At 36.1% G+C, this 144,179-nt stretch overlaps 2 protein-coding genes and 1 non-coding gene across 13 annotated transcripts; 1 reads left to right on the plus strand and 2 right to left on the minus strand.

The window, feature by feature from the left end:
• Positions 1-27,066: 27,066 nt before the first annotated feature.
• On the plus strand, positions 27,067-74,032 carry LOC103504115 (tRNA-specific adenosine deaminase TAD3). 10 transcript variants are annotated; one of them, XM_051090825.1, is made up of 13 exons: positions 27,068-27,349; positions 29,042-29,267; positions 31,073-31,158; positions 31,260-31,311; positions 31,645-31,718; positions 39,492-39,613; positions 39,800-39,882; positions 40,104-40,203; positions 40,367-40,396; positions 52,556-53,017; positions 61,924-62,039; positions 69,898-69,935; positions 73,522-73,633. In XM_051090825.1, the coding sequence occupies exons 2-12, from the start codon at positions 29,188-29,190 to the stop codon at positions 69,902-69,904; spliced, it is 1,212 nt and encodes a 403-aa protein (XP_050946782.1). In that variant the 5' UTR covers positions 27,068-27,349; positions 29,042-29,187; the 3' UTR covers positions 69,905-69,935; positions 73,522-73,633. The 10 variants fall into 10 exon arrangements, with proteins under 10 accessions (XP_050946783.1, XP_050946784.1, XP_050946782.1 ...); XM_051090826.1 differs by lacking the exon at positions 61,924-62,039 and having other exon boundaries at positions 27,067-27,349; positions 73,522-74,032; XM_051090820.1 differs by lacking the exon at positions 69,898-69,935 and having other exon boundaries at positions 27,071-27,349; positions 73,522-74,032.
• Positions 30,079-30,195, minus strand: LOC127151505 (U5 spliceosomal RNA). Its single transcript, XR_007824556.1, has one exon. It is a non-coding gene; the product is annotated as a U5 spliceosomal RNA (small nuclear RNA).
• A 46,404-nt stretch (positions 74,033-120,436) lies between the features above and the next one.
• On the minus strand, positions 120,437-123,896 carry LOC103502546 (pentatricopeptide repeat-containing protein At2g13600). 2 transcript variants are annotated; one of them, XM_017047771.2, is made up of 2 exons: positions 122,469-123,896; positions 120,437-122,204 (listed from the first exon to the last, which is right to left on the minus strand). In XM_017047771.2, the coding sequence occupies exons 1-2, from the start codon at positions 123,277-123,279 to the stop codon at positions 121,219-121,221; spliced, it is 1,797 nt and encodes a 598-aa protein (XP_016903260.2). In that variant the 5' UTR covers positions 123,280-123,896; the 3' UTR covers positions 120,437-121,218. The 2 variants fall into 2 exon arrangements, with proteins under 2 accessions (XP_016903260.2, XP_008464730.2); XM_008466508.3 differs by having other exon boundaries at positions 120,437-123,896.
• Between the last annotated feature and the right edge of the window lie 20,283 nt (positions 123,897-144,179).

Below are 144,179 nucleotides of genomic sequence, written 5' to 3' on the forward strand. Positions count from 1 at the left end.
AGAAGAAGAAAAGAATAAAGACAATGAAAGAAATCACAGTGAAAAAAAAAAGGAAAAAGACGATAGAAAGAAATTGCACCGGAGAGGAGAAAAAAGATGGAAGAGAAAACCTAAAATATTTATAAAAAAAATGGCTAACTTCATGGGCTTTGTTACACGGGTCATAAATATTTTAGTTGTTTATTATATTTATAAAAAATTTCCAATTTTTAAAATAAAAACAATAAAAAATGTGAATAAACATAATAGGCGCTGAAATTAAGGAATTTAATCTAAAATATAATTTAAAATTGTTGTTAAAAATATATATTATGTATTATTTAATAATAATTACCGATATAGTTAATAAATTTTTTAAAATATAACAAACACAGGAATCTTGTAAAATATAATTTCTAGTTGTTATTAAAAATATATATTATATATTATTTAATAATAATTACCGATATTGTTAATAAATTGTTTAGAATCTAACAAAATCGAAATAAAAAATAAATTAAATTAGTCAGATTTTAGGAGAATGATAAGAAATTTAAATTCAAGTTGATTTTGGGAATCGAAATAAAAATAAATTCAAAACGTATGAAATTAAAATTACATTAAAATTGGTATCCTAAATTATTATAAAATCAGCCCAATTTTAGGATAATGAAGAGGCTGTAAATTCAAATTGTTATCTTTAGCCTCATTTTAGGAATAAGGTATAACATTTGAATTCAAAATAACGATTATGTATTATTTATGAAATTATTATTAAATAAGCACAATTTTGGAGAAATGAAGATGCCGTAAATTAATTTTGTTATCTTTAGCATCATTTTAGGGATGATATATATAAAATCTAAACTCAAATTTTTAATAAATCTTAAATATGTATTATGTAATATTTATGAAAAATTATTATTAAATCAGCACCATTTCAAGGGAATGAAGATGCCATAAATTAAGTTTGTTATCTTTAACATCATTTTAGGGATAAAATATAAATTTTGAATTCAAACTAACGATTTTAGGGTGAGATATATATAAAATCTAAACTCAAATTGATAATAAATATCAACTGCGTATTATGTATTATTGATGTCTATTTTTTTTATAAATAGTTTGAAGAATAAAAAATGTGAAATAGTTGAATTTATCTTTGACATTATTTTAGGGATATGAGTTCACATTTGGATTCAAATTGACGATTTTAGGGGATGATATAAAATCTAAATTCAAATTGTTATTAAAAATATATATTATGTATTATTTAACAAAGTTTTGATAAATAGTATGAAATATAAAGAGTAAGAGGGTATTGAATTTATATTTGCTATTATTTTAGGGGTATTATCTAAAATTTGAATTCAAATCCTTATTAAACATATGTATTATAGAAATATAAAAAATTGTTAATTAATTGATTTAAATTTAATAATTCGTAAATCTGGTTGAAACTAGAGTCATATTTTTAGGGGATGTTGGTGTAATATTCTGCAAGAAAATATCATGTTTAGTTAAAATTTACCAAAAATGAATGTTGTTTACAAATACACTGTTTCGTGATTTGTGATATTCTGCCTCGTTTGTTGACTTATAAAATACATTGTATCTATATGAGAGGAATTGTCCTTTGTAAAGGGGTATAATCGGGCAAAAAAAGTCAAAAAAAAAAATCTACAGCAGGTCGATTTTGATTTAAATCAAATTATTTCTAGGATTTGCTTTTTTTTTGTTTGCTATCCATTATTTTGCTATTTATACAGTTTTCTCAAGATAAAAATACAACTACGTTGAAGAATCTGGGCTTGCTTAATTTTGATTTATCTTCTTTGTTGACGTACGTCAATTTTCTACAGTTTCGGTGCCAATCTTGTCTTCGATTTTTTTGCACATTAAATTGGTGAATTTTAACATTGTTCGTTGCTTCTTCTATACAAAAATACATGGGTGTTTTGTGAGGAGGCCATAATCTTTCATCGCCAAACATGTCCCATGTTGAAAATTTTAGAATCTAAACGTCCATTTATGTATGGAAAAGTGGACCATTATCATCACTGACCCATTTAGCAAGGGCGTGTAACCCATGTTGGGGTTTCAAGATGGTTGGAGGTTGGCTCTTCGTATTTGGTTGAGACTCTGAAGTGGTCTACTTGCTCACCCAATACATGAAGGGAGTTGTGCCTCGCATTCTGGACGAAAGTCCAAAGTGCAATGCCTTTAAATCATAGGAAACTGTGTGAGGCTTGCTTTATAGAGCAACTTCACCTTCTGCTCTCTTTGGTTGATAGAAAACTTGCAAGTTCACAAGAGCCTAATAACGCCTCATACAAACTTCAAAACCCGAAAACCTTTCTTTTTTCATGTTTGTCTAAACAAAGTTTTCACATCGTTTTTCCCAACAATTTTCTAATATTTCAGACTTTTTTATTTGTAGATATACTTTTCTATTCAAATTGATTTTTCTCTTTTTGGACATAAGTAGATAAAAATACAGTTACGTTGAAGAATCTCGGCGTGGTTAATTTTGATTTATTTTTTGTGTTGTCATACAACAATTTTCTACAAGTTCGGTGCAAAACTTGTCATCGATCTTACTTACACATTAAATTGGTGGATTTTACCGTTGTCTCTACTTCTTTTGTTGAAAAATATGTGGGTGCTTTGTGAGGAGGCCACAAACTTTCGTTGCCAAACATGTCCCACATTGAAAATTTTAGAATCTACACATCCATTTATGTATGGAAAAGTCGAGCATTACCATTGTCAAGCCATTTAAGAGAGGCTTGTAACCCATTTGGGGGCTCTAAGATGTTTGGAGTTTGGTTCTTTGTATTTGGTTGAAACTCTAAAGAGGTCTACTTGCTCGCCCATTTTGGGATAGCGCGTTATTATGGTAACAAAGTGTAGTGCAAGGACACCGAAGCATTGTTTGCCTATGGTCATATGCTCGAATACCCTAAATAACTTTGTCTTATGCCTTATTTTTATATACAAGCCTGCCAAGGTTAAAAATGTTCAGAATGTACTATAAGGGCAACATAGTAGTTAAATTCCCGACCAAGCCTTGTCGCACTCTTTGCAAGCTAAGCTTTTCTTTGCAATTAACATTTCTCAACGCTTTCATTTATGATGTTTTCAATGATTTTCTTCCTCTCTCACGTTTATAAAACCATTTTCTCAAGAATGTGAAGGGAGACTACATCATACCTCAAGTTTTTCTACGGTTTTCAGATTTTATATGGCTAACTTGTTGACCAAGCAGAAGAAGTGCCATACAATCATGTTGGAAAGGCTACGATTGTGACATCTCGCATAGCTCTCCTCACATGCTACCTTGGTCGCGTGCACGCCATGCACGCAATCCATGCGTCCAATGTCAATCTTCATGCACAATAACCTCTTTCACTACAAGAAATCGGGATTTTCCCGACGCCGAAAAACGTCGAGGGAAGTGAAAAACACGTCGAGAAAGGATCTCCAGACGCAGTTCTCCACGTCGGGGGCAATGAGTCGGGATAGGCTTTTCCGACGCTGTGTTGGTCACGCGTCGGGAAAGCCTCTCTCGATACCGTCTTTTCCGATGCAATCCACGGCATCGGGAAAGCCTCGTCTGCTTTTCCGATGCCATGTACTGCGTCGGGAAAGCCTCCCCGACAGGCTTTACCGTGCAGCTTTGTTAAGGAACAGTTTTACCAACACTATACTGAAAGCTCGAAAAAAGCACTTGAAAAGGTTCGTTAAACTTGAGACTTTTCTTGTTTGTCCAATGTTAGGCCAACCCTATGATGCACAGACGCACACATATTCATTCAATGAAAGTTGTTTCAATAAAAAAAATATTCATTTAAGATATATCTGTTTAGAAAGTCATTGACCGACTTAGCTACAAGGTGACAAACAGGATCATGAAAAAGTGAGAATGGAGAGAGAAGAACTTGAAAGACAGCAAAAAGAAGGTTGGAGTCTTTACATTGATGACAGCACAATCATAGTAGAGAAAGTAGAGCGATCGAAACTATTTCATGAAGTTACTCATTCCTTTTTCAATACAGAAAAAGCATTGTTGCAAGCAGAGGCAAAAGTTACAGAGGATGCTCGGAGGAAGGCTGAAGCTGAAGTTGCGGCCGCGGCGAGGGACGGCAACAACGATGGAACGGACGGCGACGAATGTTTCTCTCTTCTCCAAACCCTTTCCCTTTCGTTTTCAGTTCTGTGTAAAACAGAAACGAAATAAATATTCAGAGAATCTCCCGATGCACTATTTACGACGTCGAGAAAACCTAGACCTTTCCCGACGCACTACTTACGGCGTCGGGAAAACCTAGACCTTTCCCGATGCACTACTTACGGCGTCAGGAAAACCTAGGCCTTTCCAACGCACTACTTGCCTTTCCCAACGCACACTTACGGCATCGGGAATACCTAGGCCTTTCCCGACGTCGACTTAACGCGTCGGGAATACCCTTTATTTTCCGACGGCCTTTCCCGACGCGTTAGGTCGATGTCGGAAATATCCCTTATTTCTTGACGTCTTATACCCGACGCGTGAATTGTGCGTCAGAAAAACCTCTTATTCCCGACGTCTTACTTTATGCGTCGAGAATAGCTTTTTCTTCCGACGTCTTATTTTATGCGTCGGGAGAAGCTCTTATTCCCGACGTCTTTTATGCCGACATCTTTTTTAGCATCGGGAAAAGTTTGATTTCTTGTAGTGTTTGGAAACCAAAATGCCTGCCTATCTCGCTTAGCTTACCTTGTCACTCGGCCAACCATCAATTTTGCCTAGAAACTTATTTCTAGTCCATATAAACATAACCCAACTTCAAAAAATTTATAACTAAAAATCCAGAACTCTTTCAATTTATAACTAAAAATCCAGAACTCTTTCAAGGAAACTTCCTTCTACAAAAATGCTTTAAAATGTCTTAACTTTCTTATCTAAACATTTCAACTTCAAATTTAAAAAAAAAATAGCTATGCAACCTTCTAGAAATCCACCTTGCTCAAATTCACCCAAAAATTGACCTTCCTCACTTTCTTCAACTCAAACTTAACCCTCCTTTACTCAAAAACATTTGGCAGCTCCAATCTAAAAGCTAGACTCAATTTTTGATCTTTTGAGAGTAATTTCTGCCAAAACGCATGAGTGAAATAGGAGAAATTATCATCCAAAGTAACCTATTTATACTGGATCCTGCATGAAGCTTTATTGACACCACCTACTTGGCAAAATCTAAATTAAGCATGAAAGGGCACCTGTAAAGCACTACACCGACTCTACCTTTTCATCATCTTGCCTAACCAAAATGTCCAATGTTCCTTGACAAGTCCAAAATGCCATGTTAACGCAATGTTAATCCCCAAGCTTTTCTCATGTCACATACTTCTCGCCCAACTCCTAGTTGCCAAGCCTTCTCGCCTATCCACTAAAATGCCAAAATAACCTCTATATGACAACCTTCCTCGCCTAATGACACTCCTTTAAAGGTTCTCTTCTCGCCTAATGTCTATCCTTCATGCCTTGGTCACTTTCCCAAGCCTAAACGCCTACTAACCTCTTTAGAGGTTTTCTTCCTTCTTTTGGCCATTCAAAAGCACTTCCAACTAACCTCTAAACGCCTAATGACATTCATTTAGAGGTTATTTCCATCTCTTTGCCCGCCTACACAACACCAAAACAACCACTAAACGCCTTGCTCTTAAGTTTCAACACTTAGCCAATTTTTTTTCTCTTTTCCAATAACCATGACAAACTTTTTATGACACTTTTATCCTTAACTCCCTTCAACACTTAAACTTCCAACCACTTCAAAGAACTTAAGTTTTCATCCAAAGTTCGGGGTTTACACTAATAAACTAAGGTTCTGAGACTATCTTATAGACTTGAACTTTATGTAGAGACATAAATGTGGTTCAAGTTTGAGTTCATAGCCTAAACGGTCTATAGTATATAAATAAGGTTGGGCGCCTTATTCTTGTAACAAAATGGATGCGGTCAACTTTGTAGTTAGTACAAACAATGTGATCCTGAATCGTTCATGCAGAGACATGAAAGTAGGGGCATCCTATGTAAAGAGTTTGCATAAAACTAAACCATTAAATAGTCACTTTTACGTTATAGCACCTTTGGCGATTTAAAACTAACTATCACTACAAGAAAATGGAGCATTCCCAACGCCAAAAAAGACGTCGGCGTAAAGAATGTCGGAAATAAGGGCTTTCCCGATGCCATCAACACGCGTCGGGCAAACACTCTTTCCCAACACATCAAGAAGGCGTCGGCAAGTATTCGTCGGGAAAAGGATAAATTAATTTTAAAAAACGAACTATTCCCGACACTGTGCACGGTGCGTTAGGAGCAGCGTCGTGAATAGGGATTTTTCCCGATGCAGCCCTAAGCGTCGGGAAAATCGTTTAATGAGCGTCGGGAATTCCCCTTTTCCCGACGCTTTTTGGGGGATTTCCCGACGCTGCGGTATTGCATCGGGAAATCCCCTTTTTAATTGTTTCAGTTCTGTATTTTACAAAACGAAACCGAGAGGGGAAAAGAGAGGAGAAGTCGAGAGGGGAAAAGAGAGATCCGTCGCCGTTTCCGTCGCCCTTCCGCCGCTATTCCGTCGTCGTCCCTCGCCGCCGTCTGCCACTTTAGGTAAGTGGAAAATTAAAATTTATTTATTTTAAATTTATTTTTTAGGGTTTTTTTTAGGAAAATTATTTTAGGATTTTCTTTTGAAATAGATTTTTGTTTATTAAATGTATTTTTGTATAAAATGTGTGTAATTTGTGGTTGAATTGAAATTTGAATGGTTTAGGGTTTAGGTTATTTAGAAAATTGAATTGAAGGGGGAGTTTATAGTTAAATGAAAATTGAATGGAGGTTGAATTGGGGGAGGGGGTTTATTGTTAAATTGAAAATTTAGTTAAATTGAAAATTGAATTGGGAGGGGGGTTTATATTTGAATTGAAAATTGAAATTGGAGGGGGGTTAAGTTAAATTGAAAATTGAAATTGGAGGGGGGGATTTATAGTTTATGTTTTGAATGTAATATGTGTGTTAAGATTTGTTTTGGCTATCCTGCAGTTATGGTAGCCTGTTTGTGTTGAATATTTTTATTGTTGATTTGAGATGGCTATCCTGCAGTTATGGTAGCTTTTTTGTTTTGAATTTGTTTATGTTTGGGATGGCTATCCTGCAGTTATGGTAGCCTTTTTTGTTTTGAATTTGCTGGTTTCAAGTGGTGGTAGTAGGATAGCTTGAAGTATTTTGTTATTAATAATTAGGTTGTGTTGGCTATCCTGCAATTATGATAGCCTCTGTAGTTTGGAGGGGTTTGTTGGCTATCAAGCGATGACGAATTATAGTGACAAATTAAACCACGTACCCACATATTTATATTTAGTTTATATATTTTGATTCTAGCTATGTGTTCGTATTTGGTTATTGAATGTTTGTTTTCTATGTCCATAGCCATTATGTCATATCGATGATCAAATTTTATGGAGACGAACGATATGTTCCTCCAGTTTGAGGGTGATTTAGATAACATCGCGGGAGGGTCGTCATCTGTGGGCGACAATACGGGTGAGTCTAAGAATTTTCTTCATTTTAACTTACAAATATTTCATGTTCTTTTTCTAACTTTATATGTTTTTATCGATTTATTGAACAGGGTCTTCTTCTCAACAAACGACTCCGACTCCTAGGAAACGTGCGCAGTCTCGACTCTTGGAGTTAGAGCACCACGTTGCAATAAATGGGCGCATTCCGATGACGATCGCCCTTGGAGCGGAGAAGCCTATTTCTCCACACGTCATTCGCTTTAGCCAAGCGATAGGCGTATGCGTGCGAAAGACATTTCCCATCCGCTGTCTTAAGTGGGCAGACGTTGGGAGAGAATACATTGAGGTTGTCAAGGGCGACCTCTAGGTAATTAAATGCACTACACATTTATATATGATTTCATTTGAAACATATCTAACTTTAATCAATCTAATGTTTTATGTTTTTAATGTGTAGCGATTGTTTGTGTTTGATTTCAATGATCAAGCAATGAACAGGTTTGTTGAGCATTAGATGCTTACGACCTTTAAAGAGTTCCGAGCCAACTGTCATAAACATTTCAAAAAGTACAGCGACCCAGAGGAGGCTCGTGCCAACCCACCAAACGCATTGGTTGGACGTGATGAAGATTGGCACTTCCTCTGCGACCATTATATCAGCCGTGCATTCCAGATATTTGTCATGATTAATTATGATAACAAGTTTTAATATGTATAAGAAATAAACAATATAATTGTTTTAATGCAGGAGCAATCACGAACGAACAAGGCTGCTAGACAAAAGTAGCCTTACAATCATAGTAGCGGGTCCAAGTCGTTTCTACAACGACAGTATGAGCTCGCTGAAAGAAAAGGGGAGCCAATCGATTGTATGGAATTGTTCCAGAAAACACACATTCGAGCTGGGACATTCGTGTCACACGCCGCCGAGGATGCGCATGTAAGTTATGCCCTTATTAATTATCCACTTTCATTATATATTTTTGCGCGTACCTAACATAGTTTTTAAATTTGTTGCTGAATTAAATGCTGGAACTCCAATCCCAGCCTACCCCAGAGGGTAGTCAGCCACTCTCTGAGGATGAGATATGTGATCAGGTGTTGGGTAGACGACCAGGCTACTCAAAAGGCCTTGGTTGGGGACCCAAGTCGAAGGCCCGTAGAACGGCGAGTGCAAGCAGTTCGTCGACATCTTGTTTGCAGTCCACAAAAAAAGAGATTGAATTACAAGCTAAACTTCATGAAGCTTTGGAACGGATTGAAGTACAAGATAGAAATCACCAAGCATTAGCTTCACAAGTGGAAAGTATGAAAAAGATGATAAAAGAACTAACTCGTGCACAACAGGGACCACCACATGATCCCTAACTCTGCAGTACATATATGTCTCTATTATTCTTAAGTTTTTTGCAATATATGATTATGTACTAAACTTAGTTATTTTTATACCATTTTTAGGACCGAAGGTGTAGAATAACGCGCATATGCACCTCGTTGGGAGACTTTTTCTTAATGTTTATGTTTTTTCTATTTTGAGAACTATATTTTGTTCTAGTGAACTTATTCGTATTATTAATTTTAATTCTATTTTTTTAATTTGTGTTTGTATATTTCTTAATTTATTTTAATTTATATTTAATTTGTTTTAATTTAATACAAAATGTCGAGAAAATTTTTTTAGCAATCCGAACATCATTGTGAATGTTTGAGCAAAATATTATAAGGAAAAAAGTAGAAATAAAATATTTAAAATATATATATATAAAGGAATTCCCGACGTAAAGAAACGTCGGGAAAAAACGTTGAAAAAGAGGTTTTCCCGACCCGAAATACGCGTCGGCATAGGCTGCGTCGGGAATGAGGTATTCCCGACGCAGCCTATGCATGCAGCGTCGGGAGAGGCTTTCCCGACGCCGTTTGGTACGTCGGGATATCCTTTCCCGACGTACTTTTCATTTTCACCGATGTTTTTTGGCGTCGGGAGTACCCCCGTCTCTTGTAGTGTATTTCTATTAATTTGATGACCTAGGTAACTTAAACTTAATCCTTAGATCTGCATAGGTGAGAACAACTCATCAGCGTTGGCCCAATGTGCCTCTTATTTTAGGCGTAAGACCGAGTGGATAGTTGGGGACATAGGGTGCTAGATAGAATTCATTCATGATCTCATTAGAGCCAATAGATAGGTTGTTCCCTTATGCACTGAATTCAAGTCTTGAACAAGGGGCCCCACCTTCTCATTAGCTGAGAGGGATTTTGTTTATAAGTTGGACCTTAAACCAGTTATTTATTAGAGGATCAGTGGTACTTAAGGAACAACAAGCAATCTCAAGGTACAACGATAAATTGATCCAATTAAGATTACAAACAACCTGTGAATGGTTAACTTACTGATCATGGTTATATCAGGTGAACATAAATATATCTATAGTGAGAGGAGTACAAGTACGGGACTTTAGTGGAATGACTCGTTAGTTAACGAATGTTGATTAACTTGGTCTAAAAGAGTTTAGTCAATTAACCTCGTATCGTTGGAGCCCATGATCTGTAAGTCCACTGGGTCCTTCTACTAGCTCATTATGGTAAAAAAAATTAGAATAGGTTATCGAAAATTCGAATAGTTTGAATTAATTTTCTAAAGAGTTTTTGAATTAAATGATATTTAAATAAGTTTTAAATATCGAGAAATTCGAATAGAGATTTGAATTATTTCAATTTGATTGATCGGATTTTGATATTATTATTTAATATTAATTAATTAGATTAATTAATATTAAATAATTAAAAAATTGTTTTTTAGCTTTTTTAAATCAAATAAATTTAAAATTGAAAATCAAATTCAATTTGATTTTCAAAGAGGTGAAGAGGTGAGATTTCCACCTCTTGGACTTCTTCAAAATTCTTTTCATAATATATATATATATATATATATTCTGAAGATGTTATTCGCTGTAGGAGGAAATTCCCGGTGAAGCAATCGAAGAGAATTTTGAAATTTTTTGGAAAATTTTCGCTTTATCATTTTCTTTCAAAAACTCATAAGATCGATCACTGATTCGATCCCACAATCATGTTCTAAAACTAGAGAATAGTAGAGAAGATTTTTGTGTTGTCTACAGCTTAAAATCAACAAAGATCATGATGAAAAAAATGAGAATTTATAATTATAAGGCAAGAGTTCTTGAAATCTATGTTTTCTATTTTTCAATTTTATGTTAATTAGATGAAATTAGAGCGTTCCGTATCGATTTTCTTCTGCTGCCATGCTCGTTTTTTCATCGATTATTATCAGATCATGTTTGCAACACTCAATTTCATTTGATGGGTGTTATTTTTGAGTTTTATGTTCATGGATGCTCAAATATGGATCTCGGTGTTATGGCAATTTTTTAAACAAATTTAGTTGCTGAAAGTTGTAATTATTGAGTTGTAAATATTCTTGGGTGAGTCAAGAATGTTGTATATTTTTTTGGGAATTTTTCGGGTAGAAATCGGACCTCAATTCAAGCTCCAAAGGTAAAGTGTTCAAGTTGACCGAAAACAGAGCATTAAAATCATTAAAAGTCTGGAATTTTTTTTGCCCTTCTCGCGCGCAAGGAAGAAGAAGAAGTCCAGACCCGGATCTGACCCGGAGACCCACACGAGACCCGAAAGTTTCAGCGCGCGCCACATGATGTCTCCTCGTGTCCGCACCGTCCGGCTGCGCCCGACCCGCCCGCGTGTACGTGACACACGCCTATGCTTGTGCTGTTAATTTGGGCCGGTTCAAGCCCATTTTGATAGATTTTAGGAATGGTTGCAAATGTAACAATTATATTCAAAATAATTACGTATATAGCAATATTTTAAAAAAATTGCAAATATAGCAAATTTGTCAAAATCTATCAATGATAGGAGTCTATCACCGATAGACCATGTAGCAAATTTTGGTCTATCACGGATAAACCATAGGAGTCTATCACCGATTTTGCTATATTTGCAATTTTTTTAAAATGTTGCTACATAGTTAATAATTATTCTAACAATTGCTATCCATTCTAATTACCCTAGATTTTAAGGCCGGTTCGGGCTTCTAAAAATTATTATTGTAATAATTATTTTTCCTAAAAAAAATTTTGAACATTGTTTATGCCTATAGCATCTCATTTTGATTTAAACACTCATCATATGTTAGCACGATAATGCATTTGAGTATGTTATAATTGTTATAATATGGATATTAAATAATTTGATGGATAATTTTCGTAAATGTAACAAAATACAAAACTATTTACGGCCTGTGTAACAAAGCCCATGAAGTTAGTTATTTTTCAAATATTTCAGATTTGTCTTTCCATCTTTCTTCTTCTCCTCGCTGCGATTTCTTTCATCATCTTCCTCCTTATTTTTTTTTCACCGTGATTTCTTTCCATGATCTTCTTCTTTTCATCTTCTTTTTTTACATCGTTTAAATTTGGATAACCAAATCTAAACGACTGTGTACAAAAAATAGTCAAATGTAAAAAATCGTGTATAAAGAATCTTCTTTTTCTCTTCTTTTTTTACGTCATTTAAATTTGAGTAACCAAATCTAAACGACCATGTACAAAAAATAGCAAAATTTAAAAGATCGTATATAAAGAATCTCGAAAAAAATCATAGCCAAATGTAAATGATTGTGTAAAAAAAATAAATCATTCTGTAGACAAATCTAAACGATCATGTACCAAAAGAAATTGTTTAGCCAAATATAAACGTATATCAAATTTTGAGCCAAATCTAAACGATCATATACCAAATTTTGAAAAAAAAAAATTATTTAAATTTGGGTCCAAATCTAAACGATCGTGTAACAAAATTAAACGATAGAATTGAAAAAATAAATTATAGCTAAATCTAAACGATCATGTACCAAACAATAGCCAAATCTAAACGATTGTATACCAAATATATTACGCGCACATTGTTGACGGGACTGTTCACACGAGATTTCCGGAGAAATTTGATTCGTGGAGTTGAACTTGTGTTGATGTTGTATTTATGTTGATACGATGCGATGTTGTTCGATCTCTAGAATTTGATCCTCTGATTATCTCTCGGCTGAATGCTTATGCTTGATTTGAGGAAGCGAAGCGTGATGTTCTTGGAGTTGGAGTCTTCGAAGAAAGCTTGATCTTCAAAGGAGCTTCAATCTTTGAGGGTGTTCTTGAAGTTGGAGTCTTCGAAGAAAGCTTGTATCTTCAAATGAGCTTCAATCTTCGAGGGTGTTTTTGAAGTTGGAGTCTTGGAAGAAAGCTTGTATCTTGAGAATTCTCTCTAAACCTTATGGAGTCAAAAATTTCCAACCGTCTATTTATAGAGTTTCCTGGTGGGCTTTTATGGACTTTGGTTGTTCTGGTCCATGGACTTAATCACATGGATTTGGGTCATATTTAATTTTGGGCTAAATTAAGCTTATTTTTTTGGCTCAATTAAATTTTAGCCAAAGTAAATAATATTTAATTGAACCAAAATAATTAATTTCATCCAATTGCAGTAATAAAGACACGTGACATTGTTAGAATTGTCCAATTTGTCTTTAAATTTAATTTCGGACACATATCAATTTTTAGTTAATCCCAAACACAATTATTTTAGTAAATGATGTGGCAATTTGTGATTGGTTCCAAAATTTCTTATTCAACAAATGCCCCCTTTCGAGATTTATGCACGTGTATGAGTGGATGAATCTCGAAAAGATAAATTTTAAAGTCCAAATATGAGTTTTTTCTTTTTTTTTTTTTTTTTTTTGCTCAATTTGACATATTCAATTAATCAAACTATGAATTTAGTACATAAGTTTGATTTAAATTTGAAATAAGGGTTGGGATATGACCAATCCTTAATTTGAGAAAAGTTTAAGGTTTTATCCATAATTTATTTTAATTTGAGGATAAAAATTTGAGTTTGATGATGATTTGATTTTTTTTTTTAGATAAAATTTTAGAACCATATTTTAGTTTGAGATAAGAATGAGGTTTCTACCGTACCCTAATTTATCTGAGTATGGATAAGAATTTGGAATGATCACTTTTAATATTGGGATAAAATGAACAAATTTAATTTTAAAATAAATATGAAATCTCAATCTTGGGATAAAGTTGGATTTATGGCTCCAATTTAAACTTGAGATAAAACAAATTAAGGTAAAATCTAAATTTTAATTTGGGGATAAAGTCTAAACTTTGAAATATTCAAATATGTTTAATTATCTCAAAAAGTGGAACTCAAGATTTTATTTCAAAAAACAACATAAGATAATTGAATTTTATTTTTATTTTAAAAATTAAAATATTAAAATATGTTTGAATATTTCAAAAGTGGAATCCGAGATTTATTCCAAAATAAGATATCATAAGATAATTGGATTTTAAAAAATTAAAACCTTTCCAAATTCTATTAGGAATTAGATTTGTTAGCCTTATAAATAGACTCATACCTCGATCATTCTTTAAAAACTTCTCTTCTCCCTTTTTATTTTTCTTTTTCTTCTTTTTTTAATAATAATTATTTTTTTTCATCTTTCTATTGTTTTTTAGGAACTAGAACTATCGTGCCTCTCTTTACTTCTAGACGCGTCTTCAAGAGGTAAGGATTTTTTTGTTCTGTTTTTTTTTTAAATCATTTGTAGAAGTAACTCCGCCATTAGCGATCCAACTTCTACTGGGGGACGATTGGGCACCTTCGTCCTTTGGAGAGGTGATATTGTCGTCAGCGATCCAACTTCTATTGGGGGACGATTGGGCTTTTGCCGTCAGATCCACTGCCCTGGTAGGAGCGATCAGGCACCTTCGTCGTTTGGAGAGGTGGTACTGCCGTTAGCGATCGCTCTTCTATCGGGGGACGATCGGATTTTTACTGTTAGATCCACCACCCTGGTAGGAGCGATCGGACACCTTCGTCGTTTGGAGAGGTGGTACTGCCGTCAGCGATCCAACTTCTATCGGGGGACGATCAGACTTTTACCGTTAGATCCACCGCCCTGTAGGAGCGATCGGACACCTTCGTCGTTTGGAGAGGTGGTACTGTCGTCAGCGATCCAACTTCTATCGGGGGACGATCGAGCTTTTTCCGTCAGATCTACCGCCTTGGTAGGAGCGATCGGACACCTTCGTCATTTGGAGAGGCGGTACTGCTGTCAGCGATCCAACTTCTATCGGGGGACGATCAGGTTTTTGCCGTCAAATCCACCGCCCTGATAGGAGCGATCGGGAACCTTTGTCGTTTGGAGAGGTTGTACTGTCGTCAGCGATCCAACTTCTATCGGGGGACAATCGGGCTTTTGCCATCAGATCCACCGCCCTGGTAGGAGCAATCGAGCACCTTCATCGTTTGGAGAGATGAAGTTAAAAGTATACCATCGACGTCTTCTTGGAGAAGTAAAGGTGGAGCAGCACCGTCATCGTCCTTTCAAGGCTACAACATATTAGAAACGAGGTAGAGTTTTTTTTAATATTTTAATTTATTTGTTTTATTTGTTTTTTTTGTGCCGACATTTCTTTTAGAGGAGGTAGAGCCGCCTCTACATCAATGAAGCCTAAGGTCTTCAAACTTGCTTGAAAAGGCAACAATGAAGTCTTTTTATTTTATTTTATTATTATTATTTTTTTGCTTGAAGAAGACAATACTTTTAAATTTAAATATGAGAAAGCATCAATGAATCCTTTGAGCTTGAATAAGAAGATACATCGATGAAACCTTCGATCTTGTACATGGAAAAATAACAGTGCAATCCTCAAAGTCGGTAGAGCATTGGTGAAGTCTTCAGCCTTTCATTTGAATGATCCTTTATGAAATTTTTGAACTATAATTTGAAGAAACATCAGCAAAGCCTCAAAATTTGATTTTGAGGAACTTTTAATCTTCTGTGAACTTAAGTTTTAAGAAACATTAACAAAGCCCCCGAATTTGATTTTGAGGAACTTCTAAACTTGGCGATGGAGTGTTAAACTTCAAAAGAATGATGTCACCTTATAAGTATCAACATCTTGCTTTAAGTTGATATTCTTTGATGAGAACAATTGCTAATGTCATGCTTTATGTGATCATGACACTACTATTGCTTTCCATTCTTCTCAACTGAGTTCTTTTTTTTTTTTTTTTTACTAGACTGAACTTAAAATTTCCTTTAAGCTGCCCACGTACCCTTTATAATATAGGGATCAAATCATAACGTAGTTTAATTTTTTTATTTACATAATGACGTTAAGCATAAAAATTCTTGAGAAACTTGCCGTTAATTGAGCCAATTTTTAATCCATCTCAATCAACAATCTTGTACACGCCATTTGTGTGAACTTCTTTGACAATATAGGGTCCGTCCCATTTAGATATAAACTTATTCCTCATATGTCTTGTCGTGATGATAGGTCTTATTACCGCAAGCACTAAATCACCAACTTGAAATGATCGGGGCTTTACATGTTTGTCAAAAGCTTTAGACATTCGGGCTTAGTAACATTCCAATGCTTGCTGAGCTTCTAATCGCTTTTCATCAAGTGCTTCTAACTCTTAAAGATGTAACTTGACATTGTCTATAATTTATATAAATGTTATAAAATCAATTAGACATTCAAAAATTTATAACAAAGTAAGATGCATGCTCACCTACCAATTTTTTTTCGATATCTTGTAAAAATGGTTACAAGAGGCTCACCTGATTCAATCTTATCAACAAGTCAGATAAAATGACTAAAGTTGAAGGTCCTTAAGTTAACAGTTTACGGGACACCTGCTACTTGGAGATCATAATCAGTTCTTGAGCCTAGTTAACAGTTTAATGAGCACGTCTGAGATATGTAAGGCTATAAAACTAGTTTATCACCTAGACATCATAGGTTAAAATCCAGTATAAAAGTTATACTCGGATGCTTTCACCTATACTTAGGATTTGTTTAAGTTAGCCTAAATATAATCCAAAAGTAAAATGAAACTATTAAAACCGTCATAGAACACTTCAACTAGACAAAATAGTGTACTTATAGCTTCAGTGTCCCTAAGAGTTCACACTGTGAGATCCATGCAAGGTTTTATGTCATGCATAGGAGCGGACTCCTTTCAGAGAGTGATTACATGGATTAATATCAAGGTGAATAGGGGAAGTAGTTCATAGTAAGTTAGTGAGGGATATGTGACGACATATCCTACAGTCTCTTCCATTAGGTCGCACCAAGAGATTCCTTTAATGCGCCTATTTGTCTGCTCTAGAGCGACGTTCCCTTCGGAGGGCTGTATTATAGGATTCAAAACACTGCAAACTCTAAATTGAAGGGATGAAAACCCTTTGCATAGCGGAAGAATTACATAACCCTTAACTCAATTTAATTGGAAACCTAAAAATACCAATACATTGGCTAAATAAATTACAAAACTAATTGTTATGGCTAAGCATGCTTTCAAAAGGAAAAAAATACAGAGACGAAGAACTTACGCACGTTGACGACTCTGAATCAACCAAACGCCAATTTGGGACACCACTACTTGGAAACCTTCCTATTCTCTAGATTGAGATGGTTTGTAGGAACCAAATTGGAAGAGGGAATTATTGGAGAGAAAAGAAATTTTCAAAGTGAAACAATCTTTTTGGAGAGAGTGTGACGTACATAAAAATCCATAGAACTCGCTTCTGTTTATCATACCAATAACTCCTCCTTCTTCAATTCAGTCTAAAGAAGAGGGAAGTTGAGAGAAAAGTGGGAATGTGGAAAAACCACCCACGTTCCCTATTAATTTAATAAATTAATATTAATATTAAAATAATTAATTAATTAATTTAATTAACTAATTAATTTAATAATTAATTAAATCATATTTAAATAATATTTCATTTAAATCATATTTAAATGAATATCTCTCACATAACCTATAGTTTTAATTTAATTAATTTAATTAAATCAAAATAAACTAAACTATTAATTAATTATCCAATTATTTAATTTCTAAATTAAATATCTTATATTTAATTTAATCCAAATTTGAATCATATTCAAATATGAATTTCTCTCATAACCTATAGTTTTAATATGTATCATATACATATTAAATTTTAACTTATAATTTCAGTATGAATCTAATTCACTTTAAATTAATATTTAAACTTATTCAAATATTTTATTCTCTCATAAATTAGTTTTGAATCATACCCAAAATTAAATGTATATATTAAAGTCTAATTAAAATATAAACTTTATATTATAATGTATCACCATACATTATATTAATTCTTAAAGTAAATTTGAACATTTCAAATTACAACCAATATAAATAAACCTCATTACCCTTTACAAGCTAGGAAGGGGACCTAATGGACTTACATATCAGAAACTACAACAATATGAGATTAATTGGCTAAACTCATTAACCAAATTAATCAATATTTGTTAACTGTATGTACACTTCACTAAAGACTCACAACTGAACTCTTCTCACTGTTGATATATTTCTGTGTCCATGAATATAGACAAATACCAGTAAGTTAGTCCTTCACAAGTGTTCGTAACACCAGCTAGGTCAAATTACCATTTTACCCCTAGGCTACTTCTAGATCTTAAATACCAGTGCTCCTATAATGAACAACCTGTTTATGGTCCAACCACTAAACAGAAACCCTCTGGTGCCATAGAGAGGGTAAGGCCATTTGTTCAAGTCCCGGAGACACCATTTAAGGGAACACTTATCTACTTACCTTAAAGGCGAGAAGGAGTGAATTCCATCTTGTGTGATTATGTTTCTAGCTCCCTACTCGGTCTTGTCCCCAAAATGATAAGCATATTGAGTCGTCAATCTGGCCACTCTCACTCGTACAAATCAAAAAATAATCCATCGCAAACAGGAGTTCATAATACACTCAGGATTAAGATTAATTTACCTAGGTTATCCTAATGAAATAGAAACTCAACTAGTTAACGGAGTTACATCTAGTGATTACTATTTCATGGTCTGGTCTTATGCAAACTCATTGCATAGGATACCCTCACTCGCATGTCGCATACATGAACACATTGAATCAGTGTGTTTGTATCAAATACAAAGCGAGTCGTATCCATAGTGTTACTAGGATAAGGTACCCAGCCTTAACCCTATACTATAGACCCTTTAAGTTGATCTGTTCGCAATCTTTTAGTCATCGCAGCTGCACAACAATGGCCCCTCCTTCAAATGGATGTTAAAAATGTGTTCCTAAATGGAACTCTATCTGAAGAAATCTATATGAAACCACCACCTGGTACTACTCCGCCACCACAGAAAGTGTCTTCTTTGTCGTGCTCTTTACAGTCTCAAACAGGCTCCTTGAGCTTGGTCTCCTTCTTTTATATGTTGATGACATGATTATTACAGGTGATGACCCTCAATCCATATCTGATTTGCAATGTTACCAAGGTAAGCACTTTGAAATGAAGGATTTAGGCACCCTAAACTATTTTCTTGGTCTCGAGATCTCAGTCTAATGGCTACTACTTATCTTAAGAAAAATATGCCTTTGACCTTCTCATTCAATCTCGTATTACTGACTCTGCCTCATCCTCAACACCTCTGGATCCAAATGTGCGACTCACTTCTTTTGATGTTGTCCTCTTGACGATCCCTCTTTATTTCTATAACTTATTGGCATCCTAATTTACTTAACTGTGACTTGCCCAGATATTGCATATGCAGTTAACATTGTTAGCCAATTCATGGCTACTCCTCATACTATTCACTTCATTAATGTCCTTCGTATTCTTTCCTATATTAAAGGCACTTTGGGTCATGGTCTACAGTTCTCCTTACAGTCCTCTTTGGTTCTCTTTAAATTCTCTGATGATGATTGGACAGGTGATCCTACTGATAGAAGATCCACCACCGGTTATTGCTTTTATTTAGGTGATACTTTTATCTCTTGGCGAAGCAAGAAATAATTTGTTGTTTCCTATTCAAGCACAGAGGTTGAATATCATGCTCTAGTTGATGCCACTTCAGGATTACTATGGCTTCATTGGCTTCTTACTGATGTGGGGGCCCCACAACGATCACCCACTATTCTTCATTGTGATAATTATAGTGCTATTCAGATTGCACACAACGATGTATTTCATGAACGAACAAAGCACATTGAGAACGATTGTCATTTGGTTTGCCATCATCTCTCAGAGCAATACTCTCCATCTCCAATCCATTTCCACCACTGATCAACCAGCAGATATATTAACCAAAGCTTTCCATTCTCCTCATTTCACTCAGTTACTTCACAAACTCAAGGTGGTCTCTACTCTACCACCTTAAGTTTGAGGGAGTGTATTGTCGTAATTAGAGTATTTTTAGGGATATTATTCTTGTAATTAGTTTGCATATTCTTTTCTTAAGTGGTTATTTCTTTGTGTATAATTAGGCTTGTACCTCGGGTAAATTATCAATGAAATACAAAAATAATATTATGAAGAAATTAATAATATGAAGATGAGAACAATAAATGTCACGACTTGTCCCAAAAGTCAATTTACATGACCTAGTGAAGACTTGCCGCCTAGACACTCAACGGATATCTATTTGTGAGATAGCACTTTAAACGCCTAGTACTGGAATCACTTCAAAGACCAAAATCAAACAACTCAACTTTGATAAACACAACACAGTGGAATATAATAATTAACTTCTCTTTATTAACTTAATAACAAGCGTTTTGTAATACAATGAGCGTGCTCTATTTACAACACAACTTAAAACATAAATATTAGACCTTCCACGCCTAACTTGCTGCCTCAATGTGTAGCAGCTTGCTTTACCCTTCTTATCTTGGTCTCAACACTTTAAATCTGGGGAAGGAAAACTTGAACACATAAGTTAAATACTTAGTGAGTGATGCTTTTAGAAAATCCTTTTTGGGTTATACACTTCAATCAAGACTCTCAACGCCTCAATTCAATAAAATATATAAATCACACATTAGCTTCTACTTATTCCTTTCCACCAAGAACATGAATCATTCTCTTGCATAGACCCGAGATTCATCTCACTAGCATCTCTTGAGAATTTTTCTTGTTCATTTCTTGTTGCTTAGGCCGTTCACTCAACGTCTTTACTCATTATGTGCATACCACATAATTGTTAGCCCATTGATAGGAATAAGACTAATGGTTTACTCGCATACAAACATCACATTCATCAACCAAGAAATATAAGTTTAGAAACTTTCTTTTCAAATAAACAACATCAATCATCTACAACAATAACATATAATAATGTACAACATAAGACTAAAAAAGAAAGCTTTCAAAATACTTCTTTCTCTTAAGAAAAATCACTCACAAAATACTTAGTTTCATTCCTTTTAGAATTCCTACCTTTAGCTCATTCTTCTTGCCTAATACTTTCTTTAGCAACTCAAACACTTAGCAAAATTCTCAAAATAACTACACATTCTTTAATCCTTCCCAATCTTATTTATACTAATCCTTTTAATATGCTTAGTCATGACTTAAGCCTCTCTTAGCTTGTCACGTCCTACTTACACTTTACACATGTCGACTTATAACTCATCAGGCCATGCTACCATCATAAGCTCAATGTTTCAAATGTCTATGGATTCATGTTATTTAAGCTTTAGTTTTATATTGAACTGTTTATGAAAAACTTATTGTATAAAATTGTCACTTATTAAGTCTTTGGACTTACTCTTTCAAAATGTTTTTTCCTCTTTCCAAGTACAAATTGTGAATCTCTATATGTTGAACTTACTGCTGCCAGACCAATCAAGTTTTCAATCATGAAAGGAAGTGGTTTATTAACAATACTATCATGTTTTATGAAAATTTATACTCTCTATGCTTATACATTTTACATAGTATTGGTAAAAGTTATTTCAAATGGGCTACATTCTAGTTTTATAAATATAAAGACTTCCGCTTGCAAATACTTCATGTTTTTGAGTTAAGGGTCATCTAAAGCTGTTTCAAAGGAGAATAATTTCAGTTGACATCACACCACTTTCTAGATTTAAGTAGGTGATCTAGAATAGGGCATGACAATTGTTGCCTGAAATATTAAACATAGAAAAGAATGAGTATAATCATATACCCAGTAAAGGGGACCCACTAGATGATCTGTTAACTTTCTATTAGGATCCCATTAGGAGGTACCAAAAATTATCCTGTGCCCAATGAAACACACACAATTTAGTGATCTCATAGGAACATTCTCATCAATTGATGAACCCGAAGGAATACACATGATATCAGGTTGTAAGTTATTCCATTGGACCACTCATAAACATGACATGACAATTGAATGGTCCCGTTGAACGCACACAACCATAAATTTGTGAAAGGTGGTGATCTCGAGGGACAGCATACGTGTAGGTACAAATCTTAACGGCCAAAGTTAATAGAGACACCACAGTCCAAGGTATGTAGGAAACATCATAACATGACATGAAATATCAATCATAAAGTCCATAATCATGTAATTAATATATCATGCATATTCATCATCATATATGAGTCATCAACTACATCATCAAGTTAGCATTTTTGCTACCTCAATGCATAATAGTAAATACATGAAAGCTCTTAAATTCATGCATGAAGGTCTAGTAGTAATATCTCTTACCTAAGAAATTAGCTTAAAAGTTAGCTGACAGTAGAGAATTTCCCTATTAAATGGTTTCTACACAATGAGGGAAATTTTCAATAACTTTAATTAATAGAAATACGACTGACTATGTTAAAAAAAAATCTCCCAAATTAACTTACAGAAAATTGGGTTCAAACCAATTCAACCTTGATTGGGTAAAATTTCAAGATTAGTACTACAAAAATTTGCCAATTGAACTTTCAAGGAAAAACTCAAGTCAAATCCAAAAATAAATTTATTCAGAGCCCAAAAATCACATTTGATGGGTATATCCAAAACCTAATAAAAAAAACCCACAAAAACTCACCAAAAGTGGCTCAAAATCATTGAAAAATGCTAAAAGAAGCTTGACAGCTTGGTTGGAAGAGGGAGAGGGAAGCATGCGGCTAAAAAATAAAGCTAAGTGTGGCTTGGACGAAGGAGATTCAACACGGGATGGGAAGCTAAGCTCGGCGCTAGATGGAAACGTAAAAGAGGACATCTTGCTAAGGAAACTTGGTGCATGAAGACTTAGATGCTCAGAGCTTGACGAGGAAGGGCTCGAATGGAACATAACGCACGTGTAAACCCGAGATTCTCTTTAGATTTTTTGCTATTACCATATAATATAGGAAGTTGGATTAAAATTGTTGAAGAAAATGACAATGCTTTGTGTTAACCATTTTGGATTTAAAAAGAAAAAGAAAAAAGAAAAAGAAGATGGAAATAACATTATACATTATTGTTATGTATATTTGTTATTTTTTAAAAAAGGGCTTAAAGAAAAGAAAGTGGAAAGGAAAGAGAGGAATTAAAAAATGTCATTCGCTTCTTTTTTCTCAATCTTCTTCTCTACTGCCAAACCTTTCTTCTCCCATTTCTCATCTCTTTTGAAATCTTCAACTTCAGAGCTGTACTGAAGGAAGGTTTGAGAAGATTGGAAGCAAAGATTCTTCAGTTTGGAAGTTGAAAAAGATAGGAAACAACAAGCTCATGTCATTTTCTTGACAGATTGAATTCACACAGTTATTCTCTAGTTTTTGAGATGGTTTGAACTGCTCAAGAAGAATTAAAAGGTGAGGTTTGATTTGTTTGAAAGTTTATTCAATTTCTAACATGTTTTTCAAACACTACAAGAAGGAGGGGATATGCCGATGCAGTACTGCGTTGACAGATTTTAGAAACGCATCGATAGAGGCTATGCCAACGCCAAAATCGACATCAACAAGGACGTCGTGAGAAATGTGTCGACGTTGCCTCTCCAGACGTGATAACGGGACAATGTCGGCAAAGGTTACTGTCGACACACTCTTCGCCGACATGGTCAACACGTCGGCAATGTGGAACTACCGACGCATGTTAACAGCGTCGCAAATACTTTACTATTGACGTCGCCATGTGCGTCAGAGTCGTCTAGTACGCAGCGTCGATAGTGCTATCAAATTTAATTTTGTATTAATTAACGTAAACTATAAAAAAATTAATTTACTTCTAACTTTTATTAATTAATGTAAACTTAATACAAAATATCAAAATTCTAAATTGAATTAGAATTAACGTAAAATTGGAAAACAACTACAAAAATACTAAATCAAATTTATTATTAATTGAAATATTAAAAAAGTACAAGTTCTAGGTAGTTCAAATATAAATTCCATCAATAATACAAAGTAAAAATGAAAACTTAAACATAATTCAAAGCGCCGACGCCGGTTTCTCAACTTCTGGACATTGCCTCAACATCACTGTAGCTAGTATGATCATAAGAACATAGACAGAATGTGTAAAAAGGGAAGTTGAACATTATTACGAGCTGCGTCAAGAGAAACATGAGGTTGCTTCAAACAAAAACAACCCTAACTCTGGTGGTTCAGAAAATTGATTAGTAAGAGAGGAGTAGAAAATGACAAAATCAAGAACTGAACAGATAAGTCATAGATGTTTCTTTTAACGCAACTCGTAATAATGTCCAACTTTCCTCTTTGCACATGCTGCCTATGTCTCTACGATTAAACTAGCTATAATAATGTTCAACTTCTCTTCCTCTGTTTGAGTTTCTCCATTGCACATAATGCTGAAATACACAACAACTTTGATATCAATACAACAAAACATACATTTGTAGGAAATAACAGAACAATCATCGATATACATTTAAAAGCATCAACATACGTACAATAGAACAACTATCAACATACATTCAAAAGCATTAATATACATTCAAAAGTATTAACATACATACAATAAAACAACCATCAATATACATTCAAAAGCATTAAAATACATTCAAAAGCATTAACATACATACAACAAAACAACCATCAACATACATTCAAAAGCATTAATATACATTCAACAACATCAACATACATACAACAGAACCCAATATCCAGATTTACAATGTCCTCAATGTCCAGATTTGAAATGTCCATACAACAATATCCCATTTTCTTCATTCTTTTTCTTTTCAATTGAATGAATGGCTAATGCCTATTTGTGCCCTAATGAGTCATAGTTTACTTACAACATGTGCAAACTAAATGACTTGTGGTTATATCCCTCGTTCTCTATTGAATATAAGTCGTAGATTTATCATTAGTTTGAAACTAAAATCTAAACTAAAATCTAAATGATTTGAAACTTACCAAAAATGGAAGAACGACGATGAGGGAGACATCATTAGTTTGAAAAAAATGCAAACTTCTCCTCTCTTGGAAGATGTCGGAGCATGACGAATGGACTAGACATGATAAAGATGCAGATCTTCGACGTCAGTTGTGTGCGACGGAGACGACGAACAAAGAGAGACTCGTTGATCAGACAGAGAGAGACGAAGACAAAGAGAGGCTTGTCGATCGGACAAAGAGAGACGAAGATGAGGCGGACAGAGAGAGACGAAGACAGTCTCATCTTCGAAATTTCAATTCTGTCTTTTAGAGAACTGAAATGAAAAATATATAAGAACTCCCGATGCCGTTATCTATGCGTCTGGAATAGTTAGACAAAGTCCCAATGAATCACTAATATCATTAGGAGTAGGTAAACTATTCCCGATGCTCTATGCATGGCGTCGAGGATCTTGCTCTGACATATAATTAATGTTTGAGTTTATCCCAACGTCTCGTGCAACCCATTGAGAACTATATACCTATTTTTGACGCCATGCATGAAGCGTCGGGGATTGTGCTTTGACATATAATAAATGTTCAAGCTTATCCCGACATCCCATGCAACGCGTTAGGAACTATATTTCTATTTATGACACTGTTTGAGAAGCATCGGGACTGACTTCTTTTTTTTGACGTTCTTCATGACACGTCGGGCAAAGATGATATCAAAATAATGTTTTCACCGTGTCCCGACGTATGAATCACGACGTCGAGAATAGCCATTTGTCTCAACATTCCGTCGTCCGATGCCATTTTGTGTGTCGAAAAAACTCTAATTTCTTGTAGTGGAAGGAAGCATGAGTAAATTCTGATGTTAGACTAGTGTTTTTTGAAGAGGCATTCAAGTTACAATTTGGTGTGTAAAATTGTGAAACCTCTGATTTTTCCAAGTTTTTCAGATCATATAGAGAGAGTTAGAAGCTCTATTAGGTATAGTTGAAAATCTTATAAAATTTACTAAAACTTGTATGAAAAGATCGTAAGCAAAAAATGACTGGAAGTAAGCTTAATTTCAGGAGAAAGTCAGGGTTAGTAAAAGACTCGATTTTGGACTACCTTTGTTTTGGACCATTTTTGTACCAATTTATTAGGAATCTCATTTTCTTTCCTTCAAGTAAGTTGTAAAGGAGTTCAAAATGAAGAGTTTTATATAAAGTACATTAATTTTGATGAAGTATTGAGAAAGTTATGAATGTTTGAAGTTAAGTTATTGAATTTGAAAAAATCTGGGGAAATAGGTGAAATATTCTTTTATGTCTAAGTTTGGAATTGTTGAACGTCATCTTTTGTGTTTCATCTTATATTGATATAAAGATACAAGATTGTATAAGGTTTTGATGCTCAGTTTTGGTTTGTTTAACAGGCTAAGAGGAAATAAGTTGAGTCTACACACCAAGGAAGTAGCCTGAGGCTGTGATTGACAAACTGATTTCTAAAGTGTAATTTATTATTGTGTTTCTATGTTTGAATTTGATTTTATGAATAACACATGATTTCTATTAATGATTTCAAGCTTAGATTTTATGATAAAATTTATATATGAACACGTTATTATCGTTTTTCTGAAAAATATTTATCTTCTCACAAATAATTATTTTTTCCTTAAATAATTATATTTTCACAAATATAATTATTCTTCACTTTCATAAATTAACTATATATAAATATATATATATATATATAATTAACCATAATTTCTTAAAAACCTAACATTTTAATTAAAACCAATAATATGACTTAATTGAATTATCAACTGCATACAAATTTCAAATATTTTAATTATTTAAATATTCATTCGATGAATATTTAATTAATTTTAATTTCCACAAAATCATACCATCCTCATTTAATTAACTAAAATTAATATCCAACAATTTTATCATATTAAATAGAAATTAAGCTAATTAAATATAAAATTATCTTAATTTGTTTGGACTCTTATGTCACATTTCTGATCAAGATACTCAAATTTCTTTATTTGTCGACTTCTCCCATAATTTTTTTACAGTTAAAGTCTTTATTTTGGTATCTTGCCAAACGCTTCAAGAGGTGTTATAAAGAAAAAGAATAAAATACAGTTTTGAAGTTATTGTCTATTTAATCCATAGAATTAAAAGAACATAGACATTTTGATCCCTCATGTATTTACGAATAATACGTCATCTACCTCCTTATTTTGCGGCACCAAAAAAAAAAAGAAAAAAAAGGAAAAAGAAAAACGTGTGATTTACCTCCCCTCCTCACGCATCGCAACACTCCTCACGTTACAGTTTACACATACACTTCTATTTCTATTTTTATATTTTTAATAGTTAATCTCTTTTTTCCTAAACCTATTTTGTCGTTCGGACAGTTAAAAACCCCTGCCGCCGCCGTCCCGTTCCTTCCGGACGGCCTCTCAGCTCCTGCTCTCTCACGCCGCTCTCCCTGCCTTCCGACGAAATCGCTGCCCTCACCCCCTCCGAGCAATCAGAGTTACTTACCTACTTCCTTCTTCTCAGAAACGCAGTGGTTCAGCCCCTAAACCCTAGGTCAGATCGCTCTGCCGCCACTCATGTTTTACAACCCTAAGATTTGATCATTTGTGGTTTTATGTTAGTTTATGTTTGTTTATTCTGTTCATCTACGGAGAAGAAAATCGATAAATTTTTTTCTTTTGTTGATTTCTTGTTCTACTAATGTTCAAGCAGTATATCCAAATCAATAAATGAAGGGAAGAAAAAAGTTTAAAACATGAACTAAGAAAGACACTTACTTTGGTTGGTTGTAAAAAAGAGTAAGAAAACCTGTATTTGAAGGGATTGATATGATAGTTTTTAGTTTAGAAAAACAATAAGATACAATGACTAGTTATTTTCCAACTAATTCAATATAATTTACACATATAACTAATATCCACGCTGTTTGTCGTCCAAGTCGGTCCCTCTCATCGCCAAGCAACGTCATCGTCGATTGCCGCTTCTCCTCAGATGAAGCTGCGGGCAGTCGTGCTGTCAAATCCCCTCCCGAACTACTTGCTAGATTAGCCCGAAAGAAGGTGTGAAGCCGACTGATATCGCTCTCCTCTAACGATACCTGTCGACTCGGTTGAACTCTTTAACCTGATAATCATGCTAATATTGTATATAAACTATTTTACATGCAACACAACACAACAAAACACAGCGAAACCTAGACTAATCATAGACATACATGAAGTGTATGAAATAACTAATTTAGCAAGTAAACCTGAAGGAGACATCATAACCAAAAACATATCTAACAAAGGTTAACACAACTGCAACACCTAGAGCTTACACAAACTGTAGAGTATCTATATCCTACAAAGACATCAACATAACAAAATATACTCTATATACAACTCCAACCATGTACTGGCAATCGATCTGAGAGTTTTTAACAGACTAAGGCAGTCTATCAAGTACTGGGAGCTTAATCTCTACCTGAAAATGGAAAAAATATTTTGGAAGGGTAAGCTATAAAGCTCAGTGAGTTACTCAGTTTAAAACTGTAAATATAGAGATTAGAGCATGTGAAAACTTTACATATATAAATCTGTTTAATTAAGCCGTAAATGTAGACGTACATTAATAATAACAGCTTTCTCAAATACTCAGCATGCATGTCGTTAAAATCTAGCAACACATATCAAGTATATCGAAACATTTTAACTAACATGCAATTTATTTGAACTTAGAGCTAGGGGTAGCCCAAACTGTGTTTTATGATTTTACTATTCTAAACCTTTATTTAACAAAAATGTTTTATTTATTTTAATTGATTTTGTAAGAATTATATTTTCAAGCCTATGCATGCGTGTAGTAGCGTCCTTGATAGTGTCAGAAAGTCAGGCCATTACACAGTTCCCTTTCAAATTAGATCAAAGTTCTTTAGACATGTCTCTAATGCTTGGAAATATTTTTTTTTTAGCTACGGAGTAGTTGTCAATTTACTTCAACACCTTTCAGCAAGAACCTTGAGGCTGTTTCGATGAGTTTTATACATTAGGATACTATTTAGACCCTTTCAGATTAAGTCTAAGTGTCGTATATTAGTCAATTACTATTGGGTTACTCTCTATTCGTAGTTTATACCTTTTTGAAGTGTTTGGACTGATGTTTAAGGTCCCCTTAGTTAAAGTCATTCATTTCGAAAATTGTTAAGGCTCTAAATAAGGTTTTGATCTAAGTTCGTAATTTTGGAATCATGTTTTACCATTTCAGGAGCCTTTAGATTCAATTTTTTTTGAAAAGGAAACAATGTGGTTGGACCCAATTTCTTGGGCAAGATTCAAGGAATTATTATTTGATCAATATCTTCTTGATACTATGGAAGATAAGGAAGGAGTGCTTTTACTACTCATTCAAAGATGCATGTTAGTGGCACAACAGAAGGTTTTTTGAGTTGTCTCACTTCACCCCTGATCAGATCGATATGGAGCAAAGAAAGGTGAGGAAGTTCATTAAGGGCCTTTGTAAAGTGAAAAAGGAATAGTAGCCCTTGTATGATTAACTATTTATGTCGGGGCTTTTTCAATCACCATGACTTTGGATAGGGACATTCCAAGAGTGGAACAATGTAGGGAATTGGGCACCTCATATGGGGTTAAGTCTAATATTCCAGAAAGCTCAAGGAGTCCTTTAGTGAGTGTGCATCTACATGTTGAGAGTGGACCTACTTCTAGAACCAAGAGAAAATCTCCTGAAGTGAAAAGGGAATAGTAGCACTTGTATGACCAACTACTTATGTCGAGGTTTTTTCAATCACAATGATTTTGGACAGGGACATTCCAAGAGTGGAACAACGTAGGGAATTAGGCACCTCATATAGGGTTAAGTCTAATATTCTAGAAAGCTCAGGGAGTCCCTAGTGAGTGTGCATTTACATGTTGAGAGTGGACCTACTTCTGGAACCAAGAGAAAATCTCCTCTCTTGTCTACTCTATCATAGGAGGCGTTACAAAATAAGGACTTTTCTCATCCCTTGTGTTCCTTGTGCCAAAAATATCCTCTAGAGGCATGCTAGATTGTTTCAATTGTCGTAAGAATGGACACTATGTATGTCGGTATTCAACAAGAGGCGATCAAAACTCGAAGAAGTCGACTTCGGAAGTCATCTCAACTTCAACACATGTAGGTAAACAAAAAACGCTCGTCTCTGAGCTCACAAAGGAAGCAGTGCAAGATGTTGAGGTAGTTGCTAAATGTACACTACCCTAGACATGTTTCTTCTACCTGCATCTCAATTTTTTTGAGTAGGAGTTCCCCCAAAAGAGAAACCCCTCCAAAGTAGGCATATGCCGCTTTGAGTGGCAAACACATGATATTCTTTAGTAAAGGGCGAAAAAATAGTTCGCTCTGTGCTCACCGCACAACTTTGTGACACTTGCATCTCATTTACCATTTCTATGTTTCTAAGTTGTTGCTTTAGTGATGTCACGGTTCTTAGTGCTTGTGTTTTGTTTGGTTTGCTCATGGTTGAGTCCTTTCTTCTTCCTTGACCCACACATGTCAAGAGAACTTAGAGCTTAGCCATTACATTACCTTGTGTGCTTGCACCTTCATGGGCCAAAGGTTCAAGTTGAGAGTGACTTGGATAAGAAAAGATTAAGTCAAGGCTAGCGTTCAGTGTTATTAGGCACAACATTCAAATAGAAGGTAAAGTAATGTATATAGAAGTCTCTGGAATATCTTGGACTTTTCTCTTGGCTATTGGTAAAATGTTGTTGTTTGTTAAAATTTCATTTTGTGGTACGTCACTGATTGTTGATTCTTCATGCTTATAGACAATTTCTCAAATAATAAGAGAGTAGTAGTACTACAGTAATAATATATGTATATTTTGCAAGATATGAGTTGGGGTTGGTGGTAGTAGTTGTGTATTTTAAACAATAAACTGAATCCAACAGCACAACACGTAACACATGTAAAGAGCAAGAGTATAACGGTAACTGAAGCTAGCCCTAGCTGCCTCGTTCAATATTTTTCCCACTGCCGTTCTCCATGTTCGCTGCTGCACAGTTTCAAAGTCAACTTTTGTTCATGGTACTCTGTTGTTGGACCTTGCCCACAGCTGTCTATTACCCTTTGCGACACACCTATTGAGTCTTGGACAGTTAGATGAGATTCTTAGTTGGTTTATCTACTCTCCCTCTTCCCCTTTTTTATTTTTTTTCTCTTTGAGTTATGTTCCTTAGCTTGTTAAGTTTTAGTATTTGAGTTGATTAAAGCATTAGTTTGTTTATTCTTTTCTAGGAATTCAAAATCACAAGCATACAGTATGAGCAAAATTATTTATATCCCAGATAAGCTGCCAACTCCACCGGATCAACAACCCACTGGTTACATTTTGTTTTCTTTTTTTGTTTTTTGTTTTTTTGCTTTTGTTTTTGTTTATATTTTTTACACTCTCTCAGAGATTGTCGTCTGTTGTAATTGGCAGTTAATGTCTTTGCTGCTGTGGTTGAACCCAAGATAATCAATAATCTTGTGAGGTTTGCTTTGTGCTATTTTCTCCAGATTATAATCCGTTCTTCTGAGGTTTCTCATTTACTCAATGAAATAAGTTGAAGTATTCTAAATGATGTCAATTTGAAGTGAACGCATTCTTTTTCCTTGAAATAAGTTTTGTAATGTGATTGTTGTTGGCTGGCTTTATGTAAGTTTTACTTTCTTAGAATATGTCTGGAAGGAAGGGTCAAAATCAAAAATAGATTCTATTTCATGAAATCTATGGGGGAGTCGATGTATAATTTTCTCATTGATTCGTTATTTCTTGGATTACAATTGTTTCCTTATTTTGTAAAGTTCTTAGCTTGTCTTTGTAGGCGACTAAATCAGATAGCGCCATTGGAAAATCTTCGCCATGTGAAGAGAGTTCAGAAGAAGCACCTTGAAGATGGTATGCATCTAGATTTATTGCAAACTTGCCTTTCTTTTTTACCCTTACCTCTTCGAATAATTCCTATGATGTCATTTTGGGCTGTTTTTGTCTTCTTTTCAAATGCTTGCTTGAGTTTTTGGTATACTGAGAGAAATAATTGTAAAAAAGGAAAAGAGTTAGTTGTAAAGGGCAGTTACGAGTATTATACTAATTTTCCTACATCTTGTAGTTACTTCCCTCTATAACTGAAGACCTCTCCCCACTTTTTGAGGAAGAGAATCATTTTCATAAATATTCAGATCTTGGTTTACATCAAATTTGGTATAAAGAGCACTCCAAGTTTCGGGTAGTTTTTAGTCTTTGGTGGCTGGTGTGGCGATCTTGATGAAGAAGAAGAGTATGTTTTCAGTTCTAATTGGATGAGGGAAGTATGCTTCAAAGCCTTTGGCAATTAGGATGGTTTCGCTTCGGTGGGTTGTATCGTGAACTACCAAGAGTTTTCATTTCCAGTGAGATTTTGTGTTGGTTGGAATAATGAAGGTGAGGGTTAGAAACTGCAGAAGAAGTTACTAGTGCTGCGGCCGTCCGGTCTTTTAGTTTGTCTATAGGTCAGAAAAGGAGGGAAGAGGGAAAGGAACATGATTAATTTGAATTGTTCCAAAAGTGTTGGCTGAATGGGGTCAAGGCCCATAGTGAGAACGAAATGACACTGACCGACTCAAAGAGGGCTTTTGAAGTGGGCTGTAGAAGGGGATCAAAGGTGGACCCTATTGTTTCAGATTTCAAAGAACCTTTGGAGCCTTCTCCATGGGCTCAGAAAAGGGCTCTGTTGCTCAAAAGAGTTCTTAAAAAAAGGCCTCTGGTTTTTAGTGTGAAAGCCCAAGAGGAGACACATAAAAAATCGGGCTCTAGCCCATTTCAACAAAAGTTATGGTCTGATTTTGTTTACTCGACAAAGGCTAAAGAGATTTTAAGGGCTTTTTGGGGAAAGGAGATGGAGGGCGGTCCATTGGATCAGGTCTCGAAGGAGAGTCGGAAGGTGAGTATGGATTAGATCCTTTGATAATTAGCTATTTAGAAGATGATTCCTTCTTACTGACGCCGATGTTTACAAATTGTTCGGATAGGGAGACAGCAGTTGATCATCTTGAAAAGTTTATGACTAAGAAGGAATGTCGAATTTAATGAATTACGAAGTGGAGGTGTCATCAAGGGATGCTAGTTTCGTGGGTCAGGTAAGCAAGTCTCATAACAACTAACCAGCAGGTTTGGCGTGTGGTGAGACTGAATAGGTTGGTACCCTTCCTTTGGTTCCCTGTCCTCCGGTGGGTTTGAGAGATTTAGTGGAGTCCTCTCCCTTCAATTTCTTTCTCCAGTTTAGTGCAACTGAAACAGGGTGTTATGATCCTTCTTTTGTGTTTTTGAATCCTTATCCTTACTAGGGAGGTGTGGTGTGTACCTTACCTTTAACGCCTGTTTATTCTTTGGGAGAGAGGTGGCAACATCGAGTGTTATAGCAGGAGGTGCCGTCGAAGGAGGCCGGTTCCGTGGGCCAGGTAAGCGAGTCTCTTAACAACAACTATCTGGCGGGTTTTGTGTGCAGTGAGACAGAACAGGTTAGTACCCTTCCTTTGGTTCCTTGTCCTCCAGTGCGTTTGGGAGGATTTGAGACATTTAGTGGAGTTCTGTCCCTTTAATTTCTTTCTCTGGTTTAGTGCAACATAAACCTCGGGGGGGGGGGGGGGGGAGGGGGGCAATTTCAGAATGAGCGTTATTATCCTTCTCCTGTGTTTTTAAACCCTTATCCTTATCAAAGAGGTCTGGGGTGTGCCTTACCTTTAGCGCCTGTTTATTCTTTGGGTGAGGTGGCCGATGTTTAATCAAATGACCTATGCCATGGGAGTCGATTTTGGAGTTGGTGGGGAGCCTTTGCCCAACACCGTCTCTGTCGGGGAGTCTTATGGTCAACAAATTTCCCCTAGTTCATAGGAGACCTTGCCTAGTGAATGTATAAGAATGGCGGGATGGAGGCATTAGCTTCGGTGTGTATTAAGAGAGTGGAGACCAGAGAAGGAAACTTGGTTGACAGAAACAATAACAGGGTTGAGAAGGGAGGAAGAGAGAAGAAGAATAGTAGGGAAGGCAGCGATAAAATTGTTAGGAAGTTAAAGAAGTTGGACAGTGAGGTTAAATATGGGTAAGAGAGCCTCTTTAGAGGCAGGGTCTGCTAGGTCTAAATGTTAAAAGTCGTTTCTTGGAACATTAGGGGTCTAGAGGGCCGGATTGAGAGGAGGTTAGTGAAGGAAGTGCTGTACCAAGAGGATTCAGACATACTTATTTTGATGGAAACCAAAATAAGTGATTTTTGTAGTAGGAGAGTTGCCGGTATTTGGAAACATAGAAGGGTGGAGTGGGAGGTGCTTGAAGTTGAGAATATGTTGGGTGGCATCTTGATGATGTTGAATTTGAGATCTTGTGTGGCCATTGAGGTGGTCAGAGGAAGACATTCTTTATCAATAGCTTTCCTAGATGGTGATGGTGTAGAGTTCTAGGTTACTGGGGTTTATGGCCCCTCGAGGACAAGGAATTTATTCAGGGATGAGTTGGGAGATCTTTTGGTTATTGTGGTCCAAGATGGCGTGTTGCGGGTGACTTTAATGTTGTCCGTTCCCCTGTTGAGAAAACTTATGGTGGGAGAATTACTAGGTTTATGAGATGTTTTAATAAGTTTATTGATGATAGTGGTTTATTTGATCCGCCTTTGGATGGAGACAAATTCACCTAGGTTAATAGTAGGGCGGCTACGAGAACTGATAGGGTTCTTCTGTTGGAAGATTGGATCCAGAGGTTTGGGAGTCCTAGGTAGTTAAGAGTGTCTAGAATCACTTCGGATCATTGGCCCATTATTTTAACTAATGGAATGCTCATGTGGCGTCCGATCCCTTTTCGGTTTGAAAACATGTGGCTTGATCATCTGTTTTTCAAGCAAATATATCGGCCTGGTTGAATGAGAGGGTCCAAGGAAGATGGGAAGGCTATTGGTCTATGGAAAAGTTGAAATGTTTGAAGGGTAAACTTAAAGTATGGAATAGAGAAGTCTTTTGGAGATATTCGATTGAAGAAAAAGGAAGTCACGGGCAGGATCAATGAGATTGATTCTTTTGAGTTGGAAGGGCTCATTGATCAGGGCCTTAAAGGAGGAAAGGGTTAGCTTAAAAGAGGATCTTGCGAAGTTGATCATGAAAGAAAGAGTGAGTTGGAATCAAAAGTGTAAAATCAAGTGGGCCAAGGATGGGGACTGCAATCGAGAACTCCTCTCTATTAAGCTTGAACTTACCCATCTCTTAGACTTTCTCACATTTTGAGAGAAAAGTTAGAGAGAGAAAAGTAAGTACAGACCCAATTGGACCCATCAAAGAGATTGGCTCTTAAAAGATTCTTGTGGTCACATAATCTGAATCTAGTGTTAATTCAAGAATCCAAAAAGATCATCTTAAGTTGACCTGATATGATGGCATTTTACAGCTTCAACAATAAGATTGGGAAGTGTTTGGAGAAGAAAATAATTTGGAAGGAAGATAATCTTGGAATGAGAGTAATCAAAAACTATTTTAGGTGTGCTTATTATTAGTATAAGCAATAAAGTGTTAGAAGAGGACGTGATTTAGGGGTTTTTAACAAGAAGAAGTCGTTCCAGTAGTCATCCTTGAGCGAGACTTTCCTAAGCTACTTCTGGAAATTTTGTCATCAGTAGATGTTACGTCAAATGGCCTGTCGGTTTAGATGTATTCTCCTCTAGATTTTAGTTGTGCATTAGAAGTCATGGTAGCAATTTGTCAGCTCATGTAATCAGTGATTTTTTATGGATTAGATGTTCTTTGGTTGGTTTGAGATAGATTAGCTCTTTGGTTTTTGTCCTCTTGAGATGCATCCTCAAGCTCTTCAAAGATCACCTTTTCATGGTTATGGTTCTTTGGAGCACTTTTGTTTCTTTTCCCGACATGTCATTTGTAATGAATGTTTTTTAGTTGCTGTTTTGATTGTTTTTCTATCTTGTTTGGAGTTTGTTAAGCTCTTGAGCCTCATTTTGTTAGTTAGTGCTTTTGGATTCTGGATTTCTTATCTCTTAGAAATTCAAATTCATTGTATAATTCTCTTGTACTTTGAGCATGAGTCTCATTTCATTATAGTAACGAAGAGGCTTGTTTCTTTTTAGAAAAAACATGCTTGATCAAAAGGGAAAAACAGAGTAGGTAACACTTGCTTGATGTAGCTCGAATTTCAAACTGATTCCTTGATGGATTTGATCACAAACGGTTTGGAGACCACCACGAGTGTCTTTGCCGACTATTCTTCAGCCTTAGAACGGGATGGTGGGATCCATTGAGTGATGAATTTGAAGAAATTTTAGAGATTCATAGAGTTTAGTTACTTTTGAGATTTTGTTAGAATTATCAGAATTATTATGGACTTCCAAAAGTTCTTAATCTCATCAAAATTATCTTATTTAAAGAGAATTTCATGCAATTAGAATCGCACAAGAGATTGACATTCAATCTCTGCAATTTTAAGTGGGATTAGTGTTTATAAAATAGGATTTCACCTATCCAAGCAAATAGGTTATTCACTAAAACGCTAAACTTGGATATTTCCACTAATTTGGTCAAATTTGACTTTTGACTTTCAAAATACAAAAGTTCCAAAATTACATTTTATATAAATTAATTAATTTATAAAATCAATTTTAAATAATTAATTAAACTACGTAATTAATTAAAAGAATTAATTTCAAATATTAAATTCACTAATCCTAATTTATCTCAATCTCGGTCAACCGAATATGAATCCGGATTCAATTTCCAATAATTAAATCCTATTTAAATATCTCACTCTCCCTCTTATACCAATTCGTTAAATATATTCAATATTACACTTTATTCCCTAAATTAATTTGAACATTTCAAACTTATTCATCATGCTGTCTTAAAGTTTATTTCGATATGAGTTAGTATGGGACCTAATGGACCTACAGATCATGAGCTTCAAAGATTCGAATTAACTGGGTAAACTCTTTACCCTAGTTAACCAACATTCGTTAACTACGTGGACACTCTCTGAAAGCCTAGTAGCTGTTCTCTCCTCACTATAGATATATTTCTATCCACTTGAAGTAAGTCGATCCTTCACAAGTTGTTCGAATTACGGTTGGGTCATAATTATTGTTTTACTCCTGAAATGACTTCTTGTTCCTTAAGTCCTACTGATCTCTAATGAACAATTGGTTTGCGGTCTAACCACCAAACCAAGTCCCTCTCGAGTCAATGAGAGGGTTGGGCCCCTTATTCAAAACCCGGAGTCAACACTTAAGGGAACAACCTCTCTAATATCCGTAGAAGCAAGTGGGAGTGAATTTCTTTGGATCAACAGAAAAATTCCCCGGTGAAGTAGTGTACACTCGATTTGCTAGACTCACATTTGTGATAGGTATCTCCCCTCAAACAGCAAAACACCCGAGAAGCAAGGAAAAATACACAAGTTCTTAGAGAATTTAGAATCGACGACTCTCGGTATTTTTTATTATCACTTACAGCTACAAATGTAGCTATTCTTCGGTCACAAAATAACTAGAACACACTAGTGAGAATGAGAGGATGAAGAAGTAAAACAATAAGGGAAAAGACGCTTGGCTATTTGAGAAATTCATTCTCTCCTCTAATGTGCTCAAGATCTCTAAATCATTCCTATCCTTGCCCTAATCTCCAAAACCCTACTAATACCCTAAACCACTGGTCCTCACAACAACCACCACGCATACACACCTGGTCCCTTCAAGAATTTCAACATTGGAAATCCCTTTCTTGTTCTTGTTCTTCTTTCTTTCAAAATACCTTCATAATTGGAGGCCTAACATCGAATGTGCCAGGTTACCTTCATTTGTAAATGTTAGTATTGAAGCTGAAAACATGGCAGAAAGAATTGAAGAATTGCACCGAGAGGTCCATGACCGTTTAGAGAAAGCCTTCAAGTCTTACAAGGAAACTAAAGACAAATCAAGAAGAGAAGCCAAGTTTGAAAAAGGAAATCTAGTGATGATTCATTTGAGGAAAAACAGATCTCCTACTCGAACTTATAACCTAGGAAGCACGAACACAAGATATCTGACACGACACGGGCTATAAAAAGTTGAAAGACAGACAGCTTGGCCCATTTAAAGTGTTGGAGAAATATGGTGACACTTCCTCAACTCTGTCTTTAAGTTGCTGATTTGAAGGCCTACTTCGCTAGACGACTTCGATTTAGCCTCAAAATAACCATAGGACGAGTCCGATTTTAGGGGTGTGGACTATGGTGTACCAAATGAAATAATTGTAAAAAAGGAAGAGAGAGTTAGTTGAGAAAGTTTCTTTTTGAAAAGGAAATTGACCTCTTTATTGAGAAAGTTAGTTGTAAAGGGTAGTTATGAGAATTTTACTAATTTTCCTACATCTTGTGTCAAAAGTGATGAAGTAAAGAGACATTGAATTACGTGGGGAGACACCGAATTACGTGGAACCCGAGTACCGGAAGAAAAACTACGATTCACTTTTCTTATTAATTTCTCATATTAACGAATGATACAAGAGTGGGAATAAATAGAATACAACTTAGGATAAAAAAGGAAAGAATATTAGGTCAAATCCTTCCTTGGGCCAAACCCACCAAATCTAACATCTTGTAACTACTTTCCTCTATAAATAAAGATCTCTCTCCTAATTTTGAAGAAGAAAATCATTTTCAAAAAAATTCAGATTCTGGTTTACACCAGTTTTGTTTCACTAGTGATGAAGTTTCAGGTTCATGAGTGTCCGTGGGATAAAAAGTGGTAATACGTCAGTGCTGAGAAGCATGAGAGCCACCAAATGAGATGTATCTTGAACTTTCATGCTTAGACAAGTTAAGAATAATCACGTTTGTGGATACTTGTATATTTCTTAGCGACAACAGAAAAGGTTCATGTTGACATACATAATTGTATCAACTTATCTTCTTTTATATTTAACCTTCTTTCCCCCTAAAACTAGTCAAACCTAGACTCTTATTATACCTTCTTTTGTTAGCAAAAAATGGAAAATTACGAGCCGTCTAGTCATTGATAGTCTTCTTGAGGGTGTAGGTAAAGAAGAATTCAGAATGTAAAGAGGCCCACCAAGAATAGAAGAGACTTGTCTTGAAAAGAACTATCAATTTTTTCAAGCGATAAATGCCACAAAAGACCCCTAGAAGCATAACTTCCCTAAATTTTGGCTTAACCTAGTGAAATCCACTCGTTAGGACCTTCGGAAACTTCTCAAAAAACGAAATTCCAGGCCTCAATCATAATCTACAGTGGAGGGAGAGAGGGCACATCTCATAAATTTCTTTTGAAGCTAGTTGTCGGTGTTAATTCTTCTACAACACGTGGCCTTCGGGAAAATCGTAACTTTCTTAGGGCAATTATCTTCTGCATGAAGCTGTTTGTTATTGCTTCTATAAGTTCCAATTTTTAAAATGCTTTTGATAATTTAAACGAATTTGAACATTTGATGTATTATCACTTATGCATTTTTAGCCTCTTCTCAGGGTTTTAGAGCAGAGATGTTTTAATTCATTCTCTCTTTCGTAACTTCTTTTCTTTATAAACTGCCCCACCTCTTCTTTTGATTTCTCCCAGCCCTACCCTTGTCTATTTGAAGCTGTCTGTTATTATGGATAAGGAAAGGATAGTATATTAAGTGAATGTGAATCAGGATGTTGATCATGAGTTTTTTACAGGAAAGACTCAAATAGCATTGATCCTATGTGTTGCAAGTGAAAACAATTGCGATTTGGATGTTTTGTCTCCTTGTGTGCAAGAGCTTGTGACGTCATACAAGTTGAGTGCCTTTATCACAAAGGTGTGTTCTATTGATTGAGATGTTCTTAAACTAAATTGTATTTCATAATAATTAGATTACATGAATCAAACAAATCCAGATCATCCAAAAACTAGCATTAAATGTCTTGACTCAAATAGTATTTGTTGTGTAATCTTGATAATCAGTGAATAGAAATATATTTTACGTTTAGATTGTGTGACCCAGGTTTGTAAGGAAGCAGCAACGACAAAAGAAGAATGGGAAGAGCAGTGCAAGCTTTGGCCAACATCATATCATCCACCCACATAGTGAAGTCTTTGACATTAATTTTATTTCTTCAATTAGATCATAGATAGTTTTAATGTAGTTTCACTTATTCTGCTATATCATGACCGTGGTAGACCTAATTATGTTGACATCTTGTTGACTGAAAATAAGTTCTTTGAAACTTCTTTTACATACATTACGGGTAAGTTTAGTTTGTACTAGCTGGAACTTACTTTCTCTATTATCTCTTTCTCCATCTCAGCAATATTGATGGTATCACTGGCTTTAATGAAGTGGATACACAATCAATTTTTGGCTTCATGCGATTAGCAATAGAATTAGCACAGTCTTCTAGTAAATCGGTTAGTTATAGTACTTTGGCTCTTCTTATACTGTAGCAATCTCTTATTAATCTGAAGTTATGTTGCATTCATCATTAGAATGAGCTCAATTGTTGTCGTTAAGTTTTTTTTTTTTTTTTAATTTTATTATTAACTACAATATTGAGTTCTTTTGATTTTCTAGTTTCAAGAGCTGGGAATCTATCTTCTACAGGCAAGACATCCACACATGCCTTAACACCAGAATCTGTTACGCTCCGTAGCCTGTACAATCCCACTCTCACAAACGTTCTGTCACACCCCTCCCATACCCTCTTCTCTTAGCCCAAGAGAAGGTGTGATGGTAGCAAATATCGCTCTACTCACTGACAACTTACTAACTTACTAACTTACTAACTTACTAACTTACTAACTTACTAACTCTTATTCTTTAGAGAAACTGAGAAAAACAGCCATAAGACCACATAAACATACCTAAATTAACTGTACACACATACCCGACTCATAAATGAAGTTCAGTAACTCAAGGACATAATCATCCCTCTCTCACAAACATGTTTACATAACTCGAAATGCATGATCTAGATACATATGTAACAAAAGAAACCTAAAGACTGGAAGGTAGACTGACAACTGTAGGTTAGGCTTGGGAATCACGATCTTTACCTGGAAAGTGGGAAAACATTTTGAAAGAATGAGCTAAAGGCTCCGTGGGTGACAACAGTAAATAATAAGAACTTCTCTTTACTCTAATACACATCTGGCTAGGTTGCGATAGAAATTTTTGTTTTGAAACGGAGACGAACCTCTTTATTAAATGTATTGGTAAAAGAGACTAATGCTCGAGCAAAGCGATCACAAACAAAAATACCGACGAATTGAACAACAAAAACAACACAAACAAAATCTCGAGCGAACAGTAGAAAGATAAGAGCAAAGATAATTTAAATATCTTTCAACAGGAATCCCAAAAACAGCTGAAGATTGCAGACTAAAAACTCCAAAATGAATAGGAGGAAAACACTAAGGGAGAGCAAACAAGCATGCAGCTTGTTGAAAAATTTGCCTTCTAACGTTCTTAAATCTTGATTGAATGACTAGAACCAAAATGTTTCAGAAGAACTTTAGAGGGCCAAAATAATAGAAGCATTCATCGAACCTCTCGTGACGTACTCTAAAACAACCTTAAAAAATAATTGGCTGAAAAAACAAGATCAGGTAAAAATTATGTACTCAAACCAAAATAATTTTACATTTCTCAACAATGGACTTCTAGTTATCTGGAATTTCTCGGTGCTAAGCTTGTGAGGGAAATAAAGAGGCTTGCTTTTCAATAATTAAATCCTTTGTCTGAAACAAGTCATTATGATCGGATTCTAAAGGATCCTTAATCAATTGATCATCCTTTCTCTGCTGTCTTTGGCATATGTTCTCCTTCCTCGCTACTCCCACTAAAAGGAGAATCAAAATCTGATACACTCTTCTTTTTCGATGAAGAGATTAGCGTTAGGGTAGGAGAACCTCTAAAAAACTTTACCTTTGAATTAGGCATAGAGAAAATGGAGTATTTGAAATGAGGATGAACAAAGCTTTGAGGATCTAACCTGTTTGATTGGAACGGGCTAATGATACAATTTGCCTCCAAAAAATTAGGGTTCTTATCCAAAATCAATTTTTATTCCGTAAACTTTTTTAAAGGCCTTTATCCTTTTCCTTTCTAACAAAATGCTTTGGGAAAGTCTTGAAAGGATGTGCGAGAACCCTTTATTTTGGATGTTTTTTAGACTTAGCCTTTGACCCAAACTTGGCCGAGGATGAGAGGGAAGAAAAAGAAAGAGCAACAGAGGAAGACTTGGAAGTTGGAGGTTTTTTTGGTGGGCATAGAACCAGCCATGGGAATGAAAGCAAAAGACTCTTGACAAAGTTCAGGGAAGTGATCTCCTGAGGAAGGAAGAAGGAGCGACAAAAGTGTTGCCACACTCCGACTGACCTGCCTTTCCATCTATACTGAAACTTGGAATTCCAATTGGCAATAAAGAATGCACAGCCATAAATTCTCTTTTCTCTCTAAAAGCTTCTCTTCGACTTCCTCTTCATTTTCCTTTAACTGTTGAAGTTTTTTTTCTTTTTCTCTCTCTCTCTCCTCTTTAAATGTGGCTCTTTAATAACCTACGACTTTTGGGCTTCCTTCTGAGGGCATACAACTAGCCCTCAAAAGGAAGTGACTTGCTAAGGGAGGAAGGAGCCACAAAAGCGTGGCCACACTTCGACTGACCTGCCTTCCTAGAAGAAAGTGTGGCTTACAAAGTTGAGGGAAGTGACCTGCTAAGGGAGGAAGGAGTGACAAAAGTATGGCTACACTTCGACTGACCTGCCTTTCCATCTGTATTGGAACTTGGAATTCCAGTAGTATTCCCTTTCCTCTCTAAAAGTTTGCAATATTCTCTTTCCTCTCTAAAAGTTTCTCGTTGACTTCCTTTTCATTTTTCCTATCACGGTTGAAGTTTTGTCTCTCCTCTTTAAATGTGGCTTCTTAATAACCTGTGACTTTTGGGCTTACAACTGCCGAAGTATGAATAATGCTTTTCGCGCCAAGAGGATGTGCAGCCCTTGGACTACTTTAAGGAACTCCACGCACTGTCCTCTCTTCTGACAAACTTGAGTTTGATCGTCTCCCCTTCATTCTTCCATCGTCGGCGGGAAGAAAGCTGTGGGGAGTGGCTGTTTTTAGATTCTGATGGGACCTGAATCTGGTTTTCTTTTTGAAGCATCAACAACAAGATGTGAATGGATATCTTGAAAAATTAGTGGTAGAATTTAATCGATACTAACAATGGTCCTAACTAAAGTGGAATTCTACATCACAACAGTGGCAATCTCTCTATGTGCACATGGTAATTATTCTCAAAAGTTTTAAATTGATCTCTGGATATTTTGGGTATAGAGTAAAGCAAAACAAGCTTACTTAATTTCAATTAAATAACTGACTCAAATAAATCATACTTAAATAAATCACATGCTTGTAAAGAAATTCACATAGCTCGTACATGTTCTAAATCATGTTTTTGCTTAAATACTTGCTAAATCTCAAGATCAAATACTAAATCTCATACTTGGATATTTCAGCTATGTCTCCTGCTTTAAATACTTTAGTAAATCTCATGTTCAAGCAACTCAGTGTAAATAGATAAGTCATGCTGGTAATAAATCATGCTTAATGAGTCAGAGCTTACTCTTTCCTTTAAACATTTTGGCTCCTAGGGGCTTTTAATCCTCCAATTACATACTCATTCCTGGGATCTGTGTAGTTGGATCGATCCATTCTATTACCTTCTAAGCAATACAGATGCTTTACTTTTTGTATTGGGCTTAGTCTAAGGGATAATAGCTTTTAACTTTCAATTTTTTTACTTAAACTTACTAGGTTTGGGTAAGATCTTGTCCCATTTGCTTACCTAAATGCATGATACTTCACTCTCACTTAAGGCTTTACTTTTTAGTTCCCAAAGAACTTTTGATACCAACTTGTCACAGCCCTCCCTAGCAACTTCACTAGCCACAAGAGGAGGTGTGAAGCCAACATATGCCCACTCTCTTACCACACATACTGACCTTCTATTACTTTAAACTTTACTTAAAAGACGTGTTCAATATGTTGTAGTAAAACTTCCTTTAAGTAGAACAATGGAAAAAACTCATAGAAATATACGGTAAAAAACTTAGGTTTAGAACAACCTAACTGTAGTAAACTCTTTACAACCCTTACGTACTCTATCGTGACATACGTGGACAATGACAACCTGAAACTCGCTAAACAAACTGGAAGACTTGTAGTTGTTAGCTCAGCTATAGGATCACGAGCATTACCTGAGAAATGAAAATATTTTGAAAACATGAGCTGAAAGGTTCAATGAGTGACTAGTTTCAATAAAAAATGAACAAACTTAGCTTAAATTTTATTTCCTAGTTTTATAAAGCATTCTTGTTCATTTATTTTAAGATAAAGCTCTTAATGTACTTCTCTTGTTCTTTACTTTATAACTTACTTGTTCTGTTACTTCAATTTACAACTCATTTAGCCTCATTGAGGTAGAATTGAATCCTGTTACTTCAATTTACAACTCATTTAACCTCATTGAGGTAGAATTGAATCGATACAGACGATGGCGGTCTCATTGAGTTTGCTACTTTAATTTACAATTCATCTAACCACTTTGTGGTAGAATTGAATGGATACAAACAATGATAGTTTTGATGAGTTGTAATTTTCCAGCTGACTCAGTTGTAGTAGAATTAAATCGATACTGACAAGCCGCAAGCACACGCGTAGGCCCCAATTAGGGTGCCAGGCTGCGTGCGCACCTTGCATAACACATGCTGCGTGGCTATGGCTGCGTGCTTGGCCTCTGCGCGCATGGCCCTGCTGCATAGTACTCCTGATGCGCACATGCCTTGCCGCCTTGCTATGCGTTGAATTTGCTCAGCATTGAATACTTACGCTTATGCCCCACTTCATGCACAGCCTCCTTGTCACTCAGCCAAGGCCCCTTGCGGCTGCCCAGATGCCCCGACTTCCAGTGCTGTTCCAGATTTCATTTTCAACTTCTAAAATTCATCCTGAAAATCTACTCATCAAATTAAGAAGCTTCCTTCTACAAACTTCCATCTTAACTATCTTATCTAAAAAATTCAGCTCCTAACTCCAAGTATTGACTCGCCTGGACTCAAATCCTTGAAGACTGCTTTGAATTTCCTTTAAAACTGACCTTTCATGATTTTCTTCAGCCATTGGGTTCTTCCTCGAATTCTCTCTCCGGCAGCCCTCACCAGAAAACTACACTTATTTCGGGTTCTTTTGAGACTGGAATCACTGAAAAAGCACAAGCCAAATGGAAGCACCTTCAATCTAAAGACAGGCTTATAAAGGGAGTCTTGCATGTTCTTAAAGTGACAGCTCCTACTTGCCGAAAAATTTAACTTCATCCTTGCCTAGCCACCTGTAATTCCACTTATCAGCCCTTACCTCAACGCCTCAAACTCAGCAACACACTTTGAATGCATGACTCTTCATGCTTAAGCTTGCAAAGCCTTTGCTTTACCTGGCCTCATTGCTCGAACACCTAACTTGTCTTGCCGCCTAGCACACCTGAAAGCATAGGTTGGCTCCCTAATTCCGCATGGAGGTTACTTGCACATAGGCACTTACCTGGCCACATAGGCACTTGGCATAATTTCCTATGCTTTTCAACCTTTTCTCTCTTCCTTTCCCTTTTTAAGACTTTTTTTTTCCTTTAAAACTTAACTTGCTTGCCTAATAAATAACCACAATAACACACTAAGCAAGCTTCACTTTTCTAAAATAAAATAGATAGAAAGTTTAGGGTTTACAATTTACCTCCCTGTCCTCGAAATTTGAAGTCTTGGCTAAACAGCGAAATTTTGAAGTCTTAGCTAAACAGAGAAAGGTATCTGTTCCTCAACTTTTAAAATTACTTTTCTTAGTCACTTTCTCTTTCCTACCAAGAATCTTTATTGGTTACTCTTTTCTATCAATGATCTTCATTGGTTCTTTGTTCTTGACGAAGAACATTCTAAACACCTAACTTATAAAAAATTCTCTTATTAGTTTTAGCTTGTCTTACCAGCCTCCTTGTCACAGCCTTCTCGCCTAGTGCCTTGACGCGTAGCCAAGGACGTCCTGCTTGCCTAGATTCTTGAAGCTGCCTGTTCATGTTCAAATTCTAGATTCCACTTCAGAAGTTCATAACTTAAAAAATCCATTCATCAATTCCAAAAACTTCCTTCTACAAACTTGTTCCTTAACCTCTTAACTAACTTATTCAGATCAAAATTCCAAGTACTGCTCCGGCTGATTTTTGAAGACTGGTCCTGAGTTCCTTCAGAAACGCTTCTTATGTTTCCTTAAAAAATTCATCACCTTCTTCTCTTGCTCTTTTTCCGGGCAGCCCTCACTGAACAACTACACTAAAAAAGCTTTCTTTTAAGACTGTAATCACTCAATTTGTACGAGGGAAATGAGAGCTCTCCTCAGCTGAATTCGGTCTTAAAAGAAACTAATCCTAATCTTAATCCTAATAAATTAAGGATTTGACCATAATACCCTATTCCCACTACATTTCTATCTCTCAAAAAAAAAAAAAAAAAAAAACTTGTCCTCGAGTTTTAAAACGAAAATGAAGGTAAGAATAAAAATGTAAGCCGGTTGATTGGAAGCATCCTGGAACATCCAACATCAATAATATCCATCTTTCTATTGCTACTTCTTTTTTCTTCATTGATTCTTGCATAAATTGTGATTTATACAGGATTAGTGTAGCCCAAAATTTATCTTCATCTTTGTAGAGAATTGTTTCTTCGTTTTTGTGTAAAAACATCAATTTTGATTGGTTTGTTTTCCTCTACAATGCTGCCGACCTCATCTTCTTCTTCCCAAGTAGGTAATTTGATTGCTCCTTGTTTTTTGTTGTCAACGATTTTCACTTCAACGCTTAGACTTCTGATCATGTTTGCTTCTGTGTTTGAAATTTTGGGTGAGTTGTTCCCTGATTTTTCCTCTATTGTTGATGTCATTTTCTCTTTCAAATTAGGTTGCACAATCTCTAAATTAAAAATGTTTTCGTTGTTTTTATTCCCACAAGCAATTTCTTCTTCTTTGTAGTTTATACTGTAATATTCCCACTTCTTTGAGTTTATTTCTTCCTCATCTTCTTTACTAGGCTCATTTCTTCAAATGTCGACGTCATTTCTCTTTGAAATTAGGTTGCACAATCTCTAAATTGAAAATGTTTTCGCCGTTTTTATTCCTACAAGCAATTTCTCTTTGCATTTATACTGTAATATTCCCTCCTCTTCCACAACAACATACATATTAATATAAACCGTAGAGCAATATGTTGTTGCATACTGAACCATTGCATTAACTTCTTCATCTTCTTCGAGAAGGCTAAGGCTAGAAGTAGGTGGTTTATTTTTTTCCATAACTCGCCGATACTCTTTTTCTCTCTTTATGTTGTTGTGAAAGATTTTCTGATGGTAGTCTAACGTTCAAGCTTCTCATAACCGATGTGAACATTCTTTTGATTTCTTCTTGTTCTTTTAAAATTGTTTTTATTTCTTTTAGGCCTTGTTTTAACAGAATTTTTTCTTGATTCTTTCTAATTTCACTTATTTCGTTCAAGATTTTGTTTGTTTCTTTTCCTCCGATGTTTGTTTCCATTTCTTTCTCTTCTCTCTCTCTCTCTCTCTCTCTTCTCCCGTGCCTCAATTTCTTTGAAATATTTCAAAATTGTCTGAGATTCTTCTTGTGTTGAATCATAAAAACTACATGTAAAAAGATGTTAAATGATTAGTGAAATCTATCATCGTCTATCTAGATAGACAAAGAAAATGTTGTAAATTTACTTACATCCTCAAATTAAAAAATGTTCTCGTTTAAAGGCCTCTAGTCACTTGACTCCAAACACTCCCATGTCATGATTGTTAGGCTCTGGATTCCAAGCTTCCTTCCAGATCTGGTATCTAAACTGGAATGTTTTAGGATTGTCTCAAAAGCCCAATAAACTAAAGCTAGAGGAAATCCTTGAAGGTGTAACATCTTTGTTGCTATATGATGCTTTCTTGAAGAATTGATATGTTAGGATGTCGGACAATCTTCCCTATGGATAGTGTTTGAAGGTTTGTTCATGATCCAATATGTCAAGATGTTGGAGATTGATGTGGTTGTATTGTTGCTTGGGAATTAAAAAGGCTTCTAAGATATATAGATTAACTATTTTTTTTTTCAATGAGTCTTCCTCATTGCGTAATGCTTTGAATGTTCTATCTATATCTCTCTTAGTTATAAAGTCATCGTGAGGGAAAAGGGTGTTTCTCAAACCAATCTCTTTTCTTTCTCCTAGATTTAACTCTGGGAATTTGTGCCATTTTAATCCAATGACCAAACATAACTCTTTCCTCCTAAATTCTGCTATATGGTTGAAAGCTAGGACATGGGTTTTTTTGTAGAACATTGCTTTCTTATTAGATAATTTAGGAATTGAGTAGGTGTTTTGGCCATTCTTGAGGAAGTGACCAAAAGGGTTGTTTAAAACTCTAGAAAGAATTGCTTGGTCTATTCTTGATTTGATTAGATGCAAAGTTTCTAAATTGTAGTATATAGTAATTCTAAGGTTTCTGTATTCATCTTTTATAATTAGGTCATTTTGGTGGTGTTTGATCTGTGGAAAAGATGTATAAAACTGTATGTTACAAACTAAGAACTAGTGCTAACAGATAGACATCGACAAAGATAGAGCACTATACAGATAGACAAAGATAGACAAAAAGAGGGCACTATATAGATAGACAAAAATATACAAATATAGACAAAGATAGACAAAGATGGGGCACTATACAGATAGACAAAGATGGGGCACTATACAGATAGACAAAGATATATGAATATATACAAAGATAGACAAAGATAGAGCACTCAACAAAGATAAACAATGATAGACAAATCGTCACACCCCATCTCGGAGCACCTCCTTACTAGGCACCAGATATGGCATGAAGCTAATCCACATCCTTCTTTTTCTAACGACACCTATCAACCTTGCTTAACTTGTAGCTTTTATCTAAATCCTTTATGACTTTAAACATAAAATATGGAAGAAAATGTCTATACTTGAAAACAATAGTTTAAAATCTTTGCAAAACATCATCAGGTTTATCCAACCAATGGACAACCTGCTCAACAGTCTTATATAGACAAAATGAAGTTTAGAGTTCAAAAAAAAAAAAAGAAAAAAAAAAACTCAACAATCTCAAACCTTCGTACTAGTCTATTACAGACAACGACAACTAAGTCCTCTCTTAGCTTAAATACAAATTATCATGCATGCATGGAATGATCTATACAAAATCTAATCAAACTTCTAGTAAAGTAGGTAGAGTTTTAACAGGCGTCAGAACCACGATCTCTACCTGTAAGGGAATTAAACATTGAAAGGATGAGCGCCCTGTGACATCTTTTACAACAAAACATATTTACTGAAACAAGTATGCAACACATATAATATAGTCTTATATTGTACTTAGGCAAATATTTCTAGCATGCACGACTTAGAATCAACTGGCTTGACTTTACTACGTTGTGGTAGGGCATGCCCAATATCCCTAGTGTCTTCCTTTCTGACCTTAACCTTACGATGTACTAGACCATGCCCAGTACTCCCATTGTCTTTTTTTCTAACTTTCTTCTACGATGTAGCAGGGCACACCCAATACTCCAATCGTCTTTCTTTCTAACTTTCTTCTACGATGTAGTAGGACACGTCCAGTACTCCCGTCGTCTTTCTTTCTAACTTTCTTCTACGTACTACACGCCCAGTACTCTCATCATCCTCGTGGTAGTGGGGCCTTTCCTGCACTCACGACCATATCGTTGTCATGGAGTACACTCAACATCAACAACATAATATTCTCTGTGCACACAATATCATTATAATCTCAGTCTCAATCTCATTCATGTATCTAGTATCACTCTTAAAAATATCAGAACATTTAATCATGCTTCGCTTTTAAAATTTGCTAGCTTAAGTCTTAACTTAGCTTTAACTCGTACTTAGCTACTAGAGTTCTTTACCTTCATGCCACTTTTGCATCATGTCTTGCCTAAACTTATCCATCACTTATATATATTTTCATAAACTCAACATTCAAATAATTAGCTCGAAAATCTCATGTTCAGAGAAACATGTTCAAGTTGAATGCTTTTAAACTTAGATCATGCATACTTATTTATCAATCTCATAAAACTCTTTTTAAACTTGAAAGTCATGCTTGGTAATGCATTTGTAACTGAAGTATAAATCAAATACTTTTAACTCAAAGCATTCTATAAATATAAATTAGTTAAACAAGTTTAGAAATTTATTTGAAACTCATTTTTGCCACTCACAACTTTTGGCTAGATTCTTGGTTATAGATTTTCCCTATTTCTTCTTGCCTTTGACTTCTTTGAACTCTTTGGGTGGTCTTAGCTTGTTGAAGATCGGTTTCTCAAGCTTGCCTTAGCTTAACATGTGCTCCCACCTGATTTAGAGCCTCAAGCTCTACTCTTCCTCTTAAGCTCAAATTGCCAACACCCTTGCCGTCTTGGATGTCTCTTGACCGAACACCGAATTGAAACTTGGCGCTGAACTACTCTCTTGCTTTGACTTCACTCGCAAGGAAACTCAACTTCTCTCTACTTCTTCTCTCTACTTTGTTCTTGAAGTGAAAATGGTGAGAAATAAGAGAATTGAGAGTCTGCTTTACTTAAAGTGTCCTTTGCGTCCGAGAAACACTAGCCTTTGCGAGATAAATTTCTGGAAGTCTATCCCCCGTGGGTCTTTAAGTGATCTCCACTAAGATCGACTTGAGATCCTCCGAGATCTTCACTTTTCTCGGTCGGACATGCTCGAAACCATGCCCGAGAACCCTAATGTTTACCTTTTCTGCTTCTAGTCTCGGCCGAACATGGCCCCGACATGGCCCGAGATTCATCTCTAAAACCCTTATGTTTCTCATCTCGGTCTGCCATAGTCCTGAGATGGCTCGAGAGCACATCTTTAAACCTTACTGTTTTTCAACTTCGTAGTTCAACACCGAGATGCCCTTGCTGTAGCACTGAGACTTGCACTCTGTTTCCATCTCGCCCGAGATCTCTCAAGGCTAGCTCGAGATTCTCACTTCTTCCTTTCTCTGCCTTTTCTCTCGGTCGTGCAAGATCGAGTTTTAAAGCCTCTGTCTCGAGATTTCTTTGGTACAACTCTTTGCCTCTTAACTTCTTAGCAAGCAAATGGGATAGAAGATACGACTATTACACAAATGTAGACAAAGGTAGATCACTTAACATCGACAAAGATAGACAAATATAGACAAAGAGCAGTATACAGATAGACATTGGCATTCTATTTTGTTACCTTCACTTCTTTTTCATTCTTTTTTTTTCTTATGCCTTTCCTTTTAATTTGATTGCTTTGCTAGTTGATGCTGCTTGATTTTTGTTCGCCATCTATTTACAAAAAAATAAAGATTAAGTTACATTGAATAAGAGTGGTTATTAAATTAAACTAAACGAAGATATATTCAGTCCTTTTTGTTTTGAGATAGATGGAGATAGATTTTTTTGTGGAACCGAAATGTTAAGCAAACGAATGGAATGTCGGAAAAAAAATTTACGTGGAAGAAGAGACGAAGAAGAATTTCGGAAGTTTGGTTGAAGAAGGTAGGTGGAAATGAACGATTGAAGAAGATGTACGATGGAAATGATGTGAAGGAGAGGATTCACCTTTTTATATCAAAATTTGGATGGTATTTATGTAATTATGCATGATTGGGCTTTGCTTTTAATGGGCTTTTCAAAAGATCATTTATTTTGACATAAACGATTGTGTATACGGACACGATCGTTTAGATTATATTATAAGATGGTATATGTTTGAAGCTTTCTCGCCATCGTTAATTGTTCATCATCTGATCGTTTTAATTTGAAGTATTTTTTCCCATCGTTTAAAATGAACTACACGGTCGTGTATCATGATCTAAACCATCGGTTAGACTGTAGTACACGATCGTTTAGAAGAAAATTACTCGAATGCGTGTGGTTGATTTATCGCGTGTTAACTAGTTATTTTTGGTATTTCACATTGTGGGTCTGTGAGCTTTTTTTTTTTCAAAATTTTTCTATACAGTGTAAATATTTTACTAGTTTGTTATATTTTTTTAAAAAAACCCTTCATGTAAATTAACCTTTTTTTTAATAGTTTGTTAATAAATATTTTGGATTTATCTATTAATATTATTTTAATAATAATAATTATAATTAAATAAATAGCGTGTTTCTAAATTGTCATGTCCTACATTTCCAACAAATTAGCATGTCACTGTGCTGTATTGTGTTAGTGTCCGTGCTTCTTAGCTAATAAGTATCATAACAACAATATCAAACAAACTTCAACAAAAATACTAAATTAAAGAGATATCAAAGCTAGGTTTACACCTTTTGCCCTTCCTAGAATATGTGTATATAATTGGGAGCCTTGCATTCTGTCAAGGTGGCTTGGTGAGACTGGTTTTCAAGAATTTGGTTATTTGTGTTTTTGAGGAGCAAAACCAGAGTAATATTTTTCTTGGTTACCTAGTATATTTTATCATCTAATAGACTTTCTATGTAGACAAACTAAGTCCTCTCTCTTAAATGTTACCATTTAGATTGTAATGAATGGATATGGTATGGCTCCCTAATCCCTTGGGCTTTTTTTTCTTTTTTCTTTTCTGTTTTTGGGAAGGAAAGTGTTGTTTATATATTATATTGAAAATTCCGCAGGTAGTAAATGCTGCGGTGATTGTTGATCCGTCAGTTACACAAGTAATTGCAAGTGCCTGTGATCATCATATTTCCTTCGAGAATGCTTCCACAAGCAATGTCAACGGAGAAACAAGCTTTGAAAAATCCCCAAAATCTCTTTGTTCTCATTTTGGCTCCAATGGATCCATTATCCATGGAACTTTTCCCTCAAGTTCCTCGTTGGAAAAACTGAAACAATCATGTGCAGATGTTTCCTGTTTGTACCCCTTGCGATGGGTTGACCAACCATTACCACATTCCTCAAATTCTTGTTGTTGGCACCCTCTAAGGCATGCTGCTATTGCAGCTATTGAATCTTCTGCTGCCCGAGATCGTCGTCTGTTCCCAACTCTTGAAACCACGGGTGATAAGTCAGTTGAAATGGAGCATATGGGCCCTCTGACAAAACTAGCAAAAAGACAGAAGATTGACCTTGACAATGTAAGCTAAGCAGGAAAGATTAATATCTAACGTCCTTAGATTAGACTAGAATGAACAAGGGATGATGCCAAGAAAAGTCAAAATGAAAAGGTCAAAAACTAAGAATTTTCCTTGTTAATCCCCATTTTTAAGTAGGCTAGTCTTAATCAGCAATATAGGATACTTGTACATTTTTTGTTCTCTTACTTTTATTTCTTTGTAGTTTAGATCATATTCTGGAACTTCATGTTAATTCTTTTTTGTTTATAAGTATTCAAAGATTCTATTTTTATTAATTATTATTATGCTTTGCACGAGAAATTCACTTGACACATCCTTAGTCTGACACTTTTTTTTTTTTCCTGGTTTGCGATGGGTTCTTGTTGTTTTTGGAAGGTATTTATAGCATTAAGATTAATTGTGTAAAATTTCCATCATAGGTCTAAACTGTTATCCTTCCAAGTTAAGTTTTTAGGCGTCATTGGTTGAGTGTGAGATGGGACAATTCCTGTCCTCTTATCTTGGGCTTTAGGTAATTCGTAAAGTCAACTTAATTGGCCTCGTATCTTGTTAGACAAGAATTGGAAATCATTGGCTCGTTTGAAATATTTCTTTTTCACTAAAGGAGGAAGACTCACTCTTATCTCGTCAATATACTTATCCCGTCAAATATTGAGTGGAATCCTCAATTACTTTTTGCCTATATTCAGGACTCCTACAACCTGCGAGGAATGCAGGCCAGTCTATTGAGAAAGTGATGATTGTAAAAATTAATTAAATGGGAGAGAATAACAACTGGTGTATGTGGAGAGCCTTAGTTTAGGGAGGGAGGAAAAAACACGATGAGTCTTTCGTATATTTTTTTATTATCAAAAGAATAGAAGGGATGAAATACCCATAAGTCATAGGGGGTGTCAACCTAGTTGAGATGTGCGTGTGTGCTTCCTAATCCTATCTCTTTTTTTTTTTTTATGGCTTTTCTTTTATTTTCATTGTATAATTATCTTGTACTTTGAAATTATCTATTTAAATAAGTAAAGAAGCTTTGTCTCCTTACAAAAAATTCATAGGCCATAGTAAGTCTTAAAAAAAAGGAAAAAAACAAGGGTATAAAGGGTTGCACAAATACCCTCAATACAATTATTTTCAAAACTCCCCCTCAAGTTGGGACATAAATGTCAATCAGACCCAACTTGCTAATACATGAGATGAAATTCTACCTGAATAACCCTGTAGTAAGATTAGAAATTTGTTGATTGGAGAAAATCTATAGAACGTAGATACTGTCGTTCCCAAGTTTCTCCTTAATGAAGTGTCTGTCAATATCCACATGTTTGGTTTAGTCACGTTGAATAGGGTTATTAGCTATGCTTATAGAGACTTTGTTATTACATAAGAGTTTTATAGGTAACTCAAATTCCCAAACTCGTAGCTCAGTGTTCAGCTTCCACACTACTCCTAGCAACAACCCCTGCTTCTTGCTCCTCCAACTTACAAGGTTGCCATACACAAAGGTACAGTATCTCAAAGTAGACTTTCTGTCAATCACTAATCCTGCTCAATCTGAGTTGTTATTGGCCTCAATGCACTTTTTGCTTGTCTTCCTGAATATCAAACCTTTTCCTGCAGTAGTCTTCAAATATCTCATAATGCAGTTCGCACCTTCCATGTGTTTGTCGTATGAAGCTTACATAAATTGACTCACTGTACTAATTGCATTGGAGATATCTAGTCTAGTGTAGGATAGATTGTTAGAATTATTAGAATTATTTTTGGAAAGAATAATATATAAGATTTTATTTCCTAAATATTTCCTAGATATTTTCCTTTCTTACTCCTATTGTACTCTATTTATTCTCTCCCTTTGTACCTATTGTATTCATATCAGAAAATAATAAAACTAAAAACATCGTGGTTTTTCTCCCGGTTCTCGGGTTTTCACGTAAGCCGGTTTCTTGTTTATTGCTTTCAATATGGTATCAAACCGAAACAACAACGAAGCCCTAGAAAAAATTTTAGGAATCACTCGGACCAAAATCACCGCCACTGCCACCGTCGCCGCCGTGGACACCACCATGGAAAAACTACTCCAACGGATTCAGACGCCACCGACCTATCCAATGGGCCAACCCTCGTCGCCGTCCGCAACCTTCCGGCCATAAATCACTTCACGCGCCACTTTTGTCGGGCGCGTGGGCCCATGCGCCGCCGTCCGTGAATCTCACCGCCCATCCCATCCGCATCTACGCGTCATCGCCTGTCCAACCGTCTCACCCTTCCGGTCATCCGCTGCCGCACGCGTCGCCCATTGCCGTCGGAAAACCTTCAAAACTGTCAAATCTGTACAGCAGTGCAAATCTGTACAGCAGTACAAATCTGTCCGTCGACCCTTTACAGCAACCTTTCTTCTATAGGAACGGGACTGACCAACACCATAACAGATCGGGAATTGAAACGGACGAGTCATCGGCACCCTCCGGTTATGGACAGCCATGTGTTCATGGTCTCGGGATTAATCAAACCTATAGGAGAGCTGTTTTTGAAGTTAGTACATTCTTGGCACAGATTGATCTACCGATGTATTCCAAGAACCCGTAATTTCGCTTCCTAACGTGCCTTCAAATTATATAACTAACTCTGTTGCCTTTAGTGCTCAATCCTTGACCCATGATAATGGGAAACCAATTCTCGTTTGTGAGTACTGCAAGAAACAAGGACATACCAAGGATCAGTGTCGGAAACTCCACCGTCGGTCCCCAAGAGGTAACAAACACTTCTCCAAGGAGCAACAGAACTTAAGGCGTACTGATGTTTGGGAGACTGCCAGCACCTCTCAGCCCATTGGCCCTACTACTAGTCAGACCAGCTCTCATACTCTAAGTTCCATTGCTCAATCAGGTATGTCTAAGTCCCTTGGCCTTATTAGTGTTGATGGAACGAATCTCTGAATTTTGGACTTGGGGGGCCACAAATCACTTGACAGGTGTCTCGGAGCACTTTGTCACTTGTACCCCTGTGCCAGTAATGAGAAAATTCGGATAGCCGATGACTCTTTAGCCCCAATTCCTGGGAAAGGACAAATAGTCCTCTATGACGGTTTCTCCCTCCAGAATGTTTTGCATGTGCCTAAGTTTTCTTACAATTTGTATCTATCAGTTAAATCACCCGTGAGCTGCATTGTAAAGCTACTTTCTTACTTGAGTCTGTTTGCTTTCAGGACTTGAATTCGGGGAGGACGATTGGCACTGCCCGGCATAGCAGGGGACTTTACATCCTTAATGATGATATCTCCGGTTGGAGTATCTCTACGACTAGTTTACTGTCTTCCTATTTTAGCACCTTTGAACATGACTTTATGTTGTGGCATTTTCGGTTAGGTCACCCGAACTTTACGTATATGAAATATTTGTTTCCCCATCTCTTTCTTAAAATAGATGTCTCCTCGTTATCTTGTGATGTGTGCATTCGGGCAAAACAACATCGTGTTTCTTTTCCCTCACAACCATATAAACCCACACAACCGTTTACTCTTATCCATAGTGACGTTTGGGGTTCCTCCAAGGTCACCACCTCATCTGGGAAAAGGTGGTTTGTAACCTTCATTGATGATCATACCCGTCTTACCTGGGTCTACTTTATCACTTATAAATCTGAGGTTTCTGCTATTTTCTAAAACTTCTATCACACCATTGAAACACAATTCCATAAAAAAATTGCTATTCTTCGAGTGACGGTCGGGATTCCAAAACCATAACCTTAGTGAATTTCTAGCCTCTAAGGGGATTGTTCACCAAAACTCGTGCGCTTACACTCCTCAACAAAATGGAGTGGCCGAGCGAAAAAATTGTCACCTTCTGGAAGTAGCCCATTCCCTTATGCTTTCCACTTCCCTTCCTTCATACCTGTGGGGAGAAGCTATTCTTACAGCAACTCATTCAATCAATAGAATGCTTTCGCGTATACTCCACCTTCAAACTCCCTTATAATGCCTTAAGGAGCCTACCCCTCTACCCGTCTCGTTTCAGAGGTTCCTCTTCTTGTCTTTAGGTGTACCGCTTATGTCCATAGTTTTGGCCCTAATCAGACCAAATTTACCCCTCGGGCTCAGGCTTGTGTGTTTGTTGGGTATCCCCTCACCAGCGTGGTTATAAATGTTTTCACCCGCCGTCCAGGAAATACTGTCATTATGGATGTTACTTTCTGTGAGGACCGACCATTTTCCTGTTAGCCATCTTTAGGGGGAGAGTGTGAGTGAAGAGTCTAACAACACCTTTGAATTTATCGAACCTACCCCTAGTATTGTGTCAGACATTGATCCTCACCTTATAATCCTACCTACAAACCAAGTTCCTTGGAAAACATACTATAGGAGGAATCTCAGAAAGGAAGTCGGGTCCCCTACTAGTCAAACGTTGGCTCTAGTCCAAGACTTCGAACCTCCTCAAGACCAAGGTATGGAAAACCCTACAGAATCTTGTACTAATAATACGATAAGTGAGAATGACAGGTCTGATGCTGCTGTTCTTGGAAATATGGAAAAAAAGAACCGTGGTGATGAAACTGAGGTTAGAATAGAAACCAGTAACGATGAAGCTGAACAGGGCCATACAAGGAAACATGATGAGTATGATCATTCTCTTGATCTTTCTATTGCACTAAGAAAAGGTACTAGGTCTTGCACAAAGCACCCCATATCTAATTGTGTCATACAAGAATCTATCACCACAGTTCAGAGCTTTTACTGCCAGCCTTGACTCTACCACAATACCGAAAAATATTTATATTGCTTTAGAGTGCCCTGAATGGAAGAATGCTGTCATGGAAGAGATGAAAGCTCTTGAAAAGAATAACACTTGGGAGATTTGTGCCCTACCCAAGGAACACAAGCCTGTGGGATGCAAATGGGTGTTCACTCTCAAATACAAAGCAGATGGAACTCTTGACAGACACAAGGCAAGGTTAGTTGCAAAAGGATTTACTGAGACCTATGGTATTGATATTCGAAAATTTTTTCTCCTGTTGCTAAGTTGAATACTGTCAGAGTCCTTTTTGTTGCTGTAAACAAAGATTGGCCTCCATATCAGCTAGATGTTAAAAATGCTTTTCTGAATGGAGATCTAGTAGAGGTCTACATGAGCCCTCCGCCTGGTTTTGAAGCCCAGTAGGGTCAACAGGTTTGTAAACTCCAGAAATCCTTATATGGTCTGAAACAGTCACCCATAGCATGGTTTGACAGATTTACTACTTTTGTCAAGTCCCGAGGATACAGTCAGGGACACTCTGATCACACTTTATTTACAAAAGTTTCCGAGACAGGGAAGATTGCAGTTCTGATAGTTTATGTGGATGACATCATTTTGTCTGGAGATGATCAGGCAGAAATCCGTCAACTTAAGCAGAAAATGGGTAATGAATTTGAAATCAAGGATTTGGGAAATCTGAAATATTTCCTTGGAATGGAGGTGACCATATCTAAAGAAGGCATCTCCGTGTCTCAGAGAAAATACACTCTTGATCTGCTAACCGAGACAGGTATGTTGGGTTGTCGTCCCGCTGACACTCCTATTGAATTCAACTGTAAACTAGGAAACTCTGATGATCAAGTTCCAGTTGATAAATAACAATATCAGCCCCTTGTGAGTAAATTGATTTACTTATCTCATACTCGTCTTGATATTTCCTTTGCTGTTAGTGCTGAGCCAGATTATGCAGGCTCCCTATGAGGAACACATGGAAGCTATCAAAAGAATTATGAGATACTTAAAAACGACACCTAGTAAAGGGTTGATGTTTAGAAATACAGACAAAAAGATCATTGAAGCATACACTGATTCAGATTGGGCAAGATCTGTTGTTGACAGAAAGTCTACCTTCGGTTATTGTACCTTTGTTTGGGGCAATCTTGTAACTTGGAGGAGTAAGAAGCAAAGTGTTGTGGCCAGAAGCAGTGCTGAGGCCGAATATAGAGCTATGAGTTTTGGGAATATGCGAGGAAATTTGGCTCCAGAAAGTCCTATTTGATCTTCATCAGGAATGTGAGACTCCATTAAAGCTCTTTTGTGATAATAAAGCTGCTATTAGTATTGCTAACAACCCAGTTCAGCATGATAGAACTAAACACGTTGAGATTGATTGGCATTTCATCAAAGAAAGACTTGACAGTGGGAGCATATGCATTCCGTACATCCCTTCGAGCCGACAAGTTGTTGATGTCCTCACCAAGGGGCTTCTCAGACCAAACTTCGACTTTTGCGTTAGCAAGTTGGGCCTCATTGGTATTTACGTCCCAACTTGAGGGGGAGTGTTAGAATTATTAGAATTATTTTTGGAAAGAATAATATATAAGATTTTATTTCCTATATATTTCCTAGATATTTTTCTTTCTTACTCCTACTGTACTCTATTTATTATCTCTTTGTACCTATTGTATTCATATCAGAAAATAATAAAACTAAAAACATCGTGGTTTTTCTCCCGGTTCTCGGGTTTCCACGTAAGCCGGTTTTGTGTTCATTGCTTTCAATATAGATAAATAAACTTTCCCACTAACCACGGATACTTTTTGTTATCAATAGGAACTTTGTCAATAGAATTTCCTAGTTTTACACTGAGCTCCATAGGGGTATTGATTGGACAACGTTTAGTCATACTTGTTTTCTTCAATAGGTCAAGTGTATTTCCTTTGTAAAACCGAAATTACTTCCCTTGATCGTGCAACTTTCATCTCAAGGAAGTACTTTAGATTCCTTATGTTTCTAATATCAAACTAGTCACCCATCTTCCTTTTTAACCCGGTAATCTAAGTAATATTATCCCTTGATAAGACAATATCATTGACATAAACAATTAACTCAACAATTTTCTCAGATTTAGATCTCTTCGTAAATCGTGTATGATCAAAGTGTCCCTGACTGTAACCTTGGGACTTCATAAATGTGGTGAATTCATCAAACCAAGCCATGGGAGATTGTTTTAAGCCGTAGAGAAATTTTCGAAGTTTACACACTTGATAGTTAAATTGGACCTCAAAGTCTGGAAGGGAAGTCGCGTACACTTTTTCCATGTCACCATTTAGAAAGGTATTTTTTACATAAGTTGATGAAGAGATCACTCGTTATTAACTGCAACGGACAGAAGAACCCTTACTGTGTTTAACTTTATGATAGGTAAAAACGTCTCTAAGTAGTCTATTCCATACGTCTGATTGAACTTTTTTGCAACTAGCGTGCCCTTGTACCGGTCTAATGTCCCTTCTGATTTATACTTCAAAGTGAATACCCATTTGCATCCCACTGGCTTGTGCTCTTTGGGAAGATTGCATAAATCCTATCTCTTGTTTTAGTCAAGAGCTGAGAGCTCTCATTTCTTCTACAATAACTACTTTGCACATAGGACTTTTCATAGCCTCATATATGTTCTTTGGTATTGTTGCATTGTTGCAGCATCAAGACATGTAGTGAAAGCCTTGAACTTAGGTGATGGATTGCTATATGATATCACATAGAGTGCTTCGTACATGACCTCGTGCCCTTTCTCAAAGCAATGAGCATGTCAAGAAAAAGATTATAACTTCTTAGTTTATTTGAGTTATCTGGACTAGTCTTACCCAATTGTGTTTCAGCTCTATTTTTATCACATCGACAGCCTTTGGAACAACTACATTGTCCCTACCTTCCCCAACCATATCGTCAACCACATCAGCAATATTATCCTCAACACAAGAATTATTGTTGTTAGAATTAGTAGTACCTTGAGCATGGGTCGGTTCAAAGTCATGGACCAGAGCCGGCCAAGCAGGAGGCACCATTTCCTTTGTATGATTCTTCCTATAGTACGTAATCCAGGGGACTTGGTTGTAGGAAAAACTATGTTGTGGGGAATGGGTTTCGAAGGGCAAGAAAGGAGCTAAAGGAAGGAAAAGGAGTTAGTCTCTTGACTCACATTCTCCCTATGAAGATGACTATTGGGAAAGAATGGTTTGTTTTCTGGAAAGGTGACATCCAGGGGCACAAAGCACTTTTGAGAAGATGGGTGGAAACAGTTATAGCCTCTTTGGTGTAAGGGATACCCCACAAAGAAACATGGGCGAGCCCGAAGGGGAAACTAGGTTTCATTAGGATTGTGATTGTGAATGAAAGCAATGCATCCAAATGTTCAAAGAAGGAGATTAGGTATAAGCCGGGTGGCAGGTAGAACTCAGTATAAATGCAGGAACTTTGGTGGACAAAGCCTGGGGACCAAATACATGATACAAAACTAGACAACAACCACCACGGCTACAAACCAAAATAGAACAAATACATGGAGAGATAACAATCCAAAACCAAGACCACACTAAACACAAAACGGACACACCACCAAAGGAAACAACTACAAGAAAATAAATGATTAATCTTCAGAGTAGGTAATTTTAGCTACTGCCATCTGAGAAAGAATCTGATAACCGGGGAAACAGTACGAGGCTTGAGGTAACTCTAGCCCCGAGCAAGGAAACATCATCAATCAATGCAAAAGCCTGCCATCCGAGAAAGAATCTGATAACCGGGGAAACGGTATGTGTTTGTATTCTTTATTTTTTCTGTTTTGATAAAAATAATTAAAAAAGAAAAAATAAAAGTTAAAAGAAGAAAAAGAAGAAGAAAATAGCTAACTAGCCACAATTTGGAATAGCTTTACTTTTTGTCATGAAATCTGAATGTAGCTTGCATTTAACTTAATGTATCAATATGTATTTAAGAATGTAAGAAATGAATTACAGTCATTCCAGTTTTGCAGGTAATCGTGAAATTTCTCGAGTATTTAATATAATTTATGAAAGTAGCTGTTGTTTTTCAATATTAACCTTCCTGTTGCGTTTGAGTTTCAAAAATGTGTTTCTGTTTGACACATTCAAATATGATGTATATTGACTAAGTTGTGTTGCAAAGGCCAACAGCAAGGAGAAAAAAGTAGGTACTGACGGTGAAGGCACATATTCTAAACTAGGCAGACCTTATCTGTGCACTGATTATGACATTTATCTTGTGTGGGAGCCATGTATTATGTAAGTTTTGTTCGCAGTATTGGTCTTTGATTTGTGGTTTTGCATTTTACATTTTCCACACATTTAGCTTTTCTGTATTTTATATGCATAGATTTTGTTGTAGGAAGAATTTTCCTTTGGCTAAATTATACAAAAATGTTCAATCTTCTGTAGTTTGTTACTAGGTTTACTATTTTTGTTTAATGAAGTGTTTGGAGCAAGGAGTGAGGTTGTGAAGTCTAGTTGTGAAATTGTGGGCTCGGTGTGTAAGAAGTAGGGATGTAAACTGGTTGGGTTGGGAATCAACCCAACCCATATTTTCGGGTTGGTTGGGTTGGCAATCTGAATAACCTAAATAGTATTCCTAACCCTTAAAATATGGGTTAGGTTGGATTGGGTTGTTGGGGTGTATTGTTTCATAACCTTAAAAGACTGAGAGGTAGACGGAGAGAAGTGAGGCAACACAACATAATGCAATGAAACGCCGGCAGCAACATAATAGAGCCTCTATCGTTCACCGATACAGCTGATGAAAGAAAGAAAGTAAACACGTGCAAGAATAAGAAAATGCACGTGAAAAAGAGGGAGTTAGAAAGTTTGTAAATAGTCTTTTACATTTTGGAGAGAAAGGGAGTTAAGAATTTTGAGCGTTTACTTCTGTTTCATTCTTGAAAAAAAGAATAACAAAGTGCCCTAGTGTTCTTGTTTTCTATTTTGATATTGTAACAAGGAATATTACCTTGATTGTTATCAATAAAACTCGTATAATTCCACAAATTCTGGTTCCCATCGTATTAGTATCAAAGCAATGTGAATCCTGGGAAAGAAATCAAGAATGGTATGGACAAGAATTGAGGAGAGGATGGAAACCTTTGATCAATAAATGATCGAAATGAAGAAAGAGCTAAGTAAGATACAACGATTGAGTTGAGCCTGAATGAAATTACAAAGAATCTGGAACTAATGAGATTGCAATTCGAGAAGCAACAGTAGATGCTCATGATGTTCATGGAGACGTTGGCAAGAGAAAGATCAATGGTGAGCGAACAAATGAAGAAATCAGCAGCTCGTGATTCAGCGACGATGAAAATGAAAGAACATGAAGGATCATCTAGTTGCGATATTAGAGCCGAAAGATGTGAAAGGAAAACGGAAAACGATGACAGAAACAACGATCGAAATAAATTCAAGAAGGTGGAGATGTCGATGTTCAATGGAGAAGATCCTGATTCTTGGTAGTTTCGTGCCGATAGGTATTTCCAAATCCATAAACTAACTGAATCTGAAAAAATGATTGTGGCGACAATAAGTTTGAAGGATCGGCGTTGAATTGGTATCGGTCTCAGAAGAGCGTGAGAAATTCGTGGATTAGGCGAATTTGAAGGAATGGTTGCTAGTCCGGTTTTGATCAATTAGGGAAGGATCCTTTTGTGGCCAATTTCTACGGGTTAGGCAAGAATCAACGGTTGAAGAATATAGAAATTTATTCGACAAGCTAGTAGCCCTATTACTCGATCTGCAGGAGAAGGTGATCAAAGAAACGTTTATCAATTGTTGTTATCGTGGATCAAGGCGGAAGTCGAATTCTGTGAGCCGAAGGGAATTGTGTGAATGATGTGAATCGCGCAAATGGTGGAAAGTAGGGAGATTATTCGGGGAGAAGCCAATTTGAAGGGATACGCTGGAGGGAAATACCCGTATTACCCCTCTGCGAATACAGAATCCACTACAACGATCACGACGAATGAAAGCAAAAATAACACGACCTTTTTGATGAGAACTATAACTTTAAGAGGAGTGGCTTCAGGCGAAACTCAGAATCGGAGAGAAGGAACGGCTAAGCATCCATCTGACGCTAAATTCCAAGCAAGAAAAGAAAAAGGATTGTGCTTCCAATGCAATGAGAAATATTCTCATGATCACAAGTGTAAAGCAAAAGAACAAAGGGAGCTTCGGATGTTTGTCGTTAAGGCTGAGAATGAAGAATTCGAGATTATAGAGGAAGAAGCATAGGCGAAAGAGCTAAACTCAGTAGAGATTGTAGAGGAAAGCAAGGCTGTGGTGGAACTTTCCATTAACTCGGTAGTGTGATTATCCACTCCGGGTACTATGAAGGTAAAAGGGAAGCTTGATAATAAAGAGGTGATTGTATTAGTTGATTGTGGCGCCTCACATAACTTTATATCTGAAAAATTGGTGAATGAATTGCAAATAACCATGAGAGATACTTCAAACTATGGAGTAATTCTTGGTTCAGACACTGTAATTAAAGGGAAGGGAGTCTGCATATCTTCTTAGGAGAATGGGAGGTTATTGAAGACCTTCTGCCGCTAGAACTTGGTGGAGTAGATGCCATATTAGGAATGCAATGGCTATATCCCTTGGGCATCGCAGAAGTAGATTAGAGGAGCTTGACAATGACATTTATGCACCAGAACAAAAAGATGGTCATTAAAGGAGATCCAAGCTTCACAATGGCAAGGATGAGTTTGAAAAGCATTGTGAAGACTCGGGAAGATTTAGATCAAGGCTATTTGGTAGAATGTAGGGCCTTGGAAGGAAGTGAGTGGTTATCAGATCAGGCAGGAATTGGAGTGTTGACAATGGAAGAGACAGTGGCAGTGACTTTAATAAGCTTTGAAGATGTTTTCGAGTGGCCTGAAAAACTACCTCCCTGAAGGGATATTGAACATCATATTCACCTGAAGAAAGGCACGGATCCAGTGAATGTTCGGCCATATCGTTATGCATACCTACAGAAAGCTGAAATGGAGAAACTAATGGAAGAAATGTTAGGTTTTGGGGTAATACGACCTAGCACCAACCCTTATTCAAGTCCAGTCTCATTAGTGAAAAAAAGATGGAAGCTGGAGATTTGGCATTGATTACCGAGCCTTAAACAACGTAACCATACCAGATAAATTTCCGATTCCAATGATAGAGGAGTTTGATGAACTGAATGGTGCAATGTTGTTTACTAAAATTGACTTGAAGGCGGGCTACCATCAAATCAGAATGTGTGCTGAAGATCTTATAAGGACTGCATTTCGTACTCACGAAGGATTATGAATTCATGGTAATGCCATTTGGCTTGACGAATGCCCCTTCCACCTTTCATTCATTAATGAATACTATATTTCGACCCTACCTAAGAAAGTTTGTGTTAGTATTCTTCGATGATATCCTGATTTACAACAAGGATTTAGAAACACATATGCAACATATGAAGTTAGTCCTAGAAGTGTTGAGGAAGAATGAACTGTATGCTAATAAAAAGAAATGTAGTGTTACACGGGCCAGGGTAGAGTATCTTGGGCAGATCATTTTCGGACAAGGAGTAGAGGTGGATCCAGAGAAGATTCGAACAATCAAAGAGGGGCCAACACCTACAAATGTTAGGAAAGTTAAGGGATTTTTTGGTTTGACTGGTTACTATAGAAAATTTGTGTAACATTATGGTTCTATAGCTACCCCACTAACTCAATTGCTAAAGATCAGGGGATTAAGTGGACAAGTGAAGCTCAAGAAGCTTTTGACAAGCTGCAACAAGCAATGATGACCCTCCCTTTCTTAGCGTTGCCAAACTTCAACATGCCCTTTGAGATAGAAACCTATGCATTGGGGTTTGGGATATGGGTAGTCTTGATACAAGCTAAGCGTCCAATTGCATACTATAGTCACACGTTGGCTATGAGAGACAGGGCTAAACCAGTGTACGAAAGAGAGCTATTGGCAGTGGTGCCTGCGGTACAAAGGTGGAGACAATACCTACTTGGCAGGAAATTCATAGTAAAAACTGATCTACGATCCTTGAAATTCTTATTAGAACAATTAGTTATTCAGCCACAATACCATAAATGGATTGTGAAACTACTTGGCTACTCATTTGAAGTGATATACAAGCTCGGATTAGAAAATAAGGCTGCTGATGCCTTATCAAGAATGCCTCTCACAGTCCATCTCTACAACTTGACATCCCCTACTCATTCATTTGGTAGTAATCAAAGAAGTTGAGAAAGATGAATGTTTGATGAAGAAGATACTGAAGCTAGAGAAAATCGAAGAGAAGACAGAAGGGAAATATTCCATACATCAAGGGATGCTAAAGTATAAAGACCGGTTAGTGATCTTTAAATCTTCTACTTTGATCCCTGCAATTTTACACACTTACCATGATTCTGTATTCGGTGGACATTCAGAGTTTTTGAGAACATATAAGCGTCTTACTGGAGAGTTGTTTTGGTAGGAAATGAAGTAAGACGTAAAAAAAAATTGTGAAGAATGCCTAGTGTGTCAGAAAAATAAATTACTAGCATTATCACCTACAGGGTTATTACTTCCTTTAGAGATCCCTAATTGAGTGTGGGATGAAATATCCATGGATTTTATTGATGGGTTACCAAAATCTAGTGAGTTCGAAGTAATCTTGGTGGTGGTGGATCGATTTAGCAAATACAATCACTTTCTAGCCTTGAAACATTCATACAATGCAAAAATAGTGGCTGATCTGTTTGTTAAGGAAGTAGTGAGGCTACATGGCTACCCTAGATCGATAGTATATGACAGAGACAAGGTGTTTTTGAGTAATTTCTAGAAAGAACTTCTCAGATTGGCCGTGACTAAATTAAATCGTAGCACAGCATATCATGCACAGACGGATGGCCAAACGGAAGTGGTGAACCGAGGGTTGGAAAGCTACTTGAGATGTTTTTGTGGAGAACGACCAAAAGAATGGGTTAGATGGTTACATTGGGTGGAATTTTGGTATAATACTACATACCAAAGGTCTCTTGCCCCAACCCCATTTCAGGCCGTGTATGGCTGTTTGCCTCCCCCACTGATATACTATGGTGATAGGGATACCCCAAATTCAACACTAACGAGCAATTAAAGGAGAGAGATGTTTTAGGGGAATTTAAAGAACATTTGAGAGTTGCCTAGGATAAGATGAAGAAATATGTTGATTTGAAGAGAAGGGAAGTGGAATACGTAGTAGGAGACATGGTCTTTCTGAAAATTAGACCATACCAACAGATTTTGCTAAGAAGAAAGAGGAATGAAAAGCTGTCTCCTAAATTCCTTGGCCCCTATAAGATCATTAAAAGAATAGGGTCAATTGCTTATAAATTGGAATTACCAAGCAATACAATGATACATCCGGTTTTTCATGTGTCACAGTTGAAGATGTTAGGCTAGCATCATGAAAACAGCATGAAATTCCATATATAACAGAAAATAATGAATGGAAGGCAGTACCTGAGGAAGTGTATGGGTACTTAAAAGAACAAAGTGGGGGATGGGACGTTTTGATTGGTTGGAAAGGGTTGTCGAGGCATGTGGCTACGTGGGAATGTTATGAAGAAATTCATCAACGGTTTTCGGAGCTTCAGCTTGAGAACAAGCTGAATTTGGAGATGGAATGAATGATAGATCCCCTATCATTCACCAATACAGTAGAAAGAAAGAAAGTAAACATGTGCAAAGGATAAGAAAATGCATGTGAGAAAGAGGGAGTTAATTAGAAAGTTTATAAATAGTCTTTTACATTTTGGAGGGAAAGGGAGTTAAAAAATTTTGAACGTTTACTTATCTTTCATTCTTGAAAGAAAGAATAACAGAGTGCCATAGTGTTCTTGTTTTCTATCTTGATATTGTAGCAAGGAATATTACCTTGATTGTTATTAATAAAACTCATATAATTCCCATAATTTTGGTTCCCATAACAACGCAATGGAGACTAAGAAGGAGAAACGATAAAAAACGGTGAAGTGAGAAGCCGACGACAATGGAGAGAGAGAAGGAGAGGCGTGAGATGAGAAGTCGAGGTGAGAGTGAGAGGGTAATGCCAACAACGGCGTGAGATGAGAAGCTGAGACGAGAGGGGGAGGGTGATAAGAGAGATATGAGGTGCGACATGAGGTTGTGTTGAACGAAGTGAGGCCTGACCCAAATTTACTATTTACTAAATTAATAATAAAATATAATATAAATATATTAATATTATATATATAATTATATATGTTTAGTTTATGGAAAAATTAGTTATGGAAAGTTTACCAAAATATCATGGTTTTGTAATTCATTAGAAAATAACAAGAACAATATATCATGGTTTTTCTCCTAGTACTTGGGTTTCCACGTAAGTCAGTGTGATTCTTTGTCTATACTTTCAATGTGGTATTAAAGCAGGACATTGAACACACCCTAGAAACACTAGAAGATAACATGTGATGAAAATCAAACAGAAGAGACAACCGCCAATTTAAGTACCGCCGTCGTCAGATCGGTGCTGCAATGGACGAATGGTTCCACTGTCTTTAGAAAACACCGAAAATGTGATCCAATTGATTTTGTCGTTGTCCATTCAGCCGAAGACTCCTCACGCGCCGCCACCAGAACTACACGCGCTAGTCCTTCCTCCTCAGTAAGTGTCGACCATCCCATCTATGCAACCCTCTACTTCATCTGCTGCCTATATTGCTCCCCACGCCTCGTTTTATGTACTGCCACCTAATTTTGATCGGTCACTACCGCTCCTGCCGTCATATTTGTAGGCCCTGCCACCCACTAACCTAAGTTATCATCTTGATATTTAGAATCCTCAAATTTACTCAACATCTGAGGTTGGTGAATCTTTGACACATTCCAACCCTAACGTGCAATTCCTCGAGAATAGCTCAATAGCAACTGGAAGGGCTACGACAACAGATTGCAGCAATTGAAGCTACCTTAGTGACGACGTCCAAACTCCTGTATCGATGTATTGTGAGAATCCGGTAACCTCGTTCCCTACTTTATTCTCTCTTTATATGACTAGTACAGTGGCTCAATCTACAGCGTATCATCTTTTAGGGGACAAGTTGAATGGCAATAACTATTTCTCATGGTCTCAGTCAGTGAAGATGGTCCTTAAAAACGACATAAATTTGGCTTTCTAACAGGTATCCTCGCCCTTCACTGGGAGACCCCTAAGAACGATACTGGAAGGCAAAGGACTTCATTCTTCGATCCGTATTTATCAATAGTATGGAACACCAGATTGGCAAGCCATAACTGTTTGCTGCAACAGCCAAAGATATTTGAGACATGACCTAGAAACTTAACTCCAAACGTTAGAAATGAACCTATGCAAAGAACTAGTCTGGAGTAATCCCAGTGATGCTTTGCAGTACTCTAAAATTGAAGAGATTGACAGGATTTATGACTTTGTTGTTGGTCTTGATCGTAAGTTTGATGTAGTTCGAGGGCGTATACTAGGCCAGAGACTGATTCCCCTCTGATGGAAGACTGTTCTAAAATCCGTCTCGAGGAAGATCTTACAAGTGCTATGAATATATCTGCAACTCCTATTATTGACTCCGCTACTTTTAGTGCGAGGCCCTCTACTAGTAGCAATGACAAGCACAATGGAAAACCAATTCCTGTTAGTGAGCATTGCACAAAACAATGGCATACCAAAGAATAGTGTTGGAAGTTACATGGTCGTCCTCCAGGAGGTAAGAAACACCCTCTTGACGACAAACAGAACACAGGGCGGGCGTATGTGAGTGAGTTTGCTGAACCTTCTCAACCACCTAATTCACATGGGAACCAGATTGATCCCAATCTCGCTACTTTAGGTGTCGTTGTCCAATCAAGTTTACCTCAATCCTTCGGTCTTATTAGTGTTGATGGGAAGAACTTTTGGATTTTGGATTCTAGCGCCACAGATTATTTGACTGGGTCCTCTGAACATTTTGTGTCTTATATTCCTTGTGCTATGCAGGGCTCTCCTTACATAATGTTTTGCATGTGCCCAGATTGTCTTATAATTTGCTTTCTATAAGCAAGATTACTCATTAACAAAGCAATATTCTTATATGATTATGTCTCTTTTCAGGACTTGAGCTCGAGGAAGATACAACACTGCCAAGCATAGTAGGGGACTTTACCTCCTTGATGATAATACCTCTTCTAGTAGCATTTTTAGGACTATAATTTTATCTTCTTATTTTACTACTTCTGAACAAGACTGTATATTGTGACATTTTCGTTTAGGTCACCCTAATTTCTAATATATGAAACATTTATTTTCTCGTCTCTTCTCTAATGTTGATGTGTTTGCCTTATCTTGTGATGTATGTATTCGGGCCAAGCAACATCATGTTTCTTTTCCTTCACAACCAAACCAACCCACCTTTTCACTCTTGTTCATAGTGATGTATGGGGACCATCCAAGATAACAACCTCATATGGAAAACAGTGGTTCGAAACCTTTATTGATAACCATATTCACCTTACCTGGGTCTTTTTTTGTCTCCGATAAATCTGAGGTCACCTCTGTCTTCTGGGACTTTTATAACACTGTAGAAACACAGTTCAATAGAAAAATTGCTATTATGCGGAATGACAATGGTCGAGAGTTCCAAAACCATACCCTTAGTAATTTTTGTCTTCAAAGGCATTGTCCACCAAAGTTCTTGTGCCTACAACACCCAACAAAATGGAGTAGCCGAGCACAAAAACTGTCACCTTTTGGAAGTCGCTCGTTCTCTTATGTTGTCTACTTCCCTTCCCTTCCTATCGTTGGGGTGATACTGTTCTCACTGCAACTTATCTTATCAACCGAATGCCTTCTCATGTCCTACAACTCCAGACCCCCTTAAAGTGTCTTAAAGAGTCATATCCCTCTACCCGCCTCATCTCTGATATTCCTCTTTGGGTATTCAAGTGCATAGCATCAATTAGGCTATAAATGCTTTCATCCGTCTTCTCGTAAGTACTTTGACTCCATGGATGTTACCTGTCTCGAAAATCGTCCTTTCTTTCCCGTTAGCCCTCTTTAGAGGGAGAGTGAGAGTGAAGAGCCTAACTCTAACTGGGTGATTTCCTTAGAGTCTACCAGTCCTACTCTCGTTACCATACCTAGTCCAGATCCTCACTACACAACCCTACCTACGAACCAAGTTCCTTGGAGAACCTACTATAGGAGGATTCTTAAAAAGGAAGTTGGGTCTTCTGCTAATTAGCCAGCTCTAGTCCAAGATTCTGAACCTTTAAAAGATCAATGTATGATTGATTCTATTGGCTCACATATTGACAATAAAATGAGTGAAACTGACTGGTCCGGAACAGCTATTCTTGAAAATATAAGTGAATAAGGTAATGTTGATACTGAGGTCATCCTGGATGGAAAGGGTAGTAATGATGAAAATGAGGCTAGTGGAAGAGTTGCTAAAAATGAAATTAGGGAGGATCCTTCAGAAAATATTAGGAAGTTTGATCTCTCTCTTAATCTGCCTATTGCACTAAGGAAGGGTACCAAGTCCTACACTAAGCACTCTATTACTAACTATGTTTCTTATGAGAACCTATCTCTTCAGTTCAGAGCCTTTGCAGTCAGCCTTTACTCTACTTTGATACCAAATAATATCAACATTGCTTTAGACTGTCTTGAGTGGAAGAATGCTGTAATGGAAGAGATGAGGGCCTTTGAAAAGAATAAGACTTGGGAGATCTGCGGCCTACTTAAGGGACACAAAACTGTGGGATGCAAATGGGTGCACTCTAAAATACAAGGTAGATGGTACAATTGACAGACATAAGGTCAAACTAGTTGCAAAAGGGTTCACTCAAACCTATGGGATTGACTATTCTGAAACTTTCTCTCTTGTTGCAAAGTTGAACACTATTAGAGTTTTATTGTTTGTTGCGGTGAATAAAGATTGCCCCCTATATCAATTTGATGTTAAGAATGCATTCTTAAATAGGGATCTTAAATAGAGATCACATGAAAGCTGTAAACAGAATTTTGAGATACTTGAAAACAACACCTGGTAAAGGGTTGATATTTAGAAAGACCGATAGGAAGACCATTAAGGCATATACTGACTCGGACTAGGCAGAATCTGTTGTTGACAGGAAGTCTACCTCCGGTTATTGCACCTTCGTTTGGGACAATCTTGTAACTTGGAGGAGTGAGAAGCAAAGTGTTGTGGCAAGAATCAGCGCTGAGGCCAAAGTTCTGTCTGATCTTCATCGGGAATGTGAGACTCCATTGAAACTCTTTTGTGATAATAAAGCCGCTGTTAGTATTTCTAACAACCCATGTTGAGATTGATCGGCATTTCATCGAAGAAAGACTTGACAATGGAAGCATATGCATTTCGTACACCCTTCGAGCCAACAAGTTGATGTTCTCACCAAGGGACTTCTCAGACCAAACTTTGGCTTTTGTTCTAGAAAGTTGGGCCTCATTGATATTTACGGCTCAACTTGAGGGGGGAGTGTTAGTTTATGGAAAAATTAGTTATGGAAAGTTTACCAAATATATATTTTTCCTTTTTTTCTTTTTCCCTTGTGTATTCTTTTTGATCTCCCTCATCGTACCTTTGCAATTCATTAGAAAATAATAAGAACAAAATATCGTGGATTTTCTCCCGATTCTCGAGTTTCCACATAAGTTAGTGTGTGTCTTTGTCTCTATTTTCAATAATATATATAAATCACTAATTCGGGTTGGGCTGGGTTAAACCGAATTTTTCAGCCCCCAACCTGAGACCCAATCCCAACCCAACAAAAAAAAGAAAAACAAAACAAAATTTTTGAACCCGACCCAACCTAAATTTTAAACTAACCTAACCCATCCCTTATAATATGGGTTGGGTAGACCGGGTTGTCGATTTATTCTTACACCCCTAGTGAGAAGATACTGAAGCATAAAATTGATGTCTTTTAGCTATGCCTCACAAATTGTTTGGACTAAATAAGGATTGGAGTTCATAGATCTTCCTCAGTTCGTCTGTTAGGACAGTTTTTTTATTCAGATTACTCTAGCCTGGATATTTGTCTTTATTAGAATGCTTTTATCTCCTAGTGTAACTGTGGCAATTGATATTTTATTTCTTATTCAAATTGTTGATTTTATAATTGGATGTGGTGAGGGTGCTAGGGAGGTTCAATCTCCCTAGTCGAGGTTTCTATGCATATTGTGTTCCATTATCTTTTTATCCTTGCATCTTGATGTTCAGTCTTTTTCCCCTGTATCAAAATTAAAACTGGTGTGTGTGGGCCCTATAATATTAGGGCTATATCTTCTAGATTGGCCTTTTTTTCTCTCTTTTTTTTTTTTTTTTAAAAAATGTATTTAAGGGCTGAGGGGACCCTCCTCAAGAGAAGCTGGAAAACAAGGGTCTTCCAATTGTTAAAAGTCATGGAGGGTATGATTACAATTGTATTTCGTGTAATTAGTAGTCCAAAAAGCTGAGTGTTGAACCATATGAAAGAATCAAAAGAATCAAAGGGAGTGAGGTTGAGAGAGGAGTGTAAAAATATTGTTGGATTTCCTTTAGGAAATTTGAAGGCAAGGTTGTTACATTTACTTCTTTTTGTGATATTTTATCATATATTTTCATATATCAGTGTCACTGAGTTTTGTCTATATTTTTTAGTGTTCTTGTTAGGATGATTTTAAATCATTTAGATAAACCATTAGTTTTTGTGATGTTTCTTTTGTTGGTTACAGGTGTGCAATGGCACTGGTTCATCAACGAGTTAGGCGCGTGTTTTATGCGTTCCCAAATCCTAGCCATGGGGCATTGGGCAGTGCTCACAGACTACAGGGTGAAAAAAGTTTAAACCACCATTACGCTGTTTTTAGAGTTTTGCTTCATGAAGATGTACTTTAGTGGGCGGTGTTCTCTGGCTCCAGGACTCGTCAGTTCAATTGTAGCTGAAGCTGTGGAGATGATCATTATTATTATCATTATCATTATCATTATCGTTATTTTTATTTTGGGTACATCAGGCTTTTAAATTAAGGTGTATGGATGAGTTGGGAGCAACATTGTAATTTCTATCAAAACTATCAGAAGTTTCCATTAGATGCTTCGAGGTCATTCTTTTGGTATTAGACATAATAAACAATTTACCATAGGTTATTTACATGCTCAAAGTCTGAACTAATCAGACAAATTGACATAATTGAAAAATAGTTATTTATAGAAATGGTTGCAGTGTTTCGATGTTGTCCTTCATGGTATGGTGCTACACTGAGTAATGCAAAAATGATAAGTATGTTGTGTTACTCGTTGGGGTTTTAATTTTATGAACTCCAGGGTTTAAATTAACTTCAAACAACTAAGAGCTTCAACTACATACGAAGGCAGCTCCAAACAAGTGAAGAACAGAAAGTAAACGCATGAGCCGCTAGCTTACCCTATTACAATATTCCGCCAAGCCTCATCCTATGCAGAAAAGCATAGAAAGCATAGATCTAAACAAATAATTCTAAAAGGCATGAGCAATATTGAATTGATGAAGTTTCTTTAGCACCGTTGAAAATCAAATTAAATACATCAATTCTTCATCCCATCCCTTCAGCCAACCTCAAACTCGAAAAGAAAGCTAAAGGTAGAATGAGCACAAGCCAACCGTCAATCTATTTAGATGACGCACCACATTAATGTCCAACTTCAGGACATCTTTCATTGTTAGGCTTCAATGTGTATCCCCTCCTATTGGCATGGCTACTAGCCTCCCCACCCAACTTATTGGCGCCTCTAAAGTTGTACCAAGATTATCGAGCTTCGAGGCTTCACAAATCTCAGTAACCTATTGTGGAAGACCTTAAACTCCCAAGATGATCGACATATTTGGGTTCTTGAATAACTCTATTTTGATCATCTTAAATTGCTCAAAGATATCGTCGTAGTCTACAAGAATTTTGAATCACTTAGTCAATCTACGTTGGCACTAATAAATCATCCTAAGATTCTTGAAGAACTACGAATAGTCCCAAATAGTTACAACACACTTGCATTTCGGTAGAGTCAAACTCTTTTGATCAGGACATTGTTCATAATTTGTTTTCCAAACCTTCTTAACCGCCTTGCACATCGGCATAGCAGTGGTTATAACTCTGGATTTGCACTCTTGTTAGCCATCTTGCATCGGACATCCTTATGCTTTAAGTAAAACTCATTGAATTGGAATTGGAGTTTGGTCTGAGTGTTGGCTACGATGTCAAATGTGTTGTGCATCGACTTGCAAATGTTCTCCCTGATGAATTCAAAGAAGTCTTTCTCAGCATTGGTCGCCTCTTCAAAGAACTTGTCTCATCAACTTTGTAGTGGAGCATAACTTTGCACGATGTGTGATCTATGAATAGGTTCTAGAAGATCATCTTTGCTTTGGCGACCTCTCAGGATCCAAGGTTGCATCCTTCTCAATTTCCTCATCTTTGTTGATCCCCATTGGGTTGACGATACGTGGGTATCGTTAAAAGATAAGAATATGCAAATGGGTTAAAAACTCTCAATCTCAACCAACAAAGTTATTTACAACTCAATATTAAGAAAACTAGTAAAAGCGTAATAAAGCAAAAGTCTGAGGTAGAACCCAAAAGAATTTATGTTAAGGTAATGCATATCTTGAATAAAAAATACGAAAATTCTAATGTATGCTGGGGTTTTTTTGTTGTGAGGACGCAAGAAAGTAAAAGGAAAGGAAGTAAATATTTTTGTGGAATTAAAAGAGATTTTAACCGAATTCTCTCAATCAATTTAAGGTGGGATTGAATTTTCAAAATGAATTGCAGTCAAGTTTCGATCCACAAATAATTAGTTCCTGAAATCTAATTAACCTTTATTAATGAACCCGAATCAAACTAAACTCAAACAAGACATTTCCATATTAGTTGTTTCCATGGATTTTTTAGAGTTTGCATTGAGCTTCTGAGTTTCAATATTGTGACATTCAAAGCAAGGAAAGCCTTTATCTAAAGAATGATTATTAATTGAATTCTAATTAGAAATTAAACAAACAATCAAAAAGAAAAGATGCTTGATATCAAATCTAGAACTGCCAATCCATTTTGCTTAAAAAATTATGCTCAAAGCTGTTAAAGAATAAACAAAATTCATGCAGTGTCAAGTGATTAAACCAATCAAACAAAAATTTACACAAAAGCAAGATTGAAATTTAATTAAAGATCGAAATTAGAAAGCATATATAGATGATTCTCAAGAAAGAGTTTTCCTACCAAAGAAAGTACCTAATTCTTCGTGATTCCCAAAATAGCTTCAAGAAGAAATTCAAACAAAGAAGATATTTATCGATGGAATTGAGAGAGAATTTTAATGATTTGGGAGAGAATTTACGAGACAAAAGCTTTAACAAATGGTAGAAAATGAATTGTGGAGTAAACTATTATGAGATAGTGGTGTTACTAAAAATACAAGGAAAAAGGCTTAAATAGCCAAATAGGTCGATTGAGGGGCAAAAGGCGTGGATTTGCACGCATTTAATGAAATTTTGATGTCCGCAGCACCACAACCCTTGGAATGGCATTGCAGCATTGCACATGTTCATGCTCTCGGTGGCATCGCTGGTTTCCATTTATCTACGATTTTGCCATTACTTCTTTCTTTGCTTGTTTTAGCTAGGGTTGTAAAAAAGCCAGTAGGAGAAAAATTATAGACCAACCTAAAGTATTTGGGTTGACAAAAAATGAACATTATTGGTTCAATATGCAAGGGTCAACTCAACAAAAAAAAAAATCGTTTTTTTTTAATCTTTCCAGAATTTTAAAAAAAATCATATTGTTTTTCACTATGCAAGGTGGCGTATATATGTTATGCATTCATATTCTAAGTCCACAATATCTATTTTAAGGGAGGTTTAATTTTAGATTTTAGGTTATATATATACACAATCGGGTTGGGTCGGGTCAACCCGACCCCTTACTTGCATGACCTGGCTACCCAACTCAACTTTTTTTCCTCCAATTTTCTAAACCAACCAAACCCAACAAAAAATTTAATCCAATCCAACCTTTATGGTTTGGGTTGGGTAATCCGGGTTGGTTGAGTTACCGATTTTTTGAACTCCTCTAGTTTTCGCTCATTTTAGTTCGGAATTGAGTCATTCTTGTTACCTTAGACTCCTTGGCTTCTCTAGATCATAATTTCCAATAAAATAAGAGAAATAATGCATAAATATAGCTATCTTGAGAGTTTTAACCTAGGAAACCTAGCATGTCTACAGTTCTATCAATCTCAAGGCAATGGAGTAGGGTCACGTGGAAGGCCATCAAGCAGTTCAAAGAACTTGTCTTCCTCATCTCTTTGATAATTAGGGTAATGAATGGTTCAAGACGATTGGTGTTTGGCAGGGTGAAGAGTGTGAGCTAATGTAGTCTGTAATGAGCTTAAGGTTTAAAGGCGACAAAGATGAGTCATCTTGCTTAGGTGATGGTAGAGGTGAGGGAGTTGGGTTTTTAAGGGAGGAGAGGGCGATTTGGATTTCTAGGGTGAGTAGCTGGAGATTTTGGATTATTTGAGAAGTGTAGGTGATAACTTGTAGAAATATAAGTTATTATGACTGTTTTGGTAGAATAATGAAGCATTAATGCGAGATGAAGAAAACATGTGTTACAAGTATCAAAAGAGTAAAATAAGACAATTATGCGTTACAAGTATCTTGAGGACAATTATACGTTACAAGTATAAAAAATAGACAAAATAGGACAATTATGGGTTACAAGTATCAAAAGAGTAAAATGCTTGTTTATTACGATTTTCATGTCTTATTGCAGGTTTTTAAGTGAAAGAAAGAGGAGTAGTGAAGTGACAAGCATTAGGTGAATTGGACGCGCGTCAACCAGGCAACAAGAGGAAAGATGCTTGGCGATCTACATTGTTAGAAGACAAGAGTGGTTGGCGTGGATGTTAGGAAATACTAAAAAGACGTCAACGGTGTCACATAGTAATGTCAGAAAATTAATGATGCTCACCTATAAATACAAGGCTATCTCCTCCAAACGAGGTGTATGAAATTTGTGGAGACCAAACTTACATAGGGTGAAAGCTTAGAGGAGTGTCCAGAGGAATCCAAATCCTATCTCCCTTAGTTGTAATAGGCAAAAATGGAGCCAATAGGCACATGAAATTATGCTAAGAGGCTCGACTCATTTCTTGAAACTTTCATTTGTAATTTCTATTTACTTTGTGTTTGTAATTCGAACCTCATGTCCTAAAATCCTAAAGTTTTCTTTATACATGCAAAATATTACACTTTCACTCACCTATCTATTTACCTTTCCATAATATTCGTTCTTTGTAATCATGATAAAGTGCAAAGTATAAATATTTAGTAGAGAATCTAAATGTTGGTATTATCTATCTTGTTTAGTTGGTGTTGTACTCAATGCATCATTCTATTCAAAAGAAAAAATGAAGTATTGGGCATTGTCACTCGAAATAATAATGACTTAAACCTCCCTAAACAGGTAGTGAATAGAGTGTAAAGAAACAATCTTGTCACTAAATTCCTCCTTAACATACATATTAGAAATGTGGGTGTTGTGGCGATAAGGCACTGGATGGGTACTCGCCTTAATAGAGGATGAATTATAGATAATGCAACCAAATAGATTAGATTTAAATCATATGGTTATCTCAAGTATTTGCATTAAGAAAGGTGAGCAAGTATGGTGAAGGCGCAAAGAGGAGGCTTGTCCTAAATTTCAAATTAACAAATGATTTATGTCACCTTAATCAACTATTTAACCTTGTATGCATCAGAATATTTAGACATGCCTTCCTTCATATCACCTAGATAAAACTAAGTTCATATCATGCATAACCACCACATTCATATTCATCTTGTTCACTTAACATATAATGTAGTTAGACTTACTATGAATACATCAATATTGTACAATCACCACATGAGATTAACTTACGGGTTATAACCGCGAGCAACATAGATTCCCTGTGTTCGACCTTGGCTAATCCATAAAACCTCTCTTTTCACTTACTCTTGGGCAAGAAAGAGGAAAACTTGTACCCAATCAACAAATCCTTAGATGTAAGCAACAGATAAGTAGGCGTCAGCCCCTTTTATTGCATAACCCTTGCTTAGTCTACTAGTTTAGTTGCATACTTAAAACATAAATTCAATATCCATGATAACATAGAACTCATTGCATGTAATAAAAAAAAAAACAAGTTTTTGGCATCGTTGTCGAGGATTCTTTTTGTTTTACTTATGAACCTAACATGTATGTTGATTTCATGCAAAAAGTTCAGTTTTGGTTGATTCATGTGTTACCCGGAGCATGTGCGATAAGTTTATGAGTGAGAAAGAGAATCCTGAATTCGAATTTAACCCTGAGATTGAGCAAACATTTCGGCAAAGATAAGGGGAGATAAGACAGAGGCGACAAGAAGAAGAAAGAATGACAAACAACGAAGGAGTCCCTCTGAATCAAAACCCTAATGCTACCCTAGGGATTGAACATTCCATCCTGATTTTCCAGGACCTAAACAGACCTATTGGAGAATATGCATCGTCGAATATGTATAACTTCAACCTAGGTATTATGTACCCTGTATTTGGGATAATGCCAAATTTGAGATGAAGCCGACTATGCTTCAAATGATACAAACTACTAGCCAATTTAGTTGATTCCCAAGTGAAGATCCACAAGACCATATTAAAAGTTTCTACTCCATGTTTTCCTCATTTCACATGCTTGGCATAGCGTAAAAGGAGCTTTACCTCACTCTTTTCCCGTTAACATTAAAGGTGATGTGAAAAGATGGGCTGACACGATAGACGTAGGGGAAATAACTACATGGGAAAATCAATTGATAGAAAAATTCATGAAGAAGTTCTTTCTTCCCGTCCAGCGAGGTAAGGACGTAATGAATTTTAAGTAGAAAGATAGAGAAACTTTACACGATGCGTGGAGTAGGTATAAAGGCATGCATGCATAATGGCATTCCTGTGTATTTTGATGGAGGTCTTTTACGATGAGTTGAATAGAGCGACCCAACAAACTATTGATGCTTAGGATGTGGGATGTGGTAGATCTCATACCATGGACACATGCCTACAAAATATTGAAATTGTTACATTCATAAAAAATGATTTATACTTCAACATATACAATTCTGATAGGAGGAATCATCCCAATTTCGGATGGGGAGGACTGGGTCAACTACAACAGGGGCAACAAACTTGCCATTATGGTGGAGGACGCAGTGAAGCACATGGTTATCACCATGGACACCATAATGCCATGCCACACTATTCACACCCTCAACAGAACCAAGCTAATATCGCCTCTTCATCATCACCCATGGAGAACATCGTCAAGGAGCATATATAGAAACTAGAATACAAAGCATAATACCATCTTACAAAACAATACAATAAAAGTATAAACTAGAATACAAAAGAAGGTATAATGTTGCAGAGTCTGATTTCTGATACTCTTTGGCTCTAATTTTTGCCTATTGATGAGGGGGAATATGAATGGGGTAACTTTCTCTCTCTCTTGTTCTAAGCTCTCACCTAAAACTCAAGGGAAGGGAGAAGATGGATGATGTAAGAACTTGCTCTCCGGCCAAAATGTGTATACCATGTTCTGAAATGAGAGGCTCTATTTATAGGCGAGGTTTGATGTTGACAGGACATTCCATGCATCATTAATGCCTCTAAAAAGCCGCATCAGTGCCACGTAGTCGTCCTTTGTCCTTTTCTGACATTCGCACAACCAAATTTGTCTGCTAGTGCATCGTATCGCCTAGCTTGTACTAGTTATCGCCGCATAAACATTATATCAGTGAGCTTTACTTCTTTTTGCCTAAAATCCTGCGATTAGAGCACTAAAACATAGTAAAACAAGGAGATAAGGTTCTTTTGTATCATGCAATTCACAGATTAATCAAATCACCTACTTTTTCCTCCGTTTTTTTCAATTTTCATGCGATAAGACTTCATTATTTTACCTAAAAGGCTATACTAACTTGTATTTCCATAAGCTATCATAGCACACATACTGAAAAAGTAGAGGTTGAAATTGATTATGATGAGGATGCCGTTGTTGCTCTCGCCTTATTGGAGGAGTGGTGAGTGAAGAGAAGAATGACAGAATAAAAAGAGCATATAAAAGAAGGCTTTAAAGCCACGGGAGATGGAGTTTGTGAAGACTATGCACCTAACTGTAAAAAGGACTGCTAAGGCAAAGAATGAGCTGTCAAGTATGAATGATAAAGTATTAGGCATTAGAGCTGAAAATGGAGGAAAAATGTGAACTCCATAAGAGTCGGAGAGAAGAGCTCTGTGAGAAGTTGGAGGTTGTGGAGCAAGGCGATGTGTTGGTAGAGGAGCTCGATCATGAACTCAAAGTGATGAACCTAGTTGTTGAGAACCCCATGTAGCTGGTTGTTTTTGTTCCAGACTTAGCTGGGGGAAAACTATATTCATTCTTCATAATGTGTCTTTGATTCAAGATCATTGAATACAAAATGCTCCTTATAAATTTCTTCATTATGCGTTTCTAAGCCCTTGTTGCATACAAGTTTTCCTATTGCTTACCTAAGTGTAAGCGAAACATTAGGTTTACCTGGGTGATCCAGAGTCGAACATAGGGAATTGATATCAAAGCTTAGTTCTAAGGTTCACTAGGCGTTCAGGCATTATAAAAGAATAAACTATACAGTGTAATGAGTGCAAGTTTAAACTATATCTACTTATCTACACTAGAGAATCTGTAAAAGGGAATTAGGATGGATGCGAGATGGGATAGTGAACTAACTTGCATAAAAGAAAGGATGAAAGAAATCTATACATTGCCAAGCGATTAAGTAATAAAAGAACCTTGATGCGATATAACTTAATTAATGTGCTTGTGATTAAGACATGCTCCTCTCGGAGTGTTATATGCCACACAGGGTCACCTTTCGAGATCCAAATGATCAAGTTGTGTTAAGCAAATTATATCTAGAACGCTTCACTTATAAGACTTATAGAGCTTCATGTTTGAGGGTGACAACCTCTCGGTGCCTAATACTCATATTTGTTCTCCTTTTGGGATATAAATAATGGAAGTCATCTCACCAAGGTGGAGATTGTTTCCAAACTTCTCCTTGCATGCATTAGCTATATCCTTGCTACTTTTCCTCTCAGGTAGTTGACTATATACACTGGCCAAGTGATAAAAATAACTTAATTAATGCGATAAGAAATATAAACTAACATTCTTATTAAGATTTATCATAATACTTAAACTACAAATAGAACAAAGATGAATGCACAGTAAAGAGATGAATGAATTGAAGAGGTATAAATATGCAATGTATTAAAGAATATAAGCCTTAGGCCACTGTAAAATATGAATGAACACATTACACCGAAATATACAAAAATGGAAAGAATAGAGATGCTAATACAAAGGAGAGATGGGAATGGGATCTTCTTGACTCAGCCTCAAGCTCTCATTGATTGACTAATAAAAAAAGATGAAGAAAGACTTAACAGATGGTGGAAAGGGTACGCCTTCCCACCACTCTCTAGGGTTCAGCCCATTTAGACTACCTTTTGGCCTATTCGGAGCCTCTCCCACTCTAATGGTGATGGAGTCCTTTATATAGAAAGATTTAGGTGGAAAATCTAGTCTTTTGAGCATGTCAACGCCAAAATCTACTTCTATGTTATGTCACATCAACTCCATCTGCCACTTTTGTCTTTTAACGAGCCTCTTCTCGTCTAGTCTTCTCGCGAGTTCCTATGTGATTCACTAGCTTCTTCTTTTGTTCTTAATCCCACGTTTAAACACTAAAAACAGGATGAAACAGGCATGACAACTTATGTAAAGTGTATTTCCAAATATTTATGAATTTACAACATAAGCTACACATTTTGACACATTTCTTATGCATTTTGGTTATATTATTCTATCTAAAAGGCGACAATAACTTGTATAAATTTATACAAGTTATCAGCGACCACCCAAGAAAATGCTGAAAAGGGTGCCACCAACCAGAAGAAGAAGAAAAGCAAGGCTGGTCCTTTTAAACCTGTTGAAGACCAGCAAGGTGGCGAAGGGAGTACAACTCCTAAGGTGAACCTGGCTAAGAAGGGTCTCTTTCCCTTTAATGGAGTTGGGGATGCCAATTAAGACAATTGGGTGCCAGAGATTCTTTATGGATGCGACAAAGATGCGATTCGATATGGTGAAGCATTTTTATAATGCAGACTAGCATCCTTCCGAGTACTATGAGTTGGTAGAAGGAAAGCATGTTTACTTCGACGATAAAGCCATAAATGAGCTCTATGATTTTTACTTGGAAGAAGAGATGCCAAGGCAAAAGTTGATTTAAAACACTTTAAAGAGGTCGATCAATGAGGCGTTGAAGAAGATAGCATGGCTTGGGTGGAAATGGGAAATCACACCCTCCTGGCGATATCAACTATACCCATACCAATTGACTACTGAAGCAAGTGTGTGACTCTTCTTCATAAAAAAGAAGTTAATACCAATGCGTCATGGCAATATCATCCCACTGGACAACATGATGTTGATACACTGTATAATGAAGAAGATCCCAGTGAATGTAGGTGCCATCACCAGAGATCACATCTATAAACGCAGAACCCTAAGAAACTTAAGTCCTTTAAAGAGATTGGAAGAGTAAACTCAAGAAGTGTTATTTTAATCGTGTCATGGTAAGTGGAAAGAAAGAAAATTAAGTTAGGATGGTTAAAAAGTTTCGATATTTAGTTAAAAAATAAGAAAAATTTGGATGTTTTTTTTAAAGAATAAAAAAAGAAAAGAGAAATGAAAGGAGAAGGAGTTGATGGAGTTTCTTTTTAAAATTCTTCTTTAAGGATGATCCATCACTTCCTCTCTCTCAAATATTTCTTAGTAAGTGGTTGTTGGAAATTAAGGAAGGTGATAGAAAAGGAGATTAGAGGAAGTTGAGAAGTTTTGCAAGTTGAAGTGAAATTAGAGCAAGCTAAGCAATGGTTGTTAGGGAAAAACAAGTTGTAGAAGTGGAGTTACAAGTTTAGATTGGTTCAGTTAGAACTTTTATGAAGAATGCATGAGCTGGAAATGAAGGGAAAATGATGCTATTGTAGGTAGAAGACAAGACACTGAGAAAAATCATGAATCTGAAGTAGTCTCAATGTTTTTAAGCGAATTGAGCTAAAGAAGTGGAATTAGAAGATAAAATTTGTTGAGCTAGAAATCTAAATCAATTCCTAACAATGTTTATGTGGAGTGTTTGAGTTGAAAATGATATGAATTGTGTGAATATTCAGGTAGAAGTCGAAGGTTGTTTGAAAAACTTAAATCATGAGTAACCTCTAGTTTAAGGGAAATTACAGACAACCCAAGGTTTTTAGGTCTTCTTATGCAGATAAGTTGTATAGGACTTAAAAACAAAGGTTTTGACATAAAACTCACTCGATTTACCTAAGTATTGAGTGAATTATTAATTTTTTTAATTTGGGGTTAAATTTGGAAAACGCAGGTAAATGTTACTGCCAGTTGTGCATGTGCCTCGCGGTCAAGACAACCCCTTTGCACGCTTCAGCATGCCCCTAAGCCCCCTATGTAAGACTTGCATTATAGATAGAAGGATTTTTGGAAAAAACCATTTTAAAGGTAGCAAGCGTTTTGAAGGTTAGACACGTTAAGACTATGCAACACAATAAGGAAGTATGCATTCAAGCTCTGTAATGCGAGAGTTTTGGTATTGCAACGCAAGAAGAGTAGGCGAAGAAAGTTAGGAAAATTTGGGGTCATTTCCTAATTGTGATTATTTAGGAGATTACGTGTTGGGTTTAGAGCTAAGAATGGTTGGAAAGCTAATAAGCCTAGACGTGTTAAGCATCAAGTAGAATCTGGCAAGCTAAGGGAGTTTAAAAAGTGACTAGTTTAACTTTAAGATTAGTATAAATAGGACTTTAGGTTTGAAGAAAGAAATGTTATTTTGAAATCTCCTTAGTATTGTTTTGGTGAGAAGACATCAGGCAAGAAGAAAGATATTGGAGTTAGGCGTTCAGAGGAAGGAAAGCTTGTTTTTGTGAGTGATTTTCTAAAAGAAGAACAGAGTTTTAAAGCACGCTTTCTAAGTCTTATATTGTTGTAACATATGTTAATGAAAGCATGAATGTTTGAAAGGAAGTTTCTAAGTTATGTTTTCAAGTTAAAAGTTTTCTATTTTATGATTATATGACCTTAATGTAAGCAAGTAAACATTAGTTTTATTCCTCTCATGAGCTAGCTATTATGTACACATAATGAGTCAAGACAACCATGGGGTGAAAGGACCACATGGTGGTAAGAAGTTGGCCAATGTGTTGAAAGGAGCATATTGAGTTAACCGCCCAAGCAATAGGAAATGAACCGAGAAATTCTCTAAGGGATGCTGATGATGTAATCATCATAGTAGTCTATGCGTGAGAATAGTTCATGTTCTTGGAGAAAGGAATAAGAGAAGGCTAATGTGTGTTATGTTTTGAATAAGGCATTGTGAGCCTGTTTATAAAAATGAATTTACATGTATGCCCCAAAAGGATTTCTAAAAACTCACTCACTAAGGATTTAACTTACGTTTAAAGTTTACCATCCCTAGGTATCAAAGTGTTGAGGCCAAGTTGAAAACGATAAGGCGAGCTAGCTAGGCACTAAGGCGTTAAGCCAGGTGTTTCAAATCTTTGGACTCTAAGAATGCAGTTCCAGGTGTTGAAGGCATGAAGTTCTGTTTTAGTTTTTGTTTCAAGAAAGCTTATACATTGTACTAACACTACAAAAAATTAGAGCTTTGTGGATGTAGAAACAAGCGTCGGGACAAAAGACATTGTAAAAAGATCCTATTCACAACATTGTGAAGAAAACATCGGTGTTAGGGAGCTCTGCTAACGTTAGACGAATGACGTTAACAAAGCATGAGGCTTCCACGACAATGTGTGAGGAAACATCGCAAAAAAGTTTAATTTAAATAATAATATAGATTTTTGACTATGCCATGCATGTACACGTCATTGTTGCCCCCACATTTATCGATGTTGCATTCAATGTGTCAGCAGTGTTGGAATTTATGTCCTAAAACTCGTAGTTTATAGTTTAAAATTATATTCTATTCAATAAAGTGGTTATTGAGGACTTATTAGTGAAAATAAAATATTATAATCTTGAATCCAATAAATTAAGGTCCCGAGGCTATGTTGTGTAGACTTAAACTTTCTGTAGAGACATAAACATCGATCAAGTTTGAGTTTATAGCCTAAATGGTCTATAGTGTATGAAAAGGTTAGACGCCTTATTTCGGGAACACTACGGATGTGGCCCACTCTATATTTATTACAAACGATGTGATCCTGAATCGTTCATGTAGAGACATGGGAGTGGAGGAATTCTATGTAAAGAGTTTACATAAGACTGGAACCATGAAATAGTCAGTTTTAAGTTATAACACCATTGACTATATAAACTGACTATTTCGATTATGATGACCTAGATAACTTCTTAATCTTGAGCTAACTATGAACTTCTGTTCAAACGATATTATCCTTAGATTTTCTTAGGAGAGGGTAGCTTAACGGTGCTGGCCCGATAAGTCTCTCATTTCAGCAATAAGATGGGGTAAATGACTAGGGACATAGGGTGCAAAACAAAACTCACTTTTGCTCGCTTAAGGTTAGTAGATAGGTTGTTTCCTTAAGGACTGAATCCAAGTCTTAAACAAGGGGTCCCACCCTCTCATTGGTTCAAGAGGAATTCGGTTTATAGGTTGGATCTTAAACCAATTGTTCAATAATGGATCAGTGAGACTTAAGGAACAAGATATAGTCTCGAGGATAAAACGGTATTTTGACCCAGTCGGGGTTACGAACAACCAGTGAAGGATTAACTTACTGATCATGGTTATATCAAATGGACACGAATATATCTATAGTGAGGCGAGTGCAACTACGAGACTTTAGTGGAATGATTCATTAGTTAATAAATGTTGATTAACTCGATCTAAAAGGGTTTAGCCAGTTAATATCGGATCGTTGGAGCCCATGATCTATAGGTCCATTAGGATCCCTTGCTAGCTCATCTGGAACTAGCTTAGAACAATATGATGGAATAATTCGAATTGTTCAAATCAGGTAAAGAGAAAGAAACCAATGAATATATGTGATATAGACGTTTGTTATCAATCGTTATAGAGATTTATATTTAAATATAATTTAAATATTAAAAATATAAATACGAATTCATATTCGTAAGCTCGAAATTGAAGGAAATGGTCAAAGTTTTAAAAAGTCAAAATGTTGACTTTTGACTTTGAATAGTCAAATTTTGACCGGTTTTATATTCAAATATGATTTGAATTTCAAAAAAATGAATATAGATTCATGCTCAAGAGGTAGGAATTAGTCAAGACGGACAAAATGGTAAAAAGTCAAAATGTTGACTTTTGACTTCAAAAAGTCAAAGTTTGGCTTTGACTTAATTAGTCAAATGACCATATTGTCCTTGGACTAAAGTTAGTGAGAAAATCCAATATTTTGTTGCATAATCCCACTTACACTTAGTGGGACAAGTGTTTACATAAGATGTAAACATATAGCCCATTAAGTTTAAGTGGAGAATGAGATGTTGATTTTTAGAGTAATTTTATCATACATTTTGCATGTAAATTTTATATAAAAATATGTTTTAAGAAATATTTTAAGACTTTTGATAATTTGAGAAATAATTCAAAATTTTAACAAAATTATCTCACCTCTCTCACTTAACCAATTTGTTGGTTCCTTGATTCCTTCCTCCTAATTCCATATACCTCTCTCATTATTTCTTTCACTTAACGGGTCCCATAACCTGGTTCAAAATTCATAGAATAGCAAGTTAACACTAGTGGTGGTTCCAGTTCATATTCGTGAGAAGATATCGATGATCAGGAGGCTCCAAAGGTATGTATTCTCTCTTAACCTTAATTAATGTAATTAGGGTAGTATTTAAGCATGTTAACTTCTAAATTAGTTTAGATGCATCCGGAGTAATTTTTTGATCTGTTCTTCCACTGTGCATGTCTCATTTTTTCATCATGTAGTGGTTGGGCAACGTCGATGTTGCTTTGACCGCATCGACAAAATGTTGAACATTTAAAAATTCTGAAAACCTTTCCACAACGCCAAAATGCATGGCATCGTGAAAGGTCAAACCTTTGCCGATATAGGGTAGGTAACATCGCGAGATTTGTGATGTTCTGACTACTTCTGAAAAGATTCTCACAACGCCATAAATGACGGTGTCGGTAATTCTTGGACTAACGACGACACCATAAGTGACTACGTCATAATTAGGGGGTTCTCTCGACGTTTTCGAGCTGAGTCAGGAGAGCCCCTATCATTTTTAGATATGTGTTTTGAACACAGAACCATTCGACGAAGAAAAGAGAAAAGAGAAAGAAAGAAAAGATATGAGAGCTCGTTGTCATTCGTCGTACGTTCACCATTGACTGTTGCTACCGTCTGTCGCCTTCTTGTCCGCCACCCACCATCCTCGTGTTGTTGTCCACTTAGTTCATCATCTCTACTGATAAAAATAGTGTATTAGATTCTTTTTTTTTTCGTTCTAAAAAATATATGTATATAGTATTAGTAGATTGTATGTATAAATTGTATATTGTATATTGTAGATTGTATGTGTATTGTATGTGTAGATTGTACATTGAATAAGTAAATATCTTTATAATTTAAATTGTATATTAAAATTGTTGGAGTTTTTTAGTTATAATGTATATTTAATTGTTTAAGAACAAATTATACGTATGACTGAAATTTTAATAATTGTAATATGTTAGGGAATAATTATTATTGAAATTGTGATTATGATTGTTATTAACTGTATTGAAATTTTTAAATTTATGAAATTGATGAAATTGAAGAATTTGAAACTTTTTATTAATGTGTTGTGGCTATCCTGCATTTATGGTAGCCTGTAGTTTATTACTTGTGAACACGAGTTGTTTGTTCGAAGTAAGGTAGCTTTTATTTAGTTAGAATTATGGTTGTCCTTAGTGCAAAATAATTACACGTATTTATGCTCTAAGTCTTTAACGATAGATAAGAGTTGGATGAACATTAGGAATAAGTTATTGGTTGAGTATAGAGAGGGAGTTTTCAATTTTTTAGACGTTGCAAAGTATCATGTCCATGAGTACAGACGGATAAGGTGTCCATGCAAGAGATGTATGAACTAGAATTGGGATTCCTTAGTGGGTGTGAAGAGACATTTATTAACTATTAGAATGTGTCCCTTATACACAGAATGGGTGTATCATGGAGAGTCAGTGAACTTGTATAGAGGTATAAAAAGATTTGGTGAAGGAACTAGTAGTGACCCTTTCCGTGAAGGAACTAGTAGTGACCCCTTCCATATTGAAGGAACCAGTAGTAATCCATTTTCTGAAGGCAATGAAATGTTGAAAGTACTGTATGATTTACAAGCTCTGATTGAACACGAAGAAGCAACAGCGGAGGAAGGTTTGGAGAATGACATGTCGTTCAATAGTGGTGTAGAAGAGGAAAGGACGAATATATTTCAGGAGTTATTAATTCAAGCTCATCATGAGCTATACCCTAGCTGTTTGAAATTTTCATCCTTCAACTTTTTGGTTACGTTGATGCATGTCAAGGTTCTCAATGGTTGGAGTAACAAGTCGTTTGACATGTTATTACAACTGTTAAAACGTGCGTTTCCAATGTGTCGTACTACTATCCCTATACTTTCTATGAAGTGAAGCGAAAACTGCATGACTTGGGCTAGGGATACAAGACTATTCATGCATGTAAGTATGATCGTGTGTTGTATTGGAAGGAGTTCGCCAATTTGGAACATTTTCTAACTTGTGGTGAGTTTCAGTACAAGGCTAGTTCTAATAGAGAGAGAAAAATTTCGCACAAGGTATTGTGGCACTTTTCGTTGATATTGAGATTACAGAGATTGTTGTATCGCAAGAGGGCTCATTTGAAGTGAGATGGCATAAGAATAAACGAGTCAAAATGGATGACGTGTCGAGACATCCAGCTGATATAGAGGAATGAAAGCATTTTGATTATGAATTTCTTGAGTTCACTTCAGATCCACAAAACATTCATTTGTGATTAGCTTCTGATGAGTTCAATCCTTCTGGGCATATGAGTATCGTCTACAGTATGTGTTAATTCCTTCCAATTTGCCACCTTGGAAATACATGAAAGAGCCCAATTTCTTCATGTCATCGTTAATACCCAATCCAAGATCTCCCGATAGGAAAATTGATGTTTACCTCAAACCGATTGAGGAATTGAACAGTTATGGAGTCTTGGTGTTCATACGTATGATTCTCTTATCGGCCAGTTTTTTCAGTTGTACACAACTTTGTTGTGGACTATTAATGACTTTCTGGCATATGGTGACTTATCTTGATTGACTATGAAAGGGTATCAGACATGTCTCATCTGCATGGGAGATAAATTGTCACTTGGGATAAGTGGAAAAATAGCTTTCATGGGACACCAGCTTTATCTTTCAGATAATCATGTTTGGCATAGAAGTACGTTCATGATGGAAGTGTAGAGCGTAGGCCTCCTCTAGTTATTTTAAATGGGCATGATATCTTGTAACGAGTAGATTCCCTGGAGTTTTCAGTGATCAATAAACATCTGATATTGAAAGATAAAAAAAGAAAGAGAGCTCTGAATTGAATGAAAAGAAGTATCTTCTTCGATCTGCCTTACTGGCCAAGTCTACTAATACATCATAAATTGGATGTAATGCATATTAAAAAGAACATTTGTGACAACTTAGTAGGTACTTGTTGAATATTGAAGGAAAAATGAAGGATACTACGATAAGGTTCATGAACACATATTTTGAAGTAAATAAAAGAAGTTTGTTTTACTGTTATGCGCTGTGGTTTTTATCACCTAGTAGTTTAAGATTTTAGGTTTGAGTAGAGCGTTAATACCAAGGGTTTAAAGTTTAAGGTTGATCGTTTTGATGTTTCCCTTAGAAGCATCAGGGTTGCTCAAGTCACATTCGTGTTTTGTAACGCAAGGGTCAGGACACGTTGTAGGGTATTTGATGTTTCCCTTAGAAGTATCAGGGCTGCTCAAGTCGCATTCGTGTTTTGGAACGCAAGGGTCAAGACACGTTGTAGGGTATGGCATGACACCCTAACATGCCTATCCTTATCTACATGAAGGAGTCAATCGCTCATGGCACCTAAACTTCGGTAGTTAAATCTTATTTAAAAGTTTTGGTGAGTTTGGCTCAAATTTTGGCTATTTTTTAACTTATTGGTTGTTTTTCTTTTTCTTTTTCTTTTTTTTTTGGCTTAATTAGGCATTTCTAAATATTTTTACTTGAAATACTTGAATTTGGACTTTTGATGAATTTCAGAGATTTTATGTTTAATGGTGGACTATGTTGAAAGTATAGGAATAAAGTTTTAAAAGTGAGTTTAAAAGGTTGGGTAAGGTTAAAAGTTCATGGTTAAGCTCATTTATGAAAAGTATAACTGAGTTTAAGTATAAACGAGTTGTTTAAACAAACAATAATTGATAAGGGACTTGGAACTGTTTTTCAAGTTGGATAAGGATTTATGACTTGTAAAAACCAGGGGAAACAAGCTTTGAATTGTAAGTGACAAAAATGAGTTTCAACCCAAATTTCTAAACTTGTTTTACTAGATTATGTTTAAGCATGCTTTGAGTAAAGGTATTTAAGTTATACTTTATTTATATGAATATTTTCCAAAGCATGAGTTTGAAGTTTAGAAATGTTTGAAAGCTTAAAGCATATATGAGTTTACTAATGAATTTATAAGCAAGCATGTTATGGTAAGTTTCTAAAGTACTTGAGTTTAAGGAATGTTTTAGCAAAGTTGGTTCACTAAGGTATAGAGATTTCTTATTCTAAGTGTTATTTTAACATGTTGAGTTGAGATTGAAAAGCATATTGTTTGAAAGCATGAGATTGTGTTAGCATGTTTTAGTTTATATCTAAGATATATAGAAACCCTATGGGGAGATTTTTATATGCACAAAGGTCTTTTGACGAGGGCATTCAGTAGATGTCTATAGTTTCTATCACTGAAAATAGGTTAGAGATGAGGGCCTTTACAGATGCCTAGATTTTTCATCTTATAGTAGCTATTCGATAAAGGGTACTACTGATGCCTATATTTTTGTTTCATATAGTTTTACAGAGATTCAGAGTATAGTAAGAGAAAGAGAAGTGTTTGAGAAAGATGTTTAGTTTGAAAAATATGTATTTCTTTTGTTTTGCTAAAACTTATTTACAGACTTAATGACTCATTTTCTCATTATTGTGAAGTTTGATTTTTTTTTACATAGTCATTCACTAGACTTTTTAGCTCACCCTTTCCAAAAATGTTTTCTTACTTTCTAGGTAGAGATCGTGGACCCAACACCTAATTACATTTGCCTATTTGCTGAAGTTTAAGTTGTTATTTTAGTATGTCTCGTTTCCATTTGTACATATGGTTTGTATTTGAGTAATAGTAAGAGTTAAATAAGTTGTGAGTTGTGACAATTAGCCTTTTGAGTTGTGTGAACTCTAGTTTGTATATGTCTATATTAGACTTATTAAATTTGGTTGTGAATAGTTTGGGTTGCATTACATTATTTTACAAAGTTTGTATTAGGTTTCTGCAGTAAATGTATGCAGGATTTGTGTTGTTTCAAGAGTAAATTTAGTTTCAGTTCCAGTTCTAGTAGGGTCAGCAGGTATTGTTAGACGAAGAATGATATTTGTTGGCTTCATGTTGTCTCTTAGAAGAAGGTGGTCTGGGAGGGGGTGTGACAAAGATGTTATGTCTTCTTCCCTATCAGCTCTCACTTTGGTGGTCATATCGCAATCTGATATGATGCGACAAATGTTGATGTAACAAGACCAGAAGTTTCATACATTGATGGATTATACCCACGCGACCTTTGTGCAATGCATGCCTGCTCCCGTCATATCACATGACCTAGGGAACCACCAACGCAAACCAATCTCAGCAACCCTAATCCTCGCCCAAAAGCATAAATTTGGGGGTGTCCTCTTTATGTATTTTTATTATTGTCTTTCATTTTTCTATAATCTCTTTTGTCATTGTAATGACTTTTATTTCTTATTCAATTCTATGGCGTCACACACTTTTCATTCTTTTTTGCGTTATGCTTTCACTTGTTACTTGATTTAACTCTATTCGTCTTAAAGTTTGATTCCCCCGTTCCTCGCAAGAATAGCTTCGATGATATCAACAATGCAACTTTAAGTCTAACATTGTTGTTTGGCTTTTAGCCTTTAACTACAAAACCTTACTTAGGAAATATTTCTCACGTTCTATTAGGTGAACAAGTTTTACCTCAAACCTCATTTGTAAAAGTTTTCTATGTTCATCATATCATTCACTTTCAACAATAAGAACCTTGTTGCACTCTAAAATTTAGGGGTGTGTGAGGTTTGAGCCAAAGTGTTTAAAAACCAAATTATGTTCCTTGGCATTTTATTAATCTTCAAAAACTAAAACGAAACTAACTTATTCTTTTGACACAATTCAATTAAAATAACAACTCCATTATTGCTGCCTCTCAATAAAAAACAAGGAGCAAAGCTTCAAAGAAACTGAGAGCGGAAATAAATAAGCGACGATAAGAATTATAATTGTAGAGAGGAACGAATGCATAGAATACCAATGATTTTCCGATCAAGACCTAATGTAGTAAGTAATAAAATTTAGCCTAAAGGAACCAAGCATTTTTTAAACAAAAGCCATTTCTAAAAATTTTCTGGAAATGTGCAAGGGTATTTTGGAACTTAAGCTTACTGCGTTTAGAAGCTAGAAATATTTTTGCAAGAAGAAAGTATGCAATAAGAGAATAAGATGCTCAGAATGCGAGTTGGAATCAAAACGCATAATGCAAAGTTGATCGAAATCACTAGGAAGAAAAAAACCAAGGACCATGAAGATATTGTTGAGAAAAAGAATTATTCTAAATTTGAAGGTGTGATAACTAGTAGAAATAAAAATTATTATGACCTTTTAAGTAGAATAATGAAGCATTAACTTGAGATAAAGGAAGAAAATGCATAGCAAATATAGACGAAATAGAACAATTACGCGTTACAAGTATTAAACGAGTAAAATGCATGTTAATCGCAGTTTTCATGTCTTAATGTAGGTTTTTAAGTGAAAGAAAGAGGAGTAGTAAAGCCAAAAACATGCTAATAGGGCACACATCAACTAGGTGATAAGAGAAATGATGCTAGGTGATCTGCATCGCTAGAAGAGAAGAGTGGTTGGCATGGATGTCAGAAAAGGATGAAAAGACGTCTGCGGAGTCACACAATTGTGTTAAAGAATTAATGACGCCTAAATTATGTTAAGTCCCATCGACCCTTGCCTATAAATTCAAGACTATCCCCTTCAAATGAGGTGTGTGAAACTTATGGAGAACAAGCTCAACTTCATTGGACATTTTTTCTCTACTTTAGGTGAGAGCTTAAAGGAGAGTTGAGAAGAATTCAAATCCCATTGCCCCTCAGTTATAATAGGCAAAAGTGGAGCCAATGAGCATAAGAAAATATGCTTAGATGCTCGACTCATTTCTTGTAACTTTCATTTGTAATTTCTATTTACTTTCGTGTTTCTAATCTGAACCTCATGGTTGAAAGGCCTAAAGCTTTTTTTATGAATACAAAACGTTACTACTTTCACTTACCCATAATGTGAAAAATATAAACAATTAGTAGAGAATCTGGATGTTGGTATAATTTATCTTGCTTAGTAGGTGTTAAACTCAATATATCATTCTATTTGAAAGAAAGAATGAAGTATTGGGCGTTGTCACTTGAAAGAGTAATGACCTAGACCTCACTAAACAGGCAATGAAAAGAGTGTAAAGATACAATCTTCTCATTAAATTCCTCAACATACATATTAGAAATACTAGTGCGTGTGGCAATAAGGTGTCGAAAGGCTACTTGCCTTAGTAGACGATGAGTTATATATAATACGATCAAATAGATTAGATCTAAATCATATGGTAATTTCAAGTATTTGCATCCTAAAAGGCGAGTAAGTATAAAGAAGGAGCCAAGAGGAGGCTCATCCTAAATTTGAAATTAACAAATGATTTATGTCCCTCAATCAACTATTGAACCTTGCACGCCTTAGAATACTTAGACATCCTTTCCTTCATATCGCCTAGAAAAACCTGAGTTCATATCACGCATAACCACCACATTCACATTCATCTTGTTCCCCTCGCACATATTGTACAGTTATCGCATGAGGTCAATTTATGCGTTATAACCATGAGTAGCATAATTCCCTATGTTCGACCTTGGCTAATCTAGAAAACGTCTCTTTTTGCTTAGACTTGGACAAGAGAGAGGAAACCTTTTACGCAATCGACAAATTCTTAGTCGCCTATTCTAGTTGGATACTTAGAACCTAAATTCAATATCCACGATAACACAAAACTGATTACATATAACCAAACAAATAGTTGGGACTATGGTTAAAGAAATGGTGTTAATTGTCAAGTCTTTAGTAGGTTTCTGCTCTTTGGATTTGGATCCAAACGCACCATCCTTTACAATGTTTCTACCTTCTACAGACAATATAGATAGGGTGTCCTCTTCTTCTTCTTCATTAATCACGAACCTTATAGATGGTCTTTTAGTATTTCTCTTCTTCTTTATTTTGGTGAAGGGTGATTGAGCGGTTTAAGGTAAGTGCACAATCCCCCTAAAAAACGAGTTTAGGGGTATGCAACTAACTCACAGATGGCATTCAGATAGAACTTCTCAATGGTAGATAGGAAGGGCATATCTCTGCGTGGTCCAGAATACCACATTTGAATGTAGTCACACAATATTGCGCCAATTGACTAGGATTCCCTCCATGATGCAATAAATGAGCATCGCCTTATCCAATGCAATTGTATTGTCATGGCATGCCACACCCTCTCCCGGACAACTACTCCCTATCCGAAAGCAAATCTGAAGGTAATGGACGTCACCTTAATAGTGACACCCATTATCCAATGACATCTTTCTCACCCCGACATATAGTTATTAAATATATATAAATAAATGTTCGAAAACAACCTCAGCGACTATCAAGATCTATGACAACCAAACAATATCCATAGACAACTATCACATAGTTTACTAATAAAAAGTTATATACAATACTATCCCTCTCTCCTACTGTTACATATGCATTAACCAAGACTAACACCTACATACATACAAAAAAACTACACTTCATAACTAGTGGATACTTCAGAGCTGTCATAGATAGGTTCTTGGAACTCTCATGTTAGCTTGGAAGAAAAGGAAAATAGTTGGAAAGAGTGGTCTTGTAAACCCGAGTTTTTTTTAAAATAAATGTATTTGAGATTGAACATTTAATTTGGAAAGTATAATCCATTTAAGGAACATTTTTCTAAATATAGATTGCTAAGGATAAAATAATATTTATAGGTTGGATAAAGAAATTTTTGAAAGTTACTTAGTTAAAACCATGGCTATTGATGAGTTCTTTTTTTTTTAAAAAAAAGTAAAAGGGTGGTGATGATTTATTTAATTAAATTAAGCTTTACCCAAAACTTGTTAAGCGAAGTATTAAATTAATTTTGGTTGGAAGTTGAGTGGTGGCCACAAAAATGAAAATAAGTAGGAGGTGGAAGGCTTACAGGTGAAGAAGGAAAGCTTTAGTCAGCCATGAAAAGGAAAATAAAACATTTTCGTAGGTTGATGAGTGCACCCATTTTTACAAAGTTTATTATTTACAAATTTATAAGCATGCTTTGTTTTAAACATAGCCACTCACTGAGCTTTAGTTCACGATTCGAAATGTTTTTTCACTTTCAAGGTAGAGATCATGATTCTAGAGCCTGACATATTTTGCCTACCTGCTAAAGAGTGTTAGTTTCTATCTCAGTACGTCTTATACATTGAACCATGCATATAGTTCGTGTATAGTTACACTTTGTGTGTTTTAAGGATTGCATAGGTGTTATCTATGGTTTTTATAAGCTTGTCTACTTAAAGACAGGCTATGTTACTTGGTGTTAGTACTTAGTTGTTTGTAGCATGGGTTGCACTATTGATGAATACTTAGTTGTTCCATGTGTTTTCTTTTATGGTAAATGTTGTGTATCATTGTATAAGTTAGTAGTTAAGTTAAGGCTCAGCAGGTGTTATCAAGAGGAAGGTGATATTTCTTGGCTTCATGTCGTCTATTCGGCTTAGAAAAGGTAGTTTGGGAGGGGGTGTAACAAGTCTGATGCCCAATGAGTGACAAGTTTTATTTTAACAAATGAAACATTTCAATATAAATGTATATTTTTTAAAAAGAAACCCTTCATAGGATAATACATGGAAACACTCATTTTCAAATAGAGTTAACAAATCGGTCATAATAAAACTTATATTATAAAACAAAACATGTGTTACCACAATAATAGAAAACTAAACATCATAAAATCCTTCCAACAACTTCAGATAAAAGCAACTTTTGTACTATTAACCACATATGAGGTGGATGACACCATCTGTATCAATATCCGGAGTTGATGGGGAGTAATCTCAATGCATCCAACTCCCATAATATCCCTACATGCATATGGTAAATGCCTCTAAAAGGCTTAACACCCTTTTACACAATCTAAAGCATATAGGTGTACCAAGGTGGCCCCTAAGGCCTATATCATATCTATCCATAAATCTGACCCTCCATACATGATCTAAAATTCTGAGCATCGAAAGTCCCTAGTTTTGGGTACATATATTAAATCAATTTTAGTGAAAGATCAGGCTAAAACATATTTTTGTTAAAACTTACTAAGCATTACTTCCATCGATGTAAATAAGGTTCTATAGCTTCCAAGATTAACAATGAGAAAACTTGTGCCAAGAAAATAAAATGTATTTTCATAGATAAACTTTACTCTACAATACCATAAAATATTAATACCAATAGCCTTGTAAAATCAAGAAATAATTTATTAAATTTTCTATATCATTCACAATCATGGATTTGATTCCTTGGCTAATAAGCTTCACCTAATTTTTGTTTGACCTAAAAATTAAACAACAATGTTAGAGTTACTTCCAACTTAGAATATTAATTCCTTTGTTTCAGACTAAGAAGAGAAAGGAGGAATTTCTAAGCCAAAGAATCGAGCTACAAGTTTGTGAGTGACAAAATAAATTTCAATATTTATTCTAAAACATGAGTTTAATGCTAAATATTTCTAACCATGTTGAGAATTTTGAATGGTTCTTTGTTGATTTAGTAAATAACTTGCAGCATGAATTTAAGTATAAGCTTTAAAGTACAAGTTTACGACATGAGTTATATAAAGCATGATTTAAGCTATTTTCAAGCATGTCTTACAAATGTGAGATTTTCAAGCTAGATTCTAATGAGATTGAGAAAAGCATGTTTTAAAGCTATTAAGTGATTTGAGTGAAGCAAGAATTCAATCAGCATGTGTTCAAACTATGATTTCCATATGTTTTACATGAATCTATATCTGATGGTTACTCTTTCTACATAAGTTGTGCATACATGTTTTCCATACCGATGTAAAGGTAATAAGGCTTATGTTTCTTGTACATTAGTGAAGGATAAAATATTATGCCTAAGGGAAAAGTCTATACAGTTAGAATTGTGCCTATGGTTTGAGAGTTATGAGGTGAGACATTGATAACTTGTAAAAATACAAGTTATTGTGGCCTTTTAGGTAAAACAATGGAGTCAAAATGCAAGATAAATGACCAAAACATGTAGCTTTTACTGCAAATTTATAATGTTAAGAGAAAGTACCTTACATATATAAGTCATCATGCCTGATTAACTATGCTTTTAAGTGTTTTTCCATGCAGGATGTTGAAAAGAAGAAATGAAGCGAATCCCAAAAAGAATCGCGCGTAAAAACTCAGTGAGAAGCAAAAAGCCTGGTGATTTACATCGTGAGGTGAGATGCCAACAATCACACAAGATAACTCACTAATAGATACGAGTGGTAGTTGGAACTAATGTGACAAGAAACAACTACTTTCTGCAGGCAAGGATGAATGTGCAGTATTGGAAGGACGAATGTGCAACATAACATAATTAATTTCCTATCTAAGTATGCCTATAAGTACTTCTAACTCCACCTTCAACAATCTGAGGGAGCGTCCCTTAAGGAAGTCAGAGGAAGGATGAGTCTTAGAGTCTTTTCCCATCTGTAGTAATAGTTCTTCTTCTTCCTCCTTTTTTCGGTTTAACTTTTAAATGAGAGCTTAGAGAGAGATTAGAGAATGAAGCTCACTTACCATTCCTCTAACTTGTAAAAGAGCCAAGGAATGTATGATAATACATTATGCACTTGGCTCATTTCTTTACTTTCCATTTGTGTATTTTGTATTGTATTGTATGAATGTTATTATTTTCATGACCGAGAAGCCTACATTATCAATACAATGCATGTTTATCCACTATCGTTCTTTCATTTCTTTGCTATTCATCTTTTTAAAGTATTTCAAGTTGATTAAGTGTATGTTATGTGGTTGATAAGGATTCCTCAATTATAAAACTCATCGTGTTTAGCCTAGCTTAACTCATCACTTGATCGACGCTCATTGCCAACTACTTGAGAGAGTCAATAGCAAAGACCTCTGATAAATAGAACTATCTCAATCACGTTTGAGAACTCTCCTTATCCTAGGTGAACCTTACAATAGTAATAAGAATAACCCCGATTAAACAATTAGTTAAACAACCCTAAGAAAGCAAAACAGATTTGGCTTAGAAAGATTGATAAAAAATCAAGAAGAAAGGAGAACTTGTTCCTAACTTCAAGATTTCGAACTCTCCACAATCTAATTGATCAAACTAGATTGAAAGTCCTAAGCATGCATTCTAACAAAAGAATACAAAGAAAAGTATAAAGCTTGAGAGAAATACTCTATGAGAAAATTTCATTCAAATTCAAGTTGTGTTCAAAATGTGGAAACTACAACCCTATTTATACTAATTTCAAATGTTATATGAAATGACACAACATTTAATTTAATGCCCTTTCAACTACCTTAATAAATAAAAGTACATATCATTAAATAAGTACATATTAAAGATGTGAATTAATCTAAAAATGCATTAAAGATGTGAATGAATCTATAAATGCATTAAAGATGTGAATGAATCAAGAAATGCATTAAAGACATGAATGAATCTTAATTTCTAGATTCATTATGACCCTTGGGTGTCCAAATGATTCTTGAAGTTCCAACTTTTTATTGAAGACCAAAAATATAGCTTGTACATAACCATTTAATCCATCTTGAAGTCTTTTAACTCTAGCTTTTGTCATTGAGCCTTGAGCCATAATGATTGTCTCTTGATTGGTTTGACTTTGAAAGTTCTCCCATGAATTTCCAGCATGTGCTTCATTTTCCTCTTCATTTAAGTTGGTGTGAGCTTCGTTGTTCTTATCACACTAAAAACGTGCAGAAGGGAGTTTGAAAACAAACCTCATTCTGACGTTTTACATCCAATCATGTGTGTCTCAAAAGGAGAACAAGTATGGTGTTTAAGAACCAAGAGATTGCTTGTCACACCCCCTCCCAAACTACCTGCTAGCTTAGCCCGAAAGACTGCGTGAAGTTGACTGACATCGCCCTTCTCTAACAATACCTGTCGACTTTACAGAACTCTTGAACTTGATAAACATGGTAAACTAGTATATAAATTATTTTACATGCAATACAACACAATGAAACCTAGACCAATCATGGACATACATGAAGTGTAGTCCTGAAATAACTGATTTAGCAAGTAAACCTGATGGAGACACCATAACAAAAAACATAACAAACCAAGGTTTACACAACCGCAACACCAAGAGGTTACACAAATTAAACTATAGAGTATCTATATTTTACAAAGACATATACAACAAAACAGACTCTATGTACAACTCCAACCACGTACTGGCAATCGATATAGGAGCTTTCAGTAGACTAAGACAGTCTATCAGGCATCGAGAGCTCAATCTCTACCTTGAAAGTGGGAAAACATTTTAGAAGGGTAAGCTATAACGCTCAGTGAGTGACTCAGTTTAAAACAGTAAATCTAGAGATCAGAGCACGTGAAAACTTTACGCGTATAAATCTATTTAATCAAGCCATAAATATAAATGTATAATAATAATAATAATAATAATAGCTTTCTTAAATACTCAGTATGTACGTCATTGAAATCTAGCAAGGCATATCAAGTATATCAAAATATTTTAACTAACACGATAAATCTACGTTATGTAGGACATGTCCAATACAACCAACGTTTACTAGCTCTACGATGTAGTGGGACCCGTCTAGCACTCCCATTGTCTTTGTCGTAGCGGGGCCCACCTAGCGCTTATGATCTAACCTATCAATAATTACGTGCTCATACATAAATTTCATACCATCGTTGTTACAGAGTACACTCAATGTCAATAACAAAATCTAACCTATGTGCACACGATACCATATAGCCTCGGGCTCAATATCTTAGTTATGTAGTTAACAGAAATCTCAGAAAGTCATATGAAAACATTAAAACATGTGTGCTATCTGTATCTTTCGTAAAACTCAAGCTTACTCAGATTTTTGGTGGAAAAATGAAAATCTAAAAACAATACTTGCGTAAAATGATATTGTTTCAACTACTATTTAGAAAATCAATAATTACCTGCTCATACATAAATTTCATCATAAAATCTAAGCTTGAAATTTATGCTTAAAACCATCATAGAAATCATGTTTTATTCGTAAAATCATATTCAAACATAGAAACACAATCATCAATAACAATTTAGAAATTAGTTTTGAAATTCGTTTGTCACTCACAGCCTTAGGCTAGTTTCCTAGCATGTAAACTCCACTTATTTCCTCATGGCCTGCCAAAAAAACCAAAACCGGGTGTCAAAACCTTATATAGTCTTGTATGTTTATACTAACTTAAGATGACACACAAAAAATGATATTCAACAATTCCAAACTTAGACATAAAAGAATATTTCACCTGTTTCCTCAAAATTTTCCAGATTTAACAACTTAACTTACCTTTCTCAATACTTCACCAAAATTAATGTACTTTATATCAAAATCTTTGTTTGGGAATCCTCTATAACTTACTTGAAGGAAAGAAAATAAGATTCCTAACAGATTGTTACAGAAATGGGCTGAAATAGAGGGAGTCCAAAATCAAGTCTTCTGCTAACCCCTGACTTGCTCCTGAAGTTAAGCTTACTTCTAGTTATTTTTGGCTCACGGTTTCTTCATAAAAATTATAGGAAATGTTATAATATTTTCAACCATACCTAATAGAGCTTCTAACTCCTTCTGTACAATCTGAAAAACTTAAAAAACCAGAGGCTTCACAAATTCACACACCACACTTGTGACCTGAATGACTCTTCGAAAAACACTAATCTAACATCATAATTTGCTCATGCTTCATTCACAAAAAATTTTAGGAATTTTATAAACTTTCCAACAAAAAAAACCTCACCTTTTAATTCCTCTTGAGTAGTGTAAACCAACTCAAAAAGCCAAAGGATGTCTGTGTGAATTCAATCTATCAAGAAAATGACTTGAGCTTGTTGTTTCCTACCTTCTTCAACCTCCAAACTATAGAATCTTTGCTTCCAATCTTCTCAAATCCTCCCTCAACACAGCTCTTAAGTTGAAGAACCCAAAAGAAATGAGTAATGAAAGAAGAAAGATTTGGTGGTGGAGAAGAAGAATGAGAACCGAAAGACACTTTCTTGTAATCTCTTTCCTTTCCACTTTCTTTTCTTTAAACACATTTTAAATAACAAATATATAATGTTATTTTCATTTTTTTCTTTTCCTTTCTTTTTCTTTTTCTTTTTCCTTCTCCTTTTCTTTTTCTTTTTTAAATCCAAAATGATTGACACAAAGCATTGTCATTTTTTCTTCAACAACTTAAACTCAACTTCCTTTATTATATGAAAATAGCAAATAATATAGCAAGGGAAATGAGAAGATTATAAATAGAGAAAACCTTGATATGTATCACTTGATTTACCTTTACCATTTGTGTTCCAGAAGGAGAACAAGTGCAGTGTTTAGGCATCGAGAGGTTGCCCACCTTAAATATAAGAAGGTTAAATGATCTATATTTCATCATGAATATCTCGTATGTCTTAGGTCGCTTAGAATACAAATAAGGTTAGTTCACATTCCATAATCATTCCATTTCATTACCCTCTACAACATTCAAGTGTAAAAACTTAGATTAGTATAGTTTTTGTTTATATTGTATAGAATTTATACCACCTGGAATTAGAAGAAGGCTTTATAACTAAGTTTGATACAAATTTCTTGTGTTCGACCCTAGCTTACCCAGAAAATCTCTCGCTTCGCTTACACTTAGACAAGCGTGGGGAAAACTTGTACTCAATGCAAAATTAGAAGAAATATCTATGCATGGTGAGAAAGTGTACCTTTTATAGCATGGTTCTCACCTAAAGGAAAAGTTAGCACTTTTTGTCGCATAAATTAGTTTACTTGCGTTGCAAGTCGTAGAAATAGATCCTTAAATGATGAATCAACAAAGTATAACTGAGCGAGTGAAAGGAATGAAACCAATTTGCTTACTCAATCTGACGTTCAATCTACGAAGAAAATGTATACAAATTAAGTGTAAGTATCAAATATTTCAACACCTATGTTATGTTATAGACAGGTTATAGAGTAGTGTACGAGCTAAAGTTTATGAAATGTTATTTAACTGTTTGCATGTTTTCAAAAGCTAAAGCTTTGTGCATAACTATTTAGAATAACATGTATTATAAAATAGTCATTCACTTAATTTTTCAACTCATCCTTACCAAAATGTTTTCTCACTTTCTAGGTATTGATCATCGTGGCAAGCTTGCCCTACAATTGCTATTGGTGAACTGAGGTTATTTTGTTTATAGTTAACTTGTCTATGCATTTAGCATAAGTTAGAAGTCATAAGCCTAGATCGTAAGATTTATGTTTCCAATGTATATATGTGTTAAAAGAGTATAAGCTTGTGTTGCTTTAGTTAACATGCATTGTAAGTTCAGAGGTTGTTATGTTAGGTAGTTTAGTTAGTTGGTGATTAAGGTTGTCAAAGTATGGCAATACTTTCTAGCCCTCACACCCTCTTTGGGGCTAGGGAAAGGGAGTGGGGGAGGAGGACTCTGGCAGGGGGTGTGACATCGAGTTTGTGATTTGTGGATTTTTATTATTGAGGATGTTGGATACACGTCTCGATCCAAGCGTGAAGCTTAGAAAATCTTATTCATTCCTTGGACCACTTCCCTTATCCTTACTCCTTACCCGGGGAAAACATCCAAAAAGACCAGTCAAATAAGATTGAGAGAAGAAAAGGGATGGAATCTTAATCCTTCCTTACGTTAATCCTTGTTATTAATTAATTAATAATAATTAGGCTGCATGAATGAAAAGCATGATTGAAATGAATGTTTCATTGCATGAAAAAGAAAGAAAAATTGCATGGATGTTCTTTCTTGTTTACTTAGTGCTTTACTATGATAGTCGATGATACACTTGACTTATCTTAGCTTGCTTGATTTTGAATAGAAAAAAGACCACTCACAATCTTGAGATCATTTTAAAAATTTCTCTTGTTATATCATGCATTTTTAGTTCTTCACTAAGTCATGATGAAACTATGATCTTTTAAAAAAGAGTGCTCGTATGTAAATCCATTTGTTGTCACCCCGAAAGGTCAACCTTCTCCTCAAGTAAATCCATTTGTTGTCACCCCGAAAGGTCAACCTTCTCCTCAAGTCTACTAGATGAATCTTAGAGTAGGGATACGCCATAAAAAAACTGGAACAAGGCAAAAGCTTGCTTAAAATGAACAAAAAGTGAGGCTTGAGGAAAAAAAAAAGAAACAAAAAGAAACAAAAGCTCAATAAAAAAGGTCAAAGGAGTTTGTTTTTCCTCTGTGATCAGTTAGAGTTACCCAATGTTAGTGAGGTATGAACCTCTATAGAGGAAGCTTCTCTTTTGACCTCGTAAAACAAGTGCATCCTTAGTCTAGTATTCCTTACCTAGTGTGATGTTTTGATCGAGGGTCGTGTCCTTGAGAAATCCTTCCCACACCAAAGCAGGAGAAAGAAAATCTAGGGTACCTCTAACTCTTTTGAAACATGCTTAGTGATCAATCAAAGTAACAAGACCTTGCATCCATTAATACATGATTTCGCTAGAGTAAAAATATTTTTAAATGATCCTCATTAATTGAATGCTTACTTTTTAGAATGTTTGATTGATTTCAAGCTTAAGTATAAGAGAAATTGTTAAGACTTGGGTTTTAATCCTAGCAACTTCTTAGAAAATCACAATCTTATGCATGAATGATTGACTTTAATTTTCATTAACGATGCATGACTCGCTTGTACGATGCATAAATGATTGTTAGTATATTTTCTTTTCCTTACTCGAGAAGATCAAGAGTAAAGTTAAGGGTGTTTGTTAGGACTATTGATAACTTGTAGAAATACAAGTTATTATAATATCTTAAGTAAAATAATGAAGTCTTATTATATGAAAATAGAAGAAAACGAAGGAAAAAGTAGGCGATTTGATTAATCTACGAAATGCATGATACAAAAGAATCGTATCCCTTTTACTATGTTTTAGTGCTCTAATCACAGGATTTTAGGCAAAAAGGAGTGAAGCAACTCGACAATATCATGTTTACGTGAGAAGACACGTTCAACATTTACGGCGAAAAGAAGTACAAGCTAGGCATTTAAGGCATTAGCATACAAAATTGATTAGCGAAAAATTCAAAGAAAGGACAAAAGAACATCTGAACAGTGTTGTTGCAGCATTTCAGAGGCCTTAATGGCACATGACGTCTTGTCAACATAAACTCTCGCCTTTAAATGGAGCCTCTCACTTCAGAACATGGTATGCACATTTGATCGGAGAGCAATTTCTTACATCCTTTGTCTTCTCCCTTCCCTTGAGTTTTAGGTGAGAGCTTAGAACAAAAGAGAGAGAGAATCATCACCTCCATCGTACCCCTCATCAATAGGCAAAAACCAGAGCCAAAGAGTAAGAAAAATCAGACTGTGCGGCGTAACATCTTCTCTTGTATTCTAGTTTGTATTTTTGTTGTGTTGTTTTGTAAGATGAACACCATGGCCGAGAGGCCTAAAGTTTTTTTATTAAAGCAATGCATTTCGTCTTTCATTCTCCCATATTTCTTATTCTTTCCATGTTAAATCTGTTTTGTTAGCTAACTAGTAAATGAAATGTGTTTTTAATACTCAGAGAATTCGAATGGTTATACTATTAGTTTTGCTAAGTTAAACGCGAATATCTTAACATTGTACATTTGAGAGAAAAACGATGATATAGATTGTAATCACTTGACAAGTGAGAACTACATTTAGCTAAGGGAGTGGCGAGAAGATTGTAGCGATACAATTTTACCGCCAAACTCATGCTTTCCATACATTACCGGGAGGATAATGTGTGTGGCAATAGCACAAAGAGGTTACCTGCCTTAATTAAGGATAAGTTACTAAAAGCACATTCAATACGATTAGATACAAATCATAGCTTAACTTTGTGTATTTGCATCTCGAAAGGCAAACAAGTATGGCAAAAGTGCTGAGAGATTGCTCGCCCTAATTCCTAGTTAATACATGCTTTGTATTGCCTTCAAGTATTCAAGGAAAAATCGTTACGTTTAGACTATGAAACCTTTCCTTCCTCGCCATGCCTATAATGAGTTCATATCCCATTGCTCCACCTCACCATGCTCACCTTGCACCGCCAAGCATAGTAGTGTAAATAGTTAAGACAATTAGTATATTGTTCATAATTATACTATATAGCATATACCGAATAATTTAATGCTCGGTAGGATAAATTCGAAACTTAGTTTCCCTGTGTTTGATCCTAGACTTACCAAGAAACCTCTCTTTGCTTATACTTGGGCTACAAAGAGGAAAACTTGCGCAATAACTTTTACTTTTAGCAATTTAGCAACGCATGAATAAGAGTGCACCTTTTATTGCATAACCCTATTTAGTCACCTAATAGTCATTCAATTAGAGCTCTTCATGATAAATCTACGAGCATAATACTTGTAAAAATATAGCATATAAGCAAACAAGCAACTATATTTGACCTACCTTTTATAGCTTAACACTTCCGATATTTCACTACTTATTCATTAGATCTCCCATTTTCTAGGAAATAATGAACTAAACATGTCAATGAGCCCAATGCAACAATAATCGTTTAATTAAAAGCTACAATGGGGAAAACGACCCAAAACAAGATAAAAGACAATTTCATAAACAATCAGAAGCCTAGCACCAAAAGGTAGTAGCTGTCAAATTAAAATAGCGTCATTGCGCCCAACTCAATGTTGTGGCTTTCATGTCAGTGAGGCCCAGCTTTGTAGTACTATAAAGTTGATAGAAAACTTGCACACGTGTGCACCTCGCCCTTGCCCAAGCGACTTGATGGCATATTTAAGCCTATTTTTACTTGTATTTTCATAATTAGCACTTCATTTTTGAATTTACACATTCTTAAAGCAAAAATTCTCTTGTAAAATCCTTTCTACCAAATAAATAAAATCCTCTCAATTTTTCTTCAAGAAATGGTAGCCTTTTAATGTAAATTTCTTTGACCTAATTTAAAGAACATGATCAACTAAGGTACCTTCTTGGAAATGATGCTCTAATTAATTTTCTTGAGAATGCATCTTTTTATTGCTGTATTAATTGATCTTTGGTTGAATTTTCTTTCTTGATTTTAGTAAATAATTATTTTCTTATTTGCTTGATCACCCAAGATTTCTTGAATTAATGTTCAAATTCTAGAGGCACTAAGCACAAAGCATATTCTTGTATCATGAATTGATAATTCTTTTCACAAAGTCTCTTGGGTTTGACCTCTCTCTTACTCTATATTACATTTTTTTACATCAATACTTTTTGTAGTGAGATTGGGTAAAAACTTCTTTCATGAACCCAATCAATTGCATGTATTTTCTTTATATATCTTTTTCATCATAGCATATAATGAGATAGGGCACCATTGATGCCTAGATTTTTGTCGCGTAAGTATCGTATCCGGGATAGGGTTTTCATGCCTAGTTTATCGTTTTCATCATGGTGATTCTTCGTGGTATAGCAACTGAAAGAGAAAGTTTGAGATAAATTTTTTGAGTTTGATAAATTATTTATGTTAAGTGTTAACTTTTAAAGATTAGCTATTTCAAAAGCATGTTTATAAAATTGTCACTCACAAGGCTATTTAGCTTACCTTTTCTAGATGTTTTTCACTTTTCAGGAAGAGATTGTGATCATCGAGTCTAACTTGTTGACATCAACCACTGTGACAGTTTGTTGTTAGATTTTTTTTACTTAGTTATTAGTAATTCAAGATAAAGCTACATCATGTACAAATGACTTAATTTAAGAAGCTAGTCAAGTTGTTTTGTTCTTATCTTGTTTTTTAAGTGTTAATCTATAATTAATGGTATATAGTCTTAACTTGTTTCCAGGGTTGTGTTATAAAATTTGTTTAATCTACAAGTTAGTGTTGGCCCACTAAATAAATTCTAAAAGTGTAAGTTGCATTATTATGTTGCATTAATCTATAAGCTAGTCAATGTTTTCCCTTGCTTGTTTGTTGCGTAATATGCATTGAAAATTTGATTTGTAGATGTATCATGGTGTGTTCTAATGGTGCGACTAAGTTGGGGTCAAGGTTAGGGTTATGCGATAAAATGTGCATGTCTTACCGATGCATAGCTAAATGCATAATGATTCATGTTTGGTACAATTTATTCTTTCTTACCCAAGTGAAAGTGAAGAAAGAGGTTTCTTGGTAAGTCCAGGGTCAAACTTAGGGAATTTCTATGTAACTTAGTTATAATGACTACTTTTAATTCCGAGCGGTATAAATCTATACAATATAAAAGTAAAAGTATATAAATCCTAGTATTTACACTGAGGATTCTGTAGAAGGTGGAGTCAAATGGAATGATCATGGAATGTGAACTAACTTGCATTAAGAAGGTCAAAGGAAGTCTCCGCATTATAGTCGATTTAAGCTATACGAGATACTCCTTGATGCGATATAGATCGTTTAACCATCTTCTAATTAAGGCGAGTAACCTATCGACGGCTAAACACCACACTTGTTCTTTGTTTGGGACACAAATGATGAAGACAAATTATGCGATTTATATCTAGGTTTCCTTACTTATAGCATCACATTTTCTCTCTATTTAAGTCGAGTAACCTCTTGGTGCCTAAACACTCGGGATGAAAAAACTGAACCAAACCGAATCGAATCAATGTATCGATCCAGATGGACTTAATTTGGTTTGGGTTGGACTAGGTTACAGTAATATTAGTATCAAATAGAACCAAACTGAACTAGTTCTATTTAATTCAGTTCGACCTTTCACTTATTAGGTTAAATTAAAGAAATCACTTGATTTTGTGGGATTTCAGATTACTCTACATGGTTCTTCTTTTGTTTGTGTTCTTCTGCGTGGGATTTCAAATTGCACTTTCGCTCATTCTCCTTCACTCTGAGCTCTAGTTCTTGGAATCGTCAATGTGAGTATCCTTCATTCATTCTCCTTCGTGGAATCATGGATCTTCTGTTCATTCTCCTTTGTGGAATCGATGATTTTTTTATTCAAGCAAGGATGATTCTTCCACGTTGATTTATTTTTCTTCTTCATGTTATATGGAAGGCTGGAAGCAATTTATTATGATTCAAGTCTGTGTTCATCCATTCCCTTTATTAACTCTATTTATGAATACCGTTTCCCCTTTCTTTTTTTTGTCTTATTAAAAAATAATAAACTGAAGCTTCCTTTTCCTTCTCCCAGCTCGTTGATTGTGGTAGATACCCACTAAGAAATCTCAACAGAAAACTTCCCAAATCCAAATTAAGATTAAAATCCAAGTTTGAACTAAAATCATGCTCCTTGAAAATCTAATCAAATTGAATTCTGGCACCTTTGAGTTGTGTTTGGTAGAATAATTAAGGTGGAAAGTTTGGTTTGAGTGGCTCATTAAGCCAAATAAAATTAGGGCTTTTGCCGAAAAACTTAAAAACACCCATTGTTCTTCATCAATTTAGACATTAATAAAAGAAACTAAGCATCATGGTAAAATTAGAATTTAAATTCCTCAAAAAAATCTTCATCTAAAAAAGAAGTAACAGTAGTTAGAGCATTAAATTAGAATTTTGAAAGTTAAAAAAACCTCTCTACAATTTGGCTTCTGACACTCGAAAAAGAAAAACATAACTTTTCCAGACATACCTTTCGATATACGGATCAAATCATCTGAAGTGCTACCTTGGAGAAAATAGCAGTCTGCACACTACCAAGGGTTTCAATTTGCAAAATCATAATAAATTTCTCGAATTCCAATTGCTCCAACATTTCAAATTTACACATAGTTAAACAGAAACTCATCAGAAAGAAATAAAAGAAGATCATAAATCACACTCTAAAACAACCCACAATATACAAAATTCAAAAGAGAAAAAGAGAAGACAATCCACATAATTATATTAGAAAATAAAGAAACTCCGCATGAAAGATGAGACCAATGATAAAGGAAATAAGCAGAAACAGAGGTGAATTGGATCATAAAACAAAGGAACATGAAATCCACCTAGAAACCTTGACAGACTTCCTTCTAACAACCTGTAATCACTAAGATGAAGTCTCAAAGTTGTTAAGTGTCATGTAATCAATGCAACGAATGAAGAAAGCATCCCTCCAAGATCACAAGAGGAGGAGGGTGATGGAAATAAGACATGCACAGTGGAAAATGGATCGAGATTCTACCCTAATTGCATTTAATTAACAAGAAACCCTAAATCGTAAATTAATTTAAAATTAGGATTTTTTAAGAAAACTTACATTCGAAGCTTTGTTTGATGTTTGAACTACCAATATGGTTAACCTACTATCCTCTAAACTTAGAACTAGGTTATGAGACCCATTGGATGAAGGAAACCGGGGGAGAGAAAAAAGATGGAAATGATATGTGGAATAGAGTTGAGTTTTAATTTTTGGTTTTAGAAAATATAATGAAAAAAACCAACAACCTAATTTTTTCTTCAACAAAACCAACGCTTTCCAAAAGGCCTCAAGATAAGACTTATAACTAACCATTAGTGGGGCTTAATGTCTTCATAGTATGATAACACCTAGCCCACTATAGTTAGTGGAATTATCGAACAAAATGTTGGATTTTCCCACTAAATTTGGTCAAAAGGCAAAGTTGTTATTTGGTTAAAGTTAAACTTTGACTTTTCAAACCAAAAAGTCAACATTTTGACTATTTACAATTTTATCCATCTTAACTAATCTCAACCTCCCAAGCATGAATCCGCATTCATTTTTTCAAGATTTAAAATCATATTTGAATATATTTCGATCAAAGTTTGACTTGTCAAAGTAAAAAAGTCAACTTTTTGAATTGTAACAACTTTGACTATTTCCATCATTTTCGAGCTTTCGAGTATGAATCCGCAATTCATATTTTAATATTTAAATCCCATTTTAACATAAAGCTCTATCTCTAATCTGAAATTCGACGGTTATATCATATATACTTGTCGATTTCTCTATCCTCGCCTAATTCGAACAATTCGACTCATTCCATCATACTGTTCTAAGTTTATTTCATATGAGCTAGCAGGAGAACCTAATAGACCTATAGATCATGGGCTCCAATGATCCGAGATTAACTGGTTAAACTCTTTTAGACTAAGCTAATCAACATTCGTTTACTAATAAACCATTCTACTAAAGTCCTGTAGTTGCACTCCATTCACTATAGATATATTTGTGTCCATTTGACATAACCATGATCCACTATTGAACAATTGGTTTAAGGTCCAACCTATAAACCAAATCTCTCACAGACCAATGAGAGGGTGAGGCCCCTTGTTCAAAACTTGGATTCAGTCCTTAAGAGAACAACCTATCTACTAACCCTAAAGCGGGTAGGAGTGAATTTCGTCTTGCACCTTATGTGCACAACTATTCATCCAATCTTACTCCTGAAATGGAAGGCTTATTGAGCTAGCGCTAAAGAGCTGTCGTCACCTATGCAGATCTAAGGATAATCTCATGTGAACAGAAATTCATAGTTAGCTCAAGATTAAGATTAAGTTACTTAGGTCACGAATAATCGAGATAATCACTTTTAAACAATAAACAACGTTGTAACGTAAAAGTGACTATTTCATGGTTTAGTCTTATGTAACATAGAATACCCCCACTTTCATGTCTCTACATGAACAATTCAGGATCACCTTATTTGTAGTATCTACAAAGCGGGTCGTATCCATAGTTTCTCTAGACAAGGCGCCCAACCTTTATCTGTATGCTATAAACTATTTAGGCTATATACTCGAACTTGATCCATGTTTATGTCTCTACATAAAGTTCAAGTTTACTTAAAAATAGCCTCAGAACCTTAGTTTATTTGATTTAATATTATAATATTCAATTTCTCAATAACGACTTTATTGAATATAATATGATTACAAACTACAAGTTTTGGGACATATATTCCAATAGATGGAGTGTCAAAAGACCTATCGATATTCGATGTGGATGATCTGTTATCACTTCCTCAAGAAACCAAGAGCATCCTTATTGATGCATTGTTAAATTTATGAGCATCAAGGTCGAGTGCTTTGATCTTTGTGACACATGAAAGTGCTCTTTATTGTATGTCTATATGCTTCTTAGATGAGGATTTGATTTTGGAATCCAAACTTCATAATAGACCTTTTTATGATTCTGGATACATTCGACAACAGAGAATCGATCGAATTCATCGATAATGGATTAATGTTAATATAATACCGAGGTTAACTATGAGTCAAGTAGACATCTTGATGGACAAACCCTCAAATAGCAAGTTGGTAATTTAAGGTTTCAACCAGGGCAGCCAAAGAGCAATAGACAAGATATGCATAAAACTCACAATTGGCGATCCAAAGGTTATCGCATCATTTCATGTCATAGACTCAAGAACTACTTACAAGTTGTTACTAGGTTGTCATTGGATTCATAGGAATGAAGTAGTAACTTCGACACTACATCAATGCTTCAAATTTTATCAAGATGGTGTAAAAATAGTTGAGGCAAACTCTAAATCGTTCTCAAAGGCTGAGTCTTACTTTGCAGATGCAAAATTTTATTTGAAGAATGATAATATCTCAGAAGTTATTCTTGCAAAAAATTTCCTTATAAAAAAAGAAGATAATTCATAGCTGAAGTCATTTGCAAGCATAACGAAGGAACCACATGAAGATACATGACCTTTTAACTCTAGAAAGGGTGAGACATTCGGTGGCACAAAAAAGAGTACGATCTTAAAGGATGAAAAGGCTTCAACCCGCTAGTTTGATGCTATGTCTCTCAATTGAGGTGCGAGCTGAAAGGCGAGTCACCATTCGTGGAGTGCCCAAAAGGCTTGAAGGTTGGTGATGTCAAAGTCTTAAAAGAAAGCTTCAATACCCGCTGACTAAGATAACGAAGTAGGAGAAAAAGTTAGACCCGACAGAAGCAAACTTGCACCAAAGGCGGTCAAAAGATGGATTTGATCTCAAGAGTTACAAATTGATGGGAAAAGTAGGTTATGACTTCACAACTCATGCTGAGTTCAAAAGCTTGAAAATTTATGAATAGTTTGAGCTCTCCTCCACCCCAAAGAAGCTTTTATGGAAAGGGCGTGCTATACCTGTGTCATGAAAAGGACTCGAATACAAGTTGCAAGAGTCGATGCATATAACTAAAAGGGAAAGGAAAGAGTGGTTGACAACAATTATATAATTGTAGAGGAGGTCAATAATATAGAAGAAAAAAGAAGTGATAATCAAAGAAACTCAATGTTCGATTGAATTAGACCGTCGATTTCACGTGCCATAGTATTTAAAAGATTAAGCATGATAGGGGCATAAAGAGAAATCACCGGCCAATGCTTAGCCTTGACCAACATTCGGTTTTTTGAAGGTTAACTATGTGAAACCCAAAAAATTTCTAAGATCATTAGAAAACTTAAGTTCTTTGAAGTGATTGTAAGTTAAGAGTTAAAGGAAGTTAAGGATAAAAAGTGTCATAAAATGTGTTTCATGGTTTTTGGAAAAAGAGAAAAATTTGGCTAAGTGTTAAGGCATTAAGGTTTTATGTCAAAGAAGGAAAAGTTCTGAAAAATTGGTTAAGTATCAAAAGAGACAATACTAGGTGTTTAGAGGTTAGGATGGTGGTCAAAAGCACATAAACAAACCTCTAAATGACACTCATTTGGTGGCCAAAAGAAGATTTAGAACCTCTAAGCTATGCGTTTAGGACATGTGTTGGACGGCTAAAATCATGGAAAATAATCTCCAAGGACATGTCTAGGCGTTTTGGGATGGCTTGGCAAGCTTTGACATGCTAGGTGAAAAGAAGGATTTAGAGGTTAGAGTGCTAGGCGAGAAAAAGCATTGTGAGGTTAGCAAGCATGAGTTGGTGGCAAGGCTATGCAAGGAAGGCTTGATTGTGAGTTGCTAGACTAAGAGGTTAGTGGTGAGGTGAGATGACATTAGGCGTTTTTGTTAGGCGGCCAAGGCTATGCGAGAAGGACCATAGAGGTTATCTAGGCGTTTTGGATAACTATATGGCAAGCTTATGGCAATTAGTTTAAAGTTACTCCAAGTGTCTTAAGCTAATTACATGCATTTTTGTGGCCAAAGTAGAACTGGAACAGAAGTAGAAGGTGTCTTGTTGAATGAAAAAATCTTTACATGATAACATTACGCAATATGCGATAAGGACCAAGCTATGTGATTGATAGTGTTGAGAGTCTTACGTTATAAAGTTATCAAATTTTATGAATTATGTTATATCGATCATGACTACATGGTAATGCTAGCTATGTGAGATGTTAGAATATCTCATCGCATACGTTGACATCCTAGGCAAAATGGTCAAGCAAGATGAGATATAATAAATGACATTATCTTTATCGCATAATTAAAGAATCAAATGTTTTGTTATCGTTTTATATTTAATTTCCAACATAATCTTCCCCTTAATTACAAACATTTCAAATATTAATTTCCTAAATTAGTTTTCAACGTCTCTCTTTGTCTCCTCACTTTATATAAACACCTTTCATTCTTCATTTTTATAGAAGAGAATAAAATAAGAAAAAACTCTTTATCAAACTTTCTTTTCGTGAGATTTCCAAGCAAAATAAAGTGTTTACTTTTAGTGTTGAGATTCTGATCGGTTTCAGTGCAAAACTAATTAAAGAACGAGGCTATTTTATCCTGGGACAACAAGGCTATTGAAATTGTTTTGCACTAAGGAGCAGAGCCACAAAACTTCTTAAAGAGAGCGAGATTCGCGACTCATCCATTTCCTAACCAGTTTTTGTTTTGCAGATTGCATTTTTTAACAGGGCAAGGTGATCAGTAGGGGAGATCATTTGACGAGGTGATTAGTAGGTGATTTGATCAGGTGAGATACCAGTACATTACACGAGATACAAAGCATGCATTCAGTCTAAGTGTTTTGTCTAGGTGTTAAGGTATCTCAAAATACTACTCCTTGGCGAAGTGCAACAACATGTCTTGAGGAAAATTAAAGGTGGATTAAACAAGGCTTAAGTGTCAATTTATTTTCATGCAAGGCTTCCTTTAATTTGACAACTTCACATAAGGATTTCTCACAACTTACTCGTGCATGTTCTTTCAAATCACTTTTAAAAGTTCAGTAATTGAGTTTAGTTTATAGAAGAGGATTGCTATACAAATTGGAGGCGATAAGCTAGGCGTTTTGATTGAGAAAAGGCGAAAAGGTCATTTTAGAAGAGAATCTGAGCAAGGTTCACTTAAAGAAGCTACAAAGCACGTCTGTTGGAATTTGGTTCTAAAATTTGAAGGCAAGAAAGTTAAGACAATTTAAAGCAACTTGGTAGAAGAAAGTTGTTCAAAAAGAGTTATAGATTTTAAGTTATAAGCATTTAAAGTTGAGTCATGTTTCTGGACAAAAAATAGTGTTCTGGGTAATGGCCAAGTGACATATATGTGTGGGCGAGATGCGTGTCGCGTTTTGGTCATAGAGTTTGGTTGGCATGTTGTAAGACACGTGTTAAGGCCATGGCACAGTCGAGCAGGAAGGCATGCGCTCAGGCTGTCCCATGACCTTGCAAAAAGAGGTTAGCAGGTAAGCTGGACGCGCAACATAATGTTGGTGTGCAGCCATGTGTGCTCGTTGCATCTCACTGTGAGGTTAGCATGTAAGGCCTTTAGGCCATGCACACGCGACCACCCGTATCCACCATGAGGACTCAATAGCTCTTGAATAATGACTCACTTCTTGAAGCTCAAGTTCCTTAGAGATACAAATATTCTTCCAACTACGACTTCAAGAATAGCACACTATTCACTTTCATACATCAAGCATACACATTCGACCGATAGAGAATTAGAGGATCAAACATTAGCGATCGAACCACATCACATTAAATCAACACAAACACAACATCAATACAAGTTTAACCTTAAGAAATACATTTTTTTGGAAACCTCGTACAAATTAAACTTTATTTGATTTATTGTTCAATAATTTGATATTTTGATTTTACTAGGTTTTGGAATAAAATTTCGTCACTTTAACTAGCTAGTTTGAGTGCTCTGACCTCTTCTCATTGTATGTCTATAGGCTTCTCAAATGAGGATTTGTTGTTGGGATCCAAACTTCATACTAAACCCTTGTATGTTTGAGATACTTTTGAGAATAAAGAGTTGACCTGATTCTCATTGATAATGGATCAACTGTCAACATAATGTCGAAGTCGACTATGTAATAATTCAGGGCTTCAACCAGGACAACTAAAGACCATTTTGACTAGAATGGTCAAATGACCATTTTGCCCATTAATTAAAGTTAGTGGAAAAATCCAACATTTTGTTGGATAATCCCACTAACTCTTAGTGGGCTAAATGGAGGATCATGGTAATGACACCAAACCCACTAAGAGAAAATGCAATGGTGAATAATTCCACCAATGGTTAATGAGTTGGGAGGTGTTGGACTTTGATAATTCAATTACATGCATATTTGCATGTAATTTGTTTATAAAAGGAGGTATTTTTCAAAGATTAAAAAACTTTTCACATTTTTTCTTTTATTTACTTAAAAAAATCACCAAAATTTTCCAACCCTTCCCAATTCCATCACTCTTTATCTCAAACCTCTCTCCCATTTTCTTTATCCATCAAGTCCTACAATCCAGTTTCAAGTCCGAAGGATAGTTTGCTAACCCTAGTGATGGTTCAAGAAACAATCGGAGCTTTGAATGTAAGTTTCCTTAAAAAACCCTAATTTCAAATTAATTTAAGGTTTAGAGTTTCATGTTAATTAAGTGCAATTAGGGTAGAATCTCGATCTGATTTTTATCGTGCATCTTTTAAGTCGTTGAGACTATGCATCGTTGCACAATAAAGGTCACTGATGACATTGTTAGCACAAGAGGAGGAGAAAAGAAGGGAGCATGTTCTCTACTATCTAAGCAAAACCTTAACTGCGGACGAATTCAACTATTTTCCCACAGAGAAAAGTGTGATAAGTTGAGGCGTTATATACAAGCCTTCATGATTTATCTAGTTCTATCTAGGCCAATCATTTCCCTGTACTTTCATTTGCACTTTCTTTGCTTGTATTTGTGATGTAAACTCCATGTCCGACAAGCCTAAAGCTTTATTTATAAATATAATATATTTCTACATCCATTCTCTCATTTCTTTATTTATAAATACAATATATTTCTACATCCATTCTCCCATTTCTTTATTTCTCATATTTATTTAAGTCTAAGTAAGTATGAGTAAATAATGTAAGGAATAGTTAATGTTAGAGAATCTGGATGTCTGTGTTATTTGTCTTGTGCAGTTAAATGTAGCCATTAATGCTTTGTCTTATTCGAAAAAAAAGATAAAGTGTTACCTGTTGTCACTTGACTTGTGATGACCTGGATTTAGCTAAACAGGTGGCGTAAAGGTTACAACAATGCAATTTTGTCACCAAGCTTATCCTTAGCATACATATTAGAAATGTGATTGTGTGTGGCAAAAGTACCGAGAGATTGCTCGCCTTAATATAGGATGGGTTTCATATAATTAATTCAAAAAGATCAAATACAAATCATCTATTAACTTTACGTATTTGGATTCGAAAGGCAAGCAAGTATTGCGAAGGCACCAAGAGGTTGCTCACCTTAAATCACAGATGTTTTGTGTCGCCTTGTCGCATTAGTTATCCTTGCTTTACACTTAATTAGTTAGACATTCCTGTACATCATTGCCAAATACATGAGTTCATATTTCATTATATTTCATCATCTCTATAATACTACTCCATTGCACTTGGTGGAAATATATAGGGTAACTCATACTGTGCATATCAATTTATACTATATAGATACCACATGATTTTAGATTGCATGGTTAACCAATTACAGTCGCTAATTCCCTGTATTCGACCCTAGCTTACCAAGGAAACCTCTCTCTTCGCTTACACTTGGGCAAGAGAGTGGAAAACTTGTACTTAAAACGATGAATCAATGTAGTTAGCAACGGGTAGATAGGATTATGTCTCTTTTATTGCATGACCTTAGCCTAGTTGCCAACTCTAGTCACATATTTAGAGCCGAATCAGAACAGATTCATGAATTGATATAGAAACAAACAAACAATCGCGTGCCCTATACACGCATGGCTGACCTCGTGTTGGATGTGTCGCACGCACATGGGGGCCTATGCTTTTCAAATGCCTAACTAGCCTCTTTAACTTCTTTTTGCGTGCAACACAATCTCTTTCTCCCTGATGCTCGACCCACACTCAAACTTACCCAAATGATTTGATTTTCGTCCAGAATCTAATCCCAAATTTGGAGGTTAATAACTAAAATTTCATAACTCCAATGAGATAACTTCATTCTACAAAGTTGTTTAGAAATGTCTTAGCTAGCCTACATTCAATTGTCAACCACAAAATCCAAGTATTGAGTTTTATAGCTTCAAAACACTCAACGTTGTCTAGTTTTTCTTTGAAACTAACCTTTTGCTCTTTTCTCAATCGGTTGGATATCTTTCTTGCATCTTCTTAAATCGGTAGCCCTACCTAAAAAACTAGACTCAAAATGGAAGCTTTTGGAATTGGTTTGAGAGAAAATGCATGAGTAAAATTGAAGCTCTAATTGTCCAAAGTTACCTATTTATAGTGAACCTTGCATGTCTAAATTTCAACACCTTCTGCTTGTCACTTTACACCTTCTACTAGCATGGATTTTACTTAACACCTCCTACTTGCTAACATCTTGGTGCTTTTCATGTCACAACACTTGGATTCCACTTCACCTCTTGCCCAAACGCTTAGAGCCTTTCCTTACTCGCATGCACACAGTCAAACTTTGCTGCAAAGTCTCATGTGTCAAACTACATGACTCAGCTTGCCTAACCCTTGTCTTGCCTGCAAAGCACATCACAACGCCTATCATGCCTTGCTTGGCAGCATAGCCTTGTCCTTAGAGGTTATTTAAACAGCCTTGGCTGCCTAGTCTAACATCAAAACACTTAAACACCACACTTTAGAGGTTTCCAATTAAAAACCAGTCTTCAACTAATCTAAAATCCAACTCATCCACTTGTTTCATTAGAAGACTTAGAAATGCCTATAGTTCAGGGTTTACAATCTCTATATGAACCAAACCAAGATGCAGTAGGAAGTCAAAGAGTGGCATAATAGAGTTGTCTAGACCTTTATGAGGTCATCTATATATGATCCAAACCAAGATGTAGTAGAAAGTGCTAAAGCGCCAAAATGGCAGACTACAAGACTACCAAATGTCAGACTGCCAAGCTGTAAGAGTGCCAAGTGCCCAAGTGGTTTAAAAAAGAAGAGGAAGATGGTGGAGAAAATTGGTGGAATTTAAGAAGTTGAACGATCGCGTGCTTTAGAGGGAAAATTGAGATGTAAATGGATCAGACAGGTTAGTCAGGTAGGGTCGTGTTTGGAAGCAAAACTGTGAGTATCAATTTTTTATTAATTAGGCTAGGCTTTTTAGTGTTTTTTATAAGTCTTTTTTTTATTGCCTGAAATGTTTGGAATGTGTTGTATATAGTTTTTTGTATTCATCTGTATTTAAAAATGAGGATTATCCATTATGTCAACATGTTCATTTTGGTAAAAAAAAATGGAAGTCATCGTGAAGCTACAAAATGGTTCTTCCAACCACAAATCATCCACACAATCAACATTCAGCAATTTAAAGATATTTCCAATGATTTCTTCTTAAATCACACAAATTGAATGTAGTTCTATAATCTCAGTTTTCCTTTTAAAATCGAGGAAAACTGAGATTATGCAGTTTCATTATTATTGTTTTTTAAAAAAACATTAGTATCTCATCCTAAAATGGGGGAAAAATGTGACATCCAAATACCGTCACAAAAATATTTTTCATGTTATTGAATACAATACAGAATTTAACAATCTGGACTAACACGATATTGATTAGAGTTCGAGGAATCCATCTCTTCTTTACATTGAATTTTAGCAAAAAGAATGATCATGAACATGGTTTGCCTTTAGCACCGGATCAATTTCAAAGAGAAAACTAATATAAAACTCATGGACTGAACTTTTCCCTACTTTCCTCAATATCCTTAAAATTTATTCTTATTTAGATAGGTCAAAAACAGAAAAATCCTCAAATTGATTATTTAGATTAGTTCATTAAATTCTTTCAGCAGCTTCTCCTTTTGCGTTTTAGCCTAAGACTTGGAGCCCATGATTTCCACCTCCCCACTTCTTCTTGTCGTCGTCGTACTTGTTGAAATTGCCCTTAAATGACTTCAAGAATCCTGCTGAACTCCACTTATACCTTTTCTGTGATTTGTCCTCTGCCCTATATTTCAAAAGCATCTTGAACAGGTTAGCCGCAAGATTTTTGTCGAAGGTCTTAGTGAACTGATTCGAAGATGGTGGAATCTTCAACCTCTGTTTATGTATCCCCTTCTTCCTCTGAATTTTTAACAACTTTTGGCCATTTAACAAACCATTTAAGAATCTACCTTCTCCAGCTTCTTTTTTGCCAAGCGATTTCCAACCACTTCTTTGGTTCCATTTTGCACAAGCCTATCCATATTTAAATTAGTTAGAACAACCTAGTCACCACCTGCATCTAGCATTTCAATTTGGTACGATGAGAGTATGTCGTCTTCTTTCTATTGTTCATCTTCATCAAACTCATTACTGCCAGCATATGGGACATATCCTGCTTGTTTCATTTGGTGTAGAATTGTTCTCAAAACCATACAGATTTCTTTCTTCCTCGCATGCCTTTTATCTTTAACCATAAAAACATTCAACTCACCTTGAATTTCAATCCAACTGCAACCTGGTTGTTTAATCACTCCTCTCTGTCTCATCAGCTTTCTTACCCTCACAACATTCTTCCAATCTCTATTTTCAGCATACATATTCGAAAGAAGAACATATGGCCCAGAGTTCTCAGGATCTACCTCTAAAAGCTTCTCCACTACATATTCCCCCAATTGGATGTTCCGATGAACTTTACAAGCGGCAAGCAATGATCCCCAGACGATAGCATCAGGCTGCATTGACATTTCCTCAATTAGATTTTTTGCTTCTTCAAGGTACCCAGCTCGGCCAAGTAAATCAACCATACATGTATAATGGTCTTTTAATGGCATCAAACCATGTTGTGCAGTCATTGACCGAAAGTAATAGCGACCTTCGTCAAGTAGTCCGGCATGACTACAAGCGGAAAGAACACCAATCATTGTTACATGATCCGGTCCCTCTCCTGATTCTAACATTTTACTGAAAACTTCGAGAGCCTTATTGCCAAAACCATTTTGTGCATATCCAACTATCATAGCATTCCATGACACACAATCCCTTTCGAACATATGTTGAAACACCCTACAACCATTCTCAACTGATCCACATTTCATATACATATCTATTAGAGAGTTGCCAACAAAAACATCTGAATCTTCTCCATATTGGAATCTAAATCCATGCTTTAAAACATGAGAGTGAGCCTGTCGGCCGAGCTGCAAATCAGCAAGGTTTGCACAAGCATTGAGGAGATTGCCAAATGTGTAGTGCGTAGGCCAAATAGACTCTCTTTTCAATAAACGAAAGAGTATAAGTGCCTCTTCATTCTCTCCATTTTGAGTACACCCTGCAATAAGCGCATTCCAAGTGATTACGTCTTTCACCATCATATTTGAGAACATAGATCTTGCAACTTTAACTTTGGAAGCCTTTGCATACCCACTTACCATTGAGGTCTCAGACACCACACTCCTAATTGGCATCATATCGAAAATTATTCTAGCCTCATTAATCCTATTACATTTAGCATACATATCAAGCAACGCATTTCCTAAAATAAGATCATTTCTAAATTCATCACACTTTACAACTCGAGCATGAATCTGCTGACCTTCTTTGATTGCTGAGATAGTTGCACATGCACTAACAACACTTGCAAGTGTTACCTCGTCAGGTTCCACCCCACATTCGATCATCTCAACAAAAATCTTGAGAGCCTCATCAACTGGACCATTCTGTTCATAACAGGTAATCAAGCTATTCCAAGAAACTCTACTTCTCACAGTCATTTCATCAAAAGCACTTTGAGCATATTCAACTCTTCCACATTTAGAGTACATATCTACTAGCGCAGAGCCCATATACACATCTGATAAATAGTTTGACCTATATACTAAACTGTGGATTTGGGAACCTAATTTCAAATCTTGTAAACCTGCACAAGCACTGAGAGCACTACCAAATGAATATTCATTCACAAGAAAACCATGACCATGCATTTGAGCAAAATAAACTAAAGCTTCATAGAAGCGACCATGTTGTTCAAAACCTGAAATCATAGAGTTCCACGAGCATTGGTCAACTTCAGGCATCTTCTCAAAGATGTGGACAGCATCATCAAGAAATCCGGACTTAGTGAATGCACAAATGATGGAGTTCCAAGAGAAAATATTTCTCTCAAGCATTCTATCAAACAACTTGCGAGCAACATCCACACATCCACATTTCCCATATACATCAATGAGCCTATTTTGGATAAAAGTTTCGGACGCAAAGGGTGATTTAATTATGCAAGCATGTACACGGCTGGTGTCTCGAGCTGACCTCGAGCGAACGCACTGGTTCAAGAGCTTGGAAAAAGGCGACGAATCAAGGAATAAAAAGTCACCCTTGAGATGTTTAACCAATCCATTCCTAGCCATTCCATAATCCTAAAAAAGAATAGGCTCATGGGAATGCTCTTATCAAATCTATAACCAGAATGTGGTGCTATTAAACAGCCAAGTTACTCTTCCTTTTAGGCTAATTTATATTTTCTTTCTTGTAATCTCCTTTGTGCATACAATACACTCTTGTAATCCCCATTGTGAATAGACAATTATCTCCAATAATATACAGAATTGAACAAGGTATCAGAAGGTAAAGAAAAATAATTTGTTCCGTCACTTTTACCATTCACCGCCGCCTCTACATACCAGAGCCGCTGCTGTCCCTGACGATACCGCCAGTGGTCTCTGTTCGAGGTGGGGGTCGGTTCGTGGGACTTTGAGCCTCTACCGTGCACATCCGTATCTGAAGTCGAGGTGGTGCCGCACCTATGTTCAGTGGGTTTGGATAGCGCAAGAATACGATGAAGGGAAAATAATGTAGCGGACCGCTGGTTCATCAGGTATTTAAAGTGATAGACTAAACCGGTACGCACTGGAAAATAATGTAGCGAACCGCTTGGCTCCACATGCCCACCATTGCTGCCTACTATCGTCTCCAGTACCCACTGGATGATTTGTTGTTCTTCTAAACCTCACTCACTTCTCATTAACTTCGCTTCACTCTTACAATTCTATAGTTTAACCTAAGAAAAACTATTACCAATTATTAGTGTGGAGTGTTAATTACTTGATACCATCTCAACCTTTAAAACTATAGGTTCATATTTTAAATTCTTACAACAATTTCAACTATCACCTTCATCCACCTATAATTCCAAGTTAGAGATTTTCAATGGTTAGACGTATTTAAATAATAATAATAATACGTATTTTTAAGGTGTGAGCTATGTATGTGGATTGATAATTTATCACTTTCGGTTATTCTCTTACCTTTGTCCTATTATGTGATCTATTTAATTAAGACCCTAGATTCTTAATTGAGTATGAACTAAATGGATAGAAACCCTAATTGAACTAGTATACAAAGAGACTCAAAAGGTATTTGAAATTTTGGTTGAGTAATACTATAGCCATCATCAATTATTCTCAATTCTTCACTGTGATCCGATGTGTAATTTTTCTTGACAATTTTGTATGAATGATTTATGGGTTAATCTATTATATAAATGTAAAATAATTACGCTAAAAAGTGGCATTAGAGTTGAATTTCATGTTGAATTATTGGATTATTTTTTTGTTTTCTATTGAGCATGATATTTCGGTAAAGATTGTTAAAGAATTTAATCATTCGAACAAAAAGTTGCAGCATAAATAACAGGCAAAGAAAATCATCGTGGACCATGAATTTTAATTCTTGCCGCTTCAGAAACCTATCGTCAGCAAATTCATCGTTCTATATTCAATTGTCACACCCCGCCCCAAAATCACTGCATCCAACTGTGTGGGGACATGACCACCTAGACATTCAGTGCAAATCTCTCCACTGATTAATTTTAAAATTAGTAATTAATTATTTTGGAGAAAGATAAATAATAATTAATTATTGTGGAAGATAATTAATTATTTTTGGAGAAAGATAAATAATAATTAATTATTTTGGAGAAAAATAAATAATAATTCATTATTGTGGAAGATAATTAATTATTTTTGGAGAAAGATAAATAATAATTAATTATTGTGAAAGATAAATAATAATTAATTATTGTGGAAGATAAATAATAATTAATTATTGTGGAAGATAATTAATTATTTTGGAGAAAAATAAATAATAATTCATTATTGTGGAAGATAATTAATTACTCTCCAAGAAAGATAGTTTGATTCTTGAGTGGAGTTGTTATGGTTGGGTTAAGATAATTCATGTCGAAAGTTATAAGTGATTTATTAGAAAAGATTTGATTGATTAAATTAATCGAGGATTTAAGTTAATTTGAGATTTTGGAGGGAAAAGTTAGTTTTGGTGGAATTGGATTTAATTGAGTATATATATATATATATATATATATATATATATATATATATATATATATATATATAAAATTAATAATTTGAAAAGGTGAAGTTAATTATATGATGAAATATAATTATATTTGTTTGGAAAATAAGATAATCCCTAAGGAGAGAGATGGTTGATTTGATTGGACGAAAAAGATATATATTTATTTATAAGAGAGAATAATGGTTTAAATAAATATATATGTTTATTGTAGATTTTGGTGAGAGAGAAATAATAATAATAAAGGTTATAAAGAGGTATTATTATTATTATTAATGGTTATAAATGTCTAAGATTTTTGTACATTTAAGGCATTTATTGAGGAAAGATAATGAGAATAAAGATATATGTATATTTTTGGTATTATATATATAATATCCTAAAAAGAAAAGAAAATAATAATAATAAATATTATTGTTATTATTTGGATCTATAAATAGTATTTGAATGCTTAAGTCAGAAAGTAAAGGAAAAAGAAAAAAGTTCTTCATCTTCTTCTCTAATATAAGCCCGTGTTGTTGCCGCCTGACTAGTTTTACTTGTAATTGGTCTCTTTGGAAAACTTGAGGATTTAAAGTGATGAATTTTTCCATCAAGGATAAGAGGATTTTCCAATCAAGGTTGAATTGGTTTCAACCCAATTTCATTAATTAAGATACTGAGTTTTCCTTTTATGATTAAGATCAAGTTAATTAGAGAATTTTTACTATCAGCTAGGGAGTACTTTGTTTGGCTAAAATCTACAGGTAAGAAATTCTCCTACTAGACCTTCGAACTGCATTTAAGAGACCGCATGTAATTATGATTATGTATTGATGGTAGCTAAAATGCATAATTCATTATGTTGATTGATGATGATGACTAATGTTATGTTAATGACCGATAGTATGTTGTTGACGACTGTTGATGTTGATGTTTATGTTGATGCATGATATATTAATCACATGATTAAGGACGGTAAGATTAATACTCATGTCATGTTATGATGTTATGTTATGCTACATGCTATGGATAAGGCGTTCTGTTAACTTTGTCTATTAGAGTTGTACCTGCATGGGTGTTCTTTGGGATCACCAGTCTGGCATTGACATTGACATTGACATAGACATGATTCGAGTGATTCGATGGGATCACTCACATCCCGATTGTCTTAGTGTTTCCTTCAGGTACACTAAAGATCAGATTGTCCTAGTTGTTCTTTTGGGTTCACCGAAGACCAGATTTGTTCCTACGGGATCACAGATTGCACGTGTTCGAGAACGTGCCAGTTCAGGGGTACTTCTTTATAGGACTCTAATGGGAAGTTAACAGACACCTAGCGGGACTAGTAATAGGTCTCTTACTGAGTATATGTTTATACTCACTCTTTCTATGTTTAATATTTCAGGCAAAAGTAAAGGTAGAGGAAAGCTGGCGAGCGACAGAGAAGGATCCGTGCCATGCCATATGGGGACTCAATTTTGCTTCTGCGTATATGTATCATTGTTTCAGTATTCTGTTTTTAATGAAAATTTAATCTTCCCGCTTTTCAAGAAAGTGTCTATTGTTATTGTTTCTTTAGTAATGACCTTAGTTTAGTATAAAGAGTTGGGTCGTTACAATATGACTACAATTTATACGTGATCGTTTAGATATTGTTACAATTTATACGCGATCGTTTGGATATGAATTTTTTTCAAAACTTGGTACACGATTTTTTAAATTCTTTTGGTACACAATCGTTTAGATTTCTTTATACGATCGTTTACTTTTTTTACATGACCGTTTACTTTTTTTTACACGATCGTTTACATTTGGCTACTCCAATCCAAGTGATTTTTTTAAAGATTCTTTATATACGATCTTTTATTTTTTTACATGATCGTTTACTTTTTTTAAACGACCGTTTACATTGGCTATTTCAATCTAAATAATTTTTTTTTCAAGATTCTTTATACACAATTTTTTATTTTTTTTACACGATCGTTTACTTTTTTACACGATCATTTATATTTGGCTACTCTAATCTAAATGATTTTTTTCAAGATTCTTTATACATGATCTTTTATTTTTTTTACACGATTGTTTACTTTTTTACACGATAATAGTTTACATTTGGCTACTCCAATCTAAATAATTTTTTTAAGATTCTTTATACACGATCTTTTAGATTTTTCTATTTTTTGTACACGATGTAAAGAAAAAGGAAAAGAAGAAAGACGATGGAAAGAAATCGCAGCGAAAAAAAAAGAAGAGGAAAAGTAGAAAGACGATGGAAAAGCGAAAAAAAGAAAAAGAAGAAAAATGATGGAAAAATTAAACGATGTAAATAAAGAATTAAAAAAATAAGAAAGATGATGGAAAGAAATTGCAGCAAAAAAAAAAAAAAAAAAGAGGAAAGAAAAAAGACGAAATCGCACGAGGAAGACAATGAAAAAAAGCAGAAGGAAGACGAATCGTGAGGAAGAAAAGAAAGATGGAAGGCAAACCTAGAATATTTAAAAAATTGCTGACTTTATGGCCTTTGTTATACAGGCCGTAAATAGTTTGGTATTTTGTTACATTTACAAGAGTTTCCCTTAAAAAAAGTCAACCCATATCCTCATCATAGTTAAACCCAAGATTAAAAAAAAAAATCACCTCAAATCTTGGAAAAAGTTTCCTCAAATCATTTTATTTTTATGTCTGTTGGAAAAATTTTAAATTTTATCCCAAGTCATAAATATATTCCAAATAATTTTTTTGGAAACTTACATACATATAACAAAACACTAAACTATTTACGACTCGTGTAACAAAGCCCATAAAGTTAGCCATTTTTTAAATATTTCAGTTTTCCCTTCCATCTTTCTTCTCTTTCTCACGATGAAATTGTCTTCCTTTGTGATTTCTTTCATTGTCTTTCTTCTTTTCTTCTTCTTTTTTAATACGATTTCTTTCCTTCATCTTTCTTATCTTTCTTTTAAATCTTTTCATCGTCTTTCTTCTTTTCTCACTGCGATTTCTTTCCATCGTCTTTTTCTTTTCTGATTTTGTGATTTCTTTCAATCGCCTTTCTTCTTTTTTGATTCTTTTTTACGTCGTTTAATATTTTCTTCGTCTTTCTTCTTTTCTGATTCTTTTTTACGTCGTTTAATCTTTCCATCGTCTTTATTCTTTTCCTCTCCTTTTTATACGTCGTTTAAATTTGGATAACCAAATCTAAACGACGGTGTACAAAAAAAGTAGCAAAATCTAAAAAATCTTGAAAAAAATTATTTAGATTGGAGTAGCCAAATGTAAACGATCGTGTAAAAAAATAAATCATGTGAACGATCGTGTAAGAAAATAAATCATTGGTAGACAAATCTAAACGATCGTGTAGACAAATCTAAATAATCGTATAATAAAAATAAATGATCGTGTAGCAAAGAAATTTAAAAAAATGGTTTAGTCAAATCTAAACGATCGTTTACCAAGTTTTGAAAAAAAAATCGTTTAGATTTGGGTCCCCAAATTTAAACGATCAAATCTAAACGATCGTGTAGCCAAATTTAAACGTAGTCAAATTAAATGATCGTGTAACAAAATTAAACGATAGAATTGAAAAAATAAATTGTAGTCATATCTAAACAATCGTGTACCAAACAATAGCCAAATCTAAATGATTGCAAATATATTACACGTGCATTGTTGACGGCGTAGTTGACGGAGCATTTTTAGTATTTTACATGGTGAGCCTTTGGGTTTTTTTTTTTTTGTTTTTGAAATTGTTTTATACAGTGTAAATACTTTGTCGCTTTTTTATATTTTTCAAACGATCCCAATTTTTTTGTCAATTTTATCAATTTTAAGTTTCAATTCTCCAATTAAATTAAAAAAAAAACAAATTTTAATTTCATTTGAATATATTTCTTGGCCATATTCTGTAACGCCCCGAAAATTTAAGGTAAAATTTTCTCGTTTTATGTAAATTGCAAGTCGATATAATAATAATATAATATTATTATATTATTATTATTAATATTTATTTTTATTTGTTATAATATTAATATTATAATAATTATTATTATTAATTAAAATTATAGAAATATTGTTTTTATAAAACAATAAAATAAATTATTATTTATTAATATTAATATTATTAATATATTATTATTATTACTTTATTATTATTATTTTATTTATATTTTAATATATATATTATTATTATTAAATTTAATTAAAACTATTAATATTTTTTTATAATTATTAACGTATATATATATATATATATATATATATATATTTTAAAAAAAAAAGAAAGGGAAGAAAACCCTAGGAGACGCGCGCGCCGCGCAGCCCCCCCCCCCCCCCCCCCCCCTCGATATTTCTTTTCTCTCCCGCAGCCGCCCGACGCCCGAACTCCTCCGTCTTCCTCTTCGTTCGTCTGCCGCGCGCCGCCATCCATTTCTCTTCTTCCTCCGTTCTTCGCCTGGCAGTCCGTCGGCCCTCACGAAACCAACGCCGCCACCATCTCCCTTCCGTTCCCTCCGTTTTCATTTTCTCTCCGCCGCGCCACCGCCACCCGAACTATCCATTTTCCTTTTCTTTCTCCAGCCTTCTCTCATCGTCCTACCACCGCCGGCGTACTCTCCGTCGTCAGCTCGTGTCTCCAACGCCAACCGAGCACGGAGGAAGCGCCGTCGTTCGCCGGAAAGAAAAGAAGCCGCGGAATCGTGATAGCCGTTCGACCCGACCCGGTTCCAGCCGACCCGAGCCCGTTTCCGATCCGAGCATCCCGACCCGAAACCGCTTCAAGCCGAGCCGAGATCGCTGCCCAGCCGAGCCGCAATCCTTGTTCGAGCCGAGCCGCCATCCTTGTCCAAGCCGAGCCGAGTGAGCCGCGAGCCGAGCCGCGAGCCGAGTGAGCCGAGCCGCGAGCCGAGCCGCGAGCCGAGTGAGCCGAGCCGCGAGCCGAGCCGCGAGCCGAACCAAGCCGAGCCGCGAGCCGAGTGAGCCGAGCCGCGAGCCGAGTGAGCCGAGCCGCGAGCCGAACCAAGCCGAGCCGAGCCGAGCCGAGCCGAGCCGAGCCACCTAAGCCTTCCTCCCTTCATTTCGGTTCACGGTGAGTCTTCGGTAAGGATTGTTCTGATGTTTTCCCTAATGTTACCTCGTCCGATTTGAGTTTGAATGTTGATTTAAGTTATGGCCCTACTTTTCTCCCTTGAAGGTAGTGCAGAGTTGACGCTTAAGTTCTCGGGTTCCGCGGCAGACCTGATTGGAGATAGCTTCCTTTCCTTGGGTAAGTCAACGGATGACCTTGTGAATCAACTGCTACTAAGGCCATCCACTAAAACCTTCGTGTTTCGTTTAGGTGGATCTGTGGAGCGTAGTTTTCAATCGAGGGGCATAACCGAATTTCAGGTAAGGGTTTTCCTACTACTGGACCCCGAGTCCAGGTTAAAACCGTAGTAATCCACAGGGGATTACACGTTAGTGACTGTACTGAATATCTGTATGCGTGTTGACTGTTAAGTACTGATATTATATTCTGTCTGATGAAATTATACTGTGACTGCTGTTTGTGGATTGAAATTATATGTTGATGGACCTTAACGTTACGGTCTAGTATGTATTAAACACTGATCTGGATGTGGTTCATGAAGTGTGGACGGGGAAGGACAGTGAGTCCGGCTTTGGTTGGTTAGTCGATTGGACCTAGGGTTTCCCTATTTGGCGTGCGAATCGGTAACGCATAAAGCAACTGAGGGTGTAGGTGTTTAAACCTATACTATCTGACTGACAAAGCCTATGGCGGGACTGTAATATGAATGTCGTTGAGATGTGACTGATGTAGACAGTTGGGTAAGGGCCGAGGGGTAACGGTTAGCTTCATCTATGGGGTAGTGTGCCTTACGGATATGTGCATCCTTCGGGAGCACTAGACTGATATGTGTATCCTCCGGGAACACTAGACTGATATGTGCATCCTTCGGGAGCACTAGACTGATATGTGTATCCTCCGGGAACACTAGACTGATATGTGCATCCTTAGGGAGCACTAGACTGATATGTGCATCCTTCGGGAGCACTAGACTGATATGTGTATCCTCCGGGAATACTAGACTGATTTGTGTATCCTTCGGGAGCACTAGACTGAGATGTGCGTTCTACGGAACCACTAGACTGTTATGTAGGGTACCCCCAAATAGGAAGTTAACTGTTGTTCCCTAACGGGCCCAGTAGTGGGTCCCTTACTGGGTATGTTTATACTCACCCTTTCCTTTCTTTAACTTTTCAGGTAGGGGTACAGCGAGGGGCAGACCGACGAGAGGCAGGAAGGAGGCGTGAAGGCCATATGGACGCGTCCGTTTTTCTTTCGCTTCCGCTATGTATTTTGTCAGAATATTTTGATTGTGATTTTTGGACTGGTGACTTGACATTTTATTTTGTGACTTTTTGAGGTATTAAAAATAGGGCCCGAAACTGTCTTTTGTAAGGTTTATAATGTTTTACTGAATCGTATCTGGTCTGTTTTAAATTTTATTTTGAATGGTCGAGTTTTGGTATTTGGTAGTGACCTCAGCTTAGTCCGGAAAAGTTGGGTCGTTACAGTTGGTATCAGAGCCTAAGTTTTAGGTTCTGTAGACTGACTTATAATGTGAGTCTGTGTTTTGTGTCCTTATGGCTGAAACGATCCTTGCCGCTCGTCAGGTACGCTCTCATGAAAGTATATGTATAACCCTACATGCATTACCTTACCTAAGTTAAACTGCAATTTCAATTACCAATTTATGACTTACGGAATTGTTGGTGGTTATTAGGAAAATGCCACCAAGGAGAGGTGCACGAAGGGGTGGCCGAGGAGGCCGAGGAAGGGGAGCAGGACGCGTTCAGCCTGAGGTGCAGCCTGTAGCCCCAGCCCCTGACCCGGCTGCGCCAGTTACTCATGCGGACCTAGTCGCCATGGAGCAGAGGTTTAGAGATATGATTATGCAAATGCGGGAGCAGCAGAAGCCTGCCTCGCCAGCTCCGGCGCCAGTTCCAGCGCCAGCTCCAGCACCAGTTCCTGCTCCAGCTCCGGCTCCGGTACCAGTTGCACCCCAGTTTGTGCCGGATCAGTTGTCGGCAGAGGCTAAGCACCTGAGGGATTTCAGGAAGTATAATCCCACGACGTTTGATGGGTCTTTGGAGGACCCCACCAGAGCTCAGATGTGGCTATCGTCCTTGGAGACCATATTCCGTTACATGAAATGCCCTGAGGATCAGAAAGTCCAGTGTGCTGTTTTTATGTTGACTGACAGAGGTACTGCCTGGTGGGAGACTACAGAGAGGATGCTAGGTGGTGATGTGAGTCAGATCACGTGGCAGCAGTTCAAGGAGAGTTTCTATGCGAAATTCTTCTCTGCCAGTTTGAGAGATGCCAAGCGGCAGGAGTTTCTGAACTTAGAGCAGGGTGACATGACAGTGGAGCAGTATGATGCGGAGTTTGACATGTTATCCCGCTTCGCTCCCGAGATGATAGCGACTGAGGCGGCCAGAGCTGACAAGTTTGTTAGAGGCCTCAGACTGGACATTCAGGGTTTGGTCCGAGCTTTCAGACCCGCTACTCATGCCGATGCACTGCGCCTGGCAGTGGATCTCAGTTTACAGGAGAGGGCCAACTCGTCTAAGACCGCTGGTAGAGGTTCGACGTCGGGACAGAAGAGGAAGGCTGAGCAGCAGCCTGTTCCAGTACCACAGCGGAATTTCAGACCAAGTGGTGAGTTTCGCAACTTCCAGCAGAAACCTTTTGAGGCAGGGGAGGCTGCCAGAGGGAAGCCGTTGTGTACCACTTGTGGGAAGCACCATCTGGGCCGTTGCTTATTCGGGACCAGGACCTGCTTTAAGTGCAGGCAAGAGGGTCATACAGCTGACAGATGCCCGTTGAGAGTCACGGGGATCGCGCAGAATCAGGGAGCAGGTGCTCCACATCAGGGTAGAGTCTTCGCTACCAACAGGACTGAGGCAGAGAAGGCGGGCACAGTAGTGACAGGTACGCTCCCAGTGTTGGGGCATTACGCCTTAGTTTTGTTTGATTCGGGTTCGTCACATTCTTTTATCTCTTCCGCATTTGTGTCGCATGCCCGCTTAGAGGTTGAGCCCTTACACCATGTTCTGTCAGTATCTACTCCTTCCGGGGAATGTATGTTGTCGAAGGAAAAGGTGAAGGCATGTCAGATTGAGTTAGCAGGCCATGTGATTGAGGTAACGCTGATAGTTCTGGATATGCTGGACTTTGATGTAATCCTGGGTATGGATTGGTTGGCCGCCAACCACGCCAGCATAGATTGTTCACGTAAGGAGGTAACGTTTAACCCTCCCTCGATGGCCAGTTTTAAATTTAAGGGAGGAGGGTCAAAGTCGTTGCCTCAGGTAATCTCAGCCATCAGGGCCAGTAAACTGCTCAGTCAGGGTACTTGGGGTATCTTAGCGAGTGTGGTGGATACTAGAGAGGCGGATGTATCCCTGTCGTCAGAACCAGTAGTGAGGGACTATCCGGACGTTTTTCCTGAGGAACTTCCAGGATTACCTCCGCACAGGGAGGTTGAGTTTGCCATAGAGTTGGAGCCGGGCACGGTTCCTATATCCAGAGCCCCTTACAGAATGGCCCCCGCAGAACTGAAAGAATTGAAGGTACAGTTGCAGGAATTGCTTGATAAGGGATTTATTCGACCGAGCGTGTCACCTTGGGGTGCGCCAGTCTTATTCGTTAAGAAGAAGGACGGATCGATGCGTCTGTGCATTGACTATAGGGAGTTGAACAAAGTAACGGTAAAGAACAGATATCCCTTGCCCAGGATTGACGATCTATTTGACCAGTTACAGGGAGCCACAGTGTTCTCTAAGATTGATCTTCGGTCGGGATACCATCAGCTGAGGATTAAGGATGAAGATATACCGAAGACAGCATTTCGATCCAGATATGGACACTACGAGTTTATTGTGATGTCTTTTGGTTTGACGAATGCTCCGGCAGTGTTTATGGACTTGATGAATAGAGTGTTTAGGGAGTTCCTAGATACTTTCGTGATTGTGTTTATCGACGATATCTTGATATACTCTAAGACGGAGGCCGAACACGAGGAGCATTTACGTATGGTTTTGCAAACACTTCGGGATAATAATTTATACGCAAAGTTCTCGAAGTGCGAGTTTTGGCTGAAGCAGGTGTCCTTTCTGGGCCACGTGGTTTCTAAGGCTGGAGTCTCTGTAGATCCAGCTAAAATAGAGGCAGTCACTGGTTGAACCCGACCTTCCACAGTCAGTGAGGTTCGCAGTTTTCTGGGTTTAGCGGGCTATTACCGACGGTTTGTGGAGAACTTTTCTCGTATAGCTACTCCTCTTACTCAGTTGACCAGAAAGGGAGCTCCTTTTGTTTGGAGCAAGGCATGTGAGGACAGTTTTCAGACCCTTAAACAGAAGTTAGTTACCGCACCGGTTCTTACGGTACCTGATGGTTCTGGCAATTTCGTGATTTATAGTGATGCTTCCAAGAAGGGTCTGGGTTGTGTTTTGATGCAGCAGGGTAAGGTGGTCGCTTATGCGTCTCGTCAGTTGAAGAGTCATGAGCAGAACTACCCTACACATGATCTGGAGTTGGCAGCAGTGGTTTTTGCTTTGAAGATATGGAGGCATTATTTATATGGTGAAAAGATACAGATATTCACAGATCATAAGAGCTTGAAATACTTCTTTACTCAGAAAGAATTGAATATGAGACAGCGAAGGTGGCTTGAGTTAGTGAAGGATTACGATTGTGAGATACTGTATCATCCAGGCAAGGCAAATGTGGTAGCCGATGCTCTTAGTAGGAAAGTGTCACATTCAGCAGCACTTATTACCCGGCAGGCCCCATTGCATCGGGATCTCGAGCGGGCTGAGATTGCAGTGTCAGTGGGGGCAGTTACTGTGCAGCTAGCCCAGTTGACGGTACAGCCGACTTTGAGGCAGAGGATCATCGATGCTCAGAGTAACGATCCTTATCTGTTTGAGAAACGTGGCCTAGCAGAGGCAGGGCAAACGGCTGAGTTCTCGTTATCCTCTGATGGTGGACTGTTGTTTGAGGGACGCCTCTGTGTTCCGTCAGATTGTGCGGTTAAGACAGAATTATTATCTGAGGCGCACAGTTCCCCATTTTCCATGCACCCAGGTAGTACGAAGATGTATCAGGACCTGAAGCGAGTTTTTTGGTGGCGTAACATGAAGAGGGAAGTAGCAGAATTTGTTAGTAAATGCTTGGTGTGCCAACAGGTTAAGGCACCAAGGCAGAAACCAGCGGGTTTATTACAACCCTTGAGCATACCGGAATGGAAGTGGGAGAACGTGTCCATGGATTTCATTACAGGGCTACCGAGAACTCTGAGGGGTTTTACAGTGATTTGGGTTGTGGTGGACAGACTTACTAAGTCAGCGCACTTTGTTCCGGGTAAATCCACCTATACTGCTAGTAAGTGGGCACAGTTGTACATGTCTGAGATAGTGAGATTACATGGAGTGCCAGTGTCGATTGTTTCTGATAGAGATGCCCGTTTCACTTCCAAATTTTGGAAGGGTTTGCAGACTGCTATGGGCACGAGGTTGGACTTTAGTACGGCTTTCCATCCACAGACTGACGGTCAGACTGAGCGTCTGAACCAGGTTTTAGAGGATATGTTGCGGGCGTGTGCATTGGAATTTCCAGGTAGCTGGGACTCCCACTTGCATTTGATGGAGTTTGCTTATAATAACAGTTATCAGGCTACTATTGGCATGGCACCGTTTGAGGCCCTGTACGGCAGATGTTGTAGATCCCCGGTTTGCTGGGGTGAGGTGGGTGAGCAGAGATTGATGGGTCCTGAGTTAGTTCAGTCTACTAACGAAGCAATTCAGAAGATTAGATCACGCATGCATACCGCTCAGAGTAGACAGAAGAGTTATGCAGATGTGAGGCGGAAGGACCTTGAGTTTGAGATAGGGGATAAGGTGTTCTTAAAGGTAGCACCTATGAAAGGTGTCTTGCGTTTTGAAAGGAGGGGAAAGTTGAGTCCCCGTTTTGTTGGGCCATTTGAGATTCTGGAGCGGATTGGCCCTGTAGCTTATCGCTTGGCGTTACCTCCATCACTCTCGGCAGTCCATGATGTGTTTCACATTTCTATGTTGAGAAAGTACGTGCCAGATCCATCCCATGTAGTGGATTACGAGCCACTAGAGATTGACGAGAACTTGAGTTATGTTGAACAACCTGTTGAGGTGCTTGCTAGAGAGGTGAAGACGTTGAGAAATAAACAAATTCCCCTAGTTAAAGTCTTATGGCGGAATCACCGGGTAGAAGAGGCTACATGGGAGCGTGAAGACGACATGAGATCCCGTTATCCCGAACTGTTCGAGGAATAAAACTTTCGAGGACGAAAGTTCCCTAAGGAGGGAAGAATGTAACGCCCCGAAAATTTAAGGTAAAATTTTCTCGTTTTATGTAAATTGCAAGTCGATATAATAATAATATAATATTATTATATTATTATTATTAATATTTATTTTTATTTGTTATAATATTAATATTATAATAATTATTATTATTAATTAAAATTATAGAAATATTGTTTTTATAAAACAATAAAATAAATTATTATTTATTAATATTAATATTATTAATATATTATTATTATTACTTTATTATTATTATTTTATTTATATTTTAATATATATATTATTATTATTAAATTTAATTAAAACTATTAATATTTTTTTATAATTATTAACGTATATATATATATATATATATATATATTTTAAAAAAAAAAGAAAGGGAAGAAAACCCTAGGAGACGCGCGCGCCGCGCAGCCCCCCCCCCCCCCCCCCCCCTCGATATTTCTTTTCTCTCCCGCAGCCGCCCGACGCCCGAACTCCTCCGTCTTCCTCTTCGTTCGTCTGCCGCGCGCCGCCATCCATTTCTCTTCTTCCTCCGTTCTTCGCCTGGCAGTCCGTCGGCCCTCACGAAACCAACGCCGCCACCATCTCCCTTCCGTTCCCTCCGTTTTCATTTTCTCTCCGCCGCGCCACCGCCACCCGAACTATCCATTTTCCTTTTCTTTCTCCAGCCTTCTCTCATCGTCCTACCACCGCCGGCGTACTCTCCGTCGTCAGCTCGTGTCTCCAACGCCAACCGAGCACGGAGGAAGCGCCGTCGTTCGCCGGAAAGAAAAGAAGCCGCGGAATCGTGATAGCCGTTCGACCCGACCCGGTTCCAGCCGACCCGAGCCCGTTTCCGATCCGAGCATCCCGACCCGAAACCGCTTCAAGCCGAGCCGAGATCGCTGCCCAGCCGAGCCGCAATCCTTGTTCGAGCCGAGCCGCCATCCTTGTCCAAGCCGAGCCGAGTGAGCCGCGAGCCGAGCCGCGAGCCGAGTGAGCCGAGCCGCGAGCCGAGCCGCGAGCCGAGTGAGCCGAGCCGCGAGCCGAGCCGCGAGCCGAACCAAGCCGAGCCGCGAGCCGAGTGAGCCGAGCCGCGAGCCGAGTGAGCCGAGCCGCGAGCCGAACCAAGCCGAGCCGAGCCGAGCCGAGCCGAGCCGAGCCACCTAAGCCTTCCTCCCTTCATTTCGGTTCACGGTGAGTCTTCGGTAAGGATTGTTCTGATGTTTTCCCTAATGTTACCTCGTCCGATTTGAGTTTGAATGTTGATTTAAGTTATGGCCCTACTTTTCTCCCTTGAAGGTAGTGCAGAGTTGACGCTTAAGTTCTCGGGTTCCGCGGCAGACCTGATTGGAGATAGCTTCCTTTCCTTGGGTAAGTCAACGGATGACCTTGTGAATCAACTGCTACTAAGGCCATCCACTAAAACCTTCGTGTTTCGTTTAGGTGGATCTGTGGAGCGTAGTTTTCAATCGAGGGGCATAACCGAATTTCAGGTAAGGGTTTTCCTACTACTGGACCCCGAGTCCAGGTTAAAACCGTAGTAATCCACAGGGGATTACACGTTAGTGACTGTACTGAATATCTGTATGCGTGTTGACTGTTAAGTACTGATATTATATTCTGTCTGATGAAATTATACTGTGACTGCTGTTTGTGGATTGAAATTATATGTTGATGGACCTTAACGTTACGGTCTAGTATGTATTAAACACTGATCTGGATGTGGTTCATGAAGTGTGGACGGGGAAGGACAGTGAGTCCGGCTTTGGTTGGTTAGTCGATTGGACCTAGGGTTTCCCTATTTGGCGTGCGAATCGGTAACGCATAAAGCAACTGAGGGTGTAGGTGTTTAAACCTATACTATCTGACTGACAAAGCCTATGGCGGGACTGTAATATGAATGTCGTTGAGATGTGACTGATGTAGACAGTTGGGTAAGGGCCGAGGGGTAACGGTTAGCTTCATCTATGGGGTAGTGTGCCTTACGGATATGTGCATCCTTCGGGAGCACTAGACTGATATGTGTATCCTCCGGGAACACTAGACTGATATGTGCATCCTTCGGGAGCACTAGACTGATATGTGTATCCTCCGGGAACACTAGACTGATATGTGCATCCTTAGGGAGCACTAGACTGATATGTGCATCCTTCGGGAGCACTAGACTGATATGTGTATCCTCCGGGAACACTAGACTGATTTGTGTATCCTTCGGGAGCACTAGACTGAGATGTGCGTTCTACGGAACCACTAGACTGTTATGTAGGGTACCCCCAAATAGGAAGTTAACTGTTGTTCCCTAACGGGCCCAGTAGTGGGTCCCTTACTGGGTATGTTTATACTCACCCTTTCCTTTCTTTAACTTTTCAGGTAGGGGTACAGCGAGGGGCAGACCGACGAGAGGCAGGAAGGAGGCGTGAAGGCCATATGGACGCGTCCGTTTTTCTTTCGCTTCCGCTATGTATTTTGTCAGAATATTTTGATTGTGATTTTTGGACTGGTGACTTGACATTTTATTTTGTGACTTTTTGAGGTATTAAAAATAGGGCCCGAAACTGTCTTTTGTAAGGTTTATAATGTTTTACTGAATCGTATCTGGTCTGTTTTAAATTTTATTTTGAATGGTCGAGTTTTGGTATTTGGTAGTGACCTCAGCTTAGTCCGGAAAAGTTGGGTCGTTACATATTCCAAATGATTTAAAAAAAAATGAAATTCAAAATTCACTACAAAATGGGTTGTATTCCAAACTTCATATAATATTTTAATCAAACTTATTTCCAAATGCATTGTGTGATTAAATTGATATATTAACTAGAACCAAAGCTAAGGGCAAGTTACTTGTATTTTTTGTTTTAGCTTATCATTTTTTAGATTCACCCACCTATATACTTGCACGAATTCAAAAAGGGGCATTTTTTGAACAAGAAATTTTAACCAATTAAATCACGCCACGTCTTTAGAGCAAAAATTATAATAATTATAATTTGATTGAGTTTGGGTAGTCTCAAGTTTTCTCATATCTAATCCAATTCAAGTCCTTGGTGGAAAATTTAGGCCGAAGAAATAATGGGCCCAACCCAAGCCCAACAAGCAAATGGGCCTATGTAAGTTTTATTTTCATGATTACACAATAAAACCATAACATTGTATAAAACAGTAAATGCGAAGATATTTGACTTACATGATTTTCACAAATTAAACTTAGTTGGATAATCACATACCTTTGATCCATGAACGATCTTTTAAGAGATTGTGTTTCTCTCACTTGGCCTCATTTACTTAATTAGTTTTCTTAATGGAGAAAAGTAAACTATTTAAATAAGGCAGTGAGATGATTAATCCCCGAGGTTCTATTTATAGACGACACCCATCATGGTGTTTAGTTAGAGCATTATCTTTTTACCTAATGATACTAATAAAATGGTAGACCCCAAAGAGATAGAATGACATATAATGAACATGAGCCACATTAATAATAATATTATATTTAAAATAAATCTAACATTCTCTCACTTGGTCCATTGACATTATTTACATATATGTTTATAGATATAATGCGAAAAATAAAAAACAATAAACTTCGTAACACATCATGTCAAGTAAAAAAAACTACTAATGGATCATGGTAGTCGTACATCATTGCATTAACATACTCCCTTCTATGTATCACTGAAATAGTTCTTCTATTAACATGATCTATAATAAAGATAATCAATAATGATCCAACAATAAGTGTCTTTATCAAAGATGGTGTCCTGTTTGATTTACATAACTCATTTATGTATATACTAATCATAAGAACAGAACCATGAGATAAAATCAGAAACAATAAATAAACGAGCTCAAAGTGTAAAATAACATAATCTTGATTTTAATAATGATATCTACTAATGCCCATACGTTTAACATGATCATTGAATGTCTTTGGTGGCAATCCCTTAGTTAATAGATCTTCAATCATATGTTTAGTGCTAATGTGTTTGATTGACACTCTTTGTTTTTGAACTTCTTCTTTAACAACTAAGTATTTTAATTCCATATATTTACCACATTTAGAATACTTGTCGTTTATTAGAAGAAAATTGCTGCTGAATTATCACAATAATTCTCAGCGGCTTGGCAATAACTGTCAACAATTTCAAGTCCTGAAATAAAGGCTCCACAACCATAAAACATGAATCGTAACCTCAAGCATGCTATAAATTCAACCTCCATAACGGATGCAACAACAATACACTACTTCGCACTTTTTCATGAAATTTCTCCTTTAGCTAATAGGTTCAAATAGCCAAAAGTTGATTTTTGTATATTCACACACTCAACAAAATCTGAATCTGAATATCCAATCACCTCAAGATGATCAGATCTCTTGTAAGTAATCATATAGAACAAAGATTATAATTAAACTTACTCCCACAATCCTTAGGTATATGCATTGATCAATGTTATTTTCTTTAAAGCCAAAAGATGTGATTGTATCATTGCACTTAAGATACCATTGTCTGGAAGCTTGTTTAAGGTCATATATTGATCTTTTTAATTTACACCCCATATGTTCCTTTTCTTCAACCATAAAATTTTCTGGTTGATCCATGAACACTTCATCTAAATTTCCATTTAGAAAGGCAGTTTTCACATCCATTTGATGAAGCTCTAAATCATAATGAGCTACTAAAGTCATAATAATTTTTTTAATGATTCCTTTTACAAGATAGGAGAAAATGTCTCTTTGTAGTTAATATCATTTTTTTTTATTATAACCTTTGGCAACAATCTAGCCTTGTGTCGTTCGATATTATCATTTGAGTCACGTTTGGTCTTAAAGTGTAACGCCCCAAAAAATTAAGATAATTTTGGAGTTAATTATCTTAATTTTGTTTAATTAGATTTAATTTATTGGGCGTTATTTTGACTTCATTTAATGAGAATTATTTGTTTATGTGGGAGTTGAAATTAATTAAATATTTCTTGGATGAATATTTAATTAATTAGAGGTTTTGACATGTGGTGTTTGTTGAGATTTTGATTAAATGGTAAGTTAAGAGAATTGAGTAAAGTTGTGGATTTTTAGTGTTGTTGAGGTTGAATTTAATTAAATAATTATGGATGTTATTTAGTTAAATTGTGGGGTGAAAAGTTTGTTGGAGATTTGATAATTATATGTATATGTGGATATATATATATATAATTATTATGTGAAAGGGAAAGATAATTATATTTGTTGAAATATAATTATTTAAGGAAAAGATAATTGTATTTTGGAGAAAGGATATTTAGTAAGGGAGAAAAAGTAAAATAATTATATTTTGGGAAAATATAATTATTTGTAAAAGGATAATTATTTTAGAGAAAAATAAATAATAATTAATTATTGTGGAAGATAGTTAATTATTTTGGAGAAAGATAAATAATAATTAATTATTATGAAAAATAATTAATTATTCTTCAAAAAGATAAATATTGATTCTGGAGTGGCGTTGTTATGGTTGGATAAGATAATTCATGTTGGAAGTTATAAGTGATTTTATTTGAAAAGATTTGATTGAATTAATTGAGGATTTAAGTTAATTTTAGATTTTGGAGGGAAAAATTGGTTTTGGTGGAATTGGATTTAATTGAGTATATATATATATATATATATATATATATATATATATATTTAATTAATAATTTGGAAAAGTGAAGTTAATTATATTATGAAATATAATTATATTTGTTTGGAAAAAAAGATAATCCATGAAAAGAGAGATGGTTAATTTGATTGGACAAGAAAAGATATATATTTATGATGGTTTAAATAAATATATATGTTTATTGTAGATTTTGGTGAGAGAAAAATAATAATAATAAAGAAGTATTATTATTATTATTATTAATGGTTATAAATGTCTGAGATTTTGTGCATTTAAGCCATTTATTTAGGAAAGATAATCGGAATAAAGATATATATATATATATATATATATATATATATATATATATATATATATATATCCTAAAAGGAAAAGGAAAAGGAAATAATAATAATAAACATTATTGTTATTATTTGGGTCTATAAATAACATTGAAATGCAAGTTAGAAACTAAAGGAAAAAGAAAAAGGTTCTTCATCTTCTTCTTTAAGATAACCCTTTGCTGTCGCCGCCTCACCAGTTGTGATTAAGATTGATCTCTTTGGAAGCTTAAGGATTTAAAGTGATAAAATTTTTCCAACAATTAGCATAAGAGGATTTTTCAAGTGATGAATTTTCCATCAAGGATAAGAGGATTTTTTTCAACCTTCATCTGAGTAACCTTGGTAAGCCAATAAAATTAAATTAATATTTTATTAATTTAATTTTGGATCTATTTGAGGTTTCTTTAAAGGTTCAATTGGCTATTTTTTTTAAGATTTAAATCTTGGATTTTTCCCAAATCAAGGTTGAATTGGTTTCAACCCTTGAGAAGTTAATTAATTTGGGAGAATTTTTGGATGTTAGCCAATTGCTAATTTTATTAATCAAGATACCGAGTTTTCCTTTTATGATTAGGATCAAGTTAATTGGAGAATTTTTACTGTCAACTAGGGAGTACCTTTGTTTCGCTAAAATCTCCAAGTAAGAGATTTTCCTACTAGACCTTCGAACTGAATTCAAGAGACCGCATGTAATTATGGTTATGCATTGATGGTAGCTAAAATGCATAATTTGATGCTATTGATAATGACTGTCATTATACTGAGATTATGTTGATGACTGATGTCATGTTGTGACTGGTAGTATGTTGATGATGACGACTGTCATTTTATGGATGATTGATGATGATGACTGATGTTATGTTAATGACTGGTAGTATGTTGTTGACGACTGTTGATGTTGATGTTGATGTTGATGCATGATATATTAATCACATGATTAAGGACGTTAAGATTAATACTCATGTCATGTTATGATGTTATGTTATGCTACATGCTATGGATAGGGTGTTCTGTTAACTTTGTCTATTAGAGTCGTATCTGCATGGGTGTCCTTCGGGATCACCACCTTTTTAGGACTGCGTAGTCCGACGGGACCGCTAGTCTGGCATTGACATAAACATGATTCGAGTGATTCGACAAAATTACTCGCAGCCCGATTGTCTTAGTGTTTCCTTCGGGTACACTAAAGACCAGATGGTCCTAGGTGTTCCTTTGGGTTCACGAAGACCAGATATGTTCCTATGAGATCACAGATTGCACGTGTTCGGGAACGTGCCAGTTCTTAGGTACCACTTTTCAGGACTCTAATGGAAAGTTAACAGACACCTAGCAGGACTAGTAGTAGGTCCCTTACTGAGTATATGTTTATACTCACTCTTTCTATGTTTAATATTTCAGGCGAAGGTAAAGATAGAGGAAAGCTGGCGAGCGATAGAGAAGGATCCGTGACATGCCATATGGGGACTCAGTTTTGCTTCCGCATTTATGTATCAGTGTTTCAACATTCCGTTTTTAATGAAAATTTAGTCTTCCCTCGTTTCAAAAAAGTGTCTCTTGTTATTATTTCTTTTTAGTAATGACCTCAGCTTAGTATAAAAAGTTGGGTCG

This window comes from Cucumis melo, chromosome 10 (genome assembly GCF_025177605.1).
Source record: "Cucumis melo cultivar AY chromosome 10, USDA_Cmelo_AY_1.0, whole genome shotgun sequence".
Taxonomy (NCBI): Eukaryota; Viridiplantae; Streptophyta; class Magnoliopsida; order Cucurbitales; family Cucurbitaceae; genus Cucumis; species Cucumis melo.

What these genes read in the sequence shown, in the direction of transcription:
- LOC103504115 (XM_051090820.1), top strand. Translation starts at nt 29,188, where the DNA reads ATGCATGTTAGTGGCACAACAGAAGGTTTTTTGAGTTGTCTCACTTCA. An exon ending in TCGATATGGAGCAAAGAAAG is followed by an intron (nt 29,268 to 31,072) that starts GTGAGGAAGTTC and finishes ATTCTTTTCTAG; the next exon opens with GAATTCAAAATCACAAGCAT. An exon ending in CACAGTCTTCTAGTAAATCG is followed by an intron (nt 40,204 to 40,366) that starts GTTAGTTATAGT and finishes TTGATTTTCTAG; the next exon opens with TTTCAAGAGCTGGGAATCTA.
- LOC103502546 (XM_008466508.3), bottom strand. Translation starts at nt 123,279, where the DNA reads ATGGCTAGGAATGGATTGGTTAAACATCTCAAGGGTGACTTTTTATTC.